Here is a 142,815-nt window from a genome sequence, read left to right on the forward strand (position 1 = left end):
CAGAAGAGGAAGGAATACAAGCCTGGGGTAGAGATGGGAAGGGAAGATGTCAAAGATGGGCTAAGGCAAGAAGGTTTGGGAGACCCAGGGCTGGCTAGAAGGCTAGGGCTTTATGAAGAGGAGCCTTGTCCATAGGCTCATAGATCTCTCCCACTAACTGATCAGTCCATAGGAATGGAGCAGAAACAGGCAGGAACTGCCACCTCTGCTCTTTTTTATTTTTGCAAGGCAATGGGGTTAAGTGACTTGCCCAAGGTCACACAGCTAGGTAATTAAGTGTGGAAGCCAAATTTGAACTCTGGTCCTCCTGACTCCAAATCCAGTGCTCTATCTACTGTGCCACCTAGCTGCTGTTCCTCAACCATTCTCTGAATCAGTATTCTAACTTATCTCTTCTTCCCCATTCTTGTTCACTGTGAAGAAGGTTAACTTCTTACCTCCAGGGAAAAGAAAAGGAGCAGAGAGGGAGGGAAGAAATTTCTTCTGTATAGAAGAAATATAATATTGTATATTCAGAGAATTTGGGCTACTCCTCCTCCAGGCCAGGAAAAACCAGACAGTAGCACCCTAGTTGATAGAGGAGCCATGGTACCTGTAATCTCTGTCCAGTCTTCCACAGCCATTGGCAAGCCTTAGAAAGAGCATTGAACTCAGACCAGGGTTTCAGTATCTATTGATAGTGAGCTGTCACAACTGGGACCCTTGCTTCTCTGCGATGTAAGATGAGGAATTTAGACTAAAAGCCCTTTCAGCTGTAAAAATTTTTCCAAGATTAAAAAAAAAACTCCCTGAGCTTTGCATGAATACACATACACACCACACAACTAAGGGATAGTAAACAAATAATGATGGGACTGACAGCTTTGTGGATTAACAGTAGTTCCAGGAGATGAGAGAATGCCAAAGGTGAAAGAAAACTTCCTCCTTTCCAACTTCACATAAATTCATTTCCTCTTCTCTGCTGTTTCTGGCTGAATTTGGAAGAACCCCAGAAGACAGAATGCAAGAATATCCTGAACTTGGGATTCAAGGCAACTTCCCTCAACCCCGAGGTCTTCTCCTACTTAGATTCTCTCTCTCTCTCTCTCTCTCTCTCTCTCTCTCTCTCTCTCTCTCTCTCTCTCTCTCTCTCTCTCTCTCTTTCTCTCGTGTTTTGTCCTTTATTCTTTTTTTGTTAGTTTTTTGTTTTTTGTTTTTTTTTTTTGCCAGGCAGTGGGGTTAAATGGCTTGGCCAAGGCCACACAGCTAGGTAATTATTAAGTGTCTGAGGTCAGATTTGAACTCAGGTACTCCTGACTCCAAGGCTGGTGTTCTATTCACTGCACCACCTAGCTGTTCCACCCCCCACCCCCCGCCTTGTCCTTTATTCTTGAAGAAGACCGTGACAGCAGGGAGGTGATGCCATGTCAAGCATATGGAATGGATTTGAGTGAAGGGTGTTATGCTAAGTCACCAGACTCACTTTTTCCTCCAGAACCATCTGGGTCCAGGACCAGATATGAATCAGGATGACTGGAGAGGGCTCTGGATCTGAGGCAATCAGGATTAAGTGACTTGCCCAAGGTCACACAGTTTCAGATGTCTGAGGTTGGATTCAAATTCCAGTCCTCCTGATTCCAAGGTCAGTGCTCTTGGCACTGTGCCACTAGCTTCCCCCCCCAACACACACACACTCAGTAGAACTAGGTGACACTGGGATTACTTATGTCCAAATTCAACTCCAGTAAGTTGATCAAATTTCTCTTGTCTCATCTCTCAGTATCTCAATCTTCTGAGTATTCTGTCTGTACTAGGGACAATATAAAATAAGGAGGAAGCAATATATTTCTTGCCTTCAATGAGTTTCTAAAAGGAGAAGAGCAAAACCAAAGAGCAGGGAAATGGAATAAAATCAAGAACCCAGTGAAATAAGATCCTGTCACCTTAGAAATGGACATTGATGAAAATAGTCATTGGCTTTCACACAGCTAGTTTAGAAGAGAAGATTACTAGCTCTATGCCCACCACCACCACCACCACCACCACCACCACCACCACCACCACCACCACCACCACCACCACCACCACCACCACCACCACCACCACCACCACCACCACCACCACCACCACCACCACCACCACCACCACCACCACCTCCTCCTCCTCCTCCTCCTCCACCACCACCACCTCCTCCTCTCCTTTTGAATGCTGCTCCTAGTTGAACTGGGTCCTAGAGAAGTCCTTGTCACAAGGCAGTGGTACTGACCCCAGTCACAAAACCAAGAAGGCATAAAGGATCCCACTTTTGGAGCACCTGCTGTCATTCAAGCCAGAGTTAACCCCTCCTTCCCCTATGGGCAGATCTTGGTGGAAGTGGGAGAGAGAAGGGGAGGCGGGAATGAGGAAAGTCTTGGAAGTGACTGGCTTAAAGCCATACCCTCCCCACCTCCCCCAAAAACTTTTTAAAGGCCTTAAAGGATTACAAACACAGGGGAAAAAGTGGGAGAAGATGCCCACCCTGATCAGCCTCAACTTACCGTTCAGGAAGACACAACTTGGGGGAAAAGGAGTTGACTCTTTTCTGGGTCTGTGGGAAGGACAGAAATGATGGAAACTAAGTGGACCAGCCTGCTTCCAACCTCTGTATAGCCCAGAAAAGGAGAGAGAGAGAGAGAGAGAGAGAGAGAGAGAGAGAGAGAGAGAGAGAGAGAAAGAGAAAGAAAGAAGCCCCCAACCAGTTCCTCCTCCCTCTTTTCCCCCCACCCCCAAGTCTGGAGTTTTGTAGTCACACTGAGACTGGAAGGTGGACAGATCACACCTCTGCTCTCCCTGTGACTCCCTCCTCCTCTCCTCCTCCTCCTCCCCTTCCTCCTCCTCCTTCTCCCTCTCCTCCTCTCCTCTCCCCCCCCCCCCCTTAGGACCTGTGGTTTGAAGATCTTTGGTTGTTCTGGGACTCTACCTCAAGGGCTTTCCACATCTGCTACTGAGTTTTGGGGGGAAAGGAGGCAACATCCCCAAGAAATCTCTCCAGTGATGGGAGCCTCCTGTCTCCTGGCAAACCTCTCTCTGTAAGTCTGGGTGTGCTGACTTGAGTTTTGTTACCATTTCCAGCCTTGATGGAGGTTTAATCTTACCCGGACTCCAGGGCTGCCCATTCTGACTAGGGGGAGGATGTTGTGTGTCTATGTGTCTGTATATGTATGTGTAAACAGAACCAAACCCTGGATTTGTTTTTTCTCTCTATGCAGATGTTTTCAGCTCCTGATCCTCTGCTGTTGCCAAACCCAGGTAGGCTAGAGCTCCCCACTATCTTTTTGTTTCTTCTTTACCCCCAGTCTGGCATCCTTTGGGGGTGGGTAGGATGGGATGATATGATGTCAGATCATTATGGTATCTGGCCCAATTGCGAACATTGTATGATTTTATATGCAGTATGATGGACTGGATAGAGAGGATAAGGAGGGTGAAGACAGAAAGGTGGTACCATTTGAGTTTCTCCTAATCCCCTGTCTTCTATACTTCTGTCTGACCCCACCTGTCTCAGTTTTCTTTTCATCTCATTTCTTCACTGAGTCTCCCAAAAACTTAAAGAAAATACAAGACAGAAAAGTTAAAACCTGGGGTAGTGATGGTGAGTAATATGGCAGGATGCCCCCCTTGCAATAGCTGTCCAAGGGGCTGATTTCATTTTGGATTCAATTTAGTGGGGGGGGCCCACCAACATAGGTGAAAATGGTAGGCCTAGGATCAATATCACCTATGGGCATCTTCCTGCATATCCTGGAGGAGAGGCATCCATGAAATGGCTAGGGCAGGTTGCAAGGACTCCAAGCCTACAGAGCAATAGGGGTCAAGCCCAAAACAGTTTGGTTGGGGTTGCATTCAGAATTTGTTTTCTCCACATACTCCATCACCTCCACTGCCACCTATACCACCTCTACTCTAACTATAGGTCTCCTCCTGCTATCCTGCCCCCCCACCCCCCAGCCTCAACCCCTTCTCGATGCTGGGTCCTTTTTTGTGATCCTCCATAAAAGTGCAACTATTAAAAGGCACTGGTCCAGAACGGTGCCCGAGAGCTAGCCTGCCTATGGTTCCCAAGGCTGAGGCTGGGGGCTTCTCTTCACATCCAGTTGGGACTTTTTTTGAAGGTAAATGCCTTTTCTCTGGGAGAGGGAAAGGGGCTGCCTTTGAAGCAGTGGGGGGGTGGGAGAGAGACACAACCCCCCCTTTTTTTCTTCCCCCTTTTGCTCTAACCCCATTCCAGGCCTTTTGCTTCACACATCCAAGGAGAGTGAGAAGAAAGCCTCGGCCTGACTGTAGGGGGGGCTGGGGGTGGGACCCAACCTGTTCTGGAAGGGGAATTAGCACAATGGTGCGGAGGGACTGGGCGTTTATTACCCGGCCTGAGGCCCCATTCAGTTGGAAGGGAAGGTGGCAAAGCCCTCCTTTTCCCCCTTGAAGTGCCCCTGCTCCCCCTGTGGGGGGAGGTAAGCAGGCCGGACTATAGCCATGCTTGAGGGGCTGCCTGACAAGCAGCTGTCTGAGGCGGGTAGAAGGGGAGGTTCCCCCCACAGCGGGGACATTAAAGAGCTGGGCAAGGTCCCACGGGGAGAGCGGCTTGTGGGCTGTGGGCTGTGGGCCGTGGGGGCGTGGGGCAGCCTTTGTGCAGGACTGGGGGGATAGGAAGGAGGGGAGAGCTGGGAGGGGGAGCTGATGGCCCCTCCCTCTGCTTCTGACCTGGAACGGACAGGGAGAATAAGGCTGCCTGCCAAGAAGGGCGGGGGGGACCTGAACCTGAGCCAGGAGTCTCGAGGGGTTCAGGGAGAAGGGGGCAGACCCAAGCCAGGGCCTACTCCTAGCCAGCTGGCCTCATTTCTCATAGGAGAGCAATGCTGAGTCTTCTCCTTGCCCTGATCTCTTGGTCATTTACCTAGTTGACTTGACAGAGGAGAGATTGGTGTGAGCAACAGGGAGGACCTAGGGTGAATCCGGTTAGATCTGAGCTTCAAGGCAAATTCTTGATCCATTATCCTATGCTGCCTCTAGAGGATTAGATAGTCAGGAAACTGGCAGAGAGATTGTTGGAACACCACTGAACTAAGCTCACCAGAACTTAAATCTAGGTGGGAAGAGGGTAGATGAAACTTGGGGGAAAGTCATGTTTGGGAACCCTGAGGAGGGAGAGAAAATGCTTTGCCTTGGGACTGATGATAGATTAGATAAGTCAGATAGATAAAACTTGGGGTTTTAGATACATATAAATATATACCTAAATATGATGCATATCTGTGTGTATATTCATACACACATATTTAAAAACAGGAACCAGTAGATAGATAAACCAAGAACACAGTGGAAGATTACTTATTGAACAGGGAAGATATAGGAAGACAAATATTCTTCATTATTTATAAACATCATTTTCTAAATAAATCAATGGAGGCTCAAAGTAAAGAAGGTATCTGCCCTGGGTCATAAAAATAGTCCCAAGTAGGAATTGAACTCAAGCCTCTGCTTGCACCTGTGATTTTCCCCCTTTACCTGCCTGCCCCCTCCTTTCTCCCCCGACTTCCATACCCCCATATTCCTACCCTGGACAGCAATCCAAAAGAAGCAAAGATTCAACCAAGAGAGGGCCAGGCAGCGCTAACTTTGTAGCCCCAAGTATCTGATAGGGGCAGCAACAGCAGCTGGAGTTGGCAGCACTTCGTGGCTACTGCTGCTCCTCCTTCTAGTCCAACAGAGTACCTAGACCCTAAAGTCTAGGACAATACCAGGACCTTTGCCAAGTCCAGGGGTGGTTAGACATCAGAGAACAGGAGGCTGAAGTCAAGTGGATCATCCCTGGTTCAGGATTCCTGGATCAGCTCTCTAGAGACCCACCTCCTTCTACTGAAAATAAAATAGTTTTTTGGTGGGATGTACCCCTGTGATAGTCTATTGAAGTTTATGAACCTCTTCTCAGATTAATAGTTTCAAATAATTGAAAAAATTCTAAATGGCAATTAGAGGTCACTGAAAATAAAGATATAATTATTTTTCACATCCAAGTTAATGGACTCTCTATTTACAGATCTTTTGGGAGCCACCAGGTTAAGATCCCCTTACTTTAAAATATCCCAAAGGTTTGGTTAGGAGATCCAGAGACCCTTTCAAGACCCACCAGGATTCACTCTGTTGGCTTTTCCTATTTCTCATCAGGGATTTCGTAAATAGGGTATAAAAAGGCTGCTGAGTTCTGGTTCTCAATCCCTACCTCCATTTCTATATCTGAATTACATATTCTCTCTCTCTCTCTCTCTCTCTCTCTCTCTCTCTCTCTCTCTCTCTCTCTCTTTCTCTCTCGTTTTTCCATTCTCCATGTCCCTGTGTTCACCTGGCTTGCCTGGAACCTCCCAGGATCTGAAAAAGGGACTGTGTAGTGATATTTCCCTTTATACCCATTGCCCAGGCATGGAAAGTAGGATGCAGGAGACCTGAACTCTAATCTCAGTTCTAATACTAATTAACTGTGACTTTAGGCAAATCGTTTATCTTCTCTGGCTCCATATTTACTTGTATAAAAACTGAAGAAGTTAGGTTAGATTCCCCCCCCCCCCCCAAATCCTCAAATCCTCGAAGAATGCAAATGAGAAGAGAGAAAAGCATATGGATGGGTGCAGTTGTCCTTGTTCAGCCACTGAACATTTGAGGCGTGGAAGCTTTTCTCCTTTCTCTTTTCAAACTTTTGAGCACATTTTACATGTTTCTCCTAGTTCCTGCTCCCCCTTTACCTTCTTATCCCCACCAAGACCAACCTCACCTTTTACCCCTTCTTCTTTGGGGTGGGCCGATAGTGATGTTGCCCAAAGCAAATTGACACTATTTTTCCCTTGGTAATTGCAAAGGGGGAGAATCACCCGTCTCCTAATTTTAACCAGTATGTGAGGGACCAGGGTGCCATGACTGACCAGCTGAGCCGACGGCAGATCCGAGAATACCAGCTCTACAGCCGGACCAGCGGCAAGCATGTTCAGGTCACTGGACGCCGCATCTCCGCCACCGCTGAGGACGGCAACAAGTTTGGTGAGACCCAATCCATTTTCCCCAGCCCTGTCTCTGACTCTTCAGTCTTGACAAGGGCTACACAAAATGTCATGTGGGTAACAATGATCTCGTGGAGGGGGAGCAGGAAAAGATCAAACTGAGAAGGGATGGGGGTGTTTGGGGAGCGTGAACCCGGCTCTGGGGTTATGGCAGGGTTCAAAACCAAAGACAAATAAATACCTACCTAGCTCCAACAGCCTTGAAAATACCTACTTCCCATTGCACTATGCGGGGTGTAGGGCCGGCAGCCCCGATGGACGGATCTCTCTCTCTCTCTCTCCCTCCCTCCCTCCTTCCCTGCACCTCAACTTAAACCCCAACCTCCCAAACAGCCAAGCTTATAGTGGAGACAGATACATTTGGCAGTCGGGTTCGCATCAAGGGGGCTGAGAGTGAGAAATACATCTGCATGAGCAAGAGGGGAAAGCTCATTGGAAAGGTGAGGCCTTGGTGGGAAAGGGGGTTCGTGGATGGGAATGAGAACTGAACTTTAAGACACAGGTGTTCATGGAGGGTGGGGCGGGCATGGGTAGAGGGAATCATCTATGTTGGCTCCCTCCTCCCTCTGCTGGCCACCTGGGGTCAGCACACCTCGGTGGAGACAACCCTGGGAACAGCAGCAGGGAGGTTCCTCCATCTCTTTCTCCAATTCCTCCTTCACTTCTGACCTACCTACCCCCTTATTTCTCCTTTGGATCCTTAAATGAACTATTTTACCCCTTCCCTGGGTCTCAATAAACTTTTTCTCCCTCCCACCCATCTGAGAATGGTTCCAAAGAGAACCTCTATGTTTATAGATCATCTCCCCCCCCCCCCATTTATAAATTATGTTTACTGAGTACCCAAAGTCATAGGCCCTGTAAGGTGGATGATAGAGGATAAAGAAGGGGTATAATGAAGCATGTGCTTTGGAAATTATGCCCTTTCTGTGCCTTTTTACACTTAGAACTTAAAGTGATTTTTAAAATGAACAGTTAAGTGCTATCTTATATAGAATTTTCTGCCGTTTAAAATGTGTGCATCCGTATTTTACCCATATAGTTTTGAAGAGGCTTTCACTGCATTCTTGTGAGACACAGCTATCCCAGTCCAAAAGCTGCCCGAGTATTCAAGAGGACAATTTGTATTGCCTAATTCAGTACCACTCTAGGGAAGGAACTTCAAACTTCAGAAGGATCCTCTGTAGCCCTCCAACAACCTCCCATTAGAGATCAGTGGGTGACAGCTCTCCTCTCCTCCTTTTCCTTTCATTTCTGAGAACACACTCCACAAAAGCGGTTGGCAGAATCACTAGGGTGTCTGGGCTACATGCCCATGGCTTCCCTAGAGAGAAATAATCGACTTCATTGGAACCCCCCACCCCAGAACCCCTCTTTTCTTCTTCCCTCAGCCCAGCGGGAAGAGCAAAGACTGCGTGTTTACAGAGATTGTGCTAGAGAATAACTACACGGCCTTTCAGAACGCCCGCCATGAGGGCTGGTTCATGGCTTTCACCCGCCAGGGCCGGCCCAGGCAGGCCTCCCGCAGCCGACAGAACCAGAGAGAGGCTCATTTCATCAAGCGCCTCTACCAGGGCCAGCTGCAGTTCCCCAACCACGGGGAAAGGCAAAAGCAGTTTGAGTTTGTGGGGTCAGCACCAACCCGCCGGACCAAGCGCACCCGGCGACCCCAGCCCCTCACGTAGTCGGGGGAAAGAGGGGGCACCCTAGCCCAGAACCAACCCTCCCACCCCCGTTCATACAGCAGGGACTGGGTTGAGGGAGGGGAGGTCACCCCCATCAGACTCACAGAGGAGCCCCATGGACCATGAGGGACTCGAGAGCGCCTCCTTTGGAAAGGGGACAAGACTGCAGCAGAAAATGGGGGTGTCCTGGGGCTTGGGGGAAAACCACCAAAAAGGTGACACCCCTAGATCCCATATGGAATGGAGGAAGGGAGGGAGAGTGAGAGAGACACAGAGAGACGGAGAGAGAGAGAGACACAGAGAGAAAGACAGAGAGTGAGAGTGAGAGAGAGGGAGGGAGGGAGAGGGGAGAGAGAGAGAGAGAGAGAGAGAGAGAGAGAGAGAGAGAGAATGTCCGGTTCAGGGCAACTGGGCAAAGACCAAAGAGAGAACTCCCAAGTGTCACTCTGAACGCAGGCACCTAGCTCCAATCTCCAGGGAAATGGAGCGGAAACAACTCAGAAATGACACAGTTGCGGCAGATGGACTAAGATTTTAAGATTTGCAAAATACCCTTGGACAGCTCTCCTCAGATTTTGCTCCATGTTTGTCGCTATCGCTCCCCGATCCCTATTGGCATGAATCCTGATTGTAGGAGCGAGCCTCTCCCGCCCCCCTTTTTAATAGAAAAGAAGAAAACAAAGGTTGCCCTTTCTAGGTGTATTTCGCCATTCTGCCCCATTCCTCTGAATAAAACCATTTTTCTGCAAAGGGTCGGGGCTTTTTTGCTGTTTAGGGAGCGGAAAGTAAAGGGAATGGAGCGATGACAATCTTCCTGTAGCCACAAACTTCCTTCTCCCAGAGTCGGGCAGAGAAGCTGGGTGGGGGGCAGAGCAGGGCCACCCTCTGCCGGAGATGGGGGGGGGGGGGGCTCGGCCGGGGCCAGCCCAGGGGAGGACTTGGCGACCTGCCATTTTAGTGCGGAGGGCCAGGGGACGGCGAGCCTTTATTTCTGGTGGATTTGCTTTAGAGAAGGTGCGGGGAAGAAGGAGGCACGTCCTAGCCGCGGAGCGGGGAGGGGAGGGAGAAAGGGGGGCTGGGAGCAGCCCCCTCCCCCGCCAAGAGGGAAGGGGCAGTTTCAGATAGTGTGACCTGGCCAAGGACTTGCGTGTGTGTGTGCGTGCGTGTGGGCGCCCACCCGGCTGACCGGAGCGCGCGTGAGGAAGGAGGAGGGTGGGCTCGGGCAGCGGCCGGGGGCGGCAGTCCCTCCCGCAGGCCCTGCCCCCCCCCTTGGCCCAGGATGGTGCGGAGCAGCCGGACCCCGGGGCCGGCCCTGGCACTGCCCCCGGGGCTCCCCAGTGGCCAGCCCGCTGAACCGGCCCACCTGGGCAGCCCGCCTCCCAGTGGCCGCCGCGCCGGCCCCGGAGCGCCTGCAGCTGCGAAGGGCGAGGGTGGACGCGACCCCCCGCGCCCCCGGCCCGTGGGGAGAGGCGGCGGCTGGGGTCGGAAGGCAGAGGAGGAGCCCTTCGCCGCGGGCCCGGCAGACACACCTGAGCCGGAGTCTCAGTGCGTGGAACAGTAGGGCCTGGGGCGCGCGGAGGGGGGAGGAAGACAGGGGCGGGGGTCTCTGGGCGTGGCGCCCCGCCAGGACCCTGCGGGCGGGGGGCTGGCGGGGGTGGGGGGAGGCTTGCGTGCCGCCTCCCCTCCCCTCCCTCCGACCCTTCCCCCCCATCCGGCGAGGTGTGAGGCCCCCTCCCCGCCCGGCGCAGCCCTGAGGCGGTGGTCCTGACCCGTCCTGCCTCAGTCTCCCCGCGTGACCCAGGCGCGGCCCTCCCCGCTCCTTCCTTCCACGCATGCAGTGAGGGGGGGGAAGCAAGGACGCCCCCTCCCCAAGGACGGGGCCGCAGCAGCCTGAGTGTGGAAGCGAGCCAACCCGACTTCTGAACCCGCGGGCACGGGGTGCCCCCCCACAGGCGCCCCCTAGCCCCGAGCCAGGGGCAGCCGCGGCCGGGAGGGAGGTCCTCCAGACCCCCCAGCAGCCCGCCCTCCCCCTCCCGACCTGTCATAATTGCTTTTTACCATCTCGCCTCTTTTCTCCTCCCCTCACAAAGCGGCTTAATCCTTGCCGGGGGGCTGGGGGCTGGGGGCGGGGGGCGAGGGCCGGGGTGGAAGGGCGGCAGCAGCAACTGATAACTTTGGCCTTCAATGGAACTCTCAAAGCAGGTCCGACACCCCCGGCTTTCTTAGAGGACAATAGTCTGAGGCCCCCCAGGTGTGACGGACGGGCTCAGGGAGCCAAGAAGGAGGTGTATGCCTCCAGGACTGCGGTGTAACTGGGGGGGGGGGGGGAGAAAGTTCTCGCAATCCCTCTGGTTCCTACTGGAATTTGAGACTTTCTTTAAAACTCTTGCCTGGTCTGGCCTCCCCCTGCTCCCTCCCTTGGGTTAGAGACAGCTTCAAAGGTGGAACCCGGCCTTTGTGTGGCCTCCGCTTTCTTCTCTTCCTTTCTCTTGTCCCCTCCCTCCCTCCCTCCCTTTCTCCCTCCCTCTCTTTGACGTCCCCAGCAGAGACAGGCCTCTGGGGGCCAACTGGAGAAAGCTCTCACTGTTTCCTTTCTTGTTTTTTGAGGTGAGACCTGTCTGGGAGGGGCAGGGAATGGGAGTGGGGAGAGGAGGGAGGGCTGAGGAGAAATGTGCAGAGTATAGTAAAGGGTGCAGTCAAGGGTGGTATCTCCATTCCCCCACACACACCCGCACCCCCCCCCCCCCAGAAGCCTGGCTTCAGGGGCTGTTCTGGGTACAATTGGAAGGACATAGGTCTGGTTTTTGATGGCCCTTTTCTCCACCTTCTATATTCTTTTCTTTTTGCCTCATTCTCAGTGTCCTATAGTAGCTATCCTTCATGCATTAGGAAAAGTGCCTGATAAATATTTATTAATAAAAAAAAATAATAAAGACAATCACACAGCGTTTTAAAGTTTGCCAAGAGCTTTACATCTTATCTTTGAATGACATTAAGTGCATTGAATTTGCCCTTCCCAGGAATTTTAAAGGAGACACCCATTAAATCATACCTCAAACTGATAAAAGAAGTTTAACACAAGGAAGGCTGTGATAGGGCAAAATCGAGATCTGGACAAAGTATCCTAGCAGGATTTGAGGCGTGAAGGGAGTCATCTAGGAAGACTAAATACAAAGGAGGGAATGGCACCGGAGCTGGGCCTAGAAGAAGGAAGACAAGAATTTTGAAACTTTGGAGATTAGATGAGAAGAGAGTTCATTTTTGGGCATAGGAACAGGTCTGTCCAAATGCACAGAAAGAGTAGGAAATCAAGTGCCGCTGCCATGTTAAAGTTTGAGCTACTACTCCAGGTCTCTGAAACATCCATATCAGAAATGACAGGTCAATGAAGGCTGGAAAGGTAGGTTGGAGTCATACTGTGGAGTGCTTTTAATTCCAGACTAAGTAAAGTATGATTTATTTGATAGATAAAGGGAGTCACTAAAAGTTTTTTCCTGAGATGAGGAAAGGAGATGGTCACATTTGGGTCTTAGGAAGATTATTTTGGTGGCTCCGTAAAGACAGGCTTTAGAGATTGCCATGGACAGACTACTGATGAAGCTATTATAATACTACAGATCACAGGTGTTTAACTAAGGTGGCTGCAAAGATAAGTGAAGAGAAGGGACAAGTGCAAGGACTGTGAAGGGAGAGGGTAATAAACCCAAATTTCTAAAGGTGGAATTTCACTTATTGTGATGATCAGTTATCCGGTTTATTCTTATTTTTGAATAAAAGCTGTTGTATGTTCCTTGATCACTTTTCTAGGTTATTTTGTGCATAGAGAAAAGGTATCCTAGTTTGGTGTTGCCTTAAGATGTTATTCTTACAGACACTTTGTTTTCTTCCTTTCTTTTTTTTCCTAAAGGAAGAAGGAAGGGGGTAAGAAGAAAAGAATAGATTTTTTGTTAGTTAAAAAAAAGATACAATTTAAAAAAAAATCCAGGCAAGGAGCAGCTAGGTGGTACAGTGGAAGAGCATTGGCCCTGGAGTCAGGAGGACCCGAGTTCAAATATGATCTCAGTCACTTAATAATTGCCTTACTGTGTGACCTTGGACAAGTCACTCAACCCCATTGCCTTAAATTTTTTTTTTTTGCAAGGCAAATGGGGTTAAGTAGCTTGCCCAAGGCCACACAGCTAGGTAATTATTAAGTGTCTGAGACCGGATTTGAACCCAGGTACTCTTGACTCCAGGGCCAGTGCTCTTCCACTGTACCACCTAGCTGCCCCAATTGCCTTAAATTAAAAAAAATGCCAGGCAATCAAAATCAAGACTAGGAATGGGCAAAGTAGGTATCTATAAAAAGCATTACACATGATAGGGAGGGAAGTACAATAAAGAGGCTTTTTTCTTTTGTTTTTGCAAGGCAATGGAGTTAAGTGACTTGGCCAAGGTCACACAGCTAGGTAATTAGAGTATGTCTGAGTCAGGATTTGAACTCAGGTCTTACTGACTCCAGGGTCAGTGCTTTATCCACTGCTACCTAGTTGCCCCAATAAAGAAATTAAAAAAATATATATTTTCTCAACTATATGCAAAGATAGTTTTCAATATTTTTTCCAGTTGAAATTTTATTTTTCCAGTTACATGCAAATATAGTTTTCAACATGGAACCATTTGCAAATTTATGAATTCCACATTTTCTACCACCCTCCCTTCCCCTTGACATCAAGTAAACTGTTATACATATAGAATTATGTTAAACATATTTCCATATTAACAAGGAGACTTTTTATCACAACTTTTTATAAATTGACATCTTTAATGCCAGAAAAATCTTACGATCCATGTATTTTTTGTGATAAATTACAATAATGATTGTTATTGGTTAATAGTAAAATAAAAAACTGGTATTTACTTAGTACCTTGAAGTTCATAACAGTGCTTTCTATAAGTTATCATAGTTGTGCTTATGAGGATTCTGTGAGGAGAAGGAGCTGTAGGTATGATCCCTTGGGAAAGTAAAACCTGGAGATGTACAGATGATTTTTTCTAGTCCTGGAAGCAGATTTAGAGGTTCAGAGGAGGATAGCTTGTCAAGATCAGCAGCCAATAGAAAGAAACTAATATGATGCAAGGGGAAAATAAGATTCAATTGTCTAGAGCCAAGTGTTATTGCTTATATACTTTCTTATATAATTTCAAGGAAGCAAACAGATTTGATGAAAGGAAAAATTTCCTAATAATTACCAAAGTGGAAAGAATGATCTTGGGAAGGAGTGCTTTTCCCCTCATCGGAGGGTTTCAAAGCAAGGTTGGGTGATGATTTTGTCAGGTATGTTTGCTTATGAATTGCCCTAGAATTCTGAGGTCCCTTCCAATTCTGAAAATCTATGTCACCTGGAAAAGAAAATAGACACGTTCTGATTGGCTCCAAGTGGCAGAACAGAAACAATGGGTGTAAGTTTGCAGAGAGGCAGATATAGACTTGATGTCAAGAAAAACTTCCCACCAGTTAGAACTGTCCAGAAATGCTGCCTTGAGTGAGAGCAAGGCTTGTTGTACCTCCTTGGAAGTCCTCTAGCAAGGGCTGAATCTCCGAGACAAACAAAATGAAAGTCTTGTTCCAGTATAGTTTTTTGTTTTGTTTTGTTTTGAGGTTTTTGCAAGGCAAATGGGGTTAAGTGGCTTTCCCAAGGCCACACAGCTAAGCCGGATTTGAACCTAGGTACTCCTGACTCCAGGGCCAGTGCTCTATCCACTGTGCCACCTAGCTGCCCTTGTTCCAATATGGTTAAAGCAAAATGGATTCTGGGTGCTTGGTCTCTCTGCAACTGGAATTCTGTCTTCTAACTATGACTAGTAATAAAGATGCTTCCTCTGGATTTCTTAGAGGAGTTCTGAAGCACGCTATGGAAGGAATTTTCTCTAGCCTCTAGATATCCCATGTAGGCAAGAAAAAGTCAAGATTGGGTAGAATAAAAAGGAAACTCACCAGCAAAGTACCCCCAAAGGAAAGAATTTCCCCAGAGTTTTAGAGCAACTCAGAGGCAGAGACAGGATTAGATGTTGGGGGAGGTGGGGAAAGCCAGATGGTGCAGTGACTAGAACACTAACTCTAGAGGCAGGAGGACCTGAGTTGAAATTTGTATTCAGAGAGTTACTGGTTGTGTAAGTCACTTAAGCTGCAGAGAGAGAGAGAGAGAGAGAGAGAGAGAGAGAGGTACCTAAGCAATTGGTCAAGTAACACATATTTATTGACTGTCTGATGTGTGCACAAGAGTAGGCTGACATACAGAAATGAATAAAACAGTCCATATCCTTGAGGAGCTCAGCTTCTGTGGGAGGGAGAAGATTCCATAGAATTATGTCTAAAAAGCCTCTCTGTTGCTGGGGGAGTTCAGAAGACATCATAATGGACTTGAAATGGACAAGAAAAGTTTCCTGGTAGGAGCAGAACTCTGTTTCTTGAAAAAGAAAAAAAAAACTCTGTTTCTTATTAAATGAATGGATTTTCATAAGCACATGATAAAGGAGAGGAGTATGGAAGACTGACTGGGGGAAGAAATATTAGGGGCAAAGGTTTAGGGAGAGAAAAGCATTGGGCTCATTCTAGAGTAAGTACACATCACTGGCTACCATGAAGGGTTTATGAAGATGAATAGGGAGAGAAAAATAGACTGTACCCAACCCTAGAGGATATTAAGTGCTAGACAATGGACTTTGAAGTCTCAGTTAAAGACTCAGTTTCCTCATATGTAAAATAACAGGTCAGAGTAGATCTAACAACTTTTGCAAAAGGTCAAGATTTTTGAATTTATTTCTTTATCATGTTGAGCAGTAAGGAAGAGTTTTGAGTAGGATAGTGATATGATGAAAGCATTTTTTTAAAAAAAAGGGAAATGAATCTGATAATAATATACATGCTAGCTTCATCAGGGAGAGGCAGAGGTGGCCATGGTTATGAAGTCATTGCTAGGAGGTGGGGGATGGGTTTGAGTTGTGATTTTCTGGATCTCTTCCAGTAAATGTCAGTGCCTTCCTCTAACCTAGGATTTCTTGTAGTCCAATGCTTTACCACCAACCCCATGCTGCCTCTACAGAGTATGGTTATTGGGAGGATAAAATGAGATAATGGATCGTTAAATGCTCTGTAGACTATAAAGCACTGTACACATGTTTTATTAACAACAAAAAAAAATGATTGAATGGGTGAGAATAGCTAAGGCTAGGAGCATATTACTAGACTGTTTAGGAGTTTTTAGAGTCATTCTAATAAGCTGTTTGGCAAACATTTGGCAAACATTTAAATCCCAATTAGTTTTTGGTCTAGTGGAGCAATAGTGAGGAAAGAGCACTGGATTTTGAACCAGAGAACCTGGTTTTCAATTTTGGTTCTGTTTTCCTGTGTGATTGTGTTCTAGTTACTTCCCCTCCATGGGTCTCAGTTTACTCATCTGTGAAATAAGGGCTGAGATAAGTCTAACTTTTTAGTTCCATCAGTCATTTATACTCTAACCCCCTTTTTGCTCTTAAAAATTATTGATGATTCCCTCAAAACTTTTGTTTATGTTCATTAGGTTTTACTTTATTAGAAAGCAAAACTTCTTAGTTTTGTTATGAAAATAGTTTTGGCATCATTGATCTCTTAAAGAGTCTAGAGGACCCTCTGGTAGTCACCAGACTACACTTTGAGAGATCTTGAACTAAATAACTGACCTAAATCCTTTAACCTAAGCTCCTATCCCTCCTCTTTACTTATCATTCCTCTTTGCCCAATCTTATGGACACTCAGAACATCTTTTTTTTCCTGATCAGATAGCACCCAAGATTTCATAGACAGAGCCTTAACTGCTACAAAGTGAATGGACTCTCTATAGGGCATTGGTGTCCAGAGTACTTTCTTCCCATGACTGGGGTGGGTGAGAATAGCTAAGACTATGGGCATAGTCTAAACTATTTTGGTCCCACTCAAACTATCAGTGTCACTCCTACTTCTGAAATCCACTCCCTTCTGAAGGCCAACCTTCCCTCGACCTCCATGGGCATAAGAACCACCAGATTCTCTGGGAAGAAGGTTGCCTCCTTTCCCAACACAACTCAACCAGTAGTTGGACTGGTCCTCTTCAAAACTATCACTCCTATCAACTTTTTTTGCCCCTAATTAAAAAAAAAACAATTCTTAGCTAAGGCTCTGCCTCTAGGCCATCAGTCTAACCACATGTTGAAACTACAGATGTGAAACTGACTGTTTACCAGGGGTCATGATAGCAAATTTGGATTATTTATTGTCATTTTAAATAATTTTTAGGCCAAAATGTACATAAATATCTAACCATGTCCCCACTGAAAAACTGGAATTCCCTTGCCACATTTCATTCTCCCTTGACTTCCTCCCTTTTTTTATGGAGCCAAGCTTGGTCAATGGTTAATATTTAGCCTCCCTTAGGTAAGCTTTCCTCCTTCCAATCTCCCCTAGCAGGGCCTAGGAAGCCTAGAAAGGGGGGGGATGGGATGGGGGGTAGGCAGGAGGAATGTGTGATAGGCAAAAGGGAGCACTGAAGTGAGACTGGGTTAGAATGAAAAACCCCACTGCGCAGGCCTAGGCCCTGACTTAGGCCTGAGGCCAAGGTGAGCAGAGGAAGCTGAGAGGAAGCCAAGAAAGAGGTGAGTCTGGACAGCTGGCATGAATGACCTTCCTCCTGGCCAAAAGAATCAAAGACCGGGTGGGGACATCTCTGAAGGGGTAGGTTCATCACAGAACTCTGGATTTGGCCACTCTGGGATGGCAATGCCCCTCCTTCAGACTACAGGCACTAGGCAAACCTAAAGTTGCAGCTATTCCCTTGACTGAATTACCCTATGTGCTCTAGGGAATATTCCCTATGGGAAAGTAAACTGGGTGCCTTCACAAAATAGCTCCCAGATCCAATTTGAGTGGGATGGGTGACTCCAGGTGGGGAATGGAGTCCCGCTGAAGGGCTGACTCTGACTCCACCCTTCCATGGGAATTTTTGTTTCCCAGAACTACCCTGCCAGTTGCTCTGGCCTCTGTCTGAAGCTTTGAGCCAGGCAAGGAAAGGGGGAAAGGACCAATCTGTCCTCTTCATTCATCCAGTTAGAATGCTTCCTTCCCATGAGGAAGGAAGGGAGGGAGGGAGGGGAGGAGAGGAGTTGTTGCCAAAGACAGAAGCAGGAAAAAAAAAAAAAGAAACTCTTAGAGGCATGGGAAGGCCCATTTCTAGCTAGGAGGTGGTGGATTCTAGGGGAAAAGGTATGACCACCCATCATTGTTCAAGGACCTCTCTCCCTTAACTCCCTTTAGGAGGCAAACATTATTTTTCATTCTGGTAATGACCTTGACAGTGTTCCACCCATAGCTGTGGACAGTAGGGGGAGCCCTGACTCTCCAGTTCCTTTTGCACCCCACCCTTGGCTTGAGAGATGAATGTATGATCTGGCAAGGGGGGACCATCAGGTTCTCGAAGTCTGGGGCAGAATAAATATACCGGCCCTACTGTAATTTTGCTTGCCCTTTGCCTAAGTGGGAATTGAACATGACGGGGCTCATGGGATTGGGAGAGGGTATTCCTCCCTCTAACCCCTCCTGTGGTGAGGGGGTGTGATGGGATGGGGGAGGACAGACGATATCCTCAGCTTTATTTGACATTTTGATCAGAATTGCTGCCCTGTCCTGATCCTACTCATTTTTTCTGTCCCATATCTCTTCCAGGCTGTGGTCAAAAATGAGGAGGCATCTATTTGACTGTCCAATTTATCTTTGTCCAGGCCTATTCTCTACCTTATTCTCACCACTATTCTTGCCAACAAACCCAGAACGCCCCTCTCTTTGGCCCTGAAATGAGGGTTCCCTGAGACAGCCCCAGGAGTCCATCCTTTACCTCTAAGGAGTTTAAAAATGAAAAAAGACCGACAAGGGGCCAGAGTGAGCAAGGAGGGTAGAGGAATTGCCTGGGACTGCCCAATTTCATCCTCCCTATCACCCTTTCTCTCTCTCTCTCTCTCTCTCTCTCTCTCTCTCTCTCTCTCTCTCTCTCTCTCTCTCTCTCTCTCTCTCTCTCTCTCTCCCTCCCTCCCCCTCCTCCCACCAGGAAGAACAAGCAGGAGGAGTTGCCTCCTCCTTGCTGCTGTTGCTACTGCTGCTGCTGATCTGGCCAGGAAGTTGTCGTGGCAACGGGAGGCGGGGAGGAGATGTGCCGAGGGATGGAGGTCTGTGTCACCGCTGCTGCTGCTGCACCTCAGCCCCAAGCCCAGGGGCCTTGAATTAAAGGTACCGCAAGAAGCCCCCCCCTTCCGTCCTTTCCTTTCAGCCCCCAGCCCCCGCCCCTAATCCCCCAGCCTTGCTTCTCTTCCACTTATGCTTCTTTTGAGAGCGATGTTCTCCCCCACCTTCCTCTTTCCCTCCTGCCACCACCCTGGTTCCCAGTTATCCCTCTCACTCCAGGATCAGGCTGCTGTCTGGGTGTCAGCCTCTCCCAACCCCAGAGGAGGCTTCCTGGTTCCATTACAGTGATGGTTTTCAGGAAAGAGAAAGAGGTGGTGTGAGGACCCACCTTAGGGTGGGGTGGGAGAAAGGATTAATATCAGACTGATAATGATAGAAGGCTGACTGGTTCTTATTCTCCCATATAAACTAGGGTACATGCATGTTGGTGTTTTTTCAGGGCTGAGGTAGAAGCGGGAAATTGGGGAAGAGGGAGGTATGTACTTCCAGGCTCCAAGACAGAAGGCCACCCATTCCTTATATGCCTCCCACTGTTACTGATACAAGCTTTGATTCAGGGCATAGCAAGGGTAGAAATGAGAGAAATAGAAGGGCAAAGACTGTGCCTCCTTCTCTTAAAGATATTGTCCAACCCATTCCCAGGGTCATCTCCACCTTTCCTAAAGGTTATATCTACCTACCCTCTTCCAAGGGCTTTATCTGTTCTTCTGACCTTCTCCCCCCGCCCCCCCTTCTATTTATATAGATCAGGTTTTTCCTTCCTTTCCCCAGGTTTCCTCTGTACATTTCCACACACTCCTGCATCTTCCCTCACCCCAGGATTACTTCCACCCTCACAAATCACTCAGTTCTCCCCATCTCATTCATCTTACTCTTTCCTCTGCCTAACTCCTCCTCTTTTTCCTTGCATATACCCTGTCCCCTAATCATGCCTCCAGACTTATCCAACTCTTCCACCCTTGAGAAGAGGAAACATTTTACCCAGACCCCTAGATACTCTGATATGTGCCGTAGAAGCGCCCCAAGACCCTTTCCTCAGATCCTAAGTTTCCTGGACATCTGTTACCATCTCCTGACTGTGGGCAGCAGTTACTAGGGCAACAGTGGGGGACGTTGAGGTAGATAAGTGGGGGTGGATTGAAAGAAAAGAAATTTGAAAAACTGGCATAAGGACTTGGAGATCTGAACTTCTAGTCAATCCATGATCTAACTGAGCTGCTCCCAGGTTCTCTCCTGGCAGGTGGTTTCCTCAGCTTTGCCTCAGTTTCCCCAGGCTTTTTGTGAGCCTTTGGCAGCAATCTATGAATTTTTTAGTGTGTCTGAAAGGGACCAACAGAGATGTATCTGGTTTGGGGTTTTTGTATATACTTGGGGAGGTGAAGAATGGAAAAAGCAACCTTGATAAGTAATGGGACTTTCCCCATTTATTTTACTTTAGATATAGGTAGAGAGTTTCAATTAAATGGATAGAACAGCCAAGAACTCCAAGGGCTTTGAGACCTTCATCTTTCCTTAATTCCTGACCCCTTGGGTAAACTGTTATAATCTCTCTGGCTTTTTCTTCCTTTACTTCCACCTCCACCACTGCCCCCCAGACCACCTGATGTCCTGTGGAATGTACACTATACCTGAGAGGGCTGTGTCTCAGTAATGCTGCCAAGCCTGGGGAGAGCTCCTTTCCCGTTTGTAGGGGTGGGGCAGGAGAGGGACTCACCAGGTATCTGAAGGAGAAAGACACTGGCTCTTCCCTTCAGACTTCTCTGAGGCCGAGGAGCTCCTGGGATCCCAGGACAGGCCCAGTCCAGGACTGCAGTTGTTCATTTCTTTGTAAGGATACTGTGTGTGTGTGTGTGTGTGTGTGTGTGTGTGTGTGTGTGTGTGTGTGTGTGTCTGTCTGTCTGTCTGTATATCTATGAAAAGAGGAAAAATTGACAGATGGATGGACTGTTGGCCGGCCTTGGGAATTCTGCTTTGTCATGATGCTGAGCTAATTCTTCTCTTGTTCTGAAATGGTTAGAGCCAGCAGCAAAGCAGGGGTGGAAGCAAGCTTAGCTCAGGCATAAACTCCGATGGAGAGTGTGTACACACACACACACACACACACACACACACACACACACACACACACACACTCTCTCTCTCTCTCTCCCTACTCGGGCCCAGACACATGCTATCAGCTGGGGGGTGGGGGAGCTGGAGGGTGTGTATGGAGGAAACCAGGCAGCCAACCAGCCAGCCAGCTGCCCTGCCTGACAGCCAGATACGGGCTCCCCAGAATCAGGGGACCAATTCAAACCCAGAGATCATCCCGGCAGGCTAGGAGGAACCAGAGAACATGGGTGAGAGGGGGCCCGGGGCATGGAAAAGATAGATCTAGACCTGCTCATCGAAAATTACCACCCCTTCTCCTGACTCCTACCCAACACCCACCCCCAATCTGGCTTTTATCCTGTTTTTATTTTTTACTCTGAAAAAGCCAATACCCATTTCCCGAGAGAGACGACCATTTCTTGGGTGGATGAGTAAAGGGAAACCAGTGGATTTGTGTTTGATCTCCCACCCCCATCCCTCCCCTCGCACACTACGGCTATCCAAGGCCCTGGAGCTTCCCAGGAGAAGGTAGGTAGCACATTTCCCTTCTCTCACCCACAGTGGGACACCCTCTAGTCAGGTATCAAGGTCCACTTGTGTTTGTGTGTGTGTGTGTGTGTGTGTGTGTGTGTGTGTGTGTGTGTAGGGAGGGAGATGGCCCTGAAGACCCCCCAGATTGACTGAATTGAGATGGGGGAATGGGAGAGTGCCTGGTGGCTTTGGCATGGTGATTGCACTTTATTTTAGAGGAAGGACTTCTGGATGGGCTCATTCCTTGGAATAAGCTGAATTGTGTCTGGATTTGGCCGCTTGACTGAAAAAGGAGTTCTGGCTCTGTGATCTTTGCCCTGGCCCTAGGAGATCTGTCCCTCCCATCAGGACAGAACTAACCTTGCCCTATGTTGCCTTCTCTCAGGAGTGAATGGGGTCATTGGGGTATGGGAATGGATGAACCGTGCTAGCTAGCATCTTTGAAGAATGATCTGAAAATTAACATCCCATCCCCAGGGACATCCCCGGTTGAGTGACAGTCTAAAACTTGGTCCTGCTGCTGTAGCTTTGGCATTTCCATTTACAAAGGTGAGGGGACCACACCAACCCCCATCTGATCCATGACTGCTCCAGGCCACCCACAAAGAGTTAACTCACGGTTGTGTTAAGCCAGGACTGGTTAAGGAATGAGGTTTTTAGAAGGGTGAGGCTGCAGGCCCTGACCCCATTGCTACTTGTTGCATGGAGAGCCTGAAGTATATCAAGTGGGTGGGGGCTAAGCAAACACTTAGACCTGGGAAGTCCCCCGGGGCACTTCTGCCTTACCCCGTCCTTTCTCTCACCCTCTTCTTCATATGATCCTCCTCCCCATGTCCTGCCATTTCTAGTCTCTTGAGCCCAAATCATTGTTGATTTGGGAATAATCTGGACAGATGGAGGAAAGGGGATCCAGGGATGAAGGAAGCTATATGTACTGTAGGGATAGAGGAGCTCAAATAATAAACCGTTATTAAGTGCCTCCTGCATGCTAGGCACTGTGGAACTCTGAGAGGAGGTACAGGGAGGGAGTGTGTGTCTGTGTGTTTGGGGGCACAAGGAGGGGGCTGCCAGTGGGAGAGGGTGTCATCTGAAGAGGGTGTTAGAGGGGTGTGTGGGTGAATGCTTGAGCTTGGGAGAGAACTATGCATCACTGTGGATCCCTGGGTGGAGCGTTATGCAACAGCTTGTGAGTCCTTTGTATTGTTGTGCATGAAACAACCAGGGCTGATGCTCATCTTCTAATGGGGTAGACGACAGGTAAATAACCAAGTTCGTGGAAGAGATTCACAGAGTAGATGGGATGGACACTACCGTGTCCATCATGCTTACTTCATGTGTGTGTACCAACATGTGTGTGTGTTTGTGTTTCTGTGTGGGTTTCACTTGAAACAATGTGTGGGTGTATGATGACGAGAGCCAGGATAGTTTAAAATCCCTTCTTTCTAGCTCCATGGGAAGGATGCCCCCAGGCAGATGGATTTAGGACATGGGGGGATCATCCTCATGGACCCCTCCCTCTCCCACAGAAGTAATCAGTGCAGCTTGGATAAGTGACACTATTCCCAGCAACTTGCGCTAGCTATAAATAGGGGTTGGAGAGAGAACATGGGCACTGGAGGCACCTATAAGCAGAGCAGGGGATGAGCCGTGAGAATATGGTGAAAAAAGGAGACAAGATAGAGGATCCCTAACTTTTCCTGGGGGTCAGACTCAAGTGGAAAGTGTATTACATCGATTCAGAGAGGACAGAGGTCACCTTGACTGTTTCTTGCATTTCCCTCCCCCTACCCCCAGAAGCTGGCTGCTAGGTGAAGGTCCAGGCATCTGAGCTGAAAATGCCCATGTCAGCAGGTCACTCCTCTCTTCTCACAGACACAGACATGGTGGGTCAGACCCTCAAAGGCCCCAAAGCCAGCAAATGGAAGTACAGGAGGACTTTATGGAAAACAGAGGAAAAGAATGAGGCAAGAGGAAACAGCTGTGTTGTTTTCCCCAAATGGGGGGGGGGCAGCAAATTCTTGATGGAAGCCAGAGACCAGGGCTTAGTTCTGCATTGGTGGCATTTCTGGTGACAGGACACAGGGTACATACAGGGCACTGGTCAGCTACTACCCATCCCTAACCACATAATGAGTGTCACTTGGACCATACCCTCCCCCTACTAGCTGCCATTTTGAAAACTTGTGACCTGGCTGGAATCAGTCTTTATTTCTTGTTTCCAACTGTTGCCACAGTAACTTGGAGGAGAGAGAGAGCATAGGAGAGGGTGAAAGGTAAAGGAGAGGAGATGGTGAAAGAAAGAGAAGGAAAAACAGAAAGAGAGAGAGAGAGAGAGAAATAAGATCTTGAGAAAACTGGACAGGAATACCTTGGCCCAGAGCTGCTCCAAACTCCAACACTGGTGCTCACATGGACAAATTTCTAATTTTTTGACTGCCAATGTGGTTTGATTTCATGTGTTGTATATAACTGCCCTGAGTTTCTTTCTGGATATGCTACTTCAGTATAACTCCCCCACCCCCACCCCGAACACACACACACACGGGGGGGGGGGGGGGGGGGGGGGGAAGATTGGGAACAAAGGACAGGATAAGAAGGAGGAATTTGAAAGGAAAAGTTGACAATAATTATTATAATATATATTTCATATATATTCATATGATATTGCACATTCTTTGCAAGAGTTGGGGGAGGGGGAAGAATTATATCAAATGGATATCATTATCATGAAAACTAACAGAATGGGAAAGTTGTCAATCATTCAAAGAATTTGTTAAGGCACTGTGCTAGGCTGGTTATACAAATACAAAAGAGGGAGTCTTTACCCTCAGTGGGTTTACATTCTCCTAAAAAATGGGAAGTCAAGTTACTTGAGCAAGGTTACATAGCTAGTTGAGACCATATTTGTTTCCATTACATCTCTCTAAGCTCCCTTCCAATTCTTAAATTCTGCCTTTTGCCTGTTGTCATCCCAGAGCCCTTGATTTGGGTCTGTTCACTCTCCTTGAAAATATTCAGACCCCCTCATCCCATAGTGAGAAGTCTGGCATGAGTGGATGAGGGAAGAAACCTGGGAGGCCCATGTGGGTGGGTCTTATCAAGGCAGTGTAGGAGCCTCCGAGGTTCTAGTTGCCATAGAGATGGGTGGGTGGCTTGAGGTAGCTCTTGGCTGGTGTCTCAGATAAGGAGGGAGGAGCTGAAGATGAGGATGAAAGCTGGAGGAGGAAGACAGAGAATGTGTTTGAGCTAGAGAGAGAAGCCTGGGACAGGAGAGAGAATAAAACGATTTGGAGAGGTCCTTTCCTGCAACTGACCTCCCTTCCTCCATGTTTCCCTCCACAGCTTCCTTCTATTCCTTCCTTCCTGCCTGGAGCTTGCCCTCCAGCTCTCTGAGTCTCCTTTTCCACTGATCATTACTGTGTCCTTAGAGAGAGAGTATAAATGTAGGAAGAGTGGGCAAGGGTAGCCTAGTTAATTCATGAGCCACTGGATATGAGGATGAAAATATGCACATACATGTACAAACAAGGTCAGTACTCAAATTAGGTAAATGAGTTGGGACAGCAAGATGGTTGAAGAAGATCTGGTTTTGAACTTCACCTTCTATCACTAGCTGGGTGACCTTGGGCAAATCACTTAAACTGAGTCTTAGTATTAGTTGTAAAATGAGGACTATGAGTCTTGCAGAAGCTACCTCACATTTATAAAGCACTTAGTAAATTTTAAATGGGTAGCTGGCTCACTAAATTTTTTGAGCCTCAGTTCCTTATCTGTAAAATGCTGATCAAGGGGAAAGTTGAAGGGTCAAATGAGATAATAGAAAAGAGCTTAGTAAAGTTTGGAAGTTAGTCAGCTGTTATTAATTCATGAGACTAAAATTCTATGAGAGAAGGGTGTGAAAATGCACATGCCCTCTGTATAAACAAGACTGGCCTGATACTGTGGTCATGATATGGTGTGAGGCACACTGAGTTAGGAAGGGTCTTTCTCCAGCATCTCCTTCACAACTTCCAAGAGTCCCTAAAATCAAATCATTCCTTCAGGTTAAGATCATAAAGTGCTTAGTGTCAGTAGTTCAAGAATGACTGAGGCCTCCCAGAACCTTTCTAGAGGTCCATAAAATCATAACTATTTTTATAATAATTCAATGTGTTTTAGTTCTAATATGGTAAATATCAATAGATTCCCTCATATAAACTAAAGGTTTTTTTTTTAGGGGAAAGCTTCTCAATTTTCAATTATGCAAAGGGATGTGGAGACCAAGATGTATAATTACCCAGTTCCTGGATTTTAAGAGTATCCAATTAAAATGCATACACTCCTAAAAGTGCAAATTCATTTGCCTATTTTCAACCATTAGCATCTTAGGGGAGGACAATTTATCTAATTAACCTAACAAATCCTTTAAACTAATCACCCAGATTTCTGAGTTGGAAGAGATCTCAGCCAACCTCTAGTTCACTCAACCCATACCTAAAAATTAATTTCCCTCCCCCCTTAGTGAACATTTACATGATGTTTAAAACAATTTCCCCTTTATTATCTCGTTTGATCCTTAGAGTCATCCTGTGTGTAATGCCTTTCATTGAGGCAGAAACAGATGGTCAGAAAAGTGAGGTTACTTGTCCAAGATCACACACAATATGTCTTTCTGGTTCTCAGTTAAACATTCTTTCCACTATGCTACACTCTGCCTCTGATGATAATGTTTGTCCTTTATTCTCTTTTTTTAGGTTTTTGCAAGACAAATGGGGTTGTGGCTTGCCCAAAGCCACACAGCTAGGTAATTGTTAAGTGTTTGAGACCAGATTTGAACCCAGGTACTCTTGACTCCAGGGCCAGTGTTTTATCCACTGTGCCACCTAGCTGCCCCTTGTTTGTCCTTATTCTCAAGGAAGACCTTGACATCAGGGGAGGTGATACCATAGCAAGCACATAAATTGGATTTGAGTGAGGGGGTGCTGGGCTAAATCACCAACCTTACTTTTTCCTCCAGAGCCATTAGGGTCCAGTGGTCAGATATAAATGGAGATAGCTCTGGATGTGAGGAAATCAGGGTTAAGTGATTTGGCCAAGGTCACACAGTTAAGTATCTAAGGCTGGATTCAAACTCTTGTCCTCCTGACTCCAAGGCCTATGCTCTACACAGTGCCTCTACAACAGACTTGGTAAATAGTCAGCTACACTTTGGATGATCCCTCCTGACTGGAGGAATCCACCTTCTCCTGAAGAAGTGCATTCATTTGCAGGGTAGTTTCAACTGTTAAAGAAAAATTTTCTTTATATCAAGCTTAAATCTGCCTCTTAGCAACCTCTAAAAATTTCCCCCAATTCTACTTTTTGGGGAGTCAGAGGCAGCTAGGTGGAGCAGCAGAGCACAGGGCCTGGAGTTAGAAGAGTCTCAGTTCAAATCCATCCTCAGACTCTTGACAGTTACTAGCTATGTGACCTCAGGCAAGTCATTTAACCCTGATTGCCTTGCATCTAGGGCCATCTCCAGTTGTCCTGATCCATATCTGGCCATTGGACCCAGATGACTCTGGAGAGAAAGTGAGGCTGGTAACTTAGTACCGCAACTCCTTACTCAAGTCCAATTCATTTGCTTGTCATGGCATCACTTCCCTGATATCATGGTCCTCTTAGAGAATGAAGGACAATTTGGGGCCAAATGGAAGACTAATAATTGTCTCTTCTAATGACAGCCTAGCAAATATTTGGAGATGGCACTCCTAGCCTCCTGAACTTCTTTCCTATTCATCAAACTAAGTATCCTTGGTTCCTTTAACCAATGCCCATGCAACATTGACTCAAAGCTCTTCACCATTCTCATTGCCTTCCTCTGGACACTTAAATTTTAAATTTAAGTTTAAATCCAGCCTCGGTCACTCACTAGCTGTGTGACCTTGGACAAGTCACTTAACCTGTTTCCTCAACTGCAAAATGGGGATAATAATAGGATTATCAAATGAGATATTTGTAAAGTGTTAAACATCAACTGGCACATAGTAAACACTATACAAAAACATGATTGTTATTATTTTCAACTGTAAAATAATAATAATAATAATAATAACACCTACTTCTCAGGGTTGTTGCGAGGATTGAATGAGTTGATCATTTTAAAGTGCTTAGTACAATGTCTGGTATAGAGTAGGTACTATATGAAGTCCAGCTATAATCATTATTACCTTAACTTGTTCATTTTCTTCCTAGTATGTGGTGCCCCAAATGGAACATAGTATTGCAGATGTGTGGCAGCTGCATGGCCCAGTGGATTAATTCCCCTCTGAGCCTGGAGTCAGGAAGACTCATCTTCCTGAGTTCAAATGTGGCCTCAGACATTCACTAGATGTGTGACCCTGGGCAAGTCCTATTTGCCTCAGTTTCCTTACTTGTAAAATGAGTCAGAGAAGGAAATGGCAAACCACTCCAGTATCTTTGCCAAGAAAACCTCAAAGGGGGCCTGGAAGAGCTGAATTCAATTGAAAGATGACTGTACACCAACAAAACAACATTTCAGATGTGATCTGATGGGGGTTGAACATACTGGAATTATCAGCTCGTTATTGGAAGCTTTTGGCTGCTATATCACAACCGTTTACTCATTTTGAGTCTGCAGTTAAGAAAAAGGCCTAGATCTTTTTCAAACAAACTCTTAAATTAACTACTCCTTCCCTCCTGTATTTGTGAAGTCTCTTTCTTGAACTCAGTACAAAGTATCGCATTGTTTCCTTCTAAAATTTCATCTTATTAGAGTCAGTCTTTTGGTGGGTTCTGTTTGCATCCTGCCCCTGTCATTCAGAGAGTCTAATCTCTCTCTCTCTCTCTCTCTCTCTCTCTCTCTCTCTCTCTCTCTCTCTCTCTTACATTTCTGTCACCTTCAAATTGCTCAGGACACCATCTATACCTTTACCTAAGGTCCTGAAAAAAACTTAAGTAACACAAGACCCAGTTCAGACCTCTGGGGCATTCCATGGGAAGAACATTTTTTCGAAGTTGATGTGGAACCCTGAATGAAAAAGTTAACTTATACTTTAATACTCATTAATATTAATACATTAATGTCTCCTACTTCAACAAGATTTTGGTGTATATTTAGACAAGGCAGTATGCTGGAAAGAACAATGCAGAGCAGGAAGACCTGGGTTCAAATTATAATTATGCCACTTGTACCTTAGGAGTTTGAGGAAATCACTTGTTTTTCAGGACCTTAGCTTCCTGGTTTATAAAGTGAAGGTGGTTGGAATGAATTATGTTCCAGCTCTAAATCTATGTTCTGATGATGATCCTTTGATATTATATTTCAGGAATTAAGATACAACACAGGATTATTTTTTGAGCACAAGGAGGAAGTGATAAGTGGGGAAGAGGGGATGAATGGGACTATGTAGAGCACGGCCAAGGCCATGGGTAGTTTAGCAACAAGTGATGAGTAAAGAACCAGAAGAGGAAAAACTATGAAGGAGAAAGAGATGGGGGAAGGGAGGGAGGAAAGAGAGAAAAGAAATGAAAAAAGAAGGGAGGGAGGGAGAGAGAGAGAGAGAGAGAGAGAGAGATGGTGAGAAGGTATGAAAGATATCTTTTCTATTTCCTAATTTTACCTTAGATTGAAATTTGTGAGCATGTTTCTTTATGAATACAGGAATGGAAGCTTAAATGAAGGAAGGGATAATGAAAAATCAGAGTGTTAAGCCTAGAAGGGGCCATCAAGTCCTAAATTTCTCATATTACAGGGCAGAAATATTGAGATTCAGGTAGGTTAAATCACTTGCCTGAGGTCATATTGATAGTAATGGACAAAGATTTAAACCTAAATCCAGTGCTCTTTCCAGAATTCTAATGTAGATCTCCCATCTCAAACCTCAGTTACTTTCATCATCATCATCATCATCATCATCATCATAGCCTCAAAGTCACAAGGGTCTGGGTCTATTCTATTGCATAGATTTAGGCTAAGTGCCAGAATATTCTTAGCACAGTGAGAATCCTTCTCTTGAGAGATAGTAATTGATTGCAGGCTACTTAAAGGTGGCCTTGGGGTAGAGAGGTGCTGATGTTTCTAGATTGTCCCACAGAGATGATGCTGGCCAAAGTAAAAATGTATTGTGGCCAGAAGATTTAGAAGAGATCTCACAGTCTATAACCTGAGCTAGTGCCTTCATGCAGCTGGAGAATCTGTCTTCTCTGACCTTATCTACTTCTTATTCTATTCCCCAAAACTTCTACTCCAAATCTTCTCTTTCCTCCCCTTAGGTGACCTGGCCTCTTATGTCAATGGGACAATCAAGGTTATACAGAGTGAACTTCTTCCTTAGCTTCCCAACTCCATTTAACAAACATGATCAGTCACCCTTTCTGAATACCTTTCTTCTACATCACTCTAGTGAAAATGTTTTCTTGGAGATCACCAATGACCTACAAGAGACATTCGATCTGGGTGACCCTGGGTGATCACTTCCATTCACCAAATCCATCTATTGTTTCTCAGTCCTTATTTTTCTCCACAGTTTTTAAAACTATTTATCACCCCTCTTCCAGAAACAGGATACTCTCATCATATATACATACATACATACACACACATATTTTGACAAGGTAATTGGGTTAAGTGACTTGCCCAGAGTCACACAATTAATAAATGTCAATTATCTGATGCTGAATTTGAACTCAAGTCCTCCTGTCTCTAAGGCTAGTGCTCTATCCACTTCACCACCTAGCTGCCCCCTCACTATATTTTCTTGATTTTTCTGTCTCATCTTTCTAACCCCTTAGCAGGAGTAGTCCCCACAAGTGGCCCTCTTCTCTTCTCTATGAAATAATATTTGTAAAGCATTTAGCATAGTTGTTGGCATATTATGGGCACTTGAATGCTTGTTCCCTCTTTACATAGACTTCTTTTGCAGTCTTCTTTTTAAATAAATTTATTATTTAATTTTCCAACTATATGTAAAGATAGTTTTCAACATTCAGTTTTTGCAAAGTCTTGAATTCCAATTCTCTCTCTCTCTCTCTCTCTCTCTCTCTCTCTCTCTCTCTCTCTCTCTCCCCTTCCCCCCTCCCCTTGATAGAAAACAGTCTAATTTAGGTTTTACATGTATAACTATGTTAAACATATTTCCATTGTTAATCATGTTGTGAACGAAGAATCAAAACAAAAAAGGGGAAAAAACCATGAAAGGGAAAAAGCATAAAACAAATTTTAAAAATTGAAAAAAGTTTTTTTTTAGTCTTAATCATACTCATAGCATTAGCTACCATGAATTCAAATGGCTCCCAAATCTAGAACTCCAGTTTGGGCTCTAAATTCATGTTTCCAATCATCTCTGCCCAGCTGTCCCACCAGCATCTCAAACTCAAACTGAACTCAAAGCCTCTGTCTTTAAACCTGTTCCACTTCTGGGTGTCCCTATGTGTCTGTTTGGTTTCACAGGTCACCATGCCTCTGGTGTACCTAGCCTTGATCTAATGAGGCAACTAGATGACATAGAAGATAGAGGATCAGGCTTGAAGTCAGAAATCCTAAGAATCTTGCCTCAGAGACTTCCCAGATTCCCACTTTAACTTTTCAACTTGAAAACTGCACTAAGACTTTTGGAATGTCTCAGTACTTTGCAAAACTAAAATGCTCTATCAATGTTAACTGTTATTAGCTTTAGCTCTTTCCACTTCGATTCTCACATACAGTCATTTACTAGGTCTTATTGAGGCTAAAGCTGCAACATGTTTCAATCTGATTCCTTCTTTGTATTCTCTTTGCCATTACTATATTGCAGATCTTTATAATGACCCACCTGGGGTAGGACTAGATTCTTGGAATAAGTCCCTACCAAATCTTCTCTGCCCTTTTCTCCCTATTTCAACCCATCCCAAATACCAAAACAATCTTTCTCATATTAGCCTAGCAGATAAAATTCAAACTACTCTGCCTGACATGCAAGGCATGCTATGATATCATCATCATCACCATCATCATCATCATCAGTCATAGCTAAATTTTATGTAGGGCATGTAGATGGCACAGTAGAAGAAATGCTGGACCTGGAGTCAGGAAGACTTCAATTCAAATTACTAGCTGTGTGACCCCAAGTCACTTCTGAATTTTTTCCTCAGTTTCCTCATCTGTACAATGAGCTAAAGAAGGAAATGGCAAACCACTGCAGTGTCTTTGCCAATAAATTCCCACAAAGAATCAGATACAACTGAAATAATTGAACAACAACATTTATATAAAGCTTACTATGTGACAGCACTGTGCTAAGCATCCTTACAACAGCCCTGTGAGGTAGATGCTATTATTCCTATTTCACAGATAGGGGAAGCTGGGGCAAACAGAGCTTAGAGACTTGCCCAAGATCACTTAGCTAGTAAGTATATGAAGTCAAATTTGAACTCAGATCTTCCTATTTCAAGGCCTAGTGCTCTGTGCCACCTCTCTGCCTCAGTCAGGTGCCTCTCTATCTTTATAGACCCATCTCATGTTATTCCCTCCCCTCAAACAATTGCATTCTTCTTTACTTCTGTAATCTCTTCCCACCATCACTTCACCTGTTGAATTCCTTCTTATTCTCTAAAACCCAATGCAAATGTTATTCCCTTTAGAAATCTTTACTTAATTCCCCAGCTCAGTAATGACTTTCCTCTTGAGACTCCATATAGAACTTGATTTGGGGGAGTAGTTTTAGATTCTAATATACTGATAAATAAGTTAACAGTAGCACCCTTTCTTTGCATTTAAACTCTGTCAAGCTCTTCAGTGGCTCTCATGAGAGTATGACCAATGAGAGAATCTCATGTCTATGTTTCTGGTTACCCATCCGGGGCTATGGAGGCAAGCAGGTGGACAGTCAAATGATTGGAGATTGGTCATTGATGAGGCTAGAATCTTCAGAGTCAGCCCCCGCTGAGTTCCTGATGCTCCTGCCTTCATGAGTCCTTCCTTTTCCTTAAAGGGGAAGGAGGCTATGATAGAGGTCTTGGCCTCTCAGAAGTCAGAGACCAAAATCAAACCTTCCAAAGACCCCTAGCCACTTTTCTATCTTGAATCCAGATCTTCCTTCAGAAAGTCCCACAGAAAAGGGAAATAGTTTATCTATGGGAAACCTGATCAGGGTCCAGTCAATTTAGTAGATATTTATACACATCTAACACCTTCTAAGGTCCTATAGTAGATGAAGAAGATCTAGTTCTCTTTTTCCAGAAGTTTTATAATCTGATTAGGAAGACAAATTATTTACAGATGAGATTGTTTTATTGTGTGTCCTGTAAGTGCCCTTATCTTTAAAAAATGCATAATTGGAGTAGTTTGGGAATGTTTTAGGAAGAAGGCTGAAACTTAATGGTGGGTAGGAGTTGGATGGTCTTGGGGAAAGGAAGTGAGATAGGTAGCTACTACATAAGTAGTAGATAAATAGGTAGAAATGATCAGGACTTTTTGAAGGGAACCAAAATGGGAGTGACCTTGTGGGAACATAATAAAAATTGGCAATACCCAGAATCCTACTATTTCTTTCCTTGGGATCATCTGTGTCAAGGGATGGCTATAGAAAAACCTTCATGGCCAGAACTGTATTTGCTAGCCCCTTTTCTTTTGCCCTGCTTTATCTAGGTATGGTGGACCAGCTACTGTGCTGAGTACCATCTTTAATCAATCAAGTATATACTTAAGATACTAACAATCTGAAAAGTGTACAGAGGAGGACAAGTGGAATGATCAAGATTTCATATGTGCCATATGGAGCAGTTAAAAGAACTGGTCACGCTTGCCTAGGAGAAGACTCAAGGGAACCAAGACAGACCTGATTAAGTATTCTAAACTCCCATCACACAGAATAAGAATTAGACTTGTCCTTTCTGGTCCAAGAGGATAGGACCAGTAGGGTCGGAAGTGGCAAGGAGGAAAACTAAGAAAAACTTCCTAAGAGTTGTGGAAGGATTTGTCTTGGGAGGTGGCGGGCTTCCCCTCTTACAGATCTTAACACTTACTGGGTATGTTATAGTGGGGCTTCCTTTAATGTTTGTGTTGGGTCAGATAATCACTGGCAGTCTCTCCCAACTCTTATATTCCATGACTTTCAATCTACTCTTGGCCAGAGCTGTATATCTTATGGGAGATGCAAAGATGTTGAGATACAATTTCTGCCTTCAATGAGCATAATATAATATAGATAACATAAATTTTTAGAAATATATGCTTGTGAATATACAAATATATTATAATACCCTTTGGTTTAGAAAGCACTTTCTGTGGAATCATGAGTGAAAAATTAGATCTGGGTTTGAGAACGATACTTATTTAATAGCATTTTAAAATTTACAAAGCACCTTAGCAATGTCCTTACACTTTCTAGTTATGTGATAATTGGCAAGTCACTTAATTTCTCTGAGCCTCAGTTTTTCTCACCTATAAAAGAGATAATAGTATCTGTATTCATAGAGTTGTTATGAAATTCAAATGAGGCATTTACAAACGACTTTACTAACTTTAAAACACTATAAATGTTGGTCGTATTGTGATTTGTCCCTCCCCCCAATATGATCTGTGTCATAAGTAGGATCAGTAGTCTCATGCCCATTTTATGAATAAGGAAACTGAGGACTAGCCAGGGAAAGTGATTTATGATGGATCTTTAGGATTTAGAGCTGGAAGGTGCTGTAAAGATCATCCAAAAGTCCAGTCTCACCTCATTTTACAGGTGAGAAAAACAAGTCCTAAGGTCACACAGGCATTAAGTATGTAGTGGAATCAGAATTTAAACCTAGGTCTTCTAATTGCCAGTCCTATGCCTTTCACCCTGTGCCATAGCTGCTTCCCCTGATTGGGAAGAGAAGGCTAGCTTTAATGGAGCAATTAAAAAGCCAGGCAAGACAGCATCTGATTAGGAGCTAAGTGGTGTGTTCTTGATGATAAGTGGAATTGTAATTCTGGGAAGGGAGATATTGATATGGGATCATCTGGTTAGGCTTCATTGAGGAGCTGGGAGTTGAGTTGGCCCTTGAAGGAGATTTATGAAGCATGTAAACAATTAAGGAGACATTTTGGACTCTATCTTTGAATTCTTTTCTCCTTCCTTCTCAGTTCTGTGAGTGGCATAGGAAAAAAATGATGACCAGTTCCCTTTTCCCCCATTTGAGTAGTTTTTGAATTCAAGAATCTCAGGGCTTAAAGAGAGTGAAAAGAACAATTAGTCTAATTCTTACCTAAAGTAGGGTCCTCTCATATAGAATGTGCCACCTTCATTCAAACACCTCCAGGGATGGGACTCACTATTTATCAAGGACAGCCCATTCCACTTAGGGATTTTTCTGAGTGTTAGATGTTTTCAGCATCCTTAAATCTGCCTCTAAATAACTCATTGCTCCCAGTTTTGCCCTCCAGGTCACAAAGAATAAGTCAATTTTCTCCGGTGCCTCTGAGTCCTTCATATACTTAAAGAACACCATCACTTCCTCTCTTCAATTTTCCTCCCTCCAGTGGTCTCTTTTTTAAGTAAAAAATCTCTTTCCACCAATCCTCCAATAAAATATCCTTCAACCATCCTGGTTGTCTTCCTCTAAATGCTTGTCTGGCTTCCCAGTGACTTTTCTAAAATGTGGTCTCCAGAACCAAGTGCTACAGTGAGCCTGTGGTTTGATCATGGTGGATTGTACCGGGAAGAAAGGCTTCACTTGCTCCCTTAATGGAGTCTAATATCAAATTAGCTTTATTGGTTGCTAGGTCAGCCTGTTGGCTCCTGTTGAGTCTCTCGGCCTCTTAAAAAAAAAAAACAGATCTTTTTCAGAGATCTGCTGTCTAGCCACACCTCCCCCATCCTGGACGGGTGAAGTTGATTTTTTGAACTTCCTGCCTTGTCTAAGTGGTCTCTGTGGGCACTGCTGATATTCCATTGGGTTTTTCCCTTCCTTGACACTCAATAACAATCTGAGAAATAGGAAGCAAAAGGGGGGAGGGGTTCTTGGCAGAGAGGGGGCTGAGGGTATGAGTTAGCAAGAGGAGACAGATATAGCCAGGATGACTGAGAGGAAGCTGTAGAGATGCATCAGGAGTAGTGGGATCTTTAGTGGGTATTGGGTTCGTGAGCTGTTAAGAGAGGGATAGTCTTGGGATCCTAATTGAGTAGTGGGTTAAGGAGCTATTGGGAAAGTGGGGGCAGGTACCTCAGGGAGAATAAGATACTGAGGCCAGGAAGCCGGACCTATATACTCCAGTAGTCATTTCCTCTCTGGCCAGAGAACAATGACTGAAAACAAGAGTAATACCCCACCCCATTACCATCCTTTCCCACCCCTCCCCCAGTGTTTCTCTGGGGCTAAACATCAATGAAGCCCCTGGCTCTCCTCTGCCAGGGGCTCTGGACCTTCCTTCCCTTCCACTGCAGCCAGTCCGAGACTCATTGAGACCCTGGGAGAACTCTAGGTGGGGGGGGGGGCCCAGCCAAGTGATAGTTTGCCTGCACCTCTTCTTTCCCGTACCCATATTTTTGCAGATTCTCTCTCCGAGGAGGGCTTGCAGATCTACCCCCCCAAAGGGATGTGGCGCCCCTGGCTTTGCCGGCATGTTCTTTCTGCCTCCTGCCTGGCTGAGTTCCATTGAGCTCTGAACTCTGGGGCTGCTGGGGCAGAGACGATTGACACACACTTTCTTCTCTCTCCTCCCCATCCTGGTCCCCTCCTCACATCCCCAGGCCTCTGTGAGTGATCCTGTCCCCACCGTCTCAGCTGTATGGAACGGCTGCAAAAGGTAGGTAGCAGGCCAGGGCCTCCATCATGTCCTGTCCCCATTCCCAAAAAAAGGGGAGAGGAAAATCAGGGAAGGAGGAGGGGAGAGGAGCAAGACCAGGGTGTCGCCGGCCTACCTGCCTCACCGGCTGGACAACCATGCCACCTGGTGGTTGATTAGGCCACAGTGACCGGTTTCCAACTATTGCTTACAGGTTTTTTAGAGGGTAGAATGGGGGTCGGGGGTAAATGTTTCGAGTAGTAGGTGGCCCTCTCCTGTCCCTGGTACCCACATCTGAATCTCCCCTCATCCAGACCCTTTCCCCAGCCCTCTGTTCACCCATGTCTCCCACTTCCCAGCAACCGCTCACCTCCCCTGGGAGCGTGAGCTCCTCCCGAGGCTCCAGTGTGCCTGGCTCTCCCTCCAGCATCGTGGTGAGTACCCAGCCCCCAGTCCCAGTCCTCAGCCCCCACTAGGCCTCTGTCTGGGGTGGATTTGGTTGAGGGGGTGAGAGGTAGGCTAGGTGCCCAGGGAGTTTCCAGCCAAACTGAGGAAGCCGAGGCACAAATGGTGTGGGCTGACGTGTTTGCCTCAGGGTAAGGGGACCCAGGGATCCTGGGTAACAAATCTGGTCCTGTTTTGTCTCTCTCCAGGCTAAAATGGATAATCAGGTGCTGGGCTACAAGGACCTGGCGGCCATCCCCAAGGACAAGGCCATCCTGGACATTGAACGACCAGACTTGATGATCTATGAACCACATTTTACCTATTCCCTCCTGGACCATGTGGAGCTGCCTCGAAGCAGAGAGGTGTGTTTGTGTGTGTGTGTGTGTGTGTGTGTGTGTAGGGTTCTTTTGGGGAAAAGAAAAAAGAGTAATAGCCTTTACATAGTCTTTTAAGCATTTTGCATTAGTTATCTCATTAGATCCTATGACAACCTGAGGTAGATGTTATTTTTATCCCCATTTTACAGATAAGGAAAGGTTAAGGTGATATATCCAGAGTCTCACTGCTATTAAATGTTCAAGACCAGATTTGAGCTTAGTTCTTCTCAACTCCAAGTCTAGCTTTCTATCCATTTTGCCACCTAGTTTAGCTTCCTCTTTAAAAAAAAAAAGAAAAAAGTAATTTAGAAGAAATTCTTATTGTATTTTTTATTTAGGCAGGAGAGAAATTCTCAGAAATGAGAAATGTACCCAGGGAATTTGATGGGGAAGATATGCTAGATCTGGAAGCAGAGGCTTCCTCACCCCTGCCACCCCTGCCACCTTCTACCAGCCCTATCTTGGACAAAATACTTTCCTGCCTTTGAAAATCCCCTGGAAACAAAAGGGTTAATTAGATATGTCCCCCCTCCCCCCCCACAGTTACCACTAACTCTGAATCTGACTCTATATGATAACTGGTATTAATTGAGTACTTAATTACAGTTTAAATTAAATGAGTTAAAATAACATTTATAATTTATGCTACACTTCTGTTAATTGTTGTTTAGAATGTGGAAGCAAACAGAATGCTGGGGCTGGAAGGGGTCTCAGTTCATTTAGTCCAACACCTTCCATTTTACAGGGGGAACTGAGACCTAGAGAAGGAAGTGACTTGTCCACAGCTCTAGAACAAGAGCATAGTGGAGAGATCACTGCGTTTGTGGTCAGGAAGACCTGAGTTCAAATTCAAACCTCAGACACTTACTAGCTATGTGACCTTGGGCCTGCCACCTAAACCTCTGTTTGCCTCAGTTTCCTCATCTGTACAATGAGAATAATAACAGTCCCTACCTCCCAAGATTGTTATGAGGATCAAATGATAAGGTAATTGTAAAGGGTTAGCCCCTGTCTGGCACACAGTGGTGCTATATCATCTTTACTTATTATTAGTTTTTTGTTGTTATATTCTGCTCAAGACTATCAATTAGAGAAGCTAAACAAAGAAATAAGATGCATGGATTCCTTAGAATGGTAATATTCACCTATAAACTATTTCCTTGAGGTAATATTTTAAGGCACTCAGCTTAGGACCTGGCACTCATTAGGTGATGATTAAAAGCTTGTGTCCTTCCTGCCTTCCACCTAATCATCACATTGCCCCTATAAGGTAGGTTGGGCAGTTATTATTGTCTGTTTAGTCCTTTTTCAGTTGTCTGACTCTTTATGACCCCCCATGTGGGGTCTTTTTGGCAAAGATACTGGAATAGATTTGCCATTTCCTTCTCCAGCTCATTTGACAGTTGAGGAAACTAAGGCAATTAGGGTGAAATGTCTTGCCTAAGGTCACACAGTAAGTGTCTGAGACCGGATTTGAATTTAGAAAGATGAGTCTTTCTTCATTCTATTGCACCACTCAGCAACCCAGTTATTATTACTGTTCATCAAATGCAAAAACTGAGGCATAAGGAGGTTCATCAGTCAAACTACTAGTAAATTAGAACTAGGACAAGATATCAGTTTTCTCTGGACCAGGTGTCTTGGGGAGACAGGAGTTCCCTGCCTTCAGGAAATATGCTCTTTAGCTGGGTAGGCAAGATACAGTTAACTGAAAACATAACCAAGGATTTTTTAGAAAAGTTACATTGGCAAGGGCAGGGTGACTGAAGCTTTGTCCCAGGGCTCCACATTTAGAATAAATTGACAGCAGAGACCTTCAGCAGCACAGAAACAACAGCATTTGCCACTTAGTTAGCAAGAAAATTGACTTAAAATAAGAAGCTACCAGATGGCATCTGGAGGGAGTTTCTTCCCACCCCACCTCCGCCTTGCTTTGCATTATGACAGGGTGTTGGGGTCTCTCTCTCTCTCTACCACAAGGTGGCATCTAAACCCCTCTCCCCAACTAAGGTTGTGCTTCTTGTTGCTTGAGCCTGTTAGTTACAGCTGTGGTGTGATGCCTGTCTGCCTTAATCAATCAATAAACAATGTGCACAGCACATTACAGTGTGCTCCTTACAATGACTCCTCAGCACCAAGAAAAAATCCTAAATAACTCAGGTGAGATATCTTATTTATGCTAAAAAATATCATTGCAGCATCTATTCTTCCATCTTGTTCACCAAATTAACTCACCCCTGGAAAGAAGCTATAATGTTCTCCAAGACAAAGAGGAGATAAAGTCAATTCATAAAGAGTCTATTTCCTTCACTCATCACCCCGGTATTCCAGATGCTTCCTGGGACCTGGGGCACAGCTGGGGTTCTAAAACTGTTCAGAGAAAATTCAGGAGAAGTAAAACCAGGGGGAAGAGGAGGGTTAGCAATGATTGCAGATTTCTTACCTGATATTGTTCATTTTTGTCGGACTCTTCTCAAACACTTGGACCATAGCATGCTGGCTCTTCTATCCTTCACTATCTCCTGAAGTCTCTCCAAGGTCATGATCATTGCTTCCCTGACACTATCTATCCATCTCTTCTTCCACCTTCCCTTTCTCCCTTTGCCTTCAACCTTTCTCAACTCCAGGGGCTTTCCCAATAAATCCTGTATTCTCATTATATGGTCAAAGTATTTAAGCTTCAGCTTCAAAATTTGCCCAAGGGACTCTCAGAAATTTTTCTATCACCAAAAATTGAAAGCAACAATTTTACAATGTCCAATTTTTCTTATAGTCCATTTCTCACAGCCATACATCACAGTTGGAAAAGATGTGACTTTGACTATATGTCTCCACTTTTTAGTATGCTGTCCAGATTTGCCATAGTTTTCCTTCTAAAAAGCAAGCAGTTTTAATTTCATGGCTACAGTCACCATCTGCAATAATTTTTGGGCCTAAGAATATAAAATCTTATATTGCTTCCATTTCTTCTCCCTCTTATTTGCCAGGATCTTAGATTGTGTTTTTTTGTTTTTTTTCTTGTCAAGCTTCTTCTCCCTGAGGCTTTCCCTAAGGAACAACTATAGGAGTGGCTCTAGTTATAATAACTAGTCAGGTTATAGTGGGTAGGATGCTAGAAAAGATGGGAGGAGGGAGTCCTAGAAGGATAGATAGATAGATAGATAGATAGATAGATAGATAGATAGATAGATAGATAGAATATAGGCAGTGGGGGGAAAAAAAGGGAAGACAATCTAGTTAGAAAGAAAGGTGGGAGGAGTTCAGTTCAGGTGAAAATTGAATTCTGATTAGTTAAACCAGAGGCTTCCTATAGGTAAGTTGGGGAAAAATAAAAGATACAGACTGGGGTCAGATTGTGAAGAGCTTTGAAGGCTAATCAAAGGGATTTGAATTTCTTCCCTATGTTTTTTTTTTATCATATCTTCCCTATTAAGTTGTAAAGTTCAAAGGCCAAGGACTTTATCTGCTCTTTAACATGCCTTAAGAACACTACTCTAAATCATAGGTGCCTTTAAACACTTATTGCTTAAACAATGTAACATGGAAACCAAAAAGAGTAAGACTAATTGTGTCTTAGGCTAAACAGCTAGAATTGGTGCCCAGAATGAAGGGGGTAATAGATTTGCTCATTTCTTTTCCATTTGAAGCAGTTTCATGCTCTTTACATTTTAATGAATGAATGAAGAAGCATTTATTAATGCTTGGTAATTCGAGTCAGTGTGATAAGCACCAGTGATACAAATATTAAGGGAGAAGGCCTCTGCCCTGAAGGGGCTCACAATCTAATGGACAAGATAAACATCTAGTAGTGGCATAGTGGAGATATTTTGGTTTGATAAATTATAAGGATGATGAGTGGAGCTATAAGGGATAACATTGTCATATCCTTTCCAGTAGAGTTGGCAGTATTGATTTGATTATGGTTTCAGAACTATATGTAGAGAGGAAGGCAAGAAGGCGCACTTCAAGGTGACAAAGTCAGGAGGTGATGGGCAAGAAGGCCAGAGAGTAAAGCAAGCAAGCATGAGTGGAGCCTAGATAAGATAGGCCTATCAGGAAAAATATTAAAACTATGATACCCTAGGCCATTTTATTCATTTTTTAATGCTCCCAAGCAACTCTTTAACATTAAAGATAAATTGGGGGAAGGAATTTTCATATAGGAAATGCCATGCCAATGAAATCACAAGTCCTGATCTCACCCCATCTTACCCCATCAAAAAAACCCAACCTGATGTATATCTAGAGAAAGGTAACCAAAATTGTGAGGGAATTCAAAACTATGGCTTGTATAATTGTTGTTTCCCCATTAACGTATTTTTCTTGAGAGCAGTAACTATTTTACTTGTCTATTCATATCCCCAACTAATAAGCACAATACTTTGTGTGTAGCACTCACTTAATAAATTAATCTCTATTAATTAATTAATTGACTGATTGACTAATTCACATGAGGATAATTTGAAGAACTTGAACATGTTTAACCTGAAGAAAAGATGAATAGAGGTGGCCATGATATATCCGAAGGACCTACTTGTTGAATTAGGGTGAGATCTGTCCTCTTGGTCCCAAAGAACAGAAGAAAAAAAAAAAAAGAAACTTTTGGCAAAGAGACAGGTTTTAAGTTTGATACAAAGAAAAACTTAATCATTAAACTATCCCAAAATGGAGTGGGTTGTCTTGGGAATGAATGAAAATGATAAAAGGACTTTGTATCAAGGGGGTTGTTTTTCTTTCTCAGTTAGGGATGGCAGAGGGAAGGAGAGAAGGAAGATTTTTGCTGATGGAAAAAAAATTTAATTAAAAAAAAGGAAATTATTGAAGAAAAAACCTTTATTAAGGAAATATTATTTTATTTCAATCCCTCTTTTCAAGGGACTCACTCTAAATGGGGAAGATAGCTTATATAGAAGGGTTTGCCTTAGGAACTGATAAGAGATAGTGTATCCCTCCCCTCACAAGAGATCTTCAAGTGAAAGCCAGATGATCATTAGCCAGGGACATTCCACAAAAGATAACTGTTCTGGTATAGGTTATTCCTAGGCACCCTTTGAGATCCCTTTTTACTTCTTGTGTTGGAGTTAAGGGATAAATAACTACTTGATAGATAGATGAGCATGAAGATGGATGGAGTAGAGGAAGATGCACTCAGGTGGCATAACATGTGCTAGACTTAGAACCAGAAAGACCTGAGTTCAAATCTTGCCTAAAACACTTAATTATGTGACCCTGGGCAAAAGTCACTTAGCCCTTTTTTTGCCTTATTTTTTCATCTGTGAAATGGGAATAACAATAGCACCTACCTCCCATGGTGGTTGTTAGGATCAAATGAGATGTTTGTAAAATGCCTTATAAATCTTAAGTGCTGTATAAATGCTGGCTATCATTATTATTATTATTATTATTTATTAAAACAATCATAGAGGAGATTATGTGAAAGATAGGCCTTAGGGATCTGAGGATGAGGAAATAGGTACAATAATTTGTCTTAGGCAGGGGTTTTTTAACTTCTTGGCAGTCTGAGAAACCTAGGTACTTCTCAGAATAATGATTTTAAATAATTGAAAGAATGATATACTTTAATTAGATGTTAATGAAAACATATTTTTCCATTCCCATCCAAGTTCATGGATCCCATGAAATTTATTCAAGGTAGTGCAGTGGATAAAATACCAGCCTCAGGAGGCTTGAGTTCAAATCTGGCCTCAGACACTTGACACTTACTAGCTGTGTGATCTTGGGCAAGTTACCTATCTCTAATCATCCTGATTCATATCTGACCACTGGACTCAGATGGCTCCGGAGAAGAAAGTGAGGTTGGTGATTTAGCACAGCATCTCTTCACTCAAATTCAATTCACTTGCTTGTCATGGCATCACCTCTATGATGTTATGGTCCTTGAGGATGAAGAACAAAAATCATCATCAATGGACCCAAGGCTAAGAATCCCTGGTTTAAGGAGACAAAGAATGAGTATAGTACTTGAAGGAATAGGGATGCAAATTTTGGCAATCCAGAAAGAATGACTATCAGTGTCATTTCTTGAACCAATAATCAATAAATCTTTAATAAGTACCTCTCATGTGCCAGGCATCTCTAACATATCTTCTTGTACCTTCACAGCGATCTCTGTCACCCAAATCCACATCCCCCCCACCATCCCCAGAGGTGAGTCTGTTGTCCCTCCCACCTATACCACATGCTCAATCCTTTTCATATCCTACTTTTACTCTATAATCCTGAGGATATTAGTTACATGTTGGCACCTCATTCCCATTCTGTGTAGTCCATTGGATGGGAAAATTATGGGCCTAAGAAACTTTCACATATGTAGACATTGGTTAGAGCTCCTAGTACCATTTCCAGTTCTCTGACTGGCTGTGTAATCCAAGGTATGCATTCCTGGCTTGGACCAGTAACTACCCTGGTCAGCTTCTCTTGTCTCCATTGTTATAGACTGATATGGGGTTTAGAAGGGAGAGTAGGGCTATCAGGGTGGGGGTCCCAGGGGCTTTGTAAAGATAGAGATAAAATAGAAAGAGTCAAAAATAGATCCTCATTGAGCTATTTTTCTCTTGCCTAGGTGGTATGGCCAGAGAGCAGGTCACCAGGGACCATGTCTCAGACCCCTGCACCCAGGATTAGTGGGACCCCCCGGAGTAGTCTGCCTCATTTCCATCGACCTGGTAGGTTTCATTATCATCATCAAAGCTTCCTTTTCCTCTAGGATTAACTTTTCCTTACACTAGGCACCAAAAGCACAACCCCCTCCTTGAACAAGAAGATAGAGAACTGGATAGGTCAACTTCTATAGAGCAGGCTGGAAATGATAAATGTTTTACCTCTCCTATGCAGAAAATACCTGAAGAGTGGGTATTTTGATTACTGACTGACTATTACCTGATGAAACATTTATTTTTCCCATTCTATTTGGTCTTCCTCTTTTCTCACCTGGTCACCTCAGTCCTTCTTCCTTATTATTTTCTTTTTCTCTCAATTCTTTTTCAGAGACCACTCGGGCAGAGTTTAACATTTACAAGAAACCACCCATCTACAAGCAGAAAGGTAGGATTTCTTCCATATTCCTTTCTCCTCTGTTTATATTAAGCTTTTAGGGCATGAGCCTTAGGTGTGGGTTGATAAAAGAGTTGGGACAAAGAGAGGGGTGAAGGGAGTTTGGGTAGAGGGAAGAAGAAAGAGTCTGATTATGTGTTAATTGTCTACATTGCTCTTGGCCTTATAGAGTCTGTAGGAACAAGTCCACAGAGTAAGCATCCCATTGAGGATCTCATCATCGAGTCATCCAAGTTTCCAGCGGCTCAGCCCCCGGACCCCAACCAGCCGGCTAAGATAGAAACTGACTATTGGCCGTGTCCACCATCCCTGGCTGTTGTGGGTATGAGGAGTAGGGGATGGGAAACTTTAGGGACCTCACTCTCTCTGTAAAAAAAAAATGTTTAAGTTTTTTCATGCCTTTTGTTTTAATATTACTTCTAGATATATATTTTCTCTTCTCACTCCACCCCCCAAATTGAATCCTCATTTGTAAAACATTACTAATATCTATTGTATATAATACCCTATGCTTATAGTACCCCATCATTCTCCAACTCTCTAAGGAGGAAGGACATGTTTCATAATCTGTTTATCTGTTTGCCAGGATCTTGGGTTTTTGTACTCTCTCCATCTCAACCCAATGGTTCCTACCTCTTCTTCTTCTTCTTCTTTTTTTAAATTTTATTTTATTTTTTCCAGTTACTTGAGAGACAAATTTAACATTCATTTTTTTAAAGTTTTAAATTTCAAATTTTCTCCATCTCTCTCCCCTAAGACAGTAAGAAATTTGCCATAGATTATATATGTTCAATCATGTAAAATGTATTTCCATATTAGTCATGTTGTGAAAGAAACAGATAAAGAAAACATTAAAAAATAAAGAAAGTAAAGATAGTATACTTTGATCTGCATTCAGACTCCTATTTCTATGGAGATAGATGGCATTTTTAATCATGAATCCTTTGGAATTGTCTTGGATAATTATATTGCTGAGAAGATCTTGTGACATTCTTACATAGTTGATTGTTGTACAATGTTGCTGTTACTGTGTACAATGTTCTGCCCAACACTTCTTAAGACCTGTTCTGACAACCAAAATCTTCAGTGATCTTTTCCTTTCCTGACCTCTCTTAGGTTGAGCCATTCATTTGACTTTTACTGTATATTTGACTTTTACTGTATATTACTATGTTCTTAAGTTACATAAATGTGTTGCCCCAATAGACTATGAGCTCTCTGAGGGCAGAGACTGGGTCTTATCTTTTTACCATCTTTCATAGTGTTCAGCACAATATGTAGCAAACAATAGATGCTCAGAAAACTTGAGTGACTAACCTGATGCACCTGATTCTTTAATATTTTCTTTTTGTAAATAATTAATTGATTGATTCCATTTAAAATTTTCTTGATGCCTGTGTTTCTTCCCTAGAGCCATTTCTTTATATATTCCTCCTCTCTTCCCTACCCAACCATTCTTTTATAACAAAGAAAGAATGAACAATTAAAGCAAAATAGTCAACATTTTGCTCTATTTTCCAGAGACAGAATGGAGGAAGCGGAAGGCATCTCGGAGAGGAGCAGAAGAGGAGGAGGAGGAGGAGGAAGATGATGACTCAGGGGAAGACATCAAAGCTCTAAGGGAGAGGCAGAAAGAGGAACTCAGTAAGGTAGCATCCCACTTGTTCCAGGGACTCATGTCCATATTTTCCCCTTGAATTCTGTGGCAGCTCCCATCTGGTCCATTCTGGTTAAATGACCCAGTTAGAAATGTATGAGGAAGGCTCTTTCTTGCCAAATGTTACATACAAGGAATATCTTAAAAATACTGCCTGAACTTGTTACATTAATTTTTTTTCTTCTGAAAAGGAGTTTGGGAATAAAAGATGTATGAAGAGAAGCATACACAGAATAGGACTATTAGAGTCAGGCAACAACCTGACTGTTTGAAGGGATGAAGTACTGGGCAGAGAAAAGAAATAGTCAGTCTCCATCAGGGTTGGAAGGGGGTAGGAGGTAAAAAAACGCAATCTGAGGCTATTCCTGGGACTTTGTTGTTGTTGTTGAGTTATCTCAGTAATATACAACTCTTCATGACCCCATTTAAGATTTTCTTGGCAAAGATACTGGAGTGGTTTGCCATTTCCTTCTCCAGTTCAGGAAACTGAGACAAACAAGGTTAAGTGACTTGTCCAGGGTCACACAGCTAGTAAGTGTTTGAGACTGGATTTGAACACTTGGGCTTCTAGGTTCAGCACTCTATGCACAATGATGTCACTTAGCTTCAGGGGCACAATTCAATTGAATTTGACAAACATTTATTAAATACTTGCTATTTAGTATTTGCTATGTATTAAATGCCTGCTATGTAGAAAAGGCATGCTACCAAACATTTTGGATATAAAGGAAAAAAAAACAACAGAAATAGCCTCTGTCCTCTACTATGTGCTAGAGAGAAGGGACAGGAGGTAACACATATACACAAATATATACAACTTAAAGAAAGAGAAGTATTAATAATTGTGGGTACAGGAAGGCATCAGGAAAGACAGTAAGAGAGTTGGGTACAAAATTGGATCTTGAAGGAAACCAGGGATTTTACAAGACTGAAATGAAGAGGAGAGTATACATTGGGGACAGCTGGATCAAAGGTCTATAGGTAGGAGATGGGCATAAAGAATTGTGCTGCCCTTTTCTGAAGGGTTGAAGGCAAGAACAGAAAAGGTGGCAAAGGTATGAGGTCTTTCTATTAGCCAGAGCAGAGTCTACAACCTATCCTCACAGGGGTCAAAACTATGATGCAGAAGATCTTGGAACAAAAATAAGAAAGTATAGAGGGTTTGAGAGTCCCCATAAGATTTTCTTCTCTATGCCCTACTGGATATGGCATGGCACCTGCTGGATCTCCATATTTATTCCTTCTTGAAGTAGGACAGAAGAATCCAAGTACTACTCACAATTTTCTTCTTCCAGGTCACCTCCAACTTGGGAAAGATGATCCTGAAGGAGGAGATGGAAAAATCTTTACCCATTCGGAGGAAAACCCGTTCTCTGCCTGACCGGACACCTTTCCATTCTTGTAAGTTTTACTGGGGAAATCCTAGATTCCAAGTCTCCCTCTAAGCCCTGGAGCCCAATCAATGGACCAATAAATCTTGATGATAGTACTTGTGCTAGGGGTCTGGGGTTTTATACTTCAGCAATAAGATTCACTATTATTGACCATGTAGGATGATAGCTCTATCACATTTAGCTACTGTTGAAAACACAAGAGAAAAAAAACAAAACTATTATCCCTGATCTTCAGAAAATCACTACCACTTAGGAAAGGGAGACAAGACTGATAAATGAAAAACAATATTGAACGATAAAAGACATTCTATAAGTAAGAGCTAAATTGTGTACCATAAGCTTAAGTACTATAGCATCACAGATCTAGAATGATCAGGGAACCCATCAATAAATAATACAAACAGACTATATATGGCCATTAAGGTATTCAAATTACTTAATCTAAAAAGGAGGCAGATGCTATTATTATTATTCTCACTTGAAAAATGACAAAACTGAGACAAAGAGCAGTTAAATATTCTTAAGGTGAAATAGCTAGCTAAGTATCCGAGGAAAAATTTGAATTCAGATCTTCCCAATGTCAAATCCAATGCTCTATGCTGCCTGAATTGATATTAACTAATTAATTTTGAACTTTTAGATATCTTTTGTATTTCTATCATTCTTATTTATGAATATCCTGTTCCTTCCTCCCTTCCCAGTTCCCTCCATTGAATGATTCCTGTTAAAAGACAGTTCAGTAAAACTAACATAGTCAGTTCATTACCTTTGCTAGAAAGGAAGAAAGGTGCATTTTTTTCAATTCTTCTTGTGGCCAAACTCAACAAAAATTTATTGTGTTAACTGTACACATGTATTGTGTTGGGTACTGTGAAAGCTACAAAGAGAGATAAGACATACCTCCTAACAATCCTCTATCCAAATCATCCCATCTCTCTCTCTCTCTCTCTCTCTGCTTTAACCTCTCCCAAATTTTTCTCCAAATAAGACCTCCAATTCTTTCATTCTTCAGTACTTTCTCAAGTCATTACACATTTCCTGACTTCACTTTCCTCCCTTTCTAGTTGTGACCAATTCATATCTATCTTGTCTTCTACCTCCAAATCCTGCTTCCTTGTCCATTCACCAGTCATATTTTGTAAAATGCCTATCTTGGATTAGTTTTATCTGCCCCTTCCAATCCTATCTACAGGCCACTGAATGGAGTTGAAGGAGGCCACAAAACTGCACTGATTGGGTTCACTAGAAAATTGTTATCTAACCTCAACTGGACCCTCACTACAGCAAAGCAATCTTTTTTACTCTTTATCCTATAGTACTCCTCACATAGGCTTTCCTAAACCTTTTATCCTCACTAAACCTCCCATGTTTCTCTTTCCAATCCCCTTCTCAGCTGAAAAAATTGGAACTATTTTCTGTGTCTTCTTCTCTCTTCTTCAATTCAAAATCTCTTGACATTACTCTCCTCCTCCCTCCAGCCTCTGATTACAAGATGGCCCTCCCTGTCAATCAAGACCAACCCCTCCATGTATGCCACTCATTCCATCCCCTCCTATACTATTGCCCTCTCAATCACACTCTTTTTCCCTCTAATCTTCATTCTTCCCCTAACTACTCGTTCTTTCCCTGCTGCCTACAAACAAGCACAAGACTCCCAAATCCTTAAACAAAACTGCAATAGACCCTACTACAGTAGAGTCTACCCTTCCAGTAGATTATATCAGAGGACTCCAAATCCTCAGATCTTATGACTCCCCTGCTTTTTTTTTGTCAGACTCCTAGAAAAAGCAGTCTATATGCATTGCCTTCACTTTTCTCACTCACTACTAAGTCTTTTGTAATCTAGCTTCCAAATTGCTCTTTCCAGAGTTATCAATACCTTAATTGCCAAATCCAATGTTTTTTGTTTTCTTAATCCTCATCATTCTTGACCTTTAGGCATAATTTGACTATTCTTTCCCCTTGTATACAACTTCTCTGAGGTTTTGTTGTTTTTTTTCTCTCTTGGTTCTCTTCTTCCACATCTATAGACTCATTCTTACTCTACTTTGCTTGTTCATTGTCATTTGCTGTCTTAAGTGTTAAAAAGTAAAAATGGTATGCTTTGGTATGCATTCACACTCAGTAGCTTTCTTTTTCTGGATGTGGATGGCATTTTCCATCACAAGTCTTTTAGAATTGTCCTTGATCACTAAACTACTGAGAGGAGCTAAGTCATCATAGATAATCATCACCTAATGTTGCTATTAATGTGTACATTAAGAGCATTCTCTTCTGTCCTGCTTACTTCACTCAGCATCAGTTTATGCAAGTCTTTCAAGGCTTTTCTGGTCTACTTACTTATGATTTCTTACTGAACAATAGTTGCATTTATATACAACAATGTGTTCAACTATTCCCCAATTGATGGGTATCCCCTCAATTTCCAATTCTTTGCCATTACAGAAAGAGCTGCTATATTTTTGTACCTGTTTATGCTTTTCTTTTTTTTAATAATCTCTTTAGGATACAGACCTTTGCTATTTCTTTTTAAGAGCCTCATTATATTCCCAACCTCAGTGTTATCCTCATTTTCTCACTCTTACCCATCTCATATTTATTAGTTGCCAAATTAGTTGCCAAATCTTACTATTTGTACCTCTACCGTAGTTTTCTCACTCATTCTCTTCTTACCATTCACAAACTGCCACCCTTGTTCCAGCCTTCATTTCCTCACCTGGACTTTTACATTTATTTCCTAGCTGGTCTCCCTGACTTAATTCTCTCCCCATTCCAATATGTCTTCTACTTCACTGCTGGTATGATTTTCTGATCATGCCATTTCCCTTCTCAAACAAACTATAATGGTTCCCTTCTGGGGTTTGGGGGCTTTGTTTGTTTTTTTATTTATTTTTTCAATGGTTCCCTTTTGGATATTAGATTAAAATAGTAATTCTGTGGAGTTTGTAAAAGCCTTTCACAACCTATCCTCAACCAACTTTTCAGCTTCATTATATGGTTTTTGCATGTCTATACTCTCAACCACTAAGTGGCACAGTGAATAGAACTAGACTCAGAGTCAGGAAGACCTGAGTTCAAAAATGACCCCTGAAATTTATTAGCTGTTTAACCTCAAGCAACTCATTTAACCTCTGTCTGCCAAAGTTTCCACATCTGTAAAATAAAGATAATAATAGCACCTACCTGGGAGAGTTGTTATGGGGTTAAAATGAAATAATATCTATAAAGTGCCTTGCAAACCTTAATGTGTTATATCAACATTGTCAGCTATTACAATGATCTAGCCAAACTACTCTTCTTTCTCTTCCTCACACACCTCATTGCATTCCTGATCTCAGTGTCTTTGCATTGGTCTTCCTCCATGGCTACAATCCATTATTCTCTCAATTCTGACTCATGGAAATAAAATCATCTCTTCCTTCAAGGTTCAACTGATGCATCATCACCTGAAATCTTTCATGTCCCACAGAAATACATATAGCTCCTGGTGACTCCCTCTCCATACTACTTTTTATTTATTTTGTATTTATTCTCTAAGTGCTTAGTTATACACATGTTGTTCATTAGAATGTAAGTTCTTTTGGGGAAGGGACTATTCCATTTTTTAATTTTACATCTTTAGTTCCTAGAAGAGACTGGCACATAGTTGTTTGTGATTGTTCAGTCATTTTTCAGTAATTTTTGACTCTATGATAAAATTTGGGGTTTTCTTGGCAAAGATACTGGAAGTGGTTTGCCATTTCTTTTCTAGCTCATTTTACAGATGAGCAAACTGGGACAAACAGGTTTAAGAGACTTGCCCAGAGTCACACAGGTTTGAGGCCAGTTTTGAACTTAGGTAGATGAATCTTTCCGATTTCAGGCCTGGCACTCTATCTACCATACCACCTAGCTTCCCCTAGTACATAGTAAATGCTTACTAAAATGTCTTTTTTAAAATGATTTTTTTTCAAAAGAAAATCTACCTTTTCTCTTTCCTCCTGCCTCCCCTCATTGAGAAAGTAAGAAAAACAAAATTCCTAGGCAAAATTCAAGGCAAACAAATTCCTATATTAGCCATATCCCCTCCCATGAAAATGTTCCAATTCATACTATGAGTCCATCACCTTTCAGGAGAGGGGTAGCATATTTCTTTATGAGTCATCTAGGTAGTCATTGCATTGCCATCATTTCATTGATTCATTTCCTCAGTCTTTCATAGTTGTTTGTCTTTAAAATATTGTTGTTGGGGTGGCTAGGTGGCGCAGTGGATAGAGCACCGGCCTTGGAGTCAGGAATACCTGAGTTCAAATCTGGCCTCAGACACTTAATAATTACCTAGCTGTGTGGCCTCGGGCAAGCCACTTAACCCCATTTGCCTTGCAAAAACCTAAATAAAATAAAATAAAATAAAATAAAATAAAATAAAATAAAATAAAATAAAATAAAATAAAATAAAATAAAATAAAATAAAATAAAATAAAATAAAATAAAATAAAATAAAATAAAAAAAATAAAATAAAATATTGTTGTCATTGCATAAATTGTTCTTCTCATTCTGTTCCCTTTACTTTGCATCAGTTCATCCAAGTCTTCCCAAGTTTCTTTGAAATCATTCTTGTCATCATTTCTTACAGAACAATAGTATTTCATTCCATTCATATACCATAACTTATTCAGTCATTCTCCAAATGATGTTTGGGCACCTTCTCATTTTTCAATTCTTTGCAACTAAAAAGAAGAGCTGCTATAAATATTTTTTTTAGATTTTTTTTTGCAAGGCAGATGGGGTTAAGTGGCTTGCCCAAGACCACACAGCTAGGTAATTATTAAGTGTCTGAGACCAGATTTGAACCCAGGTACTCCTGACTCCAGGGCCGGTGCTCTATCCACTGCGCCACCTAGCCGCCCCTGCTGTAAATATTTCAATACATGAGGAATCCTTTCTTCTGTCTCTGAATGCTTTGACATATGTACCTAGTACAGGTTTCACTGGGTTCAAGATATATAGTTTCTTGGGTTTTTTAAAATAATTTTCACATAGATATATACACACATACATATTCCCCTCCTCACTCCTCTATTTTATTTCTACTTGCTACCTTGCCCCTCCTATTCCTTAATCTACCACCCTGCCAAGAATCCCTCCCTTAACACACCCTTGTATGCATCCTCTCCCCATGGATCTATATATCCTTCTATATACCCTCTTATCCTATTCCTTCACATTCTAACTCAGTACCCTCCCTCTAATTTGTTTCTTAAGTTAAAAGACTTTTATAACTATATGTATGTATCTTTTTTTAAGGTGTTTTTTTTTTGCAAGGCAATGGGGTTAAGTGGCTTGCTCAAGGCCACACAGCTAGGTAATTATTAAGTGTATGAGGCCGGATTTGAACCCAGGTACTCCTGACTCCAGGGCCGGTGCTTTATCCACTGTGCCACCTAGCTGCCCTTCCCATATAATTCTATATCAGTTCTCCCCCTCATACTCATTTGTATAAGATGATAACTTTTTTTAATCTTTTTCCGTACTTCTTTACTTTTAATAATCCCATCCTGCTTACCTCTACCTTAATCTTTCCTTCAAACTACCCAATTACTAGTAATAATCTTGGGTATATGGTTTCCATTTTCATGTATAGATAGTGAACAGTTTGTCTTTATTGAATCCCTTGTAATTAGTCTCTGATTTTTACCTTCTTCTTGGTTCTTGTATGTCAAATTTTCTATTAAGTTCAGGTCTTTTTGCAACAAAATCCTCACAATTCATTGAATGTCCATTTTTCCCATTCAGGGTGATGCTTAACTTTGCTGTGTATATTTTCAGCTGTAACCCAGTTCTTTTGTTCTTCCATATGTGGTGTTCCAAGACCTGCAGTCGTTTAATGTTAACCACTGCTAGGTCTTCTGTAATTCTAATTAGAATTAGAATTTTTTCTTGTTACTCTTAATATTTGCTCCTTAATCTGGAGTTTTGGAATTTTGCTATAACATTCTTGTTAGTTTTCTTTTTAGGATCCCTTTTAGGAGCTGATGGGTAAATTTCTTTTATTTCTATTTTCCCCTCATGTACTAACACTTCAGGACAATTTTCTTTAATTATTTCTTGTATTATTATACAAAAATTCTTTTTTTTGATCATAGCTTTCAGGTAGTCTATTTTTCTTATGTTTCTCTTCTTTATCTGTTTTTCAGATTGGTTATTTTTTGTTTGAGGTGTTTTGCATTCTCTTCTATTTTTTCATTCTTTCTATTTTCTTTTATTATTTCTTGATCTCTTATTAACTTCACTAATTTCCTCTTGCCCATTTCTAATTTTTTTTTTAGTTTTTGTGCAAGGCAAATGGGGTTAAGTGGCTTGCCCAAGGTCACACAGCTAGATTATTATGTGTCTGAGGCTGGATTTGAACTCAGGTACTCCTGACTCCAGGGCCAGTGCTCTATCTACTGTGCCACCTAGCCGCCCCCCCATTTCTAATTTTCAAAGAGTCTTTTTCTTCCTTAAGATTCTAGATTTCCTTTTCCAATTGGTTTCTCAATCTAGTTTTTCTTGGATTGGATTGTTCTTGTTTTCTTTTTGTTTTTGCTCAAGTCTCTCTTATTTGATTTTTATGATTCTTTTTGAATTCTTTTTGAGCAAGTAGCCATTTAATTTGGATAGAATAGACTTTTTTTTTTTTTTGCTTCAGTATCTTCCTCTGAAGAAGTACCTCAGTCTTCTCTATTCCCATGGTAATTGTCTATGGTTGGGTTCTTTCTCTTTTTTTTTTTTTTTTGAATTAGCAGCTTTTGGTTATATTCACCTCTAGTACTGCACTGTGGGGGATAGTGCCTCTGGTCTTAGGTGCTTTGACCTGGGTCCAGCCTCTACTCTCCTTTCCCCCCCCATAAGCTACACTGGGGGTCCCTCCTCACACTATGCTGGAGAGAAACATCATGAGAAACCTTCAGTGGCTATAGCCTTCAATTCTCCCCTCTGATCTAGAATCAAGACAGAGATCTCAGTTCTCCTGTAAATGTTCATGACCAGTATCCCCACCACTGCTTCTGTCCCCTCTGGGGGTGTTCTGGTTCCTTCTTGCCCAAGATTATGTTGGCAACATTTCCAGGTCTAGCATCCTTTATCAGCAGGTGTTCCCTTTCTTCCCAGCTCAGATACGGGGATTCCCATACTGTTCAGGAGGTAAGAATTCCAATGTCGAAGGCAGAGACTACCTCCTACCTCGGTTGCCAAACCTCTTGCTGTTTCAGAGAGCCATTTGGGTAGTCACATTTCATTCAAGCCAAATCTCCATCTTTCTTGGGATCTTCTCAGGTTGTCCCAGGAGGATCACTATTCTACCCCAACTCTTGTTTATTTTTGCTATTCTACATTCACTCTATGCTTTTTTAACTTGTTTGTGGAGGAAATCTAGAGAGCTTGGAATTTTCTGACCTAGTCCATTGTCTTTCCAAAATCCTCTTGGGTATACACAATTTAATACTTTTAGAACATATTCAAAATCACTTTCTAGAATGTCTAAACCAGTTCATACCTCCACCAACAGTACATTAATAGCTTTTTTTCACCTCCTGCATTTGTCATCTTCCATTTTTGTCAGATTTGCCAATCTGATAGGTGTGATGTGGAACTTTAGAGTTATTTTAATATGTATTTCTCTAATTATTCCCACTTTTTCATTATTTCCCTTGAGATTCTTTACCTTTTGTTTTTCTAGCTAAATTTTGTTTTTTTTTCTACTTCTATCAAGTAAAACTTTGGTAGTTTAATTGGTATGTAACAAAATAAGTAAATTAATCGAGGAAACATTGTCATTTTTATTTTATTGGTTCAGCCTACCCAAGGGTAATTAGTATTCCTCAAATTATTAAAATTTTTATTTATTTGTATAAAGAAGTTTTTATAGTTTCTGTGTCTGCCTTGGGAGGTAGAGTCTCCAATATTTAATACTTAGAATATTTTAAATGGAATTTCTCTAGCTCTTCTGCTGTACTTTTGTGAAAATATTGACATTTTGATGATTTAGAGCAATAATTCTTTACTGGAATTATTTGCTTCAGGTTTTTTAAAAATAACTACTCAAAGTTCTCTAAGTAAACTATCATATCATCTTCAAAAAGTGATCATTATGTTTCCTCTTTGCCTATACTTGTTCTCTTATTTTCTTTTTCTTGTCTTATTGTAACTAGTATTTCGAGCACTACACTGACTAATAATAATGATAATGGATTATCTTACTTTCTCCTGATCTTATTAGAAAGGCCTCTAGTTTATCTTCATTACAGATAATGCTGGATCTTGGTTTTAGATAGAAGCTATTTATTATTATTAAGGAAAGATTCATTTATTCTTGTGCTTTCTAATGTTTTTAACAGGAATGGATGTGAACATATTATCTAATAGGGGAATAAGATGCTAACACAGATAATCTAATACACAACAAATTAATTAGATAGGGACAAAACTAAGTGCTAATTACTAATATGGAGGATCAAAGAAGCCTTCCTGGAGGAAGTCATATTGAGGATAGGCTTTAAAAGATATGTAAGAATTCAGTGGGCTAAGATGAAAATGAAAACATTCCAGGCAGAGAGAGCAGCCTAAGCAAAAGCAAGAGAATCCAGAGAGTGTTTGGGGAGAAAAAGCAGTCTGGTGCTCACAGTTAAATTAAAGCTTGGGAATAGGGAGTAATGAGTAATAAAACAAGATAAGGTGGGAGAGATAACATAGCACCAGATTGCGTAAGGCCTACAAAGCCAGGCAATGGACTTTGAATTAAACAAATATTGAACTAGAATTCAATTTTATAGGGCAAGACAAAGGAACATCATTTTTCAAGCTTTTACTGTGAATGTTTGACATGATCAGATGCAGAAGGAAAATAAAATTTAAGCAGGATCTAGAAAGGTAGTTAGTATCTGAAGAGGTAAAGGGAAACAGGGTAGGCATCCCAGATGGTCCTCAAGAATTATTCTCTTTTAGGGGCAGGTAGGTGGTGCAGTGGACAGAGCACCAGTTCTGGAGCCAGGAAGACCTGAATTCAAATTCGACCTCAGACATTTAATTACCTAGCTGTGTGACCTTGGGCAAGATACTTAATCCCATTGCCTTGCAAAAAGCAAATTATCCTCTTTTTAGTGTAGGTGGAAGAGGGGGAGAGAAGGAAGATAGTAGATATGAGATATAGGCCAAAAGGTTCTAGTCCTTGCATTTCCTACCTCCTCAGTGACAGTTTTATGGCATCTTGCTGTCTTCCAGCCTTGCATGCAGGAACATCTAAGTCTTCCTCACTCCCAGCCTATGGTCGGACCACTCTCAGCCGGGTAAGTCTCCAAGATGTGAAAGTTAAAGACAAGGGAAAAGTGAGGGATCCCTCTCTACTCATATAGAGGTAGGGGAAAACTCCTTTATTGTAATGAGTCTAGATAAGAGACACTTCTGACCCTATTATGTCCTTTCCAGCTACAGTCCACAGAGTTCAGTCCATCAGGGAGTGAAGCAGGAAGTCCAAGTGAGTAAAGGAAGACCCAGACCTGACCACTGGGGAGGGAGGCACTGGCAGGTCCCTTGAGATGCCTATGCAACAACTAATTTTCCTTTCAGAAGCAAGTTGTAGTGAAATGGGGATGGGGAGTAGAAGTTGGGGAAAGTAGGGTCAAGTAAAAGGTCTGGAGGGCCTGCCTAGTCCTGACCAATGGTTGTTTTCTTCCACAGGCCTTCAGGTGAGTGATCTCCGAAGGGGAACATGATCCCTGTCAGGAATTTGGATTTCCCAGGAAATGTCAGCTGGGAGGTGGGAGGGAATGAAGGGCTGAAGAGCTGACTGATGAAGAGGAGAAAAGCCCAGGGTAGGGCTGGGGAAGTCTCCCCTCCCCACTCTGGCTCATGGCGGCTTTGGTCTCCTGCAGAATGGAGAGGGCCAGAGGGGGAGGATGGACCGGGGAAACTCCCTGCCTTGTGTGCTGGAGCAGAAGGTGAGGGGCAGAGCCAGGAGCTTCTGGGTCTGGAGGGTTGGGGGAATGTCAGTGGGGAATAAGGCAATCAGGAAATGGGGGTGGGCCTGGGGAAGAGCTGGGCTAAACCTGGAAGGACAACAGGGAAAATGGGTGAATGTGAGGGGGAAACAGCATGAGACCCAAATATACCATGAAAGTTGATGAGAGGTGCTGGGGATCTGGGGACTTTTGAGACTAAGAGAATCCTAAGATCCCAAGAGTCTTTCTCCCTCACTCCCAACCCCCAGCAGATTTATCCCTATGAGATGCTGGTGGTGACCAACAAGGGACGTTCCAAGCTGCCTCCGGGTGTGGACAGGATGAGACTTGAGGTTTGTAGGACCAGATAGATATACTACAGTAGATATACTACAGGATGGCATTAGGGGAGGAGGGTGGCACAGGGGAATTGCTGGGTCTGAACTCTCCTATCTCAAAATTCAAGACAATTCAGCTGGTTGGCAAGAAGAGAAAGGTCTCAGATAAAGCTGTTGGTACCCTGTCTTAGGAAATCCCTGTGTGATTACCCCTTACAGAGACACCTATCAGCAGAAGACTTCTCAAGAGTGTTTGCCATGTCTCCTGAGGAATTCAGCAAACTGGCTCTGTGGAAACGCAATGAACTCAAGAAGAAGGCCTCCCTCTTCTGATTGCCCTCACCCTCTCTTTGACCCAGCCCCAAACACCTGCTTCAGGGCTTTGGACATAGGAGTTGTGGGATCCCAAAGTACCTTCTTTCCCTGCTAAGTGGGAGCAGCCCCCTCTTAGGGAAGTGGAAGGGTGGGGTGAAGATGAGGTAGACATAGTACCCTATGGCAGAGGGGAAGAAGATGGGTCTGCAGGTCAAGGGCCTAGAGACCAGAGATTTTTCTCTCACTCGGTGATGTTCTAAGTGGCCCCTACCTCCTTTCATCATTCCTAGTTTCCCATCATACACAGCAGACCCAGGCTACACCCCAAATACAAAGGGTTAATGTTTGCCCTAGTTGAGGGTCCAGACCCTGCTCCCCCCCCCATCCAGCTATCAAAGGGTTAGCATTTGCTGAAATCAGGTACTAAGAGCTGGGCTAAGAAGGGGGTGAGGGATGCAAAAACAGAGAAGGCCGAAGACAAACTGCGCTAATTCCAGGATTCTTAATGTGGTGTCCACAAACACTCTCCAAACTGGTAGTTCTTCCACTGGGACTCCCTTAGAGGCTGCTGGAGTCCTAACCCCAAGCTGAGGAGCTTTCTTCTAGCTCAATCCGGTCCTTTCCTCACTACCCCAACCTCTGGAGCCTCTTGTTACAGCCCTTTCTTTGGCTTCCCCCCAATGCCCTGTGTTAGCTGGGAATATTCACTCTATCAACAGCCTCAAGTCAGAGTCTGATAGAATTCTGGCTTCCGCACCAACCCAGCCACTGGGGACAAACTCCAGGGAAGCTTCCACATGTCCCTGTCCCAGGCCTCTTACAGCCACACATTCATCCCACACTGAGCTCTTAAAAAGAATGTAATTTATTGGGGCACCCCCTAGCTGCTCTCCCCACCTAATCTGCCAACTCCCCACCCTACCCCAACCTCATGACCACCTGACACAACACTCCTGGTTTCTCATCTCTACAAATTTATATATGTATATATTATATATATAATATATACATATATATGTGTATTTTTTTTCTGCTCAGTTCTGGGCTCTCTTCCTCCCCAGACTGTGGCCTCCTTGACCACTGTCTGTACATGATCAAGCTGGGGATGGTGGAGGGAGAGAGGGAGAGGGAACTCTGATTGGAATTAAATGACTGGATCAGGCCCCTAGGTCTCCTAGTTCTTTATGGGACAACAATGTCTGGGGAAAGGAGAAGGGCTGGGAGTATTCACAGTATAATATGGATTTTCCCATCAATGTCAGGATCCAGGAATTGTCATCGCTATAATCATTAGTGTCTACACAATCTCAAAGCAGTAAATGAGCACAAGACTGGGGACTTAATTTCAATTTAGTTCCAGCTTTGCCCCTAATTCATTGCATACTTTGAACAAATTATCCCTGTGGGTCTCAGCTTTCTTCATCATCAATGAAGGGATTAAACTAGATGAAAAAGCTCATTTTTAAATGGCATTTTACAATGAGCAAAACACTTTCCTCAAAACAACCCAGTGAGATAAGTAATGCAAGAACTGCCCCAGTTTATAGGTGAAGAAACAGAGGTGCATAGTAACACAGTGGGAATTTATTGACTAAAGTGACTTGCTCAAGGTTCATAGTAATATTATAATTGCATTTATATAGTGCTTTAAGGTTTGCAAAGAGCTTTTACAAATATCGCATTTGATTCTAACAACACCTAACAGGTAGGTACTTTTGCATAGTACCTATGTTAAAGGTTTGTCTCAAGGCTCAAGTGAGATAATGTATGTAAATTGTTTTGCAAATCTTAAATCTCTCTTCACTTAGTGCAATTGTTATTTTCCAAAGAAATGTTAATGCAGTGGAGTGGAACTTGGGTCATAGACCTAGAGTTGGACCAAACCTTAGAAATTTTTGAGGAGGCAGCTAGTTGGCACAGTGGATAGAGCATAGGCCCTGGAGTCAGGAAAATATGAGTTCAAATAAGGTTTCAGACACTTAATAAAATTACCTGGCCATGTGACCTTGGGCAGGTCACTTAATCCATTGCCTTGCAAAAAAAAAAAAAGAAATTATTGAGTCCAACCAAGATGACTTACCCAAGTTAAGATAGGTATAGGTAGTAAGTCACAGAACTAGGAAATCAGGTCTTCTGAATGTAGTCAAAACATTACGAAAGACAAGCCAAGAAGCTGCTAGATAACAAATCCATCAATGCAAATTTTCAATTCATCTTCCCTGTTGAGTAAATTATAGGTATAAGGATAGAGACTTTCTAGAGGTTATAATGATAATAATAATAACATATAGACATAATAAGTAACATTTATAAATCTGGTTGCTGTCCATTCTCAAAGAAGACCAAGATGGCATTACTATGTTGGGGTCAAGGTACGGTGTGTCCCACTATGGCTGATCAGACCGGTACAAGCTCAGAAGCTCTACCCTTGTATGGGGCACAAAAAAGCCATGTGAACATTTGGGTAGGAGTCTCTAAATTTGCATATCTCATGTTTCTTTTGAGCTACTGCAATTTTACTTGTCTCACCGAGTGCAACACCTTCTTTAATGTGGGCATACCATGCTGGATGTTCCTGGGACAGGGTCTCCCATGTCTCACCATCAAAGTTCTTCAAAGGGACCTTGTGTGTGTGTCCTTGTGTTTTTCCTGACCTCCATGTGAGTGTTTCTTGTTGGGTCAGATATTGTGCTGAGCATTTTACAAAGGTTGTCTCATTTGATCTTCACAGAAACCCTGGAAATAGGTACCATTTTTACCTCCATTTTACAGTTGAGGATTGACTTGTCCCAAGGTCACACCACTAGTTAGTGTTTGAAGCTGAGTTGGAACTCAGTTCTTCTTACCTCCAGGTCCAGTCTGCTGTGCCACCTAACCCCCCAGAAGCTAAATATAGGTTTGTCTTACTAGAATAGAGGATTTGAGTAGAAGGACTGTAGAAGTTGATTGAGTTTAAGTGAACATATAGCTTAGAATTTTATTGTTAGAAGTCTTGATCATAGGGGTTCTGGAAAGCATCCCAGGTAATTCCTAGTCTATAACCTTTTCTAGATTTCACCCTATCACTTTTTTGTTCAGCTGCGTACAACTCTCTATGACCTCATTGAGGGTTTTCTTAGCAAAGAAACTAAAGTGGTTTGCCATTTCCTTCTCCAGCTCATTTTTCAGATGAAGAAACTAAGGCAAACAAGATAAATGACTTGCCTAAAAGTCACACAGCTAATGAGTGTCTGAAGCCAGATTTGAACTTATCTTGGCACACTCTCCACTGTGCCTTCTAGCTGTCCCTTCTTGTTTACTAAATTTTTTCTATACATGCCTCCTTTCAGAGACCCTGGGATTTAGTGGAGTATTAGTTTTGGAGTCAGAAGACTTGGGTTCATATCCTGTCTCTGTCCATTTATTAGTTATGAGACCTTGAGCAAGTCCCTTTTCTGCTTTTTGGTTTACTAGTCTATAAAATGAGTGTGTTAGACACAGGGGCACGCTGAAGTCAGGGCTAACCAGTTTGTGAAAGCTGATTGTGAAACTTTCACAATTTCATAATCACAAATTTTCATGATGTGCAATATGAGCACTTAAGTCAGAAAGCAACACTTCACATCAGAGCTTGATTTATTGTTTTGTTGATTGACTTAGACTTAAAATATTAATTATGTAGATTAAAATAAAAAATTCCCCCCTTGAGAACTAAATTGTTAAACATTTACCAGCAGGACCCTTCCACCCCAACACTTGGTTATATGTGAAAGTTTCTTAGGTTGGCCACAACTTTGGAATAGATAAAAATTTTTGAAATAATCTTGTAGGGGAAAGCAAGAATTATCACCCTCATTTAAAGAAATTGAGACATAGAATGATTATATGACTTGTTTAAAGTTCATTAGTGGTAAAGCAAGGAAAAGATTTTTGTTTGTGTCTTCCAACTCTGGCCTTCTTCCACTCCCCTTACGTTGTGTTATTCCCCAAAAAGGGAAGTTAGGAGAGGTAAATGTATAATTGACTTTATAATTTCTCCTAGAAAGGGAAATCAGGCTAAAAGAATGGTCTGGGACCCCCAGGTCATATTCACCTATGACCAATCTAAATTGTTGAAGAGCTTCTAAATGTGTAATTGGTTAAGCCACTTAATTCTCTGGGCCTCAGTTTTCTATTCTAGAAAATAAAGAGGCAAAAGGATCTCCTACGTTCTTTTCATCTCTAACAAAAATTTATTGTGTCTCTTTTCATTCTGTTGGCCCCCAAATTTTTAAGTGTAGCAAGTGACTGAAAAACAAAAAACCCAAAGCTAGGAGAAGTAATTAGAGGCCCAGGGTTCTGGGAGTTAGGAAATGTTCTGTTTCACACTTTTCTTTGTGAAAGAATTCTTCTTTGTAGGTGGTTGATGGAAAATTTGATAACACAAATCCAAAGGTAACTCCACTGGTCCTTGTTGAAAGCTAGGGTCAGGTCCTTGACACAGCATAAGTCTTCCTTGTTGTGACCTGGCCAATCACACCAGGTAGCACAGGGCATAAATTGAGCCTGGAAGACCAAAGTTCCAGCTTCAGATAGGTAGCTGTGTGACTCTGAGCTAGACTCAGAACCTTTATCAGCCTCCTCCTAATACCATATATTATACTATTATTGTAATGGAAAAACACTAAAAGGAGGCATTAAGAAACAGGTTCAGGGGTAGCTAGGTGATACATTGAATAGAGCACTGGCTCTGGAGTAGGGAGGACCTGAGTTCAAATCCAGCCTTAAACACTTAAAACTTACTTAGCTGTTTGACTTTGGGCAAAACAATCCCATTGCCTTGCAATGTGGTGGGGGAGGGGAGATGGGAAAGGAAGGAAGAAATTGGGGTTCTAATCCCTACTCTACTACTGGATAACTCAGACCTTGGGCAAACCACTTTACCTTTAAAAGTCTCCATAAAAGTTGGAAAAATCAGCCTGGAGGCAAAGATAAACAGTCCCAACTCTCAAGAAGTTTTACATTCATCACATACACAAATCAGAATAAGGTAAGGAAATTAGAGGGAAGCAGCTAGGAAGTTCAATGGATAGAGTCCTGGGTCTGAAGTCAGGAAAACCCAAATTCAAATTTGACCTTGGACACTTACTAGTTGTATAATCCTAGGCAAGTCCCTTAATCTCTATTTGTATAAACGCACTAACAAATCACTCCAGTATCTTTGCCAAGAAAACCCCACGGACAGAATGGTCACTGGGTCATTAAGAGTTGGATATAACTAAACAATAATAATAATAAGGAAATTAGAGGTACACATACCTTTTGGGATCCAGGAAAGATTCACAAAAAATGCAGGCAAATGAATGAATGAATTGAACCTTGAAAAAAGACAAGTACTCAGAGGTAGACATGAAGGAGTAAGTTCCAGGCAAAGAGGCTGTTGGTCTAAGACATAATAGCTGGAAAAAGAGTGAGAAGAGTTTGTGGGCCATCTAGCAGTCTAATTGGACTAGAATGCAGAGTTCACAATGGGAAGAGAGCCCCCTGAAATAAGACTAGAAAGATAAATAGGACCCTTAAAAATGACAGTCTAAGAAGTATGCACTTTATCCTAGATAAAATGAGGAACCATCAAAGGGTTTTGATCATGGGAGTGACATGATCAGACTTATTCTTTTTTTTTAACCAAGTAATATTTTACCTCTTCCCAAGTTACATGTAAGGACAATTTTAAATATTAAATAAAAAAAATTAGTGTTATAAATTTTATCTCTCACTCCCTGTTTCTTCTTCCCTAAGATAAGCAATTTGATTTGGGTTACACATGTTAAGTCATGCAAAATACATTATCATATTAGACATATTGTGAAAGAAGACAGACTCAAAGGCCAAAATATATAGAAAGTTTAAAAACTTATGCTCCAATCTGCATTCAGCTCTATCAATTTTTCTCTGGAGGCGAATAGAATTTTTCATCATGAGTCCTTTGAAATTGTCTTGTTGGATCATTGTGAATGATGTCATTCACAGTTGATCATTATATAGTATTATTGGTTGGGGTTTTTTTTTAGGTTTTTTTTGCAAGGCAATGGGGTTGCCCAAGGCCACCAGCTAGGTAATTAAGTTTCTGAGGCTGGATTTGAACTCAGGTACTCCTGACTCCAGGGCCTGTGCTCTATCCACTGCACCACCTAGCCACCCCTATATAGTATTATTGTTAATGTGTACAATGTTCTCCTGGTTCTGCTTACTTCACTCAGCATCAGTTCACATTAAGTCTTTCCAGGTTTTTATGAAATCATTTATTATAGCATAATAATATTCCATTACAATCACACACCACAACTTGTTTAGCTATTCTCCAGATGATCAGCATCCCCTAAATTTACAATTCTTTGCCACCATAAAAAAACTGCTATAAGCATTTCTATACAAATATGTATATGTATGTTCACCACCTTTTTTTTTTAACTTTACCCTTTTATTAAAAAATTTCTTTGGGATACAGACCTAGTAGTGGTATTGCTAAATCAAAGAATATGCAGTTATATATATATAGCCTTTATATATATAGCCTATATATATATATATATATATATATATATATATATATATATATATGTTTAGCCTTTAGGGCAGAGTTCCAAACTGGTCTTCACAATGGTTGTAAAGTCCAACTATATTTTAGAGTCCCAATTTTCCCACATCCCCTTCAACATTTATTATTTTCCTTTTCTATTTTATTAGTCAATCTGATAGGAGTGAGATTGTACTTCCGAATTGTTTTAATTTTGATTTCTCTAATTATTAGTGATTTAGAACACTTTTTATAAAACAAAAGATAGAATTGATTTCTTCATCTGAAAATTTCATGTTTATATTTTTTAATCATTTATCAATTGGGGAATGACTTGTATTCTTATAAATTTGAATCAATTATATATATATATATATATTATGTATATATATTTGAGAAACAAGACCATTATGAGAGACACTTGCTGTAAAAATTTTTTCTTCTAATATTGGTTTCATTGGTTTTGCTTCTGTAAAACCTTTTTAATTTAATACAATCAAAACTGTCTATTATACAAGTAGTGTTCTCTATCTCTTGATTGGTTATAAATTCTTCCCTTCACAGATCTGACAGGTAAATTTTTCTTTAGTTTCCTAATTTGCTTATAGAATCCTTATTTATGTTTTAATCATGTACACATTTTGATTTTCTCTTGGTATTTGACATTGGTTGTTGTTTGTTTTCAAAGAGGACCAAAATTATATTCACTATGTTAGAGTCTTGCAGTGTGTCCAACTGTGGCTGATCAACTAATATAATCTCAGAATGCTCTACCTCAAGACAGTAATAAATAAGCTATCCAAACACCTAGGGTGGGTTTTTTAAACTTGTACGTCTTGAACTGCCTTTAAGCTACTTTAATTCTATTTTGCTTGTAGAGCACAGCACCTTCTCTGATGAGGGCATGTCATTCTGGGAGGTCCTGTGTCAGTGACTACCAAGTTACATACTGAATTCTTAAGTTTTTAAGAAAGACCTTGAGAGTGTTCCTGTATTGCTTTTGCTGATGACCTTGCTAGCCTGACCCCCATCCCTGTATAAAATGATCTTTTTTGGCAAGCATACATTTGGCATTTAAAACAATGTGACCAATCCCTTAGAGTTGCCCTTTCTTTAGTAAAGTTTGAATGCTTGGCAGTTGGGTTCAAGAAAGATTTCAGTGTCTGCTATCTTCTTCCAGGTGATCTTCAGAATCTTCCTAAGACAATTCAAATGGAAGTGATTCAATTTCCTAACATGGCGCTGGTAGGCTGTCCAGGTTTCACAGGCATACGACAATGAGGTCAGCACAACAGTTCTGTAGATCGTCATTTTGGTAGTCAGTCTCTACTTTCCTTTGAAGACTCCCAAACACAATCTAGCTCTGGCAATGTGTGAGTTACCTTCATTATCAATGTTTACATCCCTGGAATATATACTGCCAAGGCAAGTGAACTTATCCACTGTATTCAAACTTTTTATTTTGCTATAATTGATATATTATTAATTGTAAGGCCAAAATTAGCACAAGCAGCAGAGAAACTATCCTTATTTTGTTGTGTCTCAACTTCAACTTTGAGTGCACAATCATGTACCATACTCCATTTACTTTGATCTTGACTTGCAGACTTTTCAAGTTGAATTTGCCAACAGTGAGGTAGCTGACCTTGATGGTATATGGCATGAGTTGTTGTATACCTTTGTTATATTGATTTTCAGTTTTCCCAGCTATTTTTCTCAAATAGTGAGTTCTTGTCTCAAAAACTGGGAAATTTGGGTTTCTCAAGCACTAGTTTACTAAGGTCATTTAGAACTGAGTCTTATGTACCTACCCACTGATCCACCACTTTTATTTCTTAGCCAGCACCAAATGGTTTTGATGATTGCAGCTTTATAATATAGTTTGGGATCTGATATGACTAAGCCACCTTCTTTTGCATATTTTTCATTGATTCCTTTGATATTCTTGACCTTTTGTTCTTCCAGATGAATTTTATTACTATTTTTCTAGCTCTATAAAATAATTTTTGGTAGGTTTGGTATGACACTGAATAAGTAAATTAATTTATATAGAATTGTCATTTGCAGAACCATGAACAGCTGATATTTTTCAGTTGTTTAAATCTGATTTTATTTGTGTGAAAAGTGTTTCATGGTTGTAGTCATATATCTCCTGGGCTTGTCTTGACCAGTAGACTCTCAAATGCCTTATATTGTCTACAGTTATTTTAAATGGAATTTTTCTTTCTATCTCTTGCTGCTGGGGTTTGTTGGTAACATATAGAAATGCTGATGATTTATGTGAGCTTATTATATATCCTGCATATTTGCTAAAGTTGTTAATTATTTCAAGTAGTTTTTCAGTTGATTTTCCAGGATTTTTTAAGTATAGCATCATATCATCTGCAAAGAGTGATGGTTTTATTACCTTATTACCTATTTTAATTCATTCAATTTCTTTTTCTTTAATAAACTAAATTTAACATGCTTAGTACATGTTATATTACAATATTGGATAATAATGATGATAATGGTCATCCTTGTTTCACACCTGACCATAATGGGAAGGTATTTTTTTAGTTTAGTCCTGTTCCAATAATACTTGCTGATGGTTTTAGATACTATTTATAATTTTAAAGAGAGCTTCATTTATTCCTATGCTCTCTAGTGTACTTGATAGGAATGGCTGTTGTAGTTTGTCAAAAGCTTTTTCTTTAGGAGCAGCTAGGTGGCGCAGGACACCAGCCCTGGAGTCAGGAGAACCTGAGTTCAACTTCAGACACTTAATACCTACTTAGCTATGTGACCTTGGGCGGGTACTTAACCCCTTTGCCTTGCAAACCCTTCCCCCCCCCCAAAAAAGTTTTTTTTTCTTCCCCTATTGAGATATTAAGTAGCTTGGGTGGTGAGGGTGGGAAATAAAGCATGAAATAGGCCTGGGGGAGGGGCACAAATAGTTCAAGAAATGATATTTTGGCTTGTGAGGAGGATTGTGTGTACTTGCAAGATACTTGAAAAAGGGGATAAGGTAAAAATGATTATTATATTTTGATTCAATTTAATCAATGCTGCCTATCAGGTAATCAAGTAAACAATATGTGATGATAGCTTAATAGCAATAGGAGCTAATCAAGCAATCAAATAATCAAATTGTGATTGATGATACCTGATTAATAATATTAGAGTGATAAATAACACCAAGGGAAGAGGCACAAAGATTTATAATTTTAGAGGGAACGAAAGGAGAATGTGAATGCTGAGTAAATTCTAGTCAATAGATTTAGCCTAGTGAGGGAATAAAATACATTCCCATTTGGGTTTAAAAATCTAACAATCTTCAGAGAGGAAGGGAAAGATAAGGGAAGAAAGGACTGATTAAAGCGAAGAGAAGGTATAAGTGAAAATAACCTGAAAGTTAAATTTTTAAAAGAAAAGTCAAAGGGGAAAGGTAGTAAAATTGTGATGAGGAGGAATAAGAGAAAAGGAAAGAGAAATATAAATGGAGAGAGATGATAGCATGGAGGGAAATACAGAATTGGTAATCCTAACTGTAAATGTAAATGGGATGAACCATCCTATAAAACAGAAGCAGATAGCAGAATGGATTAAAAACCAGAATCCTACAATATGTTGTTTACAAGAAACATATTTGAAGCAAAGAGATACACACAGGGTAAAGGTAAAAGGCTGGAGCAAAATATATTGTGCCTCAGTGGGAGTAAAAAAAAATCTAGGGTAGCGATCCTCATCTCACACAAAGTAAAAGCAAAAATCAATCTCATTAAGAGGGATAAGGAAGGAAACTACATCTTCTTAAAAGGCACTATTGGAAATGAAGCTATATCATTACTGAAGATGTATGCACCAAGTGGAATAGCATCCGATTCCTAGAGGAAAAGCTGAGTGAATTACAGGGAGACATAGACAGCAAAACTTTAATACTGGGAGATCTCAACCTCTCTCTCTCTCAGAACTAGATAAAACTAACAACAAAATAAATAAGAAGGAAGTTAAGCAGGTGAATGAAATCTTAGGAAACTTAGATATAATAGGCCTCTGGAGGAAACTTAATGGGGCTAGAAAAGAAGATACTTTTTTTCTCAGCAGTACATGGCACCTTCACCAAAACTGACAATGTACTAGGGCACAAAATCCTTAAAATCAAATGCAGAAAGACAGAAATAATAAGCACACACTTTTCAGACCATGATACAATAAAAATTACATGTATTAAAGGGTCATGGAAAGATAAACCAAGAACTAGTTAGAAATGAAATAACTTTATCTTAAATAATGGGTGGATCAAATAGCAAACAATAGAAACAATCAGTAATTATATCCAAGAAAATGATAATAATGAGACATCATACCAAATTTTATGGGATGCAGCCAAGGCAGTTTTGAGGGGAAATTTTACATCTCTAAATGCCTATATGAATAAAACAGAGAAAAAGGAGATTGATGAATTGAGTATGCAACTAAAAAAAACTAGAAAAAAGAACAAAGTAAAGATCCCTAATTAAATACCAAATTAGAAGTTCTGAAAATCAAGGGAGAGATTAATAAAATGGAAAGCAAGAAAACTATTGATCTCATAAATAAAACTGAGTTGATTTTATGAAAAAGCCAATAAAATAGACAAACCTCTTATTAATCTGATTTTTAAAAAAGAAAGAAAATAACCAAATTGTCAGAATCAAAAATGGAAAAGATGAACTAACCACTTATGAGGAGGAAATCAAAGAGATAATTTGGAGCTACTTTGCCAAAATTGGACAACATGAATAAAATGGATAAATATTTACAAAAATACAAACTGCAGGGGCGGCTAGGTGGTGCAGTGGATAAAGCACCGGCCCTGGAGTCAGGAGTACCTGGGTTCAAATCTGGTCTCAGACACTTAATAATCACCTAGCTGTGTGGCCTTGGGCAAGCCACTTAACCCCATTTGTCTTGCAAAATAACATAAAAAAATACAAACTGCTCAGATTAACAGAAGAAGAAATAAATACTTAACCCCATTTCAGAAAAAAGAAATTGAAGAAACCATAAATAAACTGCCTAAGAAAAAGTCTCCAGGTCCAGATGGATTTACAAGTGAATTCTACCAAACATTTAAGGAACAATTAATTCCTATTCTACATAAACTATTTTTAAAATAGGAGAGGAAGGAGTTCTGCCAAACTCCTTTTATGACACCAACATGTGTTGCTGATACCTAAACCAGGAAGAGCCAAAACAGACAAAGAAAATTATAGACCAATCTCCCTAATGAATATTATTTTTTTTACGTTTCTGCAAGGCAAATGGGGTTAAGTGGCTTGCCCAAGGCCACACAGCTAGGTGATTATTAAGTGTCTGAGACCAGATTTGAACCCAGATACTCCTGACTCCAGGGCCGGTGCTTTATCCACTAGGCCACCTAGCCACCCTCCTAATGAATATTGATGCATAAATCTTAAACAAAATTTTAGCAATGAGACTACAGTAAGTTATTACCAGGATAACACACCATGATCAGATTGGATTTATACCAGGCAGGCAGGGATGGTTCAACATTAGGAAAACACTCAACATAATTAAACATATCAATAGTAAAACTAATAGAAATCATATGATTACCTCAATATAGATTCTGAAAAAAACCTTTGATAAAATATAACATCCATTCCTATTAAAAACACTAGAAAATTTAGGAATAACTGAAGTATTCCTTAAAATAATAGATAGTATCTATCTAAAACCATCAACAAATATTATATTTAATGAGAACAAACTCAGAGCATTTCCAACAAATTCAGGGGTGAAACAACAATGCCTATTATTACCATTACTATTCAATCTAGTATTAGAAATGTTAACAGTAGCAATAAAAGAAGAAAAAGAAATTGAAGGAATCAGAATTGGCAATGAGAAAGCAAAACTTTCACTCTTTGCAGATGTTAGCATGGTATACCTAGAGAACCTGAGAAAGTTATCTAAGAAACTCTTTGAAACAATGAACAAATTCAGCAAAGTAGAAGGATATAAAATAAACCCAAATAAATCATCAGCATTTCTACATATGACCAACAAAGCCCAAGAACAAGAGATAGAAAGAGAAATTCCATTTAAAATAAATGTGGACAAGATTAAATTCTTGGGAATTTGTCTCCCAAGACAAACCCAGAAACTGTATGAACACAATTATGAAGTTCTCCTCACCCAAGTAAAGTCAGGTCTAAATAATTGGAAAAAATATCAAATGATCATGGATAGGTTGAGCTAAAAATGACAAATTAAATTATTTGTTCAGTGCCATACCAATCAAACTGTCAAATAGTTACTTTACCAAACTAGAAAAATAGTAATAAAATTTATCTGGAACAACAAAAGGACAAGAATAGCAAGGAAAATGATGGGGAAAAAGTGTAAAGGAAAGTGGCCTAGCTCTACCACATCTAAAACTATACTATAAAGCAGTAATCATCAAAACTGCCTGGTACTGGTTAAGAAATAGTTATGGATCAGTGGATTAGGATAGGTTCAAAAGAAACTGTCGTAAACGACTATAGCAATCTACTATTTGATAAACTCAAAAACATCAACCTCTGGGTTAAGAACTCACTATTTGACAAAAATTGTTGGAAAAACTGGAAAATAGTATGGCAAAAACTAAGCATAGATTCACATCTCAACACCCTATACCAAAATAAGGTCATAATGGGTACAGGATTTAGACATAAAGAATGATACCATAGATAAATTAATAGACAAAAAAAATACTCTATCTGATATATGGAAAAGGGATAAATTTATGATCAAACAAGAATTAGAGCACATTATAAATTACAAAATGAATGATTTTGACTATATTCAATTAAAAAGTTTTTGCATTAATAAAATCAATGCTGCCAAAATTAGAAGAAAAGCAGAAAGCTGGGAAACAATCTTCACACCCCTAGAGTTCTGATAAAGGTCTCATTTCTAAAATATATAGAGAATTGCATCAAATTTATAAGATCACAAGTCATTCCCCAACTGATAAATAGTTAAAGGATATGAACAGACAGTTTTCAAATGAAGAAATTAAAGCTATATATAATCATATAAAAAATGCACCAAATCACTATTGATTAGAGAAATACAAATTAAAATAACAATGAAGTATCATCTCACACCTATTAGATTAGCCCAGATGAGAAAAAGGGAACATGATCAATTTTGGAAAGGTTGTGGAAGGATTGAGACATTGATGCATTGCTGGTGGAGTTGTGAACAGATCCAATTTTTCTGGAGAGCAATATGAAACTATGCCCAAAGAACAATAAAACTGTTCATACCCTTTGACCCAGCAATTCCAATTCTAGGACTATATCCAGAAGAAACTGCAAAAAAATGGGGAAAGTCCTACATATTCCAAAATATTTATAGCAGTTCTTTTTGTAGTGGCAAAGAACTGGAAATTGAGGGGATGCCCATCAATTGGGGAATGGCTAAACAAGTTATGGTACATGAATACTATAAAATATTATTGTCTATAAGGCATCATAAATGGTCGGACTCTAGAGAAGCATGGAATGACTTATGGAATCTAATGCTGAGCAAAAGGAATAAAGAGCCAAGAGAACAATGTACACATCAATAATATAATGGAAGCAACTCCTCTAGACAGTTTAGAGAGCTAGACAATTGTATTTGACTGGTTAAGGATTATATTATCCCCAACCAGAGGAAGAAAAACAAAACACACAGGAAAAAAAAAACAACCCTTCCAAATCTGATGAACACTTTAAAAAAATTCTCTCATGTATCTCTTTCCCTTAATCCTAATTTCTCATGCCAAAAAATTATTAATTTGTAAACATGTTTAACAAAATATGTATATAAAATGATAACCTGACTGTTTCCTGCTGAGGGAAGGAGGTAGGAAGGGAGGGTGGAGGGAAATTTTGTAACTTGGAAATATGCATGTACAAATGGATGAAAATAAATAAATAAATAAATAAACAAATAAATAAATATTTTTTAAAAAAGAGGTAATCATTTAATATCTTTTGGTTTTGTTATTAATTTGATCAATTATTCTGGTACTTTTCCTAATATTGAACTAATCTTTTATTACATTTATAAATTTCACCTGATCAAAGTGCATGATCCTTGTAATATACTGCCGTAAACCCCTTGTTAGTATTTTATTTAAATTTTTTACATCAATATTCATCAGAGAAATTGGTCTATAGCTTTCTTTGAGTTCTTGCTTTAGGTATCAGTACTTTATTTGTGTCATAAAAAATCTGGTAGGATTTCTTCCTTTGTCTATTTTCTCAAATATTTTATATAATAATGGAATGTATTGTTCTTTAAATGTTTGGTAAAATTCATTTGTGAATCTAACTGGCCCTGGAGAATTTTTCTTAAGGAGTTTATTGATGGTTTGTTCAATTTATTTTTTTCTAAAATGGTGTTATTTAAGTATTTGATGTCCTCTTTTGTTAATCTGGACTATTTATATTTTTGTAAATAGTCATTCATTTCACTTAGGTTGTCAGACTTATAGGCAATTGAGCAAAATAGTTAATACTTAATAGTTAAATATTTAATGCTTTAATTTCTTTTTTTGTTGGTAGAGAATTCACCCTTCCATTTTTGATACTAGTATTTGTTTTCTTCTTTCTTTTTATTAAATCAAATTAGCTAATTTTAAATCTATTTTATTGTTTTGTTTGGGGGGGGGGTTGTTTTGTTTTTAGGTTTTCGCAAGGCTAAGTGGCTTGCCCAAGGCCACACAGTTAGGTAATTATTAAGTGTCTGAGGTCACATTTGAACTCAAGTCCTGACTCCAGGGCCAGTGCCTCCATCCACTGTGCTATCCAGTTGCCTTTTATTGTTTTTTTTTTCCATAAAACCAACTCCTCATTTTATTTATTAGTTTAATGGTTTTCTTCCTGTCAATTTTATTAATCTCTCAGTTTCAGAATTCCCAATTTTCTGTTTAATTAGGGATTTTAAATTCGTTCTTTTTCTAGATTTTTAAGTTGCATGCCCAATTCACTAATTTGCTTTTTCTCTACTTTATTCAATGTAAATAATTAGAGACATAAGTTTTCTCCAAAATTGCGCTGGCTGGATCTCTCTCTCTCTCTCTCTCTTTCCCTCTCTCTCCTTTCACCCTGTTTTCCCTCACCAGTGTTAAGTAAGTATTAAGTGTGTGAGACCAGGTTTGAACTCAGTTCCTCCTGACTCCAGGGTGGGTTCTCTGTCCACTGTGCCACCTAGCTACCCCTGCTTTGGCTGCATCTCATAAATTTTGGTATGTTGTCTCATTGTTGTCATTCTCTTTAATGAAATGATTGTTTCTATGACTTTTTTTCCTTTGGCCCACCAGTTCATTAGGATTAGATAATTTAGAAGCATCTAGGTAGTACAGTGGATAAAGCACTGACCCTGGAATCAGAAGGACCTGAGTAAAAATCTAGTCTCCAATATTTGACACTTACTAGTTTTGTGATCCTGGATAAGTCACTTTACCTTGATTATTTTGCAAAAATAAAAACAAAAAACTCCAAATAAAGATGATTTAGTTTACAATTAATTTTTAATCTATCATTCCCTGGATCTTTATTAAATGTAATTTCTGGCATCATGATCTGAAAGAGATGCAATTAATATTTCTGCTTTTCTTAATTAGATGGTGGGATTTTTATGCCTTAATATATGTTCAATTTTTTCCTGTAGGTATCATGTACCACTGGGAAAAAGGTATATTCTTTTCTATTCCCATTCAATTTTTTCCAAAGGTATAACATATCTAGGTTTTCTAAAATTCTATTTACTTCCTTAATTTCTTTCTTATTTATTTTTTTAGTAGATTTATCTAGTTCTAAGAGGGAAAAGTTGAGGTCTTCCATTAGGTTAGTTTTACTTTCTATTTCCTCCTGTGACTCATTTAACTTCTTTAAAAATTTGGATGCTATACCATTCAGTATATATATATAATATATATATACATGTTTAGTACTAATATTATTTTGTCTATGGTACCTTTTAGCAAGATGTAGTTTACTTTCTTATCTAGATCTATTTTTTCTTTTGCCTGAGATAAAGATCGCTACCCTTGTTTTTATTATTATTTTTACTTCAGTTGAAGCATAATATATTCTGCTCCAGTTTTTTACCTTTATTCTTTATATGTCTCTCTGCTTTAAATGTATTTCTTGTAAGCAACATAATGTAGAATTCTGGTTTTTAATCTACTCTGTTATCTGCTCCTATTTAATGGGTGAGTTCATCCCACTCACATTTACAGTTGTCCTTACTGTGTATTTCCATTCATCTCTTTTCCCTTTGTTTATTCTCTCTCTCTCTCTCTCTCTCTCTCTCTCTCTTTCCCTCTCTCTCCTTTCACCCTGTTTTCCCTCACCAGTGTTTACTTCTGATAACCATCTCCCTCAATCTGCCCTCCTTTCTACAGCTCCCTCCCTTTTCTTACCCTTCTTCCCTCCTATTTCCCTATAGGGTAAGACATATTTCTATGTATTCCAATGAGAGTAAAGTTCAGTGCTCATCCCACTCCCTTCCTTCATTTATATTATTAGGCCTTTTGTGCCTCTTTACGTGAGAGAATTTATACACCCTCTCCCCATTCTACCTCTCCCCTCATTTCCCAGTGCAATTCTCTCTCTCTCTCTCTCTCTCTCTCTCTCTCTCTCTCTCTCTCTCTCTCTCTCTCTCTTTAGATTTTTCAAGGCAATGGGGTTAAGTGGCTTGCCCAAGGCCACATGGCTAGGTAATTATTAAGTCTGAGGTCGGATATGAACCCAGGTTACTCCTGACTCCAAGACCGGTGCTCTATTCACTGTGCCACCTAGCAGCCTGCAATTCTCTTTCACAAGCCTTAATTTTTTTAAATCATATCATAAAAGTCAACTTACACTTTCACTTTCTCTCTCTATGCATTCTTCTCCTTCTAACTTCCCTATATTTCTTTTTTTTTATGTTTTTGCAAGGCAAATGGGGTTAAGTGGCTTGCCCGAGGCTACACAGCTAGGTAATTATTAAATGTCTGAGACTGGTTTTGAACCCAGGTACTCCTGACTCCAAGGCCAGTGCTTTATCCACTACACCACCTAGCCACCCCCTGCCCTATAGTTCTTAAGAGTTGTTGCAAGTAACATTTTTCCATGTAGGTTTATAAACAGATTAACCTTCCTGAATAACTTATGTTTTCTCTTTCTTGCCTCTCTTTTATGCCTCTTTTGAGTCTTGTATTTGAAAATTTAATTTTCTGTTTAGTTCTGGACTTTTGACCAGGAATGTTTGAAAGTTCTATATTTCATTGAATTTCCATTTTTTTGCCTTGAAGGATTATACTCTGTTCTGTTGCATAGGTGATTCTTAATTGTGAAACAAACTCCTTTGCTTTCCATAATATCATGTTCCAAGGCCTCTGACCCTTTAATGTAGAAGTTGCTAAAACTTATGTAATCCTGTCTGTGTCTCCTCAATATTTCATTTTAGGATCTCTTTCAGGAGGTGAAAGATAGATTCTTTCAATTACTATTATCCTTTGATTCTACGAACATCAGAAAAGTTTTCCTTGATAATTTTTTGAATGATGCTGTTCAGACTTTTTTTGATCATGGCTTTCAAGTAGTCCAATAATTCTGAAATTATTTCTCCTAGATCTATTTTCCAAGTCCCATGAGATGTTTTACATTTTCTTCTATGTTTTTTCTTGCTTTTGAGTCTGTTTAATTGATTTTTGAAGTCTTATGGAGTTATTAGCTTCCAGTTGCAGACTTCTAATTTTTTTTTTTTTAGATTTTTCAAGGCAATGGGGTTAAGTGTGCCCAAGGCCACATGGCTAGGTAATTATTAAGTGTCTGAGACTGGTTTTGAACCCAGGTACTCCTGACTCCAAGGCTGGTGCTCTATTCACTGCGCCACCTAGCCTCCCCTCACACTTCTAATTTTTAAAGAATAATTTTCAAAGAATAATTTTCTTGTTATCTTTTGTAACTTCTTTTCCTTTTCCAATTCTATTTTTCTATTTTTATTTATTTATTTATTTTTGCAAAGCAATGGAGTTAAGTGACTTGCCCAAGGTCACACAACTAAGTATCAAGTGTCTGAGGCCAGATTTGATCTCACCAGGGCTGGTGCCACCTAACTACCCCCTTTATTTTATTTTCATTTTTATTTTTTAATTCTATTTTTGTTTTTGTTTTTTTTGCAAAGCAATGGGGTTAAGTGACTTTCCCAAGGTCACACAGTTGGACAATTATTAAGTGTCTGAGGCTGGATTTTAACTCAGGTACTCTTACTCCAGGGCCAGTGCTCTATCTACTGTGCCACCTAGCTGACCCCTTTAATTCTATTTTTAAGGAGTTGTTTTTTTCAGTGAATTTTTGTACATCTTTTATCTTTTTTTTTTTTTGGTGTTTCCCTTACCAAGTTATTCACTCTTTTTTTTTATGATTCTCTTGCATAACTCATTTCTTTTGCCAATTTTTCTTCTATGTCTCTCATTTTATTTTAAAAAATTCTTTTTGAGATCTTCCAAGCATTCTTTTGGAGTCTAAGACCAATTCTTAATTCTCTCTCTGAGGCTTTGCACGTTGACATTGTCTCCTTCTTAGTTGGTCTTTTTCTCTTCCTTATTGCCATGGTAGCTTTCTTATGATAGGGATAGGTTGGGGAAGGAGGTGGGTTCATTTTCCAACTTATTTTATGACTTTTAAAGCTGAGTTCTATAGCAAGGGGGCACTGTCCCAGACTTCTTGCAGTAAGAATCAGAAATCTGCCCTTGGGGTCTATAGTGTTAGGACTTCTGGTCCTGCTGGACCTGGCTACTTACCTGCTGTACCTGGGATGGAAGGTCTCATAGCTGTCTCATTGTACTGGGGCCACAGAACCTCAGTTGCTGACCAGTGCAGGGGTTAGGGGCCTCCTGATGACTTGCCTAGACACTGGGCTGGGTTGAATTCTCCTTTTACCTGGGCTGATAATTGTTTCACTCCATCCTTTTGGGGATTCTGCTGCTTTAGAATATGTTTTGAGGTGTGTGTTAGAGTTGTTAGGAAATGATTGGAAGAGTTCCAGCAAGTTCCTGTCTTTTATCTGCTAATCTTGGCTGTCCACACCTCTGGACTTATTCTTTAGGAAGATTATTTCAGCAAAGAATGAAAAGTGGAGGGAAGGGTTTTGGAAGTAATAATAATAATAATAGCTATCATTTATACAGTGCCTTAAGAGTTACAAAGAGCTTTATAAATATAATTTCATTTAACCCTCACAATTCTGAGTAGGTTCTATTATTATGTCCATTTTTACAGATGAGATTATCAAATGATATAACAATAAAGGTTTGGCACATAATAAGCACTATATAAAGGTTTGTTGTTATTGTTGCTATTGTTATAAGGAAACTGAGTCAGACAGTGGTTAAGTGATTTGCTCTGGTGAACAGAGCTAGTTAAATCTCTGAGACAGGAGTTGAATTCAGATCTTCCTAACTCCAAATCCAGTATGCTATCCATTGTGTCATTAGTGAAGCACTTTAAGAGGTGATGACGAGGTAATATAGGGTGTCAATCATTTGAGTAGAGAGAGAAAGGGACACATTTGAGAAAGGTAGAGGAGGTATGATTCCAACAGGGACCTCCTCTTATTGCCCTAATGTTCTGGTCTTCCTCCCTCCTCCTTACCTTTGCTATCAATGTATTGCAAAAGAATTATTTTTAAAACATGCATATCAAAGTTCCAGCCCTCAATCTGCAAACCTCTCCAGTTTCTAGGGTGTTGGGGTATGAAAAAGAAAGGAAAGGAAGTAATTACTACAAGATGCAAGTCTTCAGGCCTTTTGTACTGTTAAAGAGTTCTGCCAGCTTAATTCATAAGGGTTTTTTTCCCCCTATTTTAAAAAACATTAGGAATGAATGTCAAGATAGTCTAACTGAATTTTATAAAAGCATGAACATTGTACTTTTAAAACTGCCAGAATGATAAATAGCAATTATAACTAACATTTACATACCACATTAAATTCTACAAAGCTCTTCTTATCCATTTTCTCAGTTTTTCCTCACAATTTATAGGTATCCAGGCAACAACATAAAATAGTATGCTGAAAAAAATAGCTCTTTCTTTTAGTTCATGTAATTTTAATTAATTTTTTTCAATTATCAAATGCCTCTACTTTCCCCTCCAAAAAACCCTCCAAATAAATATGCATATTCTACATTGCGATATTCCAAATATGCGATATCCCACACTGGCCAGGTCCAAAATATATCTCATTCTTTTATATCTAGTCTGTCATCCTGCCAAGAGGGTGGGAGGGTTCTTCTTCAGGGAAATCCCTTGTACCCCCCTTTACAAATTCTCCTACATAAGTACATTCACCTTCATAGAGGAGAAGAATTATCATTTATTTTTTTGGATGGGGCTTTGCCATCCAAAATTCACTCCCAATCCCACTAATTTTGAAAGGAAATTGAATAAATTTCATCATGAGACCAAAGTTCAAAACTAGCCTCAAGACAATGAGCCTGGAGAAAAAAGTACACTTAACTTCTATTTATTGCATTTTTCTCAACTGTAAAATGGGAATAATAATAATAATAATAATAACATATAACTTGAAGGGTTATTATGAGGATTAAATGAAGTAATGTGGTTAAAGTATTATGCAAAGGCAATTTACAGATGAAGAAATCAAAGTGATCCATTATCATATGAAAAATTGCTCTAAATCACTACTTATTAGAGAAAAGCAAATTAAAGCATCTCTGAGGTACTACCTCACACCTCTCAGACTGGCCAATATGGCCAGAAAGGACAATGATCAATGTAGGAAATCTAGGGCACTAATACATTGTTGGTGGAGCTGTAAACTCATCCAACCTTTGGCAATTTGGAATTATGCCCAAAGGGCAACAAAAATGTGCATACCCTTTGATCCAGCAATACTACTACTGGGTCTATACCCTAAAGAGATTATGAAAAAGGGTAAAAACATCACTTGTACAAAAATATTCATAGCAGCCCTGTTTGTGATGGCAAAGAATTGGAAATTGAAGTATGTCAATCAATTGGGGAATGGCTTAGCAAACTGTGGTATATATGTATGTCATGGAACACTATTGTTCTATTAGAAACCAGGAGGGATGGGGATTCAGGGAAGCCTGGAGGAATTTGCATGAACTGATGCTGAGTGAGATGAGCAGAACCAGAAGAACATTATATACCCTAACAGCAACATGGGGATGATGATCAACCTTAATGGACTTGCTCATTCCAAGAGTGCAGCAATCAGGTACAATTTTGAGCTGTCTACAATGGAGAATACCATCTGTATCCAGAGAAAGAAGTATGGAGTTTGAACAAAGATCAAAGACTATTACCTTTAATTTAGGAAAAAAAATGTTATCTTATTATGTAATTTCGCTATCTCTTATTTTTTATTTTTCTTCCTTTAGGATATGATTTCTCTCTCAACACATTCAACTTAGATCAATGTATACCATGAAAACAATGTAAAGACTAATAGACTGCCTTCTGTGGGAGGTAGGGGGTGGGAGGCAAGATCAGGGGGGAAATTGTAAAACTCAAAATAAATTAAATCTTTCTTTTATTTAAAAAGTGCTTAGTCAAGTGCCGAGCACATAGATGATATGTAAAATGCTTTATTCCTTTATCCTATCTTACCATGAGACCTCTCAGAGGGTTCTACCTTCTATGACAATTAGTTCCTCTTCTCAGTCACCTTTTCCTCTCCCATCCCCCCTCTGGCTCCTCTTGACTGACCCATCAGGATTACCATTTGTCCTATTAGTTTCTGCCCATGTCCCTGGATCCCTCTGCCACCTCTCTCCATTTAAGTCAGTCATTCTAACAGACCATTTTCCTGCAGCAGATTCTTCTAGTCCCAAATTACCAGTATTATTCTATTCTCTTTATAGTCAGGGTAGCTGAGTGGCAAAAGTGGATAAAGCACTGAGCCTGGCGTCAGGAAAATTCATCTTCATGAATTCAAATCTGGCCTCAGACACTTACTAGCTGTATGACCCTGGGCAAGTTACTTAATCCTAGTTACCTTAGTTTCCTCATTGTTAAAATAAGCTGAAGGAAATGGCAAACTACTACAGTATCCTTCCAAGAAAACCCCAAATGGGGTCACAGAGAGTCAGAAAGGACTAAAACAACTGAATAACAATATTCACAAAAACACAAAATTTCAGTTAAAAGGTACTTCCTCGGTGATTTAGTTCAACCCCTCAGTGAGAATCCTGCTCACAACATCCCCAATAAGTGATTGTCCAGCAATCAAGGCTTCTCTGCATGAACTGATACTGAGGGAGATGAGCAGAACCAGAATATTCTGCACCATAACAGCAACTTGCTCACTCCATCAGTGCAATAGTCAGAGACAATTTTAGGGTATCTGCAATGGAGAACACCATCTGTATCTAGAGAAAGAACTGTGAAGGTTAAACAAAGACCAAAAGCTACTACCTTCAATCTTTAAAAAAAATATTATCTTATGCACTACATAATTTTTCTCTCTCTAATTTTTTTCCCTCAAGGATATGATTTTTTTCTCAACATGTTCAATTTTGATTAATGCATAGCATGGAAACAACATAAAGATGATCAGACTGCCTTCTGTGGGGGCAGGGGGAGGAGGGAAAGGAGGGTGGGGGGAAACTGTAAAATTCAAAACCTTACAAAAATGATAGGTAGAAACTACTATTGTATATAAATAAAAACAAATAAAATATTTATTTAAAAAGTTAAGGCTTCTCTTCTCTAGATTAAACATCTCCAGTTTTTTTCAACAGATCTTTCTATTTCTTTCACAACTAAAAATATTGTCTTCTGGTCAAGTTCCAGAAGAACTTTCTAAAATGTGACCTCCAGAAGGAAACATATTACTTCAAATGTGATCTTAGCAGTAGAATATGTACCTCCCTTTTTCTGGACACATGGTTTTCTCTTCATGAAGCGCAACAAACTGCTTTGTCATACTGTTGACTCTCATTGAGCCTGAAATTCTCTCTGTCATTCTTTTATCCAGAAGCACATTTCCCTTCTTGGAACTTCTTGTCCCCAGCAGGACTTAGTTGATGAGATTTTGATGTGTCCACATTGGTCTTTTTTTAGATAGTTCTCCCTTTTCTTCTTCACAGAAATTATTTGCAGTTGTGCTATCAGCATCTTCAAGATAGCCTCTAGGCAGATGATTCCCAGTCTATAATTTCAAACTGAGCTCTCCTTTGAGTTTCAGATTCATATTCCCAATAGTCTGCAGGAAATCTCCACCCTGATGTCTGTCTAGCACAGAAAGAACAATATTTCTTTTTTTTTTCCTTGGTTTTTTCTTTTTGAAAGGCAATGGGGTTAGGTGACTTGCCCAAGGTCACACAGCTAGGTAATTATTAAATGACTTACATGATCAGTTAGTGATATATGAACCAAGGTTACACTTGTAAGTCTCTTATTGTGTGTCATCTCCTTCTTCCTCCACCCCCATATCCAGACAGCAGCTAATTTAAATATTGTCAAGTCTAAGATAAGAAATTATCCAAATTATTCCTTGACTTCATTCCTTCTTCTCCACTGACACTAATAATTTTAAATCCTCATGATCTCTTGTATGTGTAAGATAGTGATTCTTGGTTATATGGAAATTTTGATTGCTGAAGAACCAGAAAAATTTTTGTGTGTAGAACACCAATAAAATTAGTTTGAGAAGAAATACATTTAATCAGATAAAAGGTCTTAAGATGCACAGACTGTTCTGAGAGAGAATGAAAGAGAAAATAATCTTTCTCAGAGGCCAAATCCGTGCCTGAAGGTGAGGATGATTGCAAGGCATTGCTGTCCATCAGTTCATTTACCTAAGACTGGTTTTAGAGTTTTAAGGCAAATTACTAAGAAACTATGAATCAAATAACTATTTAAATACTATTACAAGGGGCAGCTAGGTGGTACAGTGGATAGAGCACCAGCCCTGGAGTCAGGAGTATATGAGTTCAAATCCAGCCTCAGACACTTAATAATTACCCAGCTGTGTGGTCTTCCAGTTAACCCCATTGCCTTGCAAAAAAAACAAACTTAAAAAAATAAATACTATTACAGTCATAGTTAAAATGTGGATTTTTAAAATTTCATATCATAGAGGCAAGTCATAAAACAAGATGACCTGTTTTGAGGCATTGGAAGGCAGGGAGGGATGGGGGGGTGGGGCAGATAAAGTCAGAAGATAAAATCAAGAGAAAAGTCAAAAAAAGATAGAAAAAAACTGGAAACAGAGGATTTAGAAGGTAAAACAGACTTTATAGGTCTTTCTATCTTTATCTTCTTTCCAATTAATCTTTTACATGGTTGCCTGAGAAATCTTCCTGATTTGCTTTTTCTGATCCATCACTTCCTAATTTACTTTTCTAATCACATCACTCCCCTGCTTAAAAGACCTTCACAAGCTCCTCACAGTTTACAGAATGAAGCATAAACTCATGATTCTGGTTTTCAAACATTCCCTCCTCCATCCAGCCTTCTCTCACCTTAGGTCAGCCTCCTTAGCTGTTTCATCTTCCAGTCAAATAAGATTCTCTTCTCTAGCATTTCCTTCCATCCCCATCTCATACAGCTGAAGTCATAATAATAACATTTATATAACTCTCAGTATGTGCCAGGCATCATGATGAGTGCTTTACAAATATTATTAGACCCTTACAGACCTAGGTGGTAGATGCTATTATTTTTTCTCATTTTATAGTTGGGAATACTGAGGCAGAGATTAAGTGATTTGCCCAGGGTCACACAGCTAGTACTTGTCTGAGTTAAGATTTGAACTTGAGACACTTTATCTATTGTGCCACCTAGCTCCTCAGACCACCTTTCCTTCAAAGTCTAATTCACATGCTATTTCATGACATTTTGTCTGAGTCATCTCCTAGATGAAAATGATCTCCACAGCTCAAATTCTCAGGGGTTCTTTCCAGGGTTAAGGGTGAGAAAAGTGAAGGAGATATGATTCCAACAGGGACCTCCCCTTATTCCTCTAATGTTCAGTTCTCCCTTCTCCCTCCCTTTTCTATCAGTGCATTTCAGAAGTTATTTTAAAAATAGGCATATCAAAGTCCCAGGCCTCAATCTTCAAACTTCCCCAGCTCCTAAGGTATTGGGGTACAAGAAAGGAAAGGAGGGCAGTAATTTCTAAAAGGTGCAAGTCTTCAGACCTTTTCCTCATGAAAGGGTTTTACCAGCTTAATTAGTAAGGGTTTTTTCCCCACTATTTAAAAAAAACCCATTAGAACTGCATATCAAGATAGTCATACTGAATTTTACAAAAGCATGACATTGTCAGGACATTTTCTATGCACTTACTAATTCTCCTCTGTATCTTGGTCATTTGTTTACATTTCTTTCCCCCCCACCCCCAAACTTCTAGGTTTCTCTCTGTGGAAATATCTGTGTTATATCTTTCTTTGTGTCCCTGGGATTTACTACCACATGTCCAATAGTCTTTTTTTTATTCTCATTTTTCTTGATATTTCTGTAGCCTTGATGACTATATTACTTCTTGCAGTCACCAATGGAGTGAAACAAGGCTGAGAGCCCATACTTTTTAGCATAATGTTTTCAGAAATGTCAGATGCCTTCAATGAAGACTATTAAGGGGTCCCCAAAAACTGACAGGATGAATCCAGTATTGATGTCACCTATTACTCTGATGGTAAATTCTTCAGTTTGAAGTCTACAAGCCAAGACCAAAGTGGAGGAAGATGCATCAAAGTATGAATTGACTCTCTGCTGCTTGTACTAATTTTGGCCTAAAAATTAACACCAAGAAAATACAGGTGCTCTACTAGCCAGCACCACATCATCCATACATGGAACCATCTGTTACAGAAAATGGAGAAGTTTTGAATACTATGGATAAGTTCGTTTACTTTGGCACAATACTTTCTAAGGATGTACCCAATAATATTGAGGTTGACTCACATATTGCCAGAGTTAGCTCAGTGTTTGGGAGGCACCAAAGGAAAGTATGGGAGAAAAAGAGGTATTAAACTATCTCACTGAAGGTCTATAGAGCCATTGTGCTGAGCTCATTGCATGCCTGTGAAACATAGACAGTATACCAGCACCATGTCAGGAAATTGAATCATTTTCATTTGAATGTCTTGGGAAGATTCTGAAGATCACCTGGAAGGACAAGGTACCAGACAGTGAGGTCCTTTCTCTAGCTAACCTGCCAAGCATTCAAATTCTACTGCAGAAAGGGTAACTCTGATGGTCTGGTCATGTTGTTTCAATGCCAACTTAAGGACTATTTATGGAAAACTCACACAGAAGTCAAAAGAAGCAATACAAGGACACTCTCAAGGTATCTCCAAAGAACTTTGGAATTGTTTGTGTGTTGTAGAAGACACTAACACAGAACCACCCAGTATATGTCGGAGAAGGTGTTGTGCCCTGTGGACAAAGCAGAATTGAATTCACTCAATGGAAACATGGAGTTACAAAATATGCAAATTTAGAGAATCCATCCCAGGTGTTCAGATGGCCTATTTATGCCTGACCCGTGGAAGAACATTCCAAGCTTGTATTGGTCAGATCAACCACAGTTGGATATACTGTAACTTAACTCTAAATAGTGTTGTCATGTTGGTCCTCTTCAAAAACAAAGGACAAAGTGACTCTTCCCCACTGTTATACTCTCTCCTCTCTGGGTTTTCCTGATGCTGCTCTCTGCCATCATCTATATCCCATCCCCTGTAAGTGTACTCTAAGACTGTGTTCAGCTTTCTTTTCTTTCTATATTCTTTCTCTGGGTGGCCTCATCAATTCCCACTGGTTCAATGGTCACTTTTCATCACTATATTTGGAGGTAACGGTAATTATCCAACCCTAACCTTGCCAACTGAATATCCCATAGATAACTTAAACTCTATTTGTGCAAAGCACCCACTCCTTTTTATTTCCTTGTTTCGGTGGATGCCACCACCATTTTTCTGGCCATCTGGGTTGCAGTCCTTGACTTTTTACTCTTCCTCACTAGAAAACCAATTAGTTGCTAAATTTTGTGTAGTCAGTCCCTACATTCCTTCCATAATCTCTTCTCCATTTACATGGGCACTATTCCAATTCAAGCCATAAACCTTCACTTCTGTTATTGCAATAGCTTCTCGATTGTTCTCCCTATCTCCAGTCTCTCCCTTGTCCAATCCATCCTTCACATATTAGCCAATCAAATCGATCGACAATCACACATTTAATAAAGGGTTAACTATGTCTCAGAATTCCCAAAGATAAAAATCAAACATTCCCTGCCATCAAGGAGTTTCCATTCTAATGAAGAAGACAATACACAGACATATAGGTAAATGGATACCAAACCAAATATATATGCCAAAGATACAAAGTAATCTCTTTTCAGAAATATTTTATTTATTTTGAGTTTTACAATTTTTTCCCCATTCTTGCTTCCCTCCCCCACCCCCCACAAAAGGCAGTCTGTTAGTCTTTAGAATTTTCCATGGTTTACATTGATCTCAATTGAATGTGATGACAGAAAAATCATATCCTTAAGGAAGAAAAATAAAGTATGAGATAGTAAAATTATATAATAATGGGTTTTTCTTTCTCTGGATACAGATGGGATACAAAGTAATCTTGAAAAGGTTAGAAAATCTGAGCATAACCAGAAAAGGGCTTATGGAGAAGCAGCCCATGAGCTGAACCTTGAAGAAACTAGGGATTCCAAGAGGCAGAGAGAAGAGAGTGTTCCACAAATGAGGACAACCAGCATAAAGGCAACAAGGTGAGATATGAGGCACTAGTGAGAAATGCCAAGAAAACTAGTTTGGTTGAACTGTTCAGTTTACAGAGGGAACTAAGGGATAATAAAGAGTTTTAAAGTCCCCCCAAGAGAATTCTATATTAAATTCTATTAAATTTTAGAATTCTATTAAATTTTAGAGATAAAAGGAAGACACTGGAGTTTTTTGAATTTATTATTATTTATTTTGATGTGGTCAGACCTTCATTTTAGTGACTGTGAGGCAGAGGAGCTTAAGTGGCCAAGAGTATGCAGAGTACCAGGGCTTCTAGTCAGGAAGACCTGAATTCAAATCCAGCCTCAGGCGCTTATTAGCTGTGTGACCCTGGATAAGTCTCTTAATCCTGTTTGCCTCAGTTTCCTCATCTGTAAAATGAGCTGGAGAAGGAAATGGCAAATTACTTCAGGATCTCTGCCAAGAAAACCCCAATTAGGGTCACAAAGAGTGGGTCATGATTGAATGACAACAAAATACCAGAGACATTTAAAGATATTTCACCATCTGGCTTCAGTCTTTCCTCTTCAGGCACAATGCTACAATCCAGTCAAATTGACCAACCTATTTGCTGTTCCTCACATGCAGCATGGTATCTCCTATTTCTAAGATTTTGCAAAAGCTATTTATACCTCCGGCCTGGAAAGCACTCCCTTCTCCACCTCCATTTTTTAGAACCCCTGGCATTCTTTGGAGTGTAACTCATGTACCATCCCTTTATATCAGGCTTTTCCTGATTTTACCCCGGCTGCTGGTGCCTCCCTCCCCTTGTATTTATCTTATATTTAGTTTGTTATCTATTTATATGTATCCAGGGATTAACATGGATATATTGTTTGCCTTCCCAAGGGGTGGGGAAGAGGCAGGAGGAAGAAGAGAATTTGGAACTTAGAAATAGTTTAAAGTGAATGTTAAAATTAAAAAAAAAAATAACTGGGAAAGTTAATGAAATAAATTGTACATCTCCAGGCTGTTTTCCCCATTTGAATCTAAGCTCCTTTGAGAACAGGGATTATTTCCCTCTTGTCTTTTTATCCCCTAGGCCTAGTGCAGTGCCAGGCTCAATAATAGGTGCTTAATAAATACATATTTGTTCATTAATAAATGCTTGTTGTGGAAATAGTTGAGAAGCCTCTAAGCTCTAAGGGTTATTCTTTCTTTTGAACTGATGTTAGAAGTTCTGCCTTGTAACCAGTCAGAATCTACTTCTCTCCGACTCTCATTCCCGACGCTCCCCATAGCTTCTGGGCAAGGCAGAGCATGAAGCCAAAAGTGGTGCAGGGGTTAGACGGCGGGGCCTAGAGCAGCAGGACCTGAGTTCGAATATTATCTCAGACACTCCCAGTCAAGTCACCTTATCTCAGTTTCCTTATATGTAAAACGGGGGCAGTCGTGGTACCTAGCCCTTAGCTTCCCCAGTGCTTTGCCCAGTGGCCAGCACACAGTAGGCCCATAGTGTGAATGAACGGTCATGGACCCACTGGTTCCCAAGGGCCTCTTTCCTTCATCTGTGAAATAATAGATAGCATTTAAGCACTTGAGTTTTCAGAGCACTTATAGATTATCCCCATCTCTTGGTTCATGTTCTCTGACTGCCCCCCACACACAATGCTCTGCCTCCTCCAAACCTCCAAGCCCACCTCCTGGCTTAAGTCCCAGCTCAGACCCTACCTTGTCTCTGCCACTTAGCCTCATCGCGCCCTGTCTATGCGGCTGTATCTGCTTGCACCTGGTCTCCACTTTTTTGCCTCTTTGGTACATAGCCCAGGACTTAGCTTACAGCAGGCGCTTAATAAATGTTTATTGATTGATGGCGTGGATGCTCATAAAGCCATTCTCTGCATCTACGGTGATTCATCATTGCTGTCCGTGTTAGTAATCCTAGGGTCCGCGGGGCGCCCCTCCCCCCCAGCGGGGCTCGGAAGGGGCGGGGGCGGGAGAGGGATCGATCCGGGGAGGAGCCTCCGGGGCGGGCCCGGGGCGGGGCTCACGTCACGGGGGCGGGGCTCACGTCACGGGGCGGGCCCACGTCAGGGGGCGGGGCCTCCTCCTCGGCCCGGGCCCGGCCTCGGCCTCCGCCGCCTCCGCCGCCTCCGCCGCCCGCACAGGGATCCCGCCGCCCCGTCAGGTCCGCGCCCCGCCCGGGGCCGGGGCCGCCGCCGCCGCTGCCGCCATGCTGAGCCGGCTCGGGGCGCTGCTGCAGGAGGCCGTGGGCGCGGTGAGCCGGGCCGGGGAGGCCGGGGAGGCCGAGCCGGGGAGGCCGCGCCGCGGGGCAGGCCCGGCCGGGGCCTAGGCCGGAGGCGGCGGGGGCGGGGCGGGGCGGGGCCTCGGGGCGCCGGGGGCACGCGCTGGGGGGAGGGGCCCCGAGCCCGCGAGCGCCCCCCTGGCGCCCCCCGCCGTCTTAACTCCTTTCTTCCTCCACGATTGTGCCTCCTCACTCTCCCCCCAGGTTCTCTATCCCTCTCCCCAGTTTCTCTTCATCTCCCCCTCCCCAGTTTCTCTGGATCCCCCTCCCCAGTTTCTCTGGATCATCTCCCCCTCCCCACTTTCCCTGGATCCCCCTCCCCAGTTTCTCTGGATCCCCCTCCCCAGTTTCTCTGGATCATCTCTCCCTCCCCAGTTTCTCCTCACCTCCCCTACTCCCTCTCCAGGTTCCCCCCCTCACTTCCAGTCTCTTTTCCCCTCATCTCTCCTCTTCCACCATCCAACCCCCTCTCCCAGATCCTCCTCCACCTCTTCCCCATCTGTCTCCTTCAGTTTTCCTTCTTCCCATCTGTCCCCTCTGCCAGATTTCTCCTCCCCCATCCCCCCTTGCTCCTCCATCCAACCCCTTCCCTCTTCATCTGCCCCTCTTACCAACTTTTCCCCTTCCCTTGCTTCTCTTCCTTTGTCTCTCTCCTTATCTCTCCTGGTCAGGAATCTCTCCTCCACATTATAATTCTTTTTAAACAGAATGAAAAAAAAAACCCTTCAAATTGATCACTTTTTAAAATTTTTCTTCAAGGGGAGCACAGGAGATAATAGAATCTAAAGTCAGAAGGACCCTCATTTAGTCTAGTTCATAACTGACCCAGATTCTCCTCTAAGGAGTTCCTGCTAAGTTGTCTCCCTCTTCAAGTTCTAGTGAAGGGAACCTAATAACCTTCTAGAAGACCTTCTAGATTGTCTAGAATTGTCTAGATTGTCAAGAATCTTTTTTCTTTATATCATCTAAACTTGCCTCTCTTCCCCTTCTGTGGCTGCCAAGTCTTAACTTCTATGTAGCAGCTCTTCAGATACTCAGTTATTTTGTTCTTATTTCCTACATTTACACAGTCAGCCTGTACCTTTCCTTAAAAAGAATTCAGCAAAATTTGAAAACATTCTAAAACTCCCATCTTTTCCACCTCGCATCTAACACATAGCCACGCATAGAGCAGGCCCTTAACAAATGGGAATTGAATTGAATATTATCCACTGAATAATTCCATTCTGACAATCCCCCCAAAATTACCCTGACCTTACCTTAGAACTTCGATCTCAACCTATTTCAGCCAGCCTTAGAAACCTTAGGGATGGGGTGGCTAGGTGATGCAGTGGATAGAGCACTGGCCCTGGAGTCAGGAGGACCTGAGTTCAAATCCAGCCTCAGACAATAATTACCTAGCTGTGTGGCCTTGGGCAAGCCACTTAACCCCGTTGCCTTGCCAAAAAAAAAAAAAACTTAAAAAAAAAGGAAAGAAATCTTAGAAATAAGAAATGAACCAGGGATGTGATGGGTATACGGAAATGATGAGGATATTCTTTCCACCAGGAAGGCAACATCAACCAGGACCTTCTCTTTAAGTTACTAGCACTGGTGTCCAACCGAAAGAAACAACCACAAAATGAATATAGGGATCCCAGCTGTTCTGGAGTCAGGAAGACCAGAGCTCAAATTTGATTTCAGACACTAGCAGTGTGACCCTGGACAAATCACTGAGCCTCTATCTCAGTTTCCTCTTCTATAAAATAGGAGTAGTAATAGTCTCCCATTTCCTAGGGCTGTAGTAAGAATGAAATGAGATAATTATCAAGTACTTAGCTAAATGCCTGCCACAAAGTGGAGACTATACAAATATTAACTATAATTATTTTGTTGTATTTTTATTTATTTTATTAAATAGTTCTCAATTGCATTTTCATCTGGTTTGGCATCACAGAGGAGGATGGGCAGCCCACCTGCCTATTGTTGCCTCTTAGTGAGAGCATTGTATGGCTAAATGAACTTTCCAAGGCTCAGTATGTATCAGAGGCAAGACTTCAAGTTCCTTGTCTCCAAGGAACTCCAAGCTAACTTTCTATTCATCATTCTACACTGCCTCTCACTTGTATGAGTTTAACTCATTTCTACCCTAAGAATAAGTGTCAAACTCTAGTCTGTAACTTCATTAGACATTTGTGTTAAATATATTGTCTCTGAATTAGATGGTTCAGCCTTTTTCTGAATTTGGTCAACCCTAACATTCCTATCATCAAATACATTGGTCTGTATGTCCTACATTAGTGCAGAGAAAAATGCAATTTTTCATTTAATGACTGGATGTATTCCATATCATTCTGACTTTAGTTCAACCATTAGTGCAAATCTAATAAACCAATTTATATTAAACAATCGCGACTGATAATAATTTAACTTCTTAATGGTATGTATATTTTAGAAAGATTTCTACCTTTGCCCATTTGACAGCCAAAAAAAAAGTTTCTGATGTTGGAATTTCAAGCATGGATTAAAAGAAAAATCACATCTTTCAGTCAATCTATAAGAAGGCTAGCCCTGGATACTGATGGAGTATTTCCTTTCCAACTCTAAATCTGTTGATCCTTTTGCCCTGACCCTCCTCTCTCCCCTCCCCTTCCCCAACTTAAGGTGGCAGGATCCCCACACCTTTTCTTTCCCTAAATTACTGTCCTTCCCACTTGGTCTGTAACCTCAGGCTGGTTGTTTCACTTTCTTTCACTAGTTACTTCCCTAAAACAGAATTTGGGTTAATTGCTACTTTGTAAAACAAGCATCCCTATAAATGGAGAGAATTGCCCTTGCTCTCTAAGATCCCTATTCTAGCTAGAAATCTTAAGATCCTAGGGCTATCTTTTTAAAAAACCAATGTGGGGAAAGTTCTTTGGGAAGTATTCTAGGAAAATCAGCATAATAATAAGGCCTTTCAAGAAGTCCTTTTAAGTTTCCTAAAGGCTATCAGAATTGTTCCATTTGACTGAAGACCAGCAAGAGACTTTGGGAGCCTGTAGTTATATGTTAGGCTGGTGGGGACCTGATCACAGAAGACCTAAGGTGATGGAAACCCTCCAAGAAATAGACTACATCCAGGAAATATAGAAGGAACATTCTGAAGAGTTGGAGACAACCAACTTTAATCAGGACTCTTTCCTCCACATTATAATTCTTTTGAAACAGAATGAAAAAAAAAATACCTCTTTCTTCAAATTGATCACTTTTTAAAATTTTTCCTCAAGGGGAGCACAGGAGATAATAGAATCTAAAGTCAGAAGGACCCTCATTTAGGCCAGTTCATAACTGACCCAGATTTTCCTCTAAGGAGTTCCTGATAAGTTGTCATTAAGATGAAAGAAATAAGCATGTATATAGTGTCTATGTGCCAAACACTAGGCCTTAGCTCAGTAAATGCTTTACAGATATTATTTAATCCTCACAACAACCCCGTATGGTAGGTGGTAGTTGCTATTATTCCCATTTTACAGATCAGGAAACTGAGGCAGTCAGAGATTAAAGTGACTTGCCCAGGGTCAGTCAGCTAATAAATGTAGCTTGCTAAGTGAGGTAAGATTTGATTTCAGATCTTCCTTCCAGGCCCTTCAATATATCTACTGCACCATATAACTTGGAAATTAAGAAACTGCAGGATAGAGCACCGGCCCTGGAATCAGGAGGACCTGAGTTCAAGTTTGACCTCAGACACTTAATTACCCTTGGGCAAGTCACTTAACCCCATTGCCTTGCAAAAAAACAAACAAAAAAAGAAACCCCAAGCTGCAGTTTTCCTTGACTCCCTCCTCCCTCCTACTCCTGCAAAAGAGGAGAGGTCCTTTCTCATAGCTTTTCTATGGGCAGGCTTATTCTTTGTCATTTTGCAACATTCATTGTTGATTATTTTGTGGTGATCTTTCCATTTAACCATAGTCATTGTGGATATTGTTTTCCAGGTTCTTCTTACTTTAAATCAGTTCATGTTTGTCAGCAGTTTCAATAATGGCCTGATAGCACCCTAAAATTTTACTCTGGCCATCTTAGCTGAGGACAGAGCTCTGGGGGATGCCCAAGGTTGGGGGGTGGGAAGAAGAAGAGGAAATATCAGAGAACCTGACCTGTCAGTAAGAAAATCAGGATAGTATATAGGCATTGTAGTTAAGAGGGAGAGCATCATGAAGACAGATGATAGGATTTTGTAGCCAGAAGAGATAGTAACGTACACACACATATATACCCACACTCACTCACACACACAAATTGGGCCACACAGAAAGTAGCAGAAATGGGATTTAAATTTGGGAGTTCCAGGAGCAGCTAGGTGGCACAGTGGATAGAACACTGGCTCTGGTCTCAGGAGGACTTGAGTTCTAATTTGACCTCAGATATTAAATAATTACCTAGCTGTGTGACCTTGGGAAAGTCACTTAACCAGTGGCTTGCCAAAAAAAATTGGGTGTTCCAATCTAATATCTAGTCCTCATTCCACCATCATACAGTCTCCTAGAAATGATGCCAGTCAAAAGTTTCAGAAAGAGCATGAAGACAAAACAGAATCAGCTATGAGATTATGGAGGAGAATGTTCCAGATCTTATGGATCCCAAAGATCTGGTAAAGTGCTTCTTGTGGGCACTTTTCATGCTGGCTGGTGAAAATCTGCGGTACTGAAGAGCCAGGGCATTCACTTTTAAGTTGTACCTCTTTCACATTCTTCTTCTTTCTTTCTAGCGGGAGCCTAGCATTGACTTGCTAGAAGCTTTTGTGGAGCACTGGAAAGGTATCACTCACTACTACATTGAAACCACAGGTGAGACCTAATTGTCCTGATTTCCTCTCATATCACAGGTGAATAGGTCACATCCCTAAACAGAATCAGAAATGGGGGGGGGGGTCTGAAGAGAGCATAAAAAAGAGCCCATACTGGCAGAATGCAAAATGAGAAGAGAGGGCAGAAATTGGGAGGACCCTTGGAATGGATGTGCCCATCCTTTTGGCTCCCAGTGTCTTTCCATCTCTGTTCTCTTGAGTGAATCATAGTCCTCCCTATTCAGTGGTCCAAGAAGATGGGTATTGTACCTTCTTTCAGCCAAGCAGGACTTTGTGTCCCCTGGGGATGAGGGTGTTAAAAATATCCCAGATCTCCTTGAAGGAACATTTCAATCCATGTGAGGACTCTGAGGGAGAACGTCTTTTCATTCCTCTATTAAGAGACTATGGGGGGGTGGCCTGGAGTCAGGAGTACCTGGGTTCAAGTCTGGTCTCAGACACTTAATAATTACTTAGCTGTGTGGCCTTGGGCAAGCCACTTAACCCCATTTGCCTTGCAAAAAAAAATTAAAAAACCTAAAAAAAAAGAAAAAAGAGACTATGGCAGGGGGTGGCTAGGTGGCACAGTGGATAAAGCACCAGCCTTGGAGTCAGGAGTACCTGGGTTCAAATCTGGTCTCAGACACTTTAATAATTACCTAGCTGTGTGGCATTGGGCAAGCCACTTAACCCCATTTGCCTTGCAAAAACCTAAAAAAAAAAAAAGAGAGAGAGAGAGACTATGACAGTAGGTTAGACCTTGGCCAGCAGTGGGCAGAATCAATCACCTCCGTTGTTGGACATAGACTGGTTTCTGAGTAATCCAGACTTTGTCCTGCATGATCCCCTTCCAGAATTATATCAGGTCTGGGTTAGAGAAAGGGAAAATAACCCTAGTCTTTTACTGGGCAGCAAACACTAGACCTGGAGTTAGGAAGACCTGAGTTTGAATCCAACCTCAGAAGCCTACAGGACTAGATGTGGGACCCTGAGTCAGTCATTTCACTTTTTCTTGTAAAATGAGAATAATAGTCCCTACTCACCAGATTGTGTGGAGGATCAAATGAGATAATTAATATTTGTAAAGTGCTTTCTAAGTCATAAAACACTATATAAAATTGCTCACTATTCTTGTTACTTGGGACTGCAAGATGGTACCATAGTGAACAGAGTGCTGGATCTGAAGTTAGGAAGATTCATCTTCTCAAATTTAAATCTAGATCCTGAGGAAATTTCCTGAAATCCCATGTCTAAAGCAGGAGTTTAACTCAGTCTTCCTAGTTGTATGACTCTGGGCAAGGCATTTAACCCTGTTTGCCTCAGTTTCTTCATCTATAAAGTGAGCTGAAGAAGAAAATGACACACCACTCCACTATCTCCACCAAGAAAACCCCAGATGGGGACATGGAGAGTCAAAAATGACTAAACAACAATTACTGTTTCTACTTGAGTCAAAAAGATGGAGTAAATTGATGAGAGTACAGAGAGCTTATCCAGATGAAAAGCCAGCAAAGATACAAAATTAAGGACTGTTCTTTTGGAGAAGAGACAGAAAGGCAGAACTCAGGATACCTTTTGGCAGTTCTGGCACCTAATATTTTTGATCTCATCATCAATTCTTTTCCCATCCCCACATTCTAATCCACATTTCCCAAGGAAGATGCTTAAGAATAGAAGGGGGACATGATCACCTTTCTTCACCTGGTTGAAGAACTGGTATGTGAAACAAGGATTAGAATTGTTGTGCCTGACTCTAGAGGGCAGAAGTAGGAGTGAAAAAATGCATTGAGACTGATCTAGGCTGGAAGGAAGGGAAGAACAATTAGAAATAGCTAGAAGTGCAGGAACCTGCCTGGAGCTGGGCTAGGGAGTGTGGGGGGAGGTCTTCAGTTGAAGGCCAGATGATCTCTTGTTAGGCCATTTGTGGCACAAATCCCTGTTTCAGAACATGTGGGATGATCTGGCTTGTGAATTCCTGTCCAAAACTGACTAGTACTAGCCTGACCTCAACATTTAAGTGACACAATTGTGTTGGTCCTAGAATCACCCAGAGAATTCCTTTGACGATGGCAGAATTCTGGAATGTCCAGGATGGACCTCTGGCCTTTCTAGAGGTAGCACGTTATAGTGAAGAGGACAGTGGTCTTGGAATCAAGAAGACCTTGACTTAAATTCTCCCTGAGATACTTAACAGCTGTGTAACCTAACCGAATGAGCTGCAAAACAAGGCAGTTGGGTTCACTAGCCTTCAAGGTTCTCTCTGGCTCTAAACTTAGGATCCTGTGAGCTCCTGGGGAAATTCTCTGGAATCCCATGTCTAAAGCAGGATTTGAACTCAGTCTTCCCAATTTGAGGTCAAGTGCTTTAACATTTGCTGCACCTAGCTGGTTTAGATCATAAGCAAAGGGTTCTTCGTGTCATGAGTCTTCACCTTGGTGGAGATTACTAGCACTCTGGATCCCACACCCTGGAGAAAAGAAGACACACATGCTTATATCAGCAAGAATTTATTAAACACTTATGTGTTGGGTACCCTGCTGAGTGCTGGGAATGCAAAGAAAGGCAAAAGTAATCCCTGACCTCTAAGAATCTTAAATTCTAATGAGGAGACAAGATGTAAATAAATAAGCACATACACAATACAGACAGAGGAAGTGGAAGGGAACCTTAGAGGAGAGAGCTCTAGCACACAGCACAGGCCAACTTATTGATCTTGAAGAAGGCCTGATGGTCAGCTCAAAGCTTTCTTAAAGTTCCATTTACTATTAGTTTTTGATCTAACTGGCCAAGAACATCATTCCTCCTTCCCACCTCCCACCACTACTAGCTCCTATTTCTCCAGAGGTGACCAGAGTAGATAGAGCAGGGGGGAGACAGAGCCCAAGGAAATAGTTGGGTTTTATTCTTCTCTGATATGCTGTTATTATCTTCTCATTGTTGAAAGGCTAAACAGAACTCTGTGAAATTATCATTCATTAAGCCTCTTAGATGTCTTCTAAGTTGCTTGATAAATACCCCAGAGTCTAAAACTTTTGAATCCCACCAAAAACTAAAACATGCTCTAAGCTATCTGCTGTCAAATTGCCAGTCCTGGACATCCTCCTAAAGAATCACTAGCCACCCTGCCTCTTGAAAGCAAGAGAATAATGATGCTGCCATTATTTTGTTGGAGGACAATTGTACTTGGCATCCCAACCCCAAGGGACCCAGTTTTTGTCTTATTGAAAGGGAGATTCCTCTGGGAGACCTCATTTCGTTTCTCTTATTCTTGGGATTAGATTTGGCTTCTGGGTCTGATGACACATTGTCTTCCATGGTCTGTGTCCCCCTTTCACCCCATGACTTCTTTTCTAGAATATATTCATTGCCTCCATTTTGGGAAGAGGGTCCTAAATAAGAGTTCTTCCTATACATGTTTAGATGAAAACACTCCAGCCAAGAAAACAGACATACCCTGGAGGCTGAAACAGATGCTTGATATCCTGGTCTATGAAGAAAAGCAACAGGCAGCAGCTGGAGAGGCAGGGCCCTGCCTGGAGTACCTACTACAACACAAGATCCTGGAAACATTATGCACCCTGGGGAAGGCTGAGGTAGAGCCTAGCAACAGCTCAAATCCCTAAAGGAACTCCCAGCCCAGACAGCTAGAGGGAACCTCCAGAACCACCCTGAGAGGTGCTCTAGCAGGAATCTGGGAATTCCTAAATTCTTTTCTCATCTCCTGTCCTGTGTCCTTGAGTCACATCCCTCTGAAGAGGCCTCTCTAAGGGATCTGGAATCCCTATCCACCCACTATCATTGTAATACAGGGATTGTTCCTATTGATAGGATGGCAGTCTTTTGATCAGTTTCTCTCTTCATTGGTCTTTCAGTATCCCCCAGGTATGCGCCAGCAGGTGTTCCTGTTCTTCAGCAGAGTCCTAGCCCAAGTACAACACCCTCTCCTACATTACCTCAACGTCCACCGGCCTGTGCAGGTATGGGACCAATGAGAGCAATGGGTGTGAATGGGATAGCTGGATAAGGAAATGTAGCCTACTCCCCCTCTCTCCCTTCTCCTCCCCTCCAGGACACCTTGCCTTATAACTTCTCTCTTTCCCATGTTCTCCTCTGTTCCCAGAAACTCCTTCAGCTTGGTGGGACTGCTGCTGGGTCTCCCACAGAAAAGGAGGAGGTACACTTCACCACTGTTCTATGTACCAAGATCCAACAGGATCCAGCCCTGCTCACCTATATTCTAGAGGTAGGCATTTGTCTTAAGAAAAGGAGGGAGAGACCAGGGCTGCCCTGGGATTACACCCCTAGACCACACAAGGCAGGTTCAGCTTGGGACCGAAGGTTCAGAGTTCTGAACCCATTAGGAAAGGTCAGCTTTCTGGGTTCTAAACAGTGGTTTCCTTTCCTTCTGGGAATAATGAGAGACAGAGATGATGCCCAGAGATGAGCATCTAGAAGATCCATTGGGGCTGATTTTTAGTCTATCCAAGGCTAAATTGAGTCCTAGCATAAAGCTAGAAGGGACCTTAGAGGTTATCTAATCCAACATGTCTCCCACCCCTATTTTACAAATAAGTAAATTGAAGCACAGAGGAACCTCTGTGTAACTAGTTCAAGCTCACACAAGTAATGCTAACACATCCTACTTTCAATGAGAGTCTGCAGGAATAATATGACTGAGACTCATCCAGATTTCTTTGCAGGGCAAAAAAGTTGTGGGAAAGAAGGAGACATCTAGCCACCAGGACAACAGCTCTCCCCTTGAAGAGCCTTCCAGAGTCCCCAAAGTTGATGGGGAATCCTGGAGGGCTCAGGCCACCGGTACCCATTTGCCAGGAGGAACTGAAGAACCTGACAATGGGCTTGGAGAGAACAATCTACTCACCTCCTTGATTGGATTGTGCAAAAGCAAGGTGTTGACCAAGGAAGGGATGAAAGGAGTCTCTGGTGGGTGGGTGGCAGAGGCCAGGAAATGTGGGCAGGTGATTCTGGGGAGGAAATGGATGGGACAGGGGAAAAGGAGGACTTGTTGGCTTATCCAAGTGCTATTTTCCCCTAATATTCTCTGTAACTTCTCCTAGAAGGGTCGAGTGGCCCTGAAGGCCCAGGAGAACCTGCTGCTCCTGGTAGGTGTTGCCCCCCAGGCAGCAGCCATCTACTTGGTACAAAGGAGCCCTCTATGCTCTGCAATGACAGAACATCTTTGCCAGCTGTATCAGGCCATGCCTAGCTTCCTTGACCCTGCTGACATCGCTACTCTAGAGGGCATCAGCTGGAGGTAAGGCTTTAACTAGGAGTACCCTATTTCAGGGTGGTTAGGCATCAAAGGTGGGACATATCTTCATTCTGTCAACCTCTTCTTATTGCCTTCTCCCAGGGTTCATAAGATGTTCTCAAGAGCAAGTTTTAGCTCAAGGAAGGTACTGACTCTGGTTCAGAAACCTTCTCTAGAATCATCCCAGGGAGAAACTGTCTAGATGGGCTAGGAGACAAATCTGCGGGACAGCTCCTAGAACATATGATGGGAAAAACAGGAGCTCTTCCCTCACCACCCAGATCCTCCCTTCTTTCCCTGCAGGTTGCCTAGTGCCCCCTCCGATGAGGCCTCCTTCCCAGGAAGAGAGGCTTTAGCTGCATTCTTGGGCTGGTTTGATTATTGTGACCACCTCATCAGAGAAGCACATGAGGTATGGAAGAGTTGATCTGCATTCCCAGGATGAAGGAACATAGCCTCTGGCCTGTCTCCCCATACCATGCAGTATCTTTGTAGGAACTAAATAGGGTGGGTGATCTGAAGAAACCAGGACATAAGTTAAGTCCCACCTTCCCCAATCTTTCTCATTCATTTAAATTCATATTTATTAAGTATCTCCTGGATGCCTGAATACTAGCTGAGCACTTATTACTGAACTCTTACTCCTTAATTCAGATGAGGTATAAGATGTGATCTTTTGCCCCCAGGTTGTTGCAAGCGCCCTAGCAAAGGCTGTGACTGAGAAGCTCTTTGTTGCAACCTTGCAACCTCAACTCTTGCATGTGTAAGTTGGAGTCATCATCCTCCAGACACCCATAAAGGGTAGACTCAAACTCAGTACCCCACCTCTCCATCCTCCATCTCCCAGGATCCTGGGCATCGTCATTGAAAACTGCTGCTATTTACCCACTAGCTGCACTGTGTTGTCCTGGACCTCCTGAGGCAATCTGCTGCCTGCATTTTGATTCTCCAGACCATATTGGGGTGGGCAGGGAGGCAGAGAGCAGGAAAGCTATTGCTCTTGCAGGCCTCACCCCTTCCTAAAGTCATCTCTCTTCACAGAGCAGAGCAGAGAATCCTGACCTCCACAGCCCTGCTGACAGCCTTGATGCACCAGCTTTGCTCCCCAGCCCTGCTGCAGGAAGCTGTGGATTTTGTTGTAGGCACAGACCCGCATCCTGAAGCTCCTGAGGACAGTCCCCATTCTTTGTGCTCTCATCTCATTGGACACTGTGACCACCTCTCTGATGAGGTGAGGATGGGAGATTTCCTCCATTTCTGGTAGTTCCCTCTTCTATCCTAGGTCCCGGCCCTTCTCTTTAGCTGAAAGGTTCTGTGGCAGCTTTCTAGAACCTAGAACCTCCCTAAGAGATTCCACCTTTCTTTGGCTCTTTCCGGCCCAGGATCTCCAGAATTTAGTAAGCAATTAAAAACTTAGCATGCAAATTTTTTTACATCTAACTTAAATCTGTATAGGACTTTATAACGTGAAAAGCACTTTTACATCTACGAAGTTGATATGATACCATTTTACCAGTTGGCTTGTCCAGGATCCCACAGTTACCAACCATTAGGTATCCTGACTCCTAGTCCAGGGTTCTTTACTGTCTTCTATCCTCATCTCACTTCACTCAGAGTCCAAGCACAAAAACTCCATTTTTCTGAGCATTGTAGTTGAATAGTCCCCATACCTGCAGACCCTGTCTGACTCCTCCTCCATACCCTCTCCTATATCTTCTGTACCTCCAGATCAGCATAGCCACCCTGCGGCTGTTTGAAGAGCTGCTACAGAAACCAAATGAACAAATCATCCACATGCTGCTCCTTCGAAACCTGGAAGGCCGCTTGTATGTGGCACGGGGCTTGCCTGAGCCAGAAAGCTATGAAGATACTCTGTGAGTGAGAACATGGGACTAGGGGGCAGGCAGGCCATGGCGGGGGGTGGTGAAGGAACAAGGGAAATGAGGGTGAGGAGGGGAGAGAAAAGGGAAGGAGAAGGGAAGGGAAGAACTCTCAGGAGCACACCTTCACTTGTCACTTTTGACCCTGCAGAGATCTGGAAGAAGATCCTTACTTCACAGATGGGTTCCCAAACTCTGGCTTTCAGCCCAACTCCAGACTTCCAGCTCCTACTCCCCACATGGATGGCAAGACAGCAGTGACAGAGATCGTCAACAGGTGAGGAGTCCAAGACCAGAGCTTGGTTCTCCCTTCTCTGGGCAGGGGTCCTTCTAGAAGGGGAGGGCATAGAGAATTGATGTTCCATGACATAGGGAACCTAGTCTCTGGCTTCTCAACTGGCAAATAGGTGAACAGGCTGGGAACCAGGAATAATTTGGGGTCTTGTCTTCTGCCTCTGGGTTAATGGTCACCAGCTATAGAAGACCAAGCAGGGAGGGAGAAAAGATCCTAGAGTTCTAGGCCCCAGTCTCAGGTGGACCATCTCCACTTGAACTCCTTAACGCTTGGCTGTTTCCTGTATCTCTCAGTTTCCTATGCCTGGTCCCAGAAGAAGCCAAGACTTCAGCATTTTTAGAAGAGACTGGTTATGACACCTATGTCCATGATGCTTATGGGTTGGTGAGTTTTCCTTGTTGGTTCCCTTGTCTTCCAACTTCATCCTTCCCATGTCTTTTCTTCCTGTGTCATCACTCATCCTCTAGACATAGGTTCCCCTATTTTTTATTTCATTCAGTACTTTCATTTCTAAACATGGACTGGGACTATCTATGGCATATGAGTATAAGAAAAATGTCCCTGATTTCCAGCAGGCCCAATGTCTTAGGGTCCTGCCAAGACCCAGGATTTCTGTCTTTCCTCAGTTCCAGGAATGCTGTTCTCGGGTTTCCTCATGGGGTTGGCCTTTGACTCCTACCCCTCTGGATCCTCATGAACCTGAGACTCCATTCTTTGAGGGCCGCTTTCTCCAAATGCTCTTCAATCGGATGGCACGGATCTTGGATCAGGTAGCAGGATAAGTAATTTGGTAAACACCACAGCTTAGCCTAGGCAAGGCCCTGAAGAAGCTGCATGAAGGATAAAGCCAGACCTGGGCCAGGCACAGTGGTGGAGCATCAGGAAGACTGGTTACAGGGGGCAGACTTCTTATCAGGGTCTTAGGTTCTAATATTTCCTACCTTCTTGCCTTTCCCTTTTTCCAAACCCACATGCTACCCTAACCTTCCCCATCTGGGAAGCCCCATCATGCCTTTGCTCTTTATGCCCCAACATGCTCGGCCCTCAGCCCCAGGGAATCCATGTCACACATATCATGTGCACTCTGCCTCCCCCACACACGTTCACACTGGCCAGGAGCCCTGCTTTGGTGGGGGGGGGGGTGGAGAATCTGAGAGTCCCCTCATTAACATTACCCACAATGTCCTCCACAGCCATACAGTCTGAATCTGCAAGTGACGTCCGTCCTGTCCCGCCTAGCTCTCTTCCCTCACCCCCATATTCATGAATACCTCCTGGACCCCTACATCAGCCTGGCCCCTGGCTGCAGGAGTCTCTTTTCTGTGCTTGTCAGGGTAAGAATGTCAAAGAAACAAGGGGCAGACTGAGATGAAAAGGGAAGTACAAGGGATCTTGGGGTTGGTTCACTGTCTACAAAGTGATATCAGAGGCAGTGAGTCACTGACCACAGTGGGCTGAACAAGGGGTGGGCACCTTCCTTTTCCCTTCCCACCCCCCAGGGACCTATGACTGTCACCTCCTTAGAAAAGGTCACAAGAGGAGTTCCAGATCCCACTGCTGTGCCCCCCCCCCCACCTTACCCCTCAGCCTCCTGGTCATCTCTTCTCCCTTCCCTAGGTAATTGGAGACTTGATGCAGAGAATCCAGCGGGTACCCCAGTTCTCAAGCAAGCTACTCCTGGTTCGGAAACAGTTGACTGGGCAGGTCCCAGGAGAACAGTAAGTACCTATTCAGTTGTTCCTGATGCTTTGGGAGATGTCCTAAAGGAGGGGGTTGGGGATGGTACTGCTGGGGAAGGATCCTGCTATTTGCCTCTGGTAGGTTTCCCTGCTGTGCCCTGTAGGTATCAGGGAAGGTACGAGGGAACTACCAGTCTCTGGGCAGCTGGGCAACTAGGACCCTTTGCTGTTTTTCTGTAGAATGGACCATCAGACCCTCCTGCAGGGGGTGGTAGTACTTGAAGAGTTCTGCAAGGAGCTGGCCGCTATTGCCTTTGTTAAATTTCCCCCAAACAGTCCTCACCTGAACCTGCCCTCACCCCCACAAGGACATGTCTGAGCCAGAACCATGGGGGGTGGGGGGGACTCCATGTCTACACCTTTGCCTCAAGGCAGCCTCTTCCCCCGGCATGCCTAGCACTGTTCTCCCTGGAGTGGGGAGCATGCCTAGCACTGTTCTCCCTGGAGTGGGGAGAAGTCTGGCTGCCTCCTCAGGCCTCAGCAATGGCGCCTGCTTGTCCAAGACTATTCGCCCTCCTCTCTTGGCTTGTAGACCATCTCTTCCATGGTGGGCTCTGAAGGGCCCCAGAGAAGCCAGAAAGGAGGCTGCAGCTGTGAGAAAAGTGGGGCAGATGCCCAGGACTTATCAACCTTTTGATTTTGTTTTACCCACTACTCTCCCCCCCCCCCCCATTCTGGTCATCCCTGTTCAGGGTGGGCAGCAGACAACAAATGACTCTTAAGACTCTTCAGTCTTGGGGGGCAAAACCTATTTTTATAACTAAACATCAAAGAGCTGCTAAGACTTAGACCCCATCCACCCACCCAAGCTTGACCCAAGGGGCAGTGGGCAGTGAAGGGAGAGCTGGGAAGGCCCCCTCTTCCTCCTCAGCCCCTCCTTCAGGAGGTTGCAAAATCCCCAGCTACAGCATGGCAAGCACCCAAGGTATGTTCCGCACCCAGGCGGGGGCAGCTGCTAATGAGAACCTTGATGTGAGTGCAGCCAGGGTGGGAAAGGGCCTGGGGAGAAAAACGAAGAGCCAGCCTGTGGCTGGTTTCTCTGGCGCCCTCTGAACCCGTCTCAGCAGGTCCCTGACACCTGGGTTGAGGCCCTAGGATCCAGGAAGGGCCGTGCCCTTAGCAGCCCGCCCAGCTCCCTGGCTCTGACAGAACACTCATCTAAGGAACATCAGGTCTCAGCAGAGTTCTGAATGAACAAGGCTGCAGTGTTCAGGGGCCCACCTGCAGAGTCAGGCCGGGAAGAGGCTGGAGGACCAGCAGCCAGAGCCCCATACCACTCCCCATGTGCTCCTTGCTGCTGGGGCTGCCACCCCACTCACCCTGGATCTGTTTGGACCTGCAGGAGGCGATGCTAGGCATTACCTCACAGGACCAGTTGTTGGCTCCCCTCCGGGGCAGGGAGCAGCAGCCCAAAGCCCCCTTTTCCTTTTCCTGGATGCCTTTCTTTGCAAATCATACCCAGATTGTGGAGGGAAGAGGGGAGGAAGGGTAACATTCAAAGGGAGGAAACCCATTGACCTTGCTCATCCCTCCATTCCCAGTGTAAGCTGGGAGGGCTATCAACTGGCTCCTGCTTCTCAAAATGGGTGGATGGTGGCCGAGTTCAGCTGCTGGAGAGAACGTGGGCTACCTTCAATTCAGCTTTGGGGACATGAGGGGAGAATTGAGCTCTCAACTTCTATGCACTTTGGCGAATGCATGGTGCCCTCCATGAGGCAGCACAGCAATAAAATGGTGTGGTTGTATAAACACTGGGTCTCCATTCCATCCTTTTCTATACTTCAGTCCTCCCACTAGAAATCAGAGGAATCTGCCTGCCTCCAACCTGAGCCCACTGACCACAAGGACAGAAGGTACCTCCTCCTCACCAGGGCTGCGGTGCCAGGCCAGGCCCTTTGCCAAGAAGGCAGGTTCTGTTAATTTCATCTGCCCCTTTCATCTCTGAGACAGTTCCTTCTCAGGTGGGTGAGACCAAAGGGAGGCCCCCATCAAAGGTTACAGCCCCATGTCTTCTCTTCCTATGATCCAAGAACCCTAGACCACCCAAGAGGATAAGGCCAGCTTTCACCAGGTTTCCCTTGGTGAAAATACCCTACCTTTGTTTCACAGTCACCCAGGCAGACATGCAGGAGAATTTGGTTAGATGTTTATTAAGTTCTTATATACTAAGTATTAGAGAGAAAATGGGAAAAAAGAAATAGTCCCTGGTCTCAGGGAGCTTACATTCTACTATGGGGATAGACAGATGCAGAAGCATAAGACAAGATAAACAGAGAAAGAATTAACTGGGGAATCAGTGACTACTCCACAGAGAAAGTGGCACCTGAGATTATCCATTAAGTGGTCAAGGATCTGAGAACTGGAGATGAAGTGCTTTCCAGCCTAGAGGAAAACTCACATAAATACATAAAGGTATTATTCCATAAGAGCTAGTAGAGTCCAATATGGCTGGAATGTAGATTTTGTGAAGGGAACAAGTTGGAAAAAGGCTAGAAGCAGAAGTACAATTCTGATTGTAGAAGGCCTGAGATACTAGATGTAGCTGTTTAGATGTTATAGAGCTGTTTTTGAGCAAGAGAATGACATGGTCAGAGAGCTGGTTGCTCAGGAAGAGGGTGCAGCACTGGAGGCCCTCCATTTTACCCTTCCGTCACATCCAGGCTTCAGGCCCAGAGAGAATGATAAAGGTGTTACCATTGGCAAGGTAGCCACTAGAGATAAGCAGGCATGATTTCATCTGTAGCCAAGCTGTCCTAGTAGTTTCAGGCTCTAAGATGAGTAGGCTTTCAATTAGCCTTAGGTGACCAGTCTTTGGGCTCTGCACTCTCTACCCAAATTCAGTCATTGTCCCTCTTGGCCAACAAAAAGAAAGCATCAAGAGGCCCCTAATTCACCCCTAGGAAGATCTCTGTGGGCTCAATTCCCTGGCATCCATGACTGTGCGGCATCAGGGCCTATTTGTTGACCTCGTTTCACAGCAGCTCAGCTATGGATTGGAACAACAGACACATCATGAAGTCTTTTTAGGAGTTGGCTTTGCACATCTTCCTCTTTCACCTGCCACCAGCAGAATTTGATTCCTTGAATCTCAGGGGGCTTGTGGAGGTCATCTGGGTTTTTATAGGCCACTGTTACCAGCACATTCAGGCAGATTCCATCAGCCTGGTCCTTGCCTAGATGCTGCAGCCCCAGTATCCCTTGGGTCTTTGCTGTCACCTGGGTCAGAGTCAAACACTGTTGTAGCAATCGAAACACAGACACCACAATGCTGCTATTCTGCTCTGATGAGGTGAGTCCACAGGCTATGATGGGCAAATGGAGAATGCCTTCTGTACCCGCCAACACCCATAGATTCTTGGCACTGGTAAAGGTGGCTATAAGCCGCTGGCAGATAAACTTGCAGGGAAGCTCTTGGGGCAGAGTAGGAGGGTGTCGAGCTTGTTGGTAATATTGGGAACCCAGTTTTATGAGAGGTAGGATGTCATGGGAACGAAGTGGAGTGGGCAAGGAGGCTTGAGGGTACCAGCCAGCTTGTAGTGACTCCTTATCTGCCTCCTTAGAAGTCTTAAGGATCCCACCTGAAAGAAGGCGGAAGGGAAAAGGAAGCATCAGACGTAAAAGAAAAAGGATACTTTCTTTGGCAGAAAGATTTATACCAGTCGATCATTTTAGAATAATCAGTCTGTGAGGTCTGAGGAAATAACAAGGGAGTGAGGTGATCCTCGGCCACTGCTCACCATGTTGTGGAAAAATACCTGTGGGGCGGGCAAGAAAAGCAAAGCGGATCCAGCGGGGACCTCGCTCCTCCACTGCTAACAGCGTCACTGGCTCACACTCCAGGCCTGCCTCCTCCTTTACTTCCCGTCTCAGAGCCTCCAGAATGGTTTCTCCTGGCTCCATTCTCCCAGCAGGTAGATACCAAGACCCATGGCACTCTCTTTTGGCTTCCTGGATCATTAACACTTCACCCTAAGGAAAGAAAAAGGACTTTCCATCCCAACTGTCGTCCATCCTCCCCAGGATCCATTTTCAAGCAAGACAAATGCCCACTCCCTTATCCTTTATCAAAAAAAGAATTGAGACCTCTGAGAATTTGTCAAAGACAAAGACCTTACCTCCTCCTATCTAGAAATTTAACAGATGCCTCAAATGCTAGAGTGGGGGGGGGGGGGTGAATGTAGAAGGCAGGAAACACCAAAGCACCATTTGCCATGTTGGCCCTATTCTATGGCATCTGAAACATTTTGCCTCCTTGCAGATCTACAGGTGCCAGGATTTCAGAACCTCATCCAGGCTTTGGGTGTACCAGACACCAGGCCTGTGCCTTATTCCCAATTGTGTCTGTCTTCCCCTCCCTACTAGATTTCAAGCAATTAAGAAACACCTCCAACTTGTTTTGAGAATCCTGCCTCATAGAGCAATGAAGATCAAATGAGATATGTATGTACAAGTCCAGTCTGCCTTCCCTTTGGTGATCACCTCTAATTTATCCTGTCTATACATATCCTGTCTGTACATAGTTGTATGTTGATTCTCCCATTAGGCTGTGAACAACTTGAGAGCAAGGGACTGGGGTTTTTTTTTTTTACACTTCTTTTTATCCCCAATGCTTAACACAGTACCTGCCACATCATAGGTGCTTAATAATTACTTGTCAGCTAACTAAAGAGCAAACCTTAAAGTTCTATTCAAATGGCATCATCTTTGTATAAACACCTTGGACCTCACAAATTCTGCCCTGCCTCAGCTCTGATGACCTCTATCCTCTTTCTACCACCCTCTCACTTAGGTGGTTAAAACTTAAGGCCTTGCCATTCATAAACTTTGAAATCCCCATCTCTCATAAATTGCTCCTATTCCTCCAGAAGGTCTCTTCAAGATGATCCCTTCGTGTTCTGTCAGTCACACCCTCTTCTGTCTCCTGACCCAATCTTGACTACATGGTCCTTCATTCCTGAATGCCTTCTCCTTTGTCTTAACAGAGTAGAAGAAAATGTTGAAAATGCTCTGGTAGTGTCCAGGAAATCATCCTTGACTGGGCCCTTCCTGGATGCAAGGCGATTACTCTACTTCTATTTTAAAAATCTCCTTTGCCTCCCCAGATACTACAAACCTCCTTTCTCCACAAACCCCCAATTCACTCCACCCCACTCACTATCAGTAGCTTCAGAAGCCTCAAAGCTTCTCAATCAAGTAGGAGATGAAGTTATCTGCTTGAAATTCCCTCAATTCCCCTCCTCTACACCTCAAAGTCTGTGTCAGTATCCATATCCTCCTTTCCTCTGGTTTCCGAGGAAGGGGTGCCTTGATCTCTGACCACCCATGTCCTTGATCCATCCCCTCCCACCTTCTTCAGGACCCACATCGAATGTATTCTCTCCAATCTTTGATCTCTTCCTCTTCACTGCTGCCTTTACTACTACTTACAAACCCATTCAGGTTTCCCATAACTTAAAACCAAACATCCTTCTAGCTCTGCTATGCCCTCAAATTATTCTTTTTTTTCTTGATAGAATAGTTACATGCCTCTAAACTTGCCTTTTGACCATTTACTTTATCTTCTCTCTTTCTGGTGGCTCCTACTCTAGCTCCTTAAAAACATGGTGGGTGGGTGGCAGCTCCTCACTTCTCTCTTTTTCTCTTTCTGTTACTGACTCCTTTCTCTCCCTTTCTCTTAGTATCTGCCTCTTTTTCTGTCATTTTTCTTTTTTCCTCCCTCCTTTCCCTATCTGCCTGTCCCTTTTTCTTCCTCCTCTCTCTCTTTTCTGTCTCTTGTTATTTCTTAGTATCTGCCTGTCTCTCCCTCTTTTTCTCTCAGTATCTACCTCTCTTGCCCTCTTTTTATTTTTCTCTAAGTATTTGCATCTTTCTCTCTTATCTCAGTATTTGCCTTCCTCTCTTTTTCTCTATCTGCCCCTCTCCTCTTTCCTTCTCTGCCTATTTTTCTTTCAGTATCTGCCTATTTCTTTTTCTTCCTCTTTTTTTCTCTCAGTATCTACCGCTTTTCTCTTTTTTCTTTCTCTCTCTCAGTATTTGGCTTTCCTGAGGTAGCTAGGTGGTGCCGTGGATAGAACGTGGTTAGGAGGACCTGAGTTCAAATCCAGCCTCAGACATTTAATACTTAGCTGTGTGACCGTGGTTAAGTCATTTAACTCCATTGTCTTGCAAAAAACAAAAAAAAGGTTTTGCCTGTCTCTATCTTATCTTTCCCTCTACCTATTTTTCTTTCTCCCAATATCTACCTTTTTCTCTCTGCCTTTCTTCTCTCTCAGTATCTTAGTATCTACCTCCTCCTCTTTCTCAACATGTCTTCTTCTCTTAGTATCTGTCCCTCTCCCCCTCCTCCTCTTTCCCTCTTTATATTTCTCTCAGTATCTGTCTCTTCCTCTTTTCTCTCAGTCCCTACCTTTTTCTTCTGTTTCTCTCAGTGTCAGCCTCTTTCTCTGCCTTTCCTCTCCTCCCCCCTTCTCATTATCTGCCTCACAGTCTTTCTACAAACTTTCCCTTGGTGATTTCATCAACTTCAATGGTTTCCATCTTCACCCCAAGGCAGATGACTCCCAAATCTTTATCTCCAGATTTGACTCCTCCTATGCATGCCAATCCAGGGCTTCCAACTGCCTGCTGGATACCTCCCATATCAAGATGTCCTGTCAAGACTTCAAAGTCAGTGTGTCCCAAAATGAACTCATCATCTTGACTCCAAAACCTGCTCTTCTTCCTGATTTCTCTATTTCTGCTAATGATCCTAACCATCCTTCCAGCTCACAAGGTAATAAACCTCAGTAATCTTTAATGAGTCCTCCTGTCCTTGAGGCAGTTAGGTAGTAAAATAAATAGAGCACTAGGCCTGGTATCCTGAAGAGTTGAGTTCAAATTTGACCTCTGTGACTTACCAAGTATAACCCTAGGCAAGTCATTTAACCAACTTCAGTTTCCTCATCTGAAAAATGAGGATAATGATGGTACTTACCTCCCAGGGTTGTTGTAGGGATCAAACAAGATGTGTATGGCACATAGCAGGCGTTTAAAAAAAAAATCTGTTCTCCTATAATTCATTACCCCCAATAGAATATAAGCCCCTTAAAGGCTGGGGGCTCTTTTGTCTTCTTCGGCTAACCCTGAGCATGTGGTAAATAGATGTTTTAATAGATGCCAGTTCTCTCTCTCCTCCCCCTCATCTCTACTCAAAGAGCATTTATTACCCCGAGGGCAGGAGTTGCTTTATCTTGTCTCTGGAACCCCAGCATTCGCACCCAGTAGGTGCTTAATCAATCCTTCCCGAACAGCCTGACAAAGGTTTCCCCCTGTCCTCCAGGTCCGGCTCAGGAAGTCTGGATCTTCCCTAGATGGTCGTCCACCCCTTCACTGGGGAGCCCGGGTGGGCCGGGATGGCTGGGGTCTCCCACCTGCCTCAGAAGCCAGGGGCCATGCTGCGGCGTGCCCGGCCGGGGCCGCGGGCGGCGCCCCGGGTGCCCGGCGCGGGGCACTCCTCCTGGGCACCGGCCCCTGAAGGCGGGCTGCGGCGGCCCCCGGTGCCCCCGCGGCGCCCTGGCGCCTCTCACCTGGTCGTTGCAGAACACTGCCAGCACGATATAGGAGACGCTCTTCCTGAGCTGCACGGGCACAGGGGGCGCCTTGGCGGGCGCACAGTCATAGTCCAGCACCGGCAGCCCCTGCCCCTTCAGCACGGCCCTCAGGTCCTCCGCCAACCTGGAGGCCATGGGCGAGGGCCGGGCGGCGGCCCCGGGGGCACCTACATGGGCAGTTGGGGTCACCAGGGGACGGGCCCCGGGGGACCCCCGGGGCGGGCTGGGGCCGGGGACCGAGGGCGTGGGGAGGCCGGGTCAAGGTCAGGGTCAAGGTCAGGGTCAGCTCTCCGGGAGGCCGGCCCGGTGGGGGGGGGAGCTGGAGGGGGAGGAGACCAAGGCCCGGTCGGGCTCCCTCCTCCGGCCCCGCCTCTCCCGGGAGACCCGGACTCGCCCCCCCGCCCCGTACTGTGACGTCACGCCGCTCCGGCCTCTCCATTGGCCCCCGGTCCTCGGAGGCGGAGACCGCTCTTAAAGGCGCCGAGTCCGCGGAGTGGCCGCCCGGCTTCCGCCCGGCTCACGCTGCCCTTTCGCCTCTCCCTCGGGCGGCGTGATGACGTCCCGCCCCGGGGTGGCCGGGCCCACGCGACTCACGGGGCGGGGGGCGGCGGACGCATTCCCAGTGACGTCACAGAAAAGCGGCGCCACACGCCCCCCCCCCTCCCCTTCAGCCTGGAGCTGCTCCGGCCCCCCCGCCTGCCCCGCCCCCCCCGCGCTGCCCCGGCCCCCCCGCCCCCCGCGCTGCTGCGGCTTCCGCCCTGCGCCGACCCGCCCGTGACCCCGCGCCCCGGCGGTGTGAGTGCGGCGGCTGTGGCCTCGCCGGGGCCCGACTGCCCCAGTCACGGAAACTATCATTGTTATTATTATTTGTATTATTTAGGGTTTTTTGCAAGGCAAACGGGGTTCAGCGGCTTGCCCAGGGCCACACGGCTAGGTCCTTACGAAGCGTCTGACGCCGGATTGGAACCCAGGCCCTCCTGACGCCAGGGCCGGGGCTCTATCCACCGTGCCACCCGGCCGGCCCATCCCCCAGCCCGGCACGGCTGGCACTGACCCCAGCGTCACCCACGAGCCTCCGCACACCAGCTTCCTGCGGTTCCCCTTTGACCCCCCAGCTTCGCCCCCAAACGTGTTCTTGCTTACCCTTCTTTGGCGGCGTCACGCTGTAGTTAAAACCAGCGCAGCTTGATGCTGTCCTGGCCCCCAAATGCCACCCTAAGTCATTTAGCTTCTCTGCCATCGCTCATAAGGGCATCGTAAGAGCCTTTACTTCCCAGGCTGGCAGCGACGCCCCCAGCCATCGCCAACTCAACTTACCCGGAGACAATTCTCCTTCCCCAGACTTCTCTACTTTGTATATATTAAGTGCATAATGGAAGCATTATGCATTTATTCGTTCATGGGGGGAGAGCCAAATCACCATTCTTCCATTCTCCCAGGCTTTCAAACTTCAGTGGATTCCCAATTCTGCACTCCTCTCACTCCATCTATCCAATCCAAATCTTGCCATTTCTACCCTCTCCATATCGGACTTCTTCACCCCTCTTTCTCCACCCACATAAACACCCAGTCCTTCATCACCCCTCTCTCAGTCAAGGTTTCCCTGCCTCAGGTGTCCCTCCAGTTCAATCCAACCTTTACTCAACTACCAACATTGTTTTCATAAAGTACAGTTGACCATGTCCCCCCCCTTGCTCAGAAAGTCCCATGGGCTCCCTTTTACCTTCAGGATCAAATATAAAATCCTCCAAAATTTAAAGCTTCTTACAACTTGGCCCCTTGTTACCTCTCCAGCCTTCTCACACCTTATTTCCCCTCATTTACACTATACCCCAGATACCCTGGCCTCCTTGTAGTTGGCTTCTTGAATAAGACATTCATATCTCATCTCACCTTTGCACTGGTTTGTCCTCATGCCTGGAATGTTCTTTAGCTCAAATTCCACCTTTTCCAGCAAACCTTCTGCATGACCTTCAGCCAGACTATCTTTCCCTTTTAGATTACCTCCATATACTCTCTCCCCCCCTCCTCTCTGTCTCTCTCCTCTCTGTCTCTCTATCTGTCTCTCTCTCTCTCTCTGTCTCTCCTCTCTGTGTCTCTGTCTCTGTCTCTGTCTCTCTCTCTCTGTCTCTCTCCTCTCTCTCTCTGACACGTACCTAATTATTTACATTAATTTTCTCTCATTAGAATATATGCTTCTTATGCTTCTTCTATACCAGATTGCTTTCTGTCAGGGGTGGGGGGGAGGGAGAAAAATTGCAAAACTCAAAGCCTTGCAAAAAAATGATTGGTAAAAACTACCATTGTATACAGTTGAAAAATAAATACTATTTTAAAAAATATATGCCCAAAGGGAAGGTTTTCTTTTTTCTTTTTTTTTAATCACCAGCCCTTAGCACAGAGCCATAGGTGACACAGTAGATAGAGCACTGGGTCTAGAATCAGAAAGACCTGAGTTCAAATCCAGTTTCAGACACTTACAAACTGTGTGACCCTGAGCAAGTCACTTAACCTCTGTCTGCCTCAGTTTCCTCATCTGTAAAATAGAAATGGTAATAGCACCTACCTTCCAGGAAAATTGTGAAGATTGAGTAAGATAACTGTAAATCATTTGACAAATCCTAAAGTACTCTATTATTGGTTGGTTGGTTCTTGTCCTTTGTTATCAAAGACCAAAATGACATCACCATGTTTGAGACAAATTACCGTGTGTCTGACTGGCTGATCAGACCCATATGAACTCAGAATGCTCTACCACAGGTTGGGCACAAATAGTCCATGTGAACACCTGGGTGGGTACTCTAAATTTATTTTTTTTAAGGTTTTTGCAAGGCAAAGGGGGTTAAGTGGCTTGCCCAAGACCACACAGCTAGGTAATTATTAAGTGTCTGAAGCCGGATTTGAACTCAGGTAGTCCTGACTCCAGGGCTGGTGCTTTATCCACTGCGCCACCTAGCCGCCCCTGGGTACTCTAAATTTACAGATGTCATGTTTCCTTTGAGCTGCTTCAATTCTGTCCCCCTCATAGAGCGCAGCACCCTCACATGCTGGCATCCTGTGCCAGTGTCTCCCATGATGCACAATCAATTCTAAAGTTCTTCAGTGGGACCTTCAGGGTGTCCCTGCATCACCTTCTGACCCTCTTGTGAACACTTGCCCTATGTGAGTGCTCCATGAAATAATTTTTTGCCAAGTGTACATCTTGCCAAAGTTGCTAGAGCACTGGCCCTGGAGTCAGGAGGACCTGCGTTCAAATATAGAAACATAGAAAAAGAATGAGAAGAGTACATGTGGGGGTCATGCCACAACATAGACTTTGCCCTGGCACTGACTTTGCACTTACTATGTATTTTTCACATTGTGTGTGTTTGTGTATGTGTGTGTGTGTGTGTGTGTGTGTGTGTGTGTGTGTGTGTGTGTATTACCCCAGTAGGAAAAAACTCCTTAAGCTCAGGAACTGTTTCATTTTTGTCTTTGTACTTGGCAAAAAGTAGGGGCTTAATAAATGTTCGTTGAGTTGAATTGTGGAAGTGACAGATCCCTGCAGTCAGAGATGTCCTGAGCCTGCTCATGCTGACAAGGCAAATGCTATAAAGCAGGACTTGATTTCTTGTTTTGTTGATTGCCCAGATTTTTAAAAAGTTATGGAGAAAATCTTAATAAATGCAGATTAAAACTAAAAGTGTATTGCATGTGCTTTTCTTTTTTTCTCCCAAAAGGGCTGCTTGTTAAACACTTACTAGCACACCCCAGCCTGTAGTCTTCAAACTTCAGGCATCAGTGCTTGTGGAGTACAGTCATTCAGGCAGTTTCATGTCTACTTAATTCTATTATATATGTCTTTCTCTCTGGTATCTTTCCCATTCTCCAAAATTTTGAAGATGATCAACTATAGCTTAGCACTCACATTGCAAGGTATTTTAGTATTCTGGGAGTAGTTTTGGGCCTGTTGATAAAAACTCACTGAAGACAGTTCTTCCTTTTTCATTTATTTACACATTTCCCTATTTATTTATTTAATCATTCATTCATTACTTAATTCTTTACCATATTTACTCATTCAATCACTCATTTGTGCACTCATCTTCATTCACTGAAAAAAAATTATTATGTAGAACATTATTGTAAGGAAAGATAAAATAGATATCTGAGTTTTTCAGAACTGGGACTTGAAGGATAAAGAGGTTATAAATCCTGTTTAATTGAATTGTGTTGAATTGAATGATAGCTAAGTGAAGAGGAAGGGGAGGGTACCAGGAGAATCCCCAGGGTTAATGTTAAAATTCCAAGTCTTCCTAACTTGTATCTATCTACATTTTGGGAGATCTGTTTTGGGTTTTTTTTACGGGTTCACTCGATTTCTAGGCAAAGTCTGTACTATGGTATAACCCCCACACGCACACACTCTTCCCATTCTTTCTCTGTGTTTTCCACCTCTCTCTCTCTCTCTCTCAAGCATTTGATCCATCTTACCCGGTCCAGGGACAGCCCAAGGCTGCTTCTGCCTCTAAGGATTCCCATGTTCACACTTGCCTTTCTTCCCTTGGCCCTCTGCCCAGACTCTCCCTGTCTGCACTTGTATCTTGGAGCACCCTCAAAACAGAGCCTCTCTTCTATTCTCTGGTCTTACCCATAAATCTGGACACACAGTAGTAGCTGCTCAGTGATGTATTCATTAATTAATGGATTGACCACCACAGAGTCCATCACCTCTTCTTATCCATTAGACTCATCTAAGGCTCCCAGTGTTGACCCATTAGCCAAGAGCAGGGAGTTATGGGGCAGTGAGTCAGGATGCCTGGATTCCAAATCCATTCCACACTAACTTGTCTTGGGTCTGTTTGGGCCTCAGGTATTCCTGTCTGTAAAGTGGGGATGATGATCCCAATCTCCACCCTGCCTCCCAGGGATGTGGTGAGAATGAATGAGATCATGTCTGGGCAGGGCGTTGAGTGCCTCTGAGACAGAGTCTAAGATAAACACCAGGCTGAATAACAGAATGCAAGAGGGGAGACATCTCTTTTAGTACTTGCTTGTTTTCTTCCTTCCTTCCTTCCTTCCTTCCTTCCTTCCTTCCTTCCTTCCTTCCTTCCTTTTTCTCATCTTTCCTTTCTTCTTTTCTTTCATTTCTTTTGTTTCTTCTTTCTTTTTTTCTTTCTCTTCCTTTCTTTGTCTCTCTTTTTTTATTTCTCTTTCTCTCTTCCCCTTTTGCTTTTTTTTCATTCTTCTTCCTTTTCCTCTATTCCTCTTTTTCTGTTCTTTTTCTTAAGTTCTTTTGGGTTCCCCTTCTGGGTTCCCTTCAACAAACTCTTGAGTACATATGGGGTAATTTGGGGAATAAGGGTACCTTAATGGGCCAGGAACTCCATCATAGTTCACCGTGGGAACCTTGAAAAATCATCTGATCTCAGTTTGCTTTTTAGCAGACCAGATAAGAAACATGCTTTTCAAAAGGTAAACATTTAATCAGACTACAGGAAAACGATCTCAAAACTCATTCCCAAATAAGTAAAAATTCATTTCTATTTCTCAATTCCTATCTCAACAGGCTGGGAAAACAGAATCTTCAAGACACATAACCCCAAATGTGCAGGCGTGAGTTCTATCTCTGTTTCTATCTTTTTCTGCCTCTGTTTCTCTGTTTCCCTGTCTCTCTACCTCTGCCTCTGCCTCTGCCTCTCCCTCTGTCTCTGTCTCTCTCTCTCTGTCTCTCAGTTTCTCTGTTGCTCTGTGTCTCTGTCTGTCTGTCTCTCTCTCAGTATCTGCTTTCTCTTATCTTTCTCCAAAATTTCTCTTGATGATCTCATCAACTTTCATGGCTCAATTTTTACCCCAAGGCATTCTTGGCACCTTTTCACAGTCCAGCTGTCTGCTCATCTTGTTCTGTGGGGTCTCAGAAACATGTCAGGACTCTTAAACTCCTGGGTAGTGCCATTACAATCTCTCCCCATGTAGCTGCACTTTTTCTTTCTTCCCAGAAGTCTCTGTCACCTTCCTGAAGTAGGACTCTTCCCTTTCCACCACTGCAGAAAGACATAACTTTTCCTGGGAAATGAAGTCCTAGGAATATCAATCAGGTTTGATGTTGAGATTGAGGGTCTTATGAAACATGTATTCCCTTCAATCATATGAACCCCTATTAAATCCTACTCACAGTAAAAATAATTTCATCCCCTACAAATCATACTTGATGATTATTATATATACTTCATGAAACATCCAATAATTTCCATGAAAAAATCAGTCAATTGTTTCTGAGACATATATCATAAGAAAAGGTATACAGTATATAATGTTCAATTAATATCTCATAGTAGACCAAGCACATAAATTATAAGAATAGAGAAATAATTTATAACAAGAAGAGTTGCACACAGAAGACAATATATATGTATATATATATATGTATATATACATATATATATATATATATGAAATATAAGTATTTGATTTCTTGAACTGGTTGTCTAATGGACATCTTACCCTCAAAACTGAACTCATTAGCTTTCTTCCTGGATACTTCCATCTTCCAATCTTACCTTTTATGTTAAGAGTACCATTATCAGTCAATATTGCAGGCTTCCAACCCAGATGTCATCTTCAACATATTCAGTCACTTGCCAAATCCTGTCAGCCCTACTCTTATATGTGTCCCTTCTCTCCTCTGACCTTGCTACTACCTTATCAGCTCACATCTGGACAACTGCAATAGCCTGATGGTGGGTCTTCCTGTCTCAAATCTTTCCCCATTCTGATGCATCTTACACTTAGGTATCAAAGTGATTTTCCTAAAGCACAAGTATGACCTTATTACTCTTCTCTATTCAATAAATTTCAGTGGCTCCCTGTTATTTTCAAGATCAAAAATAAAATCCTCTGTTTGGCTTTTAAAGCTCTTCATGACTTGGTCTCTCTACATTTCCAGTCTTCTTACACCTTACCCTTTTCCATGTACTCCATGTACTCTGTGATCCAGTTACATTGACCCCCCATGTTGTTCCTTGCATAAGACATTCCATCTCCCTACTTGGGGTATTTTTACTGGCTGTCCCCCAGGCCTGGAATGATCTCCTTTCTTGTCTCCAACTCCTGACCTCTTTGGCACCCTTCAAAGTCTCAGTCAAAATATCATCTTCTGCAATAAAACTTTCCCAGTCCCCATCAATGTTAATGCCCTTCCTCAGAGATTTTTTTCCAATTTATCCCATATATAGCTTTGTACATAGTTATTTATGTGTTTCTCCCCATTAGATTATGAGCTTTCTTGGGAGTAGAGACTATTTGTTCCTTTCTTTATATCCCCATCACATGGTGCCAAAAAAAATAGTAGACATTTAATAAATATTTGTTGATGACATAGCACATGGTTTTATACCATGTTATTTTTTTCATTTAAAAATGTACATTAAAATATATACTCCAATAATGGGCACCTTGTAACAAAATGAGTATTGTACCTTCTATGACCTAAGAACATCATATGCAAGCCTAGTTTCTGGCCAGATTGTCTTTGTACTACTGCACCGCCATATTGTCACATCTGCACCCCTTTTCTCTTGAGGCCCTGTGAGTGAGTCAATATCCTCAGGCTTCTTGGACTGAAATCCTAATTCTGGACCTAATAAATGGTCTAAGTTGAAAACCACTGCATCCAGGTCCTGATGAATCAGACTCTGAGGCAATAAACCGGTATATGAGCCAGGAAAGGGGTCAGTTTGGGGATTCAGCCATCCTCTAAATAGAGTGCTGCCTAGGGCAACTTTGACTGTTTTCTCAGCCTTCAAGAAGATATCAACATGCAAGTCTTTTTTTCATTCATATCTTGCTCCATATCCTCCCTATATAGGTCATCATTTAGTTCCATATTCCAGGGAACCTTACTAAATTCCTAGGGACTGACCTTGAAGGATCCCAATTACTCTCTGAGATGAATTTAAATAGATTGACAAATTACCTACTTTTTTTAACTTTAAAATCAAGCAGCTAAGTGTTAAAATAGAGAGAACATTGGACTTGGAATCAGGAAAATTCCAGTTCAGATTCTTTTTTTTTTAGTTTTTTTGCAAGGCAATGGGGTTAAGTGACTTGCCCAAGGCCACACAGCTAAGTAATTATTAAATGTCTGAGGCCGGATTTGAACTCAGGTACTCCTGACTCCAGGGCTGGTGTTCTATGCACTGTGCCACCTAGCTGCCCCCCCAATTCAGATTCTTGCAGCAGACTCTTCCTAACTCTGTGACCCAAGATAGGTCATCTAACTTCTCTCAAACTCAATTTCCTCATCTTTAAAATGAGTATAATAATAATAGCCAGTCACAGTGTTGATCAAATGAGATATGTTAAGTTTTGTTAACCTCACAGTGCTATATAAATAAATAAGATATATTATTATATGATATATATGACATACTAATATATAGTAAAGTATATCAATATAATAAGCTATAGCTATTATTATCATGATTAATTACTTGGTACAGAGTGATCATCCATTATCATGTCTTTTCCCTGGAATCCAAGGCTCTTCAGTAAAACTCTATCCCCTGGCTGGATTATCTAACCATGAACTAGAGCATTAGGGATCATTTCTCCTTTACTGAGCTTTTCTGAGCTGAGGCCTCCTTCAAATAAATCTCTCAGCTGAGTGAAGAACTAGTTGGGAGACTTCACATGTTTATATCTAAGGCTTCCAGACACAGATCTCTTCAGACTCTCCAAATTTCCCCTTGGTGCTCCCAGCCTGGGTGCCTTCCCCTCCTTCCTTTCAGTTCTTTTCTGTGTGTTGTCCTCCCATTAGAATGTAAACTCCTTGAGGGCAGGGACTATCTTTCTGCTTATAATTATGTTCTCATGCATAGTTCAGTGTTTGTCATATAGTAAGTCTTTAATTAATTCTGATTGATTGACAGATCAATAACAGGCCTGTAAGGCTGACACCCCAACATAAAACTGATGAAGTATGAAGCCTATGGTAGTATTGCTGATAGTACTATATACATGCACTGGATGTATTGCTTCTATTGAACTTACCCCTTAGGCCTCTGAGCCCTCAACCGGTTTATCATGGTTTAATTAAAACAGTCTGGTTGTGGGTCTCCTTGAGGATGTAGTTTTAGACTTTTTGATGCATGCCAAGGCTAGCACCAGTTTGAGCAGGATGTGGCTTATGTTCTTCCTGTCCTTTTCTAGAGGCAAGAAGTCTATGAACACCAGCTTCAAAGGCTTGTACTTCTGGCAAGCAGTTAGGTAAGTTTATCACCTTTCTTGGAACTCAGTGAATGTAGGCCTCACACTTATGGAAATCCCCGGCTCTCCTGGGTTGATAGAACCTGTCTACCTCCAGAATTTTGTCTGGACCTAAGAGAATCCAAGAGGTCATCATCATGAATGGTAGACCTTTGGTGGTCCCAGTTACCTTCCTGTACTTAAAGCAGAATTAGTCCTTATTCCCTTCAGCACTCCACTGTACATATTTGTCTTGGCATTTCCCAAACTGGACAGGTGCTTTCTGGGCATCTAAGCTTGAGTCTTCAAGGTTCACATTCCTTTTTCTTAGCCTGGATCACTTTGTGTAGATATGCCTGTCACATCTACACTCACTTCCGATCACTGCCAAGGATGTTTGACATTGAGAGACTGGCTTAGTGCTACCATATTTACCCTCTCTACTGGTGTACTCTCTGGGACCTGTCCCAGACTCTTTTGCATTTTCTTGTTTTAATGGCTTTTCTTCCTTCAAGTTACTGGCTACTTTTGCTATCTCCCAAGGGATCACGAAAGTTTCTAATGAATAGGCATTCCAGATAGGACATTTGCATCCATGTTAGTCTTCCCTGGCTGAGAATGAATGTTGAACTCATAGTTGGCCAACACCTGTACCTATCTCTAGCAGGTGGCATTCAAATTTAGTACTTATCAAAATATTAACCCACATATTCTTGGAACTTATCAATGACGGTGACTTCAGAGCTATGAAGGTCAGTTTCTGGTTAGAATAACAAATCTCAACATCAGTGAGTTCTCTACTGTCAGTGATAGGTGGTGACCATAACTTTCTTGGTATAAAACTGCAAGCCCCACTAGACTTGCCTGGATCTGCAAAAGGCAGCTCTATTGCAAGATGACCAAGTTCTTTAAACCCTATTCACATTTCTTATCCCAACAATCTTTAACCAGGCCCAGAGGGCTTAGGGCAAGGTTGTCCTGTCTTGCCTTTCTGTTCAAGTCATAGTTGAGATCATTTAAAGACTTTGAGTTCATGGCATACAGAGTTCTTCACATATTTCCAATAGTAACCATCAAATTGTAGAAAAGTCTCTGGATGAAATCAGTTAAGTATTTTTATTTTGCTAGGGTCAGTATTTTCTATGAGATCCATACATTGCAAAACTTATACATTTTGGTTGACAGATTTAGGCAAGGGACTTCATTAGACACCTTCCAATATCTTTCCAAATAGTATGGGTGAGATTACTCAGGCACATTAGCATTTCTAAACACTGATTCATGCCACTAATGACTTTTTCCATGAATCACTGAAAAATGATCAGGGTTCCAGAAATTCCTTGGGGGAACACATTCAGATTAGTAGAACTCCACTGGATGAAAGTCCATTTTTCATTATCTTCTTCTGCCATTAAGTTCTGATGGTTCCTTCTATATATGCTCTACTGTTTGTATAGCAGAGAATCTTAAAACTTAAAGCATCCTAAATTTATGACAGTTTTCTGTTTCTGATTCAAACAACATTCATATTCTGATTTTTCCCAGGTTAATTCTGTTCTACAACTAAGAATGAGACATATTTACCATAGGACAGTAGTGTCATCTCTCAAAAAGTTCAGAAGTCACTGAGTTGGATTGTATGTGTTTTCCCTGGATATGCTCCTTATCTTACTCATGCAGTGAGACCATATCAGCTTTTACAAAACTGGATTGCTTTTTTCCTCAGATTATCTTTCCATTCCTCAGGCTCTGGAGAGCCCTCAAATCCACCCTTGAGTTAGAGGTTCTTGGTGGTTCTCTGCCAAACCTGTCCTCTGCACAGGAGACATAAGTTGCTAGAGTGTTTGGGGATAGAGCTAACCCTCTGCAATGGACTCTGCCAATACTTTGAAGAATCTTAGGTTGATCCCAATCAGCTCTGAAACATCAAAGAGGTTTGCCTGTTCTGGACTTACCAGGGTCATGGTGTCACCTTCATCAAGGATACATTGTTCTGGTTTATTAGCCCATATTCAGGTTTCCTGTATCACCTGTGGAGCACAAGGGAGGGAGCTGGAAAGCAAGGAAAAGTTGTTGGTTTTTTTAATTTTGTTTACTCTTTCTAGGGATTTCAATAGAACCCTGACTGACAGGTCAAAGGTAGGGTCTGCTGTTGTATTCTATGATTTGCAGCTAATCAAAAACCCTTGGGGATCTGTCTACTTATTCTGAGACCTATTCAGCTCATCCAATTCATTTCCTTGGGAGCTCAGAACTTCATTAACCCTTCCAAATGCTAAACTTCATTGTCCCTTCAAGTCCCTAAATAGAATTAAATTCTAAGTGAAGAAAATTTTTATAATGGCTATATAATGACTAATTTTTATATTGCATTTGAAGGTTTGCAAATAGCCAACATTTATATGATATTTTAAGGTTTGTGACTTGTCCTGAGTTATACCCAGAGGCACCTAGGCAACACAAGTGCTATAGAATACTGGACCAGGAGTCACAAACATTTTAGTTCAAATTCAGCCTCCGACTCTCATAATGGCTCTGATAATGTAAGTTCCTTTAGGACAGTGACTGTTGAGATCTTTTTGTTCCACATAGCTAGTATAATATCTGGCATATGGTAGGAGCTTGCTAAATACTTGTTGAATGAAAAAAAAGTCTTCATGCCAGATACAACTTTTAGTTTAAATAAATCCGATATCCAAACTTCTCCCATATTCCCCCCCCAATATAGCAATATTTATTTCTTACTACACATGGCTCATGTCCAAGCAGCATGCTAAAGGCTAAACTAGAGGACCATTTGTTAGATTTGTTGTGGGGGCAGCTAGGTGGCACAGAGGATAGAAAATTGGCCTTGGAGTCAGGAGGACAAGAGTTTGAATCTAGCCTCTGTCTGAGCCTCTGACTCTTACTTGCTATTTGACCTTGGGCAAGTCACTTAACCCTGTTTGCCTGGCATCCAGGACCATCTCCAGTCATCCTGATCCATATCTGGCCATTTGACCCAGATGACTCTGGAGGAGAAAGTGAGGTGGTGACTTAGCACAGCCCCTCCCCCCCCAATACAATTCATGTGCTTGTCATGGCATCACCTCCTTGATGCTGTGGTCTTCTTTGAAAATGGATAAACATTATTATTTTAGAGGCAGATTTATTGTTCAAACATTGGTCCAACTTGATTATCTTCTGAAGTCCCTCCCAGCTCTGAGATTCTGGGATACATGCTGGATTCTGAAAATCCATTCAGTAGGTATTCACAAAGAAGCATATTGATAGACCTAAAAGAGAATGAGATCAGTGATTTCAAAATGAACAGCTTAACTAGGCCACCGTGAGCATGGGTTTTTATAGATATCCCAGAAGTCACAATTGGTCCTTTTAAACATTATCCTAGACACAGAATATTTTTATTAGGACAATTCAGGTAGGTGAATTCCTGGGGGGTAGGCGCTAGCTAAACAAGTAGAGACAAGGGGGAAAGAATGAGAAAATAGAAGTTGGGGAAAACAAAGGGAAGTATCTGAGAGGAATTTTCCCATTGACCAAATAGAATATTTGAATGTTATATGAACATTGATTGTTGTTTGTCCTTCATTTTCAAAGAGAATCATGACATCAGGGAGGTGATGCCCTGACATGCAAGTGAATTAGAATTAAGTGAGAGGGTGCTGTGCAAAGTCATCAGTCTAACTTTCTCCTCCAGAGCCATCTGAGTCCAGTGATTACTGCTGTTTGTCCTTCATTCTCAAAGAAGACCTCAACATCAGGGAGGTGATGTCATGACAAGCATTCATTGGATTTGAGTGTGTGTGTGTGGGGGGGGGGGGGGGGGGTGTTGTACTAAGTCACCAGCCTCACTTTCTCCTCCAGAGCCATCTAGGCTCGGTAGCCAGACATAGATCAAGACAACTTGAGATGACTATGGATGCAGTGGGAGGCCTTGGCCCTTTTAAACATTATACTCATTGAACCAATAGAATAAATATAAGTGCTAAGTATGAAAAAATAGCTAGATAGAACAGTGAATAGAGTGCTGGACTTGTAGAGTTATGAAGACCATAGTTCAAATCCTCACCTCAAACACAATCTAGCTGTATGACCCTAGCCAAAGTTATTTACCCTCTGACTGACTTTGTTTCCACAGCTGTAAAATGGAAATAATAATATCTACTTTTATGGCTGTTGAAAGGATCAAATGAGATAATATTTGTAAATCCCTTAGCCCAAAATCTGGCTCAAGTAGGTACTTAATAAAGGCATATTATCTTCCTTCCTGAGTATCTAGTAAGCCCCTATTTCATCTATTTCCAATGCATAACCATGGCTCACTACACATCTACCATGTGATAAGTTACTTTACAAATATTCTCTTATTTGATTTCTAAGTGCCATCATTCTTCCCATTTTACATTTGAAGAAATGAAGATAGATAGAAGCTACTGGGACTGTTAGGGGTGAAATCTGCACTTGAGCTTCAGCCCAGAAGCTCCAGGCCCAGAAATTTCTCCAGCCTTTCACCTCCCTGCCAATAGACCCTAGAAGAATAGACCCTCATCCCATTACACAAAGGCCAAACCCCAGTATGAGCTCTAAGTTTGATGCTGTTAGTGAGTGAAATAAAATCATCACTTGGCTTCCGGAGCCCAGCACTACATTTTTTATTTTCATTGCTTCTGGGACCTTAGTGCTAACCATTAAGTTAAAAGGGACATAGAGGAAGCTAATGGGGCGTAGATTGGTTTCTTTGGGGCATAAAAAAGCCTCCATCTTTGAACCCATCCTACTTCTTCATTGTTGGTCCATTTATTTGCTGGGGGCACACAGCAGGTTATTTCCCCATCTAGTTTATATCAGTAAATTACAGCTTGATTTTTTTTGGCTGCATTCTATTGACCTTATTCTAAAAGTAGACTGCCATGACTTCTGATCCCAGGTATATAAACTGATGCAGAGTGAAGTAAGTAGAACCAAGAAAACAATATCTATTGACTAGAACGATGTAAATGGAAAGATGAAAACTAACTGAACATTGTGTAATTGTGCAATAATGATGACTAAAATTGGCCCCAGGAAAGAGTTGAGAGAAATGTATTGTCAGGTACTGCTGTTAAGGTTTTCTTGGATTTGCTGAATTTTTAAAAAAATTTTATGTAAAAGTTTTTTGAGTTCCAAATTCTCTCCCTTCTTTCCAGTCCTCCCCCTCCTTGTTCCAGCAATTTTATTTTGATTATGCATCCACAGTCATGAAAATCATTTTTCTATATTAACTATGTTAGAAAAAACTCAAACAAATATTTTGAAAATAAAGTAAAAAGAAGTATGCAGGGGCAGCTAGGTAGCACAGTGGATAGAGCACCAGTCCTGGAGTCAGGAGTACCTGAGTTCAAATGTGACCTCAGACACTTAATGATTACCTAGCTGTGTGGCCTTGGGCAAATCACTTAACCCCATTGCCTTGCAAAAAACAAAACAAAACAAAAAAAAATAAAAAAGAAGTATGCTTCAGTTTGCATTCAGAGTTCATTAGTTCTCTCTGGAGGTGGATAGGATTTTTCATCTTGGATCCTTTGGAATTCTCTTGGTTCATTGTCTTGATCAGTGTCACTCAGTCTTTTATACTTGATAATTGTTACAGTGATGCTATTAATAATATCCTCCTGGTTTTGATTTCCTTTTTGGATCAATTCATAAAAGTTTTCCCAGATTTTTCCTGAAATTATCCTGTTCATGTTATAATAGAATAATATACCATGATAATTATATATCACAATTTGTTCAGCCATTCCCCAATTTGATGGGTATTGTTTCAATTTCCAATACTTTACCATCATGATATGGCATTAACATATTTTTGTACATAGAGCCCCTTTTCCCTTTTTGTTGATCTCTTTGGGATACAGACCTAATAGAGGTATTGTTGGTCAAAGTATACACACATTTTTATAGCCCTTTCTATATAGTTCCAAACTGATCTCCAGAATTATTGAACTAGTTCACAACTCCATCAACAATGCATCAGTGTTCCAATCTTTCCATATCCCCACTAGCATTTGTCATTTTTCTTTTCTGTCATGTTAGTCAATCTGATAGATGTGAGATGATATCTCAGAGTTGCTTTAATTTCCATTTCTTTAATCATTATTTTTAATTTTTTTTAATATGACTATTGATAGATTTGATTTCTTCTAAAGACTGCCTGCTTATATCAGTTGACCATTTGTCAATTGAGAAATGGCTCTTGTTTTTTTATAAATTTGGCTCAGTTCCCCGTATATTTGAGAAATGAGACCTTTATTAGAAAAAATTTGCTGCAAAAATTCCTGCCTGCCCCTTTTCCTGTTTTCCTTTTAATTTTGGTTGTGTTGATTTTGTTTTATGCAAAAAGATTTTTAATATCATGTAAATCAAAATTATTTATTTTACTTTGCATTATCCCCTTTATCTCTTGTTTGGACTTAACCTTTTCTCTTATCCAGGGATCTGGCAGCTACATTTTTCTGTGTTTCTCTAATTTACTTGTGGGAACTTTATGTATAAATAATTTATCCATTTTTATTTTATCTTGATATATATATAATGTGAGATGTTGGTCTGTTTCTACTTTCTGCTAAACTGCTTTCCAGGTGTCCCAGCAATGTCTGTCAAATGTTGGATTGTATCCCAAAAACTTGGATCTTTAAACCTGGACTACTATGGTTATTTACTTAAATATTTCATAGGTGTTTGTCCACACTGTTGTTATTCTGTGAATTGTTTTTCTGATATCAATTGATATAAAAAGTCTTGCTAGTTTTTTCTGAAATCATCTTTTTTTGTCAATAGTCAATGATGTTTTATTGTATTAATGTAACATGATTTGGTCAGTCATTCTTTAACTTATGGGAACTCTCTTAAGTCTCTAGTTCTTTGTTGCTACAAAAAGTTGTTATAAATATTTTTCTATATATAGGCTCCTTATGCTTTTTTAAAAATTTCTTTGTAATACAGACTAGTGGCATTACCAAGTCGAAGGATATGTACAGTTTAATAATGCTTTGGGCATAGTTCCAAATTACTTTCTAGAATGGCTAGACCAATTTACAGATCCACCAACACTCCATCAATATACTTGTTTTCCTGCAGTTTGGCAACAATTGTCATTTTCCTTTTTATTTGTCAACATTGCCAAATTGATGGTTGTGAGGTCGAATCTCGGGGTTACTTTAATTTCCATTTCTCTATTCACGGTTTTGAGCATTTTTTTTCATATAGCTAACAATAATTTGCATTTCTTCCTTTGAAAACTGACTGTTCATATCCTCTGACCATTTATCAATTGAGGAATAGTTATATAGAGTCAAATTTTATTTAAAAATTTAAGGACAAAAAATGTGAAATGATTTTTTCAAAGTCATCATGGTAATAAATAGTTGAGACAGAACCTCAGATAAACTCTGATTCTCAATTCATTTTACAGATGACATGAAATTGAGAGATATGGCTATCAGTTTGGACAATACATTCGGGATACAACAAGGTCACTGATTTTTTTTGAAAAAGAGTTTTACAGCAGGGAGGCACTTGAGATTAATGAAGATATATTACAATTTTCCAAGTGCAACCCAGCCCATCTCTTCCTCCTATTCAATTCTAAGCCCAACTCATTGTTCAGCTGCAGTGTCATCCAAGATAAAAATATACTGATAAATAGGTTCAATAGACTGCTCATCCAAGAGTATTTCATAATAAATCAATACTCTTGTGACTCTGCAATCTCATTAGTGTAAATATTTCCTTTAATAATGCAGCCTGCAACCCACCCCAAAAATCTCTTTTTTTTAAAAATTTTAGTTTATTTTATTCTTAGCTCAGAATTCTTTCCCTTCTCTCTCTCTCTTCCCTTCTCTGAGAAAGCAAGAAAAAGAAAGCCTATTATAAACATGTGAAGTCAATCAATCAATCAATAAATATTAAGTGCCTGCTATGTATCAGACACTATACTAAGTTTTGAGAATATGAAAAGAGGCAAAACAAATTTCCACATTAGTTATGTCCAAATATCTATGCATGCATGTATATATCTATTCATATATCTGTATATGTATAGGCCTCAGTCTGGGCTCTAGTTCCATTACCTCTGCTTCTGGAGGTGGGCAACATGTTTAATTATGCGTCTTCTGAAATTATGGTTGGTCATTGCATTGATCAGTATTCCTAAGTCTTTCATAGTTGTTTGTCTTTACAGTTGTTGTCATTGTATAAATTGTTCTCCTGGTTCTTTTCCTTTTCTTCTCAAGTTTCTCTGAAAACCATCCCTCTCATCATTTCTCACACATCACATTCATAAACCATAATTTGTTTAATCACTCCCCAATTCATAGACACTCCTCAGTTTTCAATTCTTTGCCAGCATAAAAAACGTGACTACAAATATTTATGTACATATGAGTCTTTTTCTTCTGTCTCTGATTTCTTTGAGGTATAGACTAGTAGTGGTATCAGTGGATCAAAGGAGATACAGAGTTTAATGTTTCAGAGCATATTTCCAAATTGTTTTTCAGAATGGCCAGATTGAGTCACAGTTCTATCAAAAGCACATCATGTTTATTTTCCCACAACCTCTCCAACATTTATAATTTCCCCTTTTTTGAACATTGATTAGTCAAAACATTTTTTCATCTAATTATTGATGGCTTGAGTTTCTTCCTCTAAAAACTTCCTATTGACCATTTACTGATTAAGAAATAGCTCTGATTCCTATATCTTTGAATAAGATTACTATGTAATGTAAAAATGAGATAGAAATGTAACATAGATGGGGCAGCTAGGTGGTGCAGTGGATAGAGCACCGGCCCTGGAGTCAGGAGTACCTGAGTTCAAATCCAACCTCAGATACTTAATAATTACCTAGCTGTATGGCCTTGGGCAAGCCACTTAACCCCACTGCCTTGCAAAAAAAAAGAAATGCAACATAGAAATATGTTGCAAAGATTCCCATCATCCCCAATTTTCTGATTTTTTCTGCTCTGGCTAAATTTGGTTCTAATTTGACTTTGCTTGTACAAAATACTTTTACATTTTATGTAAGTAAAATCATCCATTTTTCCTATCTTATTTGGTCATAAACTCTTCCTCTGTCCATAAATCTGACAGGTAATTTCTTCCATGCTCCTCTAATTTGTTTGTAATGTCATCCTTTATGTATAAATCATGTATTCATGTGTAACTTGTCTGTGTATAGCATGTGAGATTATAGAAAGATAGATAGATAGATAGATAGATAGATAGATAGATAGATAGATAGATAGATAGATCTGTGTGTAAGTGTATGTGGTAATAGTAGTAGTAGTTTTTGCCAGACAACTTACCAGTTTTCTCAACAGTTTTTGTCAGTGAGTTTTGCCCAGGTGGCTGAGATCTTGTTGTTTGTCCTTTGTTCTCAGAGGACCATGATATTAGAGAAGTGATGAAGTGATGCTATGACAAACAAGTGAATTGGATTTAAGGGGCGGGGGGGGGGGGGGCAGACCTGTGCTAATTCACCAGCCTCTCTTTCTGGAGCCATCTGGGTCCAGAGGTCAAATAGGAATCAGGACAACTGGAGATGGCCTTGGATACAAAGGAAGAATTTGGCCTTTTTAAGATAAACAGATCTCAATTTGACTGAAGCTACAAGGTTAAGTAAGAAAGAAATGAAACAAACAGCCTCTTTACCTAGTCCCCCAAAAATTCAATCCACCCTGGATCTCTGACCTGGACCTGGGTATTGAGTGACAGAACTGCTTAGATGGCACCCATTCCTGCATCCTATGAAAGATCAAGGATCTCTGAATCCTTTTCCTGCTTCAGTGCTTCCTTCTCTTCCATTCTCTTTCAGTGCCTGATCACTAAAGTGCTTTGCAAAATCTGTACTCCTAGCTAGGTGTCTCCAGTGTCTAGCAATCTGTCTCACTAAGTGAACTTTGGCTTAGAAAATGACTCCCTATGATGCTTTTATTTTTAAATCAGAATTTAGTCTGGTTTGTTTTTTATATCATTTTGGAAGAAGTAAGTGGAGAAGTAAGTCCTTCTTATTTGGCCACCTTGATAGTGATCTCTCAGCTGCCTAATTCAATGCCCTTTTTTCAAGTCTCATTCTCCTCAACCTCTGGGCAGCTTTTGGCATTGTCAGTCACCTTCTTCTCTTTGTTACCTCTTCTCCCTAGGTTTTCTGTGACACTGCTCTCTCTTGGATTTTCTCCTGTCTATTTATTGGCTCTTTACCTGTCTCATTCTCTGGATCTACATCCCAAATCATGCTCAAAAATAGTGGTCATCAAGGTCATACTCAAACATGATGGTCATCAAGGTCATGTTAAAAAATGGTGGGCATCCTCTCAGGTTCTGTCCTAGGGCCATTTTTAATGCATCTACTGTGAACTTGGTACGAGTGGAAGACAGTTCCTGCTCTCAAGGAGCTCACACTCTACTGGAGGAAGACAATAACATGGAAACAATTATGTATTCACATGATATAATTGTGCCTGATACATAATAGGCACTTAATATAGGCTTATTGACTGATTGATGCATTCTTCACCACCCTGTGATATTCTTGTCCATATCATCCCATAAACTCAAAGAAGGAATTTACTTAATAGACCAGTGACCTTCATTGATAATTCTCTGTAATGTGGGACAGAATTGGATCCTAGGGCTAACCCCAGAAAATATCTGGGTAGAAATGTTTTGGACCTCTTGCCACACTTGCAGCCACTCTAGGAAAGTCTTCTAGTATAATTATGGAATAGCAAAGGATTGCCAGGAGCCTACAAACAGACTCAGAAACAGAAAAAATTGCATATCAGTTCCTCTAAAACATAATTAAACTTGAGGTTGCTACTGGAGTACTTCTAACATTCTGCTGACTTCCTCTTTTCCAGAGAGCCCTACACAGTTCCCCCCAAGACTCACCATCCTAACCTGTGGTTTAGACTTCTTTCAAAAAGTAAACATACTTGGGGTAGGGACAGGCTAAGGGAGGGGGTTGCTGAAACACCTACCCCCTTCCCATTGAGCCTGGAAGTAACTCATGGGCTTTACACTCCAAGTAGGATGGAGCATAGGATCTATGAAGACAATTGACTTCTTTTCCCAAGGAGATCCCAAGCATCAGGAGATTCTCCCTCTCTCTAGACCTAATGCTTGAATTTGGCATTGCCCACAAGGCACCTTCTAAAGCTGGTGCTGCCCAAGAGATCTACCTTCTCTACCTAGAAGGTTAGATTCTTGTATCACACTATTTAGGAGATTCAAAACTTCACCTCCTCTACACCTCTTAGTCAGAATGCAAACTCATGTCTCCCTTTGTCATATATTTCTGCTCCAAATTCTGTCTACTATTCCTGGACATGGGGGATGGGGAGGAATAAATTCTCATAGAAATCATGACCCCTCACTTCTCAAGAATCCAATGGTGCTTTGTTGCATGCTTTTCAGAATAAGTCCAAATTCTGTTTTCTGAATGAATTCAAATAAGAGACACAGACAGAACATCAGTGGACAACTGATGGGTTACTTATGGGAAGGTAACCCCTGGTGTTTCTAAACAAAGACCTTCATCCTGTAATCTCTCCAAATGATCAGGAATTTCCCTGATCATCCCTCTTCTTCTTTGATAATATATGTTTTTCATCTATTTGTTTTTTCCTATATCATCTTCTTTTGGATGACCATTCATTTTATTTAGGAGACCTTATCATGTTATCGTACTGTATACAGTCAACACAATGCCATTAGCAGAATGCAAACTTCTGGAGGGCAGAGACTGCCTCTATTTCACATTTGTCATCCTAGTGCATGGCACTTATTTACTATTTGATCAATCCACAAATAGGAATGTGTGGAGAACTTCTATTTAAACACTAAGTTGTACATCATCTATGCAAAATCACTTAGCAATCATCTATCTTTCTGTTTTAGCTCTTGATTGATATTGTTGACAAGAGCATAGTTAAACAAAGTTAGCTCTCAGGCTGAATCTTGAGGAATTTTGGATAAACAACATATCCATGGAAAGTACCTTATTATACTCCTCTCTTGGAGGAGAAAATAAAACTTGAGTTTTGCTCTAGATAACACTCAGAGCTCGTAAATAACTTTAGAAACTGGTTTTCCTGACTTCAAGGCTAGTAGTCTATCCACTACACCACCTACTTGCCACATTTTCTTAAATCCACAAACAAACATAATGTAACTCACTTTCCCTCAAAAGTTCATTATATGTGGTTTTTTCTCATTTTCATTATTTTTCCAATTACATGTAAGCACAGTTTTCAACATTCATTTTCTGTAAAATTTTGAGTTCAATGTTTTTCCTCCTTCCTCTCTTCCCTCTCCCCTTCCCATGACAGCAAATGATTAAATCTGATATAGGTTATACATGAACAGTCATATTAAACATATTTCCAAGTATATGTATTTTTAAAGTTTTATTTACTTTTATTTTTTCAAGCAACAAATATTTTTATTCATCTATCTCACACACACATTGAGCAATTTTTTTTAAAAAACCACTCACTTTTATTCTTTTTTTGTTTGTTTTTTGCACAGTAATCGGGTTAAGTGACTTGTCCAAGGTCACACAGCTAGGTAATTTCACTTTTATTCTCAAAATCTTTAAACCAAATATACTTCCAAATATATTTGACTAACAAATATATTTCATTTTGCACCTATTTATTATCTACCCCCTCCCTTCTGGTCTTACATATAAATACTAGTGAGAAGATCTGGCTCATTTGGGTCTCATTCCAAGAAGTTTTGTGTGTGTGTGTGTGTGTGTGTGTGTGTGTGTGTTTGTGTGCCCTCATTTCCCTCACAATTCCTATTTGCTGCCTAGTGACATAACACTGTCCATATATAACCAACCTTCTCTGTAATGTTTAACAAATGAGATTTTCCCCCAAACAGATCTTGTCCATATCTTCCATGTTTTCCTAGCTCTCAGTTTCAAACATGGGAGAAAGGGTGAATGCTGGTGCTACAGACAGAAATAGTTAAGTCAGAAAGCGAGTTTAGGGGGAAATATAAATAACTCAATTTGGGATATGTTGCCTTTAAAAGAATATCCAGAAAGAAATATTCTGTAACAAGGAGAGAACTCAGAAAAATAGGTCACACTTAGAGTCATATGCAAAGAGGCAATGGTTGAAGCCACTGGAATTAATAAAGATTGAAAAGGAAGTAAAGGGACGAGAAAAAACCCCTAGGGAAGACCCATGTTAGGAAGCAGAGGAGATAGATCCATCAAAAGAAAAAAGAATAGCAGTTAGAAAAATAGGAGATAATACTGTACTATAAGAAAAGACAGAAATGAAGAATATAGAGAAGCATGGAAAGATTTAAATGAACTGATGAAAAATGAAATAAGCAGAGCCAGAAAAATAATACAAATGAACTACAATGGAGATAGAAAAATGACCACCACAAAACCATAAAAATGAATGTTACAAAATCATCCCCAAAAAGAAATGAGACAAGTTCTCTTCATTTTTGAGTGGGTAGGGATATAGAAGTGTAAAATATTGTATACATTTGGAGATTTGGGGGGGAATATTGATAGGTTTTGCTGATTTTTTCTCTTTATTTTTTTTCTTTAAAAAATTCTTTTATATGAGATGCTCTCTGAGGGGAAAAGAAAGAGGGTTATAAGAAGAACCTTAGGTGGTATAAAAACAAGATAACATTAAAATTTGCTTTAAAAAAAAAGCTAATCAAGAGAACAATCAAAAGGGAGAAGAGTATCCAGTAGGAGGCAGTGGCCAGCTGTATTAAATGCTAAATACAACTAGTATTGATACTGCACTTTAAGGTGTAATGACATCTTTGATCTTCATAGTAATCCTCTTCACTAAGTGTCATTAGTATCTCCATTTTACAGATAGGGAAAACTAAGGCTGAGAGAGAACGACTTCTCTAGGGTTACACAGTTAGTAAAAGTTCAGAGTAGGAATTGAACTCTTCCTGACTCCAAATCTAGTGTTCCAATCACTGTACCACTCAACAGCCTCATAATAAAAGTTACAGAGCATAAATATTGGGGGGGGGGAGGCAACTTTGGCATTTAGGAGATCACTGATGAGATTGAAAGGGTTTTTTTGGGGGGAGGCAGGGAGGAGCAGTGTTAGAATCCAGTTGCTATATTGCAAGAGGTTGAGGGTTTAAGTAAACAGTGAAGTAGAGAGATCAAATATCTTTTCCAAAATTTTCCAGTAAAGGCTAGAGAAATGGAATGGTAGCTGGATCCATTAGCAAGAACAACAACAGAAGACTTTTTTAGGTTTTAAAAAACTAAGACATATCTGTGGGCAGGTGGGAAAGGTTTGAATCCATTGATGTAGCTGGATGCATTAGCAAGAACAACAGAAGACTTTTTTTAGGGTTTTTTTTTTTTTTGTAAGGCAAACAGGGTTAAGTGGCTTGTCCAAGGCCACACAGCTAGGTAATTATTAAGTGTCTGAGACCAGATTTGAACCCAGGTACTCCTGACTCCAGGGTTGGTGCTTTATCCACTACGCCACCTAGCCACCCCAGAAGACTTTTTTAGGTTTTAAAACACCAAGACATATCTGTGGGCAGGTGGGAAGGGTTTGAATCCATTGATAAGGAGAAGTCAAGAGATTTATGAGAGAAAAGGAATGGCTTCTCTAGCAAGGTCCTAGGGGAAGGAGAATTGGGATTATATGGAGAGATTAACCTTAATTGGGCATTGCCTTTTCTGTGACCAGAGCCAAGGGGAAGAGAGTGGACTATGAGATTGAGTTTCGAGGACTATACAAATGGGCCTCCAAGAAGCTCTCACCAGATAGTCTCAAATTTTTCCAGGAAGGAGAACAATTCTGTTACTCTACAATTGGGATTGAGAGGTGGGAAGAGAGATAAGAGTGGTTTAAAACATGCCAACAGGGATAAGATAGGGGACTGATAAGGATTGAAGGTTTATCAAGCAGCTTCAAACCCAGCCGAATTTATGTAACATGAATTTGAAGTCAACTTGATTTTGTGATTTCTCTATAAAGGTGTACTGGCCCTGAAGCAAGAGAGGAGAAACCAGATGATAGGGATTACTCATTCACAGGCCAGGAACAACTTTGGAAGGTCAGAAAATCAGTCTACAGTTGTAAAGAGGGAAATGAATTAAAGTTGATTTGATTCATCTCCATAGATACTATTAATATCCTATTACTGTAAAGTACTGTGTTAGGCCAGGGGAATAGAAAGCTGTGAAAGGACTCCACTGTCTAGAAAATCAACCAAAAGGGTCAGGGAAGAGGTATGGAGGTAAGTGAAGCCAGAGTGAGGAAAACGGACTGTGAGAATAGGGAGAATGGGTCAAGGGACTTAAGTCAAAATAAAGCTAAAGAGTTTGTTTAAAGTGAGTCCTGGACCCCAATGAATGTTTTAGTTGGAAGAGAAGGATTCAAGGTTCTGTACCTGTCCTCTTCCTCAGAACATAAACTCCTGAAAAGAAAAGACTTTTTTTGTCTTTGTACTGTGTTAATATGAAATTGTTGTTATCGTTCTTGTGGTAGTGGTGGTTGTTATTGCTATTCCCTGCAAATATGTGAAAGATCTATGATTTCCTCAATGTGGGAAAGCACAAATGTGGGAAAAGCAAATCTCAACAGGTCAAAGACTTATTAGGTAAATCCTGAGAAACTGAGACTTTTAAGTGGTTTGATCTCATAACACAGCTAACAAATGCTAGCAGTAAGATTTGAACCCAGGTTTTCCCAACTACAAGTCCAACTCACTACCTCATTAATATCATTGTGGTTGTTGTTGTGTTCAATATGGGTACCATGTTTTAGGAAGAACATTGAGAAACTTAACCACGTCCAAAAAGAGGTAGCCAGGGTGAGAAAGGAATACAACACCATACCATTAGAACAGATGAAGTTACCAGAACATTTAGTCCTGAATAGAGAAGACTGGGGGCAGGAATAGGGGGAGGGGAGGAATTGATGTCTTCAAACTCTTAAGAGGCTATTCCTGTGGAAGAGAAAGATTAGATTTGTTTTCCTTGGCTCTACAAATTAGAATTAGGAGCAATGGATGTTATTTATAAGGAATCAGATTTTATCTCAATACAAAGGGAAGCTTAACAACTAGAAATGTCCCAAGATGGCAAGGTCTCTTTCAAGAGAATGATGTGTTTTCTTTCATCAGAGGCTTTGAAAAAGAGGTTCTATAACCACTTGTCAAAGATGTTACAAAAATTGTTGCTTAGAAATAACTTGAGGTCCCTCTTCACCCTGAGTTTCTTTTATTCTGACTGGGGATTGGAAAGGACCTCTTGGAGAAGCTGGCATTTGTGCTGCATGTTGTAGGAATTTTCAAGGGTCAGAACTGAGTAAGGACAATCAAGGCATGGAGGAATATTGATAAAGAGGCAAAAAGGAAGGTAATAAAATACTAAGGGAATGGCAAACTTTCTAATTTAACTAGAATATAGAGTGTATGACAGAGAATAACATCTAATTAGCCTAAAAAGTTTTCTACCTCAATGCCAGATATCCACATGCCAATTACTTACTGGATCTGTCTTTTTTACCCCTTTAATTTCTTTAATTGATAAATTTTTTTCTCCCTTCCACCTCTCCCCAAATTAAAAAAAAATAGAACAAAATCCTTGTATCAAGTACACAATCAAGTAAAACAATTTCCTGTTTTGGCCATGTTCAAAATATATATGTCTCATTCTGCATCTTGAGGCCATCATCTTTGTCAGGAGAATGGTAACATGCTTCATTATTGGTCCTCTGGGACTGTGGTTGGTCACTGTGTTGTTCAAAGACTTGATGGATATATCTACTTTAATATATTTTAGGTATCTCATACTCAACATGTCCAAAATGGAGCCCATCACTTCTTACCTCTCCAATCTACTCCTCTAAACTTTCTTATTTCTGTTGAGGGTACCACCATCATTCTAGTCATCCAGATCTTTCCAATTTAGGAGTCATCCTCCCTAGACTACTCTGTCCCTGAAACTCCATATTCAATTACTTACCAAGTCTTGTTGACTCAACCATCCCCTCCTTTCAACTCAAATAGCCACAACCTCAGTTCAGGAACTCACGTTTATGGTTATACAGGGGTATTCAAGAGTACTAGCTCCTTGTCCAGACCTTTTCAGGGCTGCTCAGGACCTTTACTGTTCACCTGATTTCACCCAACTTTCAACCAGGGCTCCAAGCAGCAGCCATACCTAGGCAAACTGTCAAGGCAGAAGGCTAAGCCAGGTTGAACGTAACTGACAGGTCTCAAACCTGTTGATGAGTTAAGAAGATGCCTCCTCCAAGCATGCGAGGACTTCCCCTAATAGAATAGGTAGATGGGGTCTTTTTATTTCTTTTCTTTTTTTGCAAGGTATTGGGGTTAAGTGGTTTGCCCAAGGCCACACATCTAGGTAATTATTAAATCTCTGAGGCTGGATTTGAACTCAGGTACTCCTGACTCCAGGGCCAGTGCTCTATCCACTGCGCCACCTAGCTGCCCAGAATAGGCAGATGAGAACAATTTGTTCCAAGAGCAATGCAGGCAGCTGAAGCAAACACTGTATTGTGCTTAGAACTTGGTCAGGCATCAAAGGCACCAAGGTCATCCATTATATCCTAGGTCATTGCTAGTCTTCCTGTTTTCAAGGCTTTGATGACTCAGGAAGAAAGTGGGACCGAAGACTTTGTGCACCTCTGCCTCATTGTAATCTAACTCATGCACAAGTCAAAATATCACCCATGGTGTCATTTGTCCTCTTTGAAAATGAATGACAAGGGGCGGCTAGGTGGCACAGTGGATAAAGCACCGGCCCTGGAGTCAGAAGTACCTGGGTTCAAATCTGGTCTCAGACACTTACTAATGACCTAGCTGTGTGGCCTTGGGCGAGCCATGTAACCCCATTGCCTTGAAAAAAACCTAAAAAAACAACAATAGATTCCTAATTGTTCTTCCCAACTCTAATATATCCAAAGTCCAGCCTCCAAACAACTGACAAAATAATCTTCCTAAGACACAGGTCTGATCACATTATACTTCTACCCAAAATCTTTCATTGGCTCCCCACTGCCTACAGGATGAGATGGAAATTCTTTATCCTGGCATTTAAAACTTCCTATAGTCTGGCCCCCATCTACATTTCCAGTCTTATTTCCCATGACTCCCCTTTCACATACTCAGTTCCAGTCAAATTGCACTCTTAGACATTCTCTAAACACAACATTCTCTCTTCTATCTCCATACTACATATAGAGTAAGTGCTTAATAAAAGTGTGTTGAATTGAATATGTCTACCTTACACTTTTCAAACTGGCAAAAATGACAAAAAAAAAAGGGAAATGACAATTGTTGGAATGAAAAACAGTACATTAATGCATACAAAGGAAGGTCTTAATGTTTGGAGGCACTGGAAAGTGCATTAGCTTTAGAGGCAGGAGGCCTGGGTTCAAATTCTGCCCCTCATACTTTTTATGTGACTGAAGACATCTAATCTCCCTAGGGTTTCAGTTTTCTTATCTGTAAAAGAAGCTTGAAGTATTGAGATTCTCCCTCCAGCTTTCCTTATGTGAGTCTTTCCACTGGGTAGGTGGTTTATGAATTCTATAAAATTCTATATTAAATATAAGCAATAAATCTGATGGGGATGGATGAGAAAGTAATTCTTGGGTACTAATCAACTATAAAGAAGAAAGGATTTCAAGAAGCAGGAGGAGGAAAGTCTGGAGGTCAAGTCTACTTAAATTGTCATGGACAGAGATTCCTTTTTGATATGAATAAGCAATTTCCCTCATCCAGGTAGGTATATCTGGATACCATCCCAGGGAGAAAGAATAGCAACAGAAGAGTATGGAGAAATGACAATGGTATACATAGTGATGAGACAAATAGAGGAGATAAAAAGAGTTAATAGGCAGGCAGGTCCTATGTAGAAAAAGAGATGTCCTCAGAAGAACAGATAAGTCTGGTACCTAAACAAGACCTTCTCTTGCCCCTTCCCCAACTCATTACCCAGTTCAAGGAGGCAGCAAGTAGTGCCTGGCTGGTCTGAAGAGTCGACCAGTGGCCTCTAGGAATGAACAAGAGTACATATTTTAGAGCATGGATCTTACTCAGTGATTATTTATTAAGCACTTACCATGTTACTGAGTTGTGAATAAAAAAAGAAAAAGCAAAAATAGTGTCTGCCTTCAAGGAGTTTACATTCTATTGGAAGAGAAAATATATATGTATATGGGTACATGCAAAAAAAACCCCATGTAAAATAGATGCAAAAGAATTTTAAAGGGAAAATCCCTAACATCCAGGAGAATGAAGAAACATATGCTATAGAAAGTGATGCTTGAGCTGAGTCTTGAAGAAGTCAAAGAATCTAAGAGGTGGAGGTGAGGAAGAACATTCTAGGCATGGAGAATAGGCAATAACATAAAGGCCAAGAGATAAAAAATGGAGAGTCATGGATAAAGAGCAGTAAATAGATCAGAATGGTTGGCCTATAGAATACAGATTAAAGAGGAATGTGTGAGAAGACTGGAAAGAGAAAGAAGCAAGGTTACGAAGGACTTTTAAGTGCCAATTATTTCATACTTGAACCTTGAAGCAATAGGGAGCCAAGGGGATTTATTGAGGTAAGAAAATTTGATGGAGCAACTTGAGGCAGAGAGAATAATTAGGAAGCTTTTGCAATAATTCAAGCAGGAGTGGATGAAAGCCTGAACTAGAGTGTTTTCGTACAGAGAGGACATCATAAACAAGAAATATTAGAGAGAAAAGGCAAGAATTGGCCATCGTCTAGTTACGTGGAATGGTTGAGACTGAGGAGTTAGGGATGGGTGCAAGGTTTTAAATCTAGGTGACTGGAAGGATGATGGTACCCTGATCAATAAAATGTTTGGAAGAGGAGGAGGATTGGGGGTGGGAGGGAAAAGCAAGCTATCTTTTGGACAGGTTGAATTTGAGATGCCTATGGGACATTCAGTTCACAATGTCAGTAGCATCACTAGAACTGGTTTTCTAGATCTGATATCTATTTGCATAGATATTATAACTATGAGAGCTGATGAAATCAGATAGGGAGCTTCTGGTTTCTTCCCTCCTCCCCACCTCCCAGAAGAATATTAGCTCTTTGAGAGCAAAAATACTCTTACTTTTGCCCTCGTATCTTCAAATGCCTGCTAAATAGTGGGGTGCTTAAAAATACTTGCTGATTGATAGGTTGAGCTACTGCTCTGGTTTCCCCAAAGTTACCCCAGTGAGTCCTTGATGCTGGTATCAACAATGAAGACTTCATCTTCTAGTCAGTTCATCTTGAGCATTAAACATTCAAGTGAAGGACCTGGTCACAGGAATCATTAGGAATAGAGCCATGGAGGTATTTGGAGGTAGGGAACTATCCCAAGATCTCCTTAACCTTTTCCCCCTCCCCAAATATAAGGAAGGAGTCCAATCTTTCCCTCTCCCCCCATGGTATGTGAATGTTGTATGCAATGCCAACCACACAGAAAGTATTCACAAAACAACACAAACTTTAATGGTTACTCAAACTCACAAGGAAGAGGGATAGTGCCACCCAGACCATGGTCCCGCCAGCAGACCCTGCAAGCTCTGGAGTATCCCTCACCTCCATCTAATCCTTAGCCTCTCTATAAGGCAAATAGAATCAGGAAGATTCCTTTTGCCTCATAGTACCCATTTGGCAAAGGGTGATGGTGAGAAGGACTTTCCCAGGGAATTCATCTAGGATGGGAGGACAGGGAAAAGAATTTGGGCAAAAGTGGAGTGCCGAGGGCAAGAAGGCAGTGGCATAGTTTAAGTCAGACTGATTCCCCAAGTTCACCCAGGTGCCTGGGAAGGACTGGTTTTTTGTTTGTTTGTTTTGGGATCCTTGTGGGCATTTGAGATTGTGTACAAGAGGAGGAGGAGGGAAAACAGGTATCAAAAGAGCTGAGCCCTCATTCAGTGCCAGCCATAGGTGAATAAACAGAGTGGTATCAGAGTTGGCAGTACTCTGCATATTGGTTGTAGAGTTCAAGGTAAGTACCTTGGGAGATCATACCCTATGATTAGAGGGATGCCCATGGGGTTGGTTACCATGATTTTAGCATCTTCCCCAATTGATGCCCACAGATGAGTTGCTGGGACAAACACCCAGTTGGCATGCTGATGTTTGCTTTGTCTTTGCTTCCCCTCCCACCCTGAATGACTGGGCTCCCCCTATTTAGAATCGTGTAAGGTTCCCACAGCCTCCTTCACCGCTTGAAATATGGCCCAGTCCATCTATGAGAGACAGAAAAGAGGAGGCTATATCAAATGCTGCTCCATAATCGGTTCTGGCTTCCTCCACCCAAGAATACCCCTTTAACCTTTACCCATTGTTGAAGGCTTCCATTGCATGGTGCAAATATACAATATGCCATTCTCCCCATAGTCAGCAGTTCCCCAGTACTAGAGAACACTAAGTAGTACCCTCATTGAGCCCCTCACCTGGCTATAAACCTGGCGAGCGTCAGGAGGCAGGTTGGGGGCCTGGTGGCAGAGCTGGATGGAGAGGCTAATGGTCTCAGGAGACATGAAATACTGAGTGACGCTGACTGAGTTCACCAGACCCTGTACCTGTCCAGGGAGGAAAGGGATATGAAGGAGAGAGGGAGGACACAAAAATGATATGCCCTTTGGTCTTCAAGTTCTGAATAAACATTCCTCTGATGTCCCTTCCCCTCCTCTGGACTTTGCTCTTAGGGGGCAAGGACCACAGTACAATTTTGAGTACAACAGGGGACACAATATGATCAGCTAATACCATCTTCAAGTAAAGTATATGGTCGAAAGGGCACTGAACTGTTCATGGAAGGTACTCTAAAGAGATAGACTGTTTCATACCTGAAGGACCTGAAGTCCACAGTAGTTAAGTCACCCAGATAGTCATTAGCAGATCCCAGATACCTTTTGACTCCAAATTCACTCTTTTTACTCAATGAATGATACATACCACTTTCACTAATAAGCCAGGCTGCCTCCCGTTTATACAATATTTATAGTTCTGACATTTAAACAGCATTTGAAGGGTTATAAAATATGGAATTAGATTCCCACCCCTCCTGTCCTAACTACTTGCCATACTCTTTTGTGGTTTTTTTCCTTAGGTTTTTGCAAGGCAAACGGGGGTTAAGTGGCTTGCCCAAGGCCACACAGCTAGGTAATTATTAAGTGTCTGAGACCAGATTTGAACCCAGGTACTCCTAACTCCAGGGCCTGTGCTTTATCCACTACGCCACCTAGCCACCACCTAGCCGCCCCTTACTTGCCATACTCTTGAGCAAGTCGCTTAAAGGTTCTTGGGCTCTGTTTCCTAAATTCTAAAATGGGAATACTATGATCAGTCTACCTAATTCCTAAGATGATCCTTAGGATAAAATGAGATAGTGGATGTGAAAGGACTTTGAAAAGTAGAGTGTAGGCCAAGGTCAAGATTTCATGATTATCCTGAGAAGGCCAATCTCCCCCCTTGCCTGTCCAGACCTGGTGAGGAGCCCCTGCAGGTACCAGCACAGCTTCACCAGGGGCCTGCAGAAGGGTCCAGCCGCTCACACCCCACTCCTCCCGCAGGCGTCGACGCAGTGCAGTGTCCAGGTAGCAGCTGCCAGGGGACCCTGGATCCAGGGTGCCTGCTCCAGCTGGGCATACCTAGCAAGGAAAGTCAGAGTTTCCTATAGTTCAAGCTGAGAGGGATCTCAGGGAATCAGGAGCTCCCATGGGTATGTTGCCTCCTCCCCTGCCTCCCATCTCCCCCCCACTTACAAAGGTCAGGGAAAGCTAGCAGGATGCTGTAAATGTGAATTTTACCTAAAGCTGAAATCTTTGGAGGACTCAGTTACCTAGGTAATAGAAAGGGGGTCTGAAATTGGGAAGAAAAGGGAGTCAGGGACAAATAATACAGCCCCAAGACTGAGGAAAACTTAAGCCTGAGACTGATGGGGAGGCAAAAACAGGTAAGAAGTAGGAAGATGAAGGGCTGAGGGTTGCCCAGGTTGACTGGTTCAGAAATATGAGAGGATGGGGCTGAGGAGAAAGGAAGGAGGGATTAAAGATTTAGAAACTGGCTAATAATAATAGCTAATATACGAGGCTTTAATCCCTTATTCTCTCATGGCAAATGGTTGTAATGCCTTCCTAATAACATTTATTAGGTGCTTTACATAAGTTAACTGACTCAATCTTCACGTCACTTCGGGATGTAGAGGTGCCACTATTATCCCCATTTTACAGATGGAGAAACTGAGGCAGACAGCAGTTAAGTGACTTGCTCAGTATCACATAGTAAATCTTACAGTCTCAGTACCATATCCACTTGCACTCTCACCTAGCTATTTAATCTCCACCTTAATCCTTTGCCTATACAAATTTTCTCCATCTCTTTCAAACCAGTTAGAATGCACAAGGATCCTTCTTTTTCCTCAGAGCTCTTAAGACACCTGTGATTAGAGAACATTTATTGCCTTGTATTTTTATTTCACCTCTCTACATGGATCCTGTC

General features: G+C 41.8%; 5 protein-coding genes across 19 annotated transcripts in view; 3 read left to right on the forward strand and 2 right to left on the reverse strand.

Moving 5' to 3' along the window:
- The first annotated feature begins 6,823 nt into the window (after window positions 1-6,823).
- FGF17 (fibroblast growth factor 17) lies at window positions 6,824-9,074 on the forward strand. Its single transcript, XM_074225280.1, has 3 exons — window positions 6,824-7,047; window positions 7,401-7,507; window positions 8,459-9,074. The coding sequence occupies exons 1-3, from the start codon at window positions 6,924-6,926 to the stop codon at window positions 8,750-8,752; spliced, it is 525 nt and encodes a 174-aa protein (XP_074081381.1). The 5' UTR covers window positions 6,824-6,923; the 3' UTR covers window positions 8,753-9,074.
- Window positions 9,075-10,196: 1,122 nt separating this feature from the next.
- Window positions 10,197-64,291, forward strand: DMTN (dematin actin binding protein). 8 transcript variants are annotated; one of them, XM_074209113.1, is made up of 16 exons: window positions 20,986-21,599; window positions 36,086-36,339; window positions 36,678-36,752; window positions 36,972-37,127; window positions 43,266-43,310; window positions 43,726-43,828; window positions 44,151-44,207; window positions 44,386-44,538; window positions 45,738-45,865; window positions 47,169-47,274; window positions 56,509-56,573; window positions 56,713-56,761; window positions 56,965-56,972; window positions 57,159-57,224; window positions 57,494-57,577; window positions 57,782-64,291. In XM_074209113.1, exons 2-16 carry the CDS (start codon window positions 36,322-36,324, stop codon window positions 57,893-57,895), a joined length of 1,227 nt encoding a protein of 408 aa, XP_074065214.1. In that variant the 5' UTR covers window positions 20,986-21,599; window positions 36,086-36,321; the 3' UTR covers window positions 57,896-64,291. The 8 variants fall into 8 exon arrangements, with proteins under 8 accessions (XP_074065210.1, XP_074065211.1, XP_074065208.1 ...); XM_074209109.1 differs by lacking the exons at window positions 57,494-57,577; window positions 57,782-64,291 and adding exons at window positions 10,197-10,297; window positions 18,847-19,025 and having other exon boundaries at window positions 21,457-21,599; window positions 56,965-57,180; XM_074209107.1 differs by lacking the exons at window positions 57,494-57,577; window positions 57,782-64,291 and adding an exon at window positions 17,928-19,025 and having other exon boundaries at window positions 21,457-21,599; window positions 56,965-57,180.
- Window positions 64,292-88,299: 24,008 nt separating this feature from the next.
- Window positions 88,300-106,169, forward strand: FHIP2B (FHF complex subunit HOOK interacting protein 2B). Of its 2 annotated transcripts, none has more exons than XM_074209114.1 (17): window positions 88,300-88,436; window positions 93,193-93,271; window positions 96,691-96,863; window positions 97,143-97,247; window positions 97,391-97,513; window positions 97,971-98,180; window positions 98,349-98,545; window positions 98,846-98,954; window positions 99,229-99,305; window positions 99,584-99,773; window positions 100,271-100,416; window positions 100,574-100,699; window positions 101,011-101,101; window positions 101,344-101,487; window positions 101,911-102,051; window positions 102,335-102,435; window positions 103,998-106,169. In XM_074209114.1, exons 1-17 carry the CDS (start codon window positions 88,392-88,394, stop codon window positions 104,251-104,253), a joined length of 2,313 nt encoding a protein of 770 aa, XP_074065215.1. In that variant the 5' UTR covers window positions 88,300-88,391; the 3' UTR covers window positions 104,254-106,169. The 2 variants fall into 2 exon arrangements, with proteins under 2 accessions (XP_074065215.1, XP_074065216.1); XM_074209115.1 differs by having other exon boundaries at window positions 102,637-104,088.
- NUDT18 (nudix hydrolase 18) lies at window positions 104,552-111,288 on the reverse strand. Of its 4 annotated transcripts, none has more exons than XM_074209117.1 (3): window positions 109,662-109,983; window positions 106,212-106,425; window positions 104,552-106,034 (listed from the first exon to the last, which is right to left on the reverse strand). In XM_074209117.1, the coding sequence occupies exons 1-3, from the start codon at window positions 109,704-109,706 to the stop codon at window positions 105,439-105,441; spliced, it is 855 nt and encodes a 284-aa protein (XP_074065218.1). In that variant the 5' UTR covers window positions 109,707-109,983; the 3' UTR covers window positions 104,552-105,438. The 4 variants fall into 4 exon arrangements, with proteins under 4 accessions (XP_074065218.1, XP_074065220.1, XP_074065217.1 ...); XM_074209119.1 differs by lacking the exon at window positions 109,662-109,983 and adding an exon at window positions 111,189-111,288 and having other exon boundaries at window positions 104,553-106,034; XM_074209116.1 differs by lacking the exon at window positions 109,662-109,983 and adding an exon at window positions 110,022-110,466 and having other exon boundaries at window positions 104,553-106,034.
- Window positions 111,289-139,789: 28,501 nt separating this feature from the next.
- Window positions 139,790-142,815, reverse strand: part of HR (HR lysine demethylase and nuclear receptor corepressor) — a 20,299-nt gene continuing 17,273 nt past the window's right edge. For all 4 annotated transcript variants that reach the window (XM_074209123.1, XM_074209121.1, XM_074209122.1 and 1 more), the window contains exons 18-20: window positions 141,801-141,965; window positions 140,766-140,894; window positions 139,790-140,558 (exon numbers count right to left, since the gene is read on the reverse strand). In XM_074209123.1, coding sequence (XP_074065224.1) covers window positions 140,496-140,558; window positions 140,766-140,894; window positions 141,801-141,965 — 357 coding nt within the window. In that variant the 3' untranslated portion in view covers window positions 139,790-140,495. The remainder of the gene's footprint in view (window positions 140,559-140,765; window positions 140,895-141,800; window positions 141,966-142,815) is intronic.

The sequence above is a fragment of the Macrotis lagotis genome, chromosome 1 (genome assembly GCF_037893015.1).
Source record: "Macrotis lagotis isolate mMagLag1 chromosome 1, bilby.v1.9.chrom.fasta, whole genome shotgun sequence".
Taxonomy (NCBI): domain Eukaryota; kingdom Metazoa; phylum Chordata; class Mammalia; order Peramelemorphia; family Peramelidae; genus Macrotis; species Macrotis lagotis.

Excerpts from the sequence above, each read along its gene's own strand:
- FGF17 (XM_074225280.1), top strand. The coding sequence starts at position 6,924 with ATGACTGACCAGCTGAGCCGACGGCAGATCCGAGAATACCAGCTCTAC. Across the intron at positions 7,048-7,400 it reads TGAGGACGGCAACAAGTTTG|CCAAGCTTATAGTGGAGACA; the intron begins GTGAGACCCAAT and ends CCTCCCAAACAG. Across the intron at positions 7,508-8,458 it reads GGGGAAAGCTCATTGGAAAG|CCCAGCGGGAAGAGCAAAGA; the intron begins GTGAGGCCTTGG and ends TTCTTCCCTCAG.
- DMTN (XM_074209113.1), top strand. Across the intron at positions 56,574-56,712 it reads GTCGGACCACTCTCAGCCGG|CTACAGTCCACAGAGTTCAG; the intron begins GTAAGTCTCCAA and ends TGTCCTTTCCAG. Across the intron at positions 57,578-57,781 it reads TGGACAGGATGAGACTTGAG|AGACACCTATCAGCAGAAGA; the intron begins GTTTGTAGGACC and ends TACCCCTTACAG.
- FHIP2B (XM_074209114.1), top strand. The coding sequence starts at position 88,392 with ATGCTGAGCCGGCTCGGGGCGCTGCTGCAGGAGGCCGTGGGCGCG. Across the intron at positions 98,546-98,845 it reads CTAGAGGGCATCAGCTGGAG|GTTGCCTAGTGCCCCCTCCG; the intron begins GTAAGGCTTTAA and ends CTTTCCCTGCAG. Across the intron at positions 101,102-101,343 it reads TCCATGATGCTTATGGGTTG|TTCCAGGAATGCTGTTCTCG; the intron begins GTGAGTTTTCCT and ends GTCTTTCCTCAG.
- NUDT18 (XM_074209116.1), bottom strand. The coding sequence starts at position 110,180 with ATGGCCTCCAGGTTGGCGGAGGACCTGAGGGCCGTGCTGAAGGGGCAG. Across the intron at positions 106,426-110,021 it reads CAGTGTTCTGCAACGACCAG|GGTGAAGTGTTAATGATCCA; the intron begins GTGAGAGGCGCC and ends TTCTTTCCTTAG. Across the intron at positions 106,035-106,211 it reads TTTTCTTGCCCGCCCCACAG|GTGGGATCCTTAAGACTTCT; the intron begins GTATTTTTCCAC and ends GCCTTCTTTCAG.